At 46.7% G+C, this 121,896-nt stretch overlaps 4 protein-coding genes and 2 long non-coding RNA genes across 26 annotated transcripts in view; 3 read left to right on the top strand and 3 right to left on the bottom strand.

Moving 5' to 3' along the window:
* Positions 1-2,523: 2,523 nt before the first annotated feature.
* On the bottom strand, positions 2,524-8,230 carry LOC137861343 (uncharacterized). Of its 2 annotated transcripts, none has more exons than XR_011099555.1 (4): positions 8,107-8,230; positions 5,896-6,082; positions 5,616-5,679; positions 2,524-5,088 (listed from the first exon to the last, which is right to left on the bottom strand). It is a non-coding gene; the product is annotated as an uncharacterized lncRNA (long non-coding RNA). The 2 variants fall into 2 exon arrangements; XR_011099554.1 differs by having other exon boundaries at positions 2,524-4,494.
* Positions 8,231-14,774: 6,544 nt separating this feature from the next.
* IL1RAP (interleukin 1 receptor accessory protein) lies at positions 14,775-60,530 on the bottom strand. Of its 16 annotated transcripts, XM_068691631.1 has the most exons (12): positions 45,172-45,338; positions 44,892-44,979; positions 44,507-44,574; positions 34,561-34,846; positions 33,623-33,815; positions 31,778-31,943; positions 30,756-30,827; positions 29,507-29,636; positions 28,720-28,868; positions 26,232-26,381; positions 25,413-25,556; positions 14,775-16,156 (listed from the first exon to the last, which is right to left on the bottom strand). In XM_068691631.1, exons 3-12 carry the CDS (start codon positions 44,571-44,573, stop codon positions 15,447-15,449), a joined length of 2,067 nt encoding a protein of 688 aa, XP_068547732.1. In that variant the 5' UTR covers position 44,574; positions 44,892-44,979; positions 45,172-45,338; the 3' UTR covers positions 14,775-15,446. The 16 variants fall into 16 exon arrangements, with proteins under 16 accessions (XP_068547732.1, XP_068547731.1, XP_068547736.1 ...); XM_068691630.1 differs by lacking the exons at positions 44,892-44,979; positions 45,172-45,338 and adding an exon at positions 60,255-60,530; XM_068691635.1 differs by lacking the exons at positions 44,892-44,979; positions 45,172-45,338 and adding an exon at positions 59,323-59,652.
* On the top strand, positions 53,309-59,317 carry LOC137860869 (uncharacterized). Of its 3 annotated transcripts, XR_011099235.1 has the most exons (4): positions 53,377-53,511; positions 53,890-53,967; positions 56,084-56,163; positions 56,849-59,317. It is a non-coding gene; the product is annotated as an uncharacterized lncRNA (long non-coding RNA). The 3 variants fall into 3 exon arrangements; XR_011099233.1 differs by having other exon boundaries at positions 53,309-53,967; XR_011099234.1 differs by having other exon boundaries at positions 53,458-53,967; positions 56,542-59,317.
* Positions 60,531-83,409: 22,879 nt separating the features above from the next.
* Positions 83,410-89,859, top strand: TMEM207 (transmembrane protein 207). 2 transcript variants are annotated; one of them, XM_068692343.1, is made up of 5 exons: positions 83,410-83,643; positions 85,436-85,473; positions 85,869-85,904; positions 86,347-86,489; positions 87,279-89,859. In XM_068692343.1, the coding sequence occupies exons 1-5, from the start codon at positions 83,569-83,571 to the stop codon at positions 87,425-87,427; spliced, it is 441 nt and encodes a 146-aa protein (XP_068548444.1). In that variant the 5' UTR covers positions 83,410-83,568; the 3' UTR covers positions 87,428-89,859. The 2 variants fall into 2 exon arrangements, with proteins under 2 accessions (XP_068548444.1, XP_068548443.1); XM_068692342.1 differs by having other exon boundaries at positions 83,416-83,643; positions 85,869-85,913.
* An 891-nt stretch (positions 89,860-90,750) lies between these two features.
* On the bottom strand, positions 90,751-101,498 carry CLDN16 (claudin 16). 2 transcript variants are annotated; one of them, XM_068692339.1, is made up of 5 exons: positions 101,157-101,498; positions 96,628-96,730; positions 96,213-96,377; positions 94,924-95,115; positions 90,751-94,589 (listed from the first exon to the last, which is right to left on the bottom strand). In XM_068692339.1, the coding sequence occupies exons 1-5, from the start codon at positions 101,298-101,300 to the stop codon at positions 94,450-94,452; spliced, it is 744 nt and encodes a 247-aa protein (XP_068548440.1). In that variant the 5' UTR covers positions 101,301-101,498; the 3' UTR covers positions 90,751-94,449. The 2 variants fall into 2 exon arrangements, with proteins under 2 accessions (XP_068548440.1, XP_068548441.1); XM_068692340.1 differs by lacking the exon at positions 101,157-101,498 and adding an exon at positions 99,296-100,273.
* A 13,177-nt stretch (positions 101,499-114,675) lies between these two features.
* The window catches only part of CLDN1 (claudin 1), an 11,172-nt gene continuing 3,951 nt past the window's right edge, over positions 114,676-121,896 (top strand). The window contains exon 1 of the mRNA XM_068692002.1: positions 114,676-115,008. Within this exon, the coding sequence (XP_068548103.1) occupies positions 114,786-115,008 (223 nt within the window). The 5' untranslated portion in view covers positions 114,676-114,785. The remainder of the gene's footprint in view (positions 115,009-121,896) is intronic.

The following is a 121,896-nucleotide window of genomic DNA, read 5'->3' as shown; positions in this document are numbered from 1 at the left end:
CAGTTGTGGCTTTAATATAAGACAATGCCTTACTGCTCTCCTTCCCTGAATCCTATGAGGGCAGCTGTTTAAACATTTATCATTAAATGTTTCAAAAAAAAAAAAAAAAAAAAAAAAAAAAGAGAGATCACTGCAGTACAATGATGCTATTTGAGACCTCAATTCTGTTTCCGGGACCTATAGAACATGTGTGGGTTTGGGTGGGGACATCCCATAGTGCCACTGTTGGTTTCATTTGCTCACATTCATGCTAAGTACTTAATACATTTTTATTTTTTTTAATGTTCCCAATTCTTCACAAAATGTTTCAGCGCATCCAGAGATTTAGCATGCTGGGAAGAGACCTCCTTATAGCTGCACGAAGGAAAATTTGAGCCAGAAGAGAGCTAGCTTGCTTTCTCATGCTGCTTCCAACTGTTGCTCATATCCCTTGTCTCTTACTCACTTCTCAGATTTGTTTAGCTTATCCCCATGTAAGGATGTTGTGGATGCTACAAGTCTGTGTGAGACCATGGAGGACAGAATAACTTCCTAAGGGAGGAATGCATTGAAAGTTACTAACAATGTAGTGACTCCTTCTGACTCTGGAAGTTCCTGAGCAGCAACTAGCTGGAGTTGGGAGAAGTCGTATGTCCTTGCTGAGTTCTTCTGTGTTTTCCCATGGTCTGCTTTTGTCACTGCTGGAGACAGGATAGATGGACCTTTGCACTAAGTCAGTACAGCCAGTCTCATCTTCCCAGGGGACTGATGGCTGCTTGTGAGAGGAACCTGGGTGGACAGCCAGGCTCCAAAAGGGACAACAGTCAGCTTGCTTCACAGCAGGGTACCAAGAGCCACTGTTTGAATGACTTTCCATCCTGAACCAGGCATGAATCAATAACCTGAAACCATAAAACTGATCGCCACTTTTAGAGTTGCTGTGTCTGGTGTGGATCTCCTCCGTGTTCTAGAAACACACTTCCAGAACAGGTGCAATTCCATCTGAGGAGACTGATTATTAAATACCAGCCTGGACTTCATGGTATCTGTTTGAAGGCTGCCAGGATGCCTATGCTTTTGCAGTGTCATATATGTTGTGTAAAACAACAGTGTGGCCAGCCAGTCTGCACCCAGTGCTAATCTGAGCCTCTGTTTGCCTTTCAACAGCCAGATTTCTTCAGCCTGGGTGGCTGAAATGAGGCAGCTAATGCTATACTTAATGACCTATTTAATGGCCTATTTTCCAGAAGTGATGAAAACTTAAAATTATCCCTATGCTCAGTGTGAGCTGTGGCTGCTTAGCAATCAAAAAGCCCAGACTAGGCATTCAGATGCATCATTTTAAATGGGTTTAAAAAAAAAAAATCTTTATCTTTCCTGCAGTAAGGCCACATGTTGCATAACAGAATGGAACACATCCTCCTATTTGACTGTCATGGGACTCTGCTTTGTCATAAAACCCCTTCAGTAAACAATGGCCATTTCCCCACATCTGTGTTTTTGATTACTTCTTGCACTTATTGAATGATATCTGATACCTATGCGACTGAGGAGAATAGTGAAGAGTGCTACTGAAATTAAAGGAGATGGATAGGAGATGTATGTCCTGTTTCTAGCTGGAGATTTTGAGCACAACTCCAAAAGCAATTACCATTTCACAGGAGCAAGGCCCATGCATAAGCTTTGTTAGTTTGGGCTCAGGGTCAGGTGTACAGACTTGCCTGACGGGCAATTCATGAGCTGACTCTCCACCTTGGGGGTAAAGCCCTATAGACTGAAAACCCTTCCTGTGCTCTGGAGTTGTCATCTCCAGATTTCGTTCTGCCTTCCCAAGTCAGCTTTACACTGACTTCAGGGGGTGGTTCCTGATCTGCTGTGTAGGATGAATCAACAACTTAGTGAAGAAACACATGAGAACTGCTGTCTCTGGGCAAACGTGACCATGTCCCAGGTAAACCTGGGCAACCCCAGAAATTCCCTGACTGCTGCTGGTCTGCCAGCACTGTGGCTGCTACAGAGCAAGCTCAGGTTCAGCAGCTGAGGCTGGGTACGTCCAGCTCTGCCCCTGCAGGCAGGATCCCCACACCAGAGCCTCCTGAGCCAAAGGCAGGAGCTGTGCCAGGTCAGCCCCCTTCGGGCTGCAGGATTGCCTTACAGAGACCTGCTTTGCCCTCTAGTGACTACAAAGCACAGAACAGGGACTTTTGCACCACCCATTCTGATGGATGAAGTCAGGTCCCTGCTGCATCTGCTGGGCAGAAGACAAGCAGAGGGGTTGTTCTGACTTTGCTTGGCTTAAATAAGAACATCCCTCTCCCGAGGCAGCCCAGTCACTGCCTCTGTACGGGATGCATGTGGCACGAAGCAAGGGAAGGAGATGCTATTCTGAAAAGTTGAGAACAGACACCCTAAATTGGGGAATGAATGTCTGAGGGAATGGCAAAGGAAAATCCTCCAGGGCTGATGTTATTTCTAGTTTGCACATGCACTGGAACTGAAAAGAGGCTATTTCAGGGGGAAAAGGAATGGATGAATAATAGAAGCAAAAATAGGCTCTCTACATTCCTTTCCAAAACTGTGTTGCCTACAAACCCTTTGGTAACAATTGACAATTCATCAGCCAATGATCTCATAATTTGTGATCTATGGGGCCATAGACTTTGTGATGTATGCTCTGTGTAAGTGGCTATTAAAAGAGCTTTTAGTTGGAAAAATAATAAAGATGATCTTTGTTTAAACAGTAGCAGGCAAAGAGAGGGATTAGAGAGGATATCTAGATAGATGGGACAGCTGAGCTGTATGGAAAGTAAATTATTCAAAAGTACTGTAATGGAAATATTTTATTTCTCTTTATAGTAATAAATACTAAATATTTTACATTTTGAAAATGCTAGTCTGCCCTTGCTAAATTAGAAAAACTTACTACAGATAATCCAAGAAAGCAAATGCAACTAGAGTTTTCAGCATCACCGAAAAGGAAAGAAATTAAATTTCCATTTGGACTTTCTTATATAGTCAGTTCTTGTTATCAGAAAACAGGTTTATGATCATGTGATGGAAAACATACCTTTTCATGTATTTTTATGTATAAATTGGACACTCTACAGAAGCTCAGACTGTATTTGCCTAGATGTTGTGATGAGTAAATATTAGTATTTTCTCAAATACTCAGGCAAAAACACTAAAAATAAAAGACACAGCTCTAGTGCTCACTAAGCCAAACAAAAATTTGAGACCATAGATGAGTTTTAATGGAAAACATAAGCCAGAAATAATCTTTAGCTTTTGGGCAAATATCTATTAACATGGATATTCCAGGCAGGCTGTAAGCCATTGTCTGAAATCATCACTAGACTCAGTAAAAATTAAAGTCTGCCTCAACTAATTTGTGAATAAGAGAGGAAAGGTTTCATTGGGTGACTTGCTCAGTTGCAAATTTTAACCAAATGAAATATGCTTTATTTGGTTATTACCTACAGTTGCCCCCAAAAAACTTAGCCTTAATTAGCATTTGATGCAAATCAGTGCAATCAGTTGGGATACAGATGGCTGGAGAAAAGTGTTTGGCTCCCCTTGTTAAGTCACTCAGATCTACCATAAGAGAATTTGGAAGAAACTGGAATAGACTCACACGAAGTGTGAGTGGCCAGGTTTGAGACTGCTGATGAGCATTGGCTCCACATCCATGCTGTGGATAGGGCATAAGTTTTTAAGGAAGTTCTGTTTCTGTGGTTTCTGTGACAACCCCTACAAATAATTCACTTTTACAGGTTGTTTACTGCTGGGCTTTTTGAGATGACAGCTGGGCCAACTCTGATAAGCCATGCCTGTGCTGGGCTCTGCCATGGATTCAGTAACTTGATTAATGCCAGCAGATAATTGAGAGCAACCTCATCTGATGTTATCTTTGCAACTCCAAGAATAACTACTACTTGCAGTGCCACTTTCCTAAAGATGGGGTGTTCCCCAAATTTTGGGCTAAGAGCTCCCGTCTGCCAGCAGCCACTAGGTGGCATCAAGCAAGGAGAGTTGGAAGGTCGTTCGGCTTTGGGGATGGCCCTGCTCTAAGAGCCCCGAAATTAATCTTAATAGTGGGTGTACACACCTAGAAGGTGCCTGTAAGACACTGGCTGCCCTCGGACGGGCAAACTGCTTGCATCCACTGTCAACTACAGCACGTGCAGGTGGCAATCCGTGCTTCCAAAAGCAGATCAGCCTGAAGATAACAATCGATTAAAATGATGATTACAAGGCTTTTAAATTTTTATTCCTGTTGTTGTTGTTCTCTTTAGAAACACAAGACAAACTGCTCCATAACCCAAATCAGGTGTTCAAGAACTTTCATCAGATAATAGCCAAGTGCTTCACAGGAAGGAAAACCACAGCAGCAGATATATGATAATCTCACATACAGTAGTTTGCTACAGATCTTAGTAGCTAGTAACTGATTTAGATTCAGAGAACAAGAACTTGGCCATTTGACTTTTACACATTATGTTCCTTAGCTCTTGACACCTGAAAGAGGTAGAAAAACATCAGAAAAATAAATCTAATGCTTTTTTTCCAAATGCATTCAGTAGTAGCTGATGATAACCCAGCAGAACAACTCAGGAATGCCAGCAAGCAATATGAAGTGTTAACCAGAATCAATTCCCCTCCTATTTCTCAGACATGTCTCTAAATGGGGTGGCTTTATAGCCATGTTGTGTAGAGGTATGTCCTCGGTGGCCAAACCATGGGCAGTACTGCTGGGCAGTTCTGTTGCCATTCTCTTCAATGTGGGGGACCCAGGTGAGACACAAACACCAGCTCAGGTACCCCTGTGGACCAGAGGGACATTGCTGCCGGTGGCCTCAGCTGAAATCTAATCAAGGCAGAGGTAATAGCACCAGGAGGAGCAAATACATAAAAGTGTACAAACTCCCCTCAGAGCTGTTCACCAACGCACAAGTGCTGCAGGCAAAGTCCTGCAGTCCTGCAAAGGTTTGATCAGAAGCAGAGAGGTGTTGCCAGCATGTACATCCTGCCCAGTTCTCCAACTCTGAAGGCTTCTTTCTATCCCTTTTGCTATGAAAAGGCTCTGAAGAAGGAGTGCTCTGGCCTGGTCATCTGTAAGAGGGGAGACAGAGGTGCGGGGGGAAGAACAGGCTGTGACAAAAGGAGCTACCTGCCCACTGCACAGCACAGAAGTGCCAGCAGTGAAAAACACATCAAAGCTGAAACACTCAGAATTATTTTGTTCCATTTTTAAATGACAAGTCAATTTTAACCAAGCAATTAGCATGGCTAATTATTGTGAGAGAATAGATTACTCCAAAGCAGCATAGAGGAAGAATGAATTAAAGAAATATCTAGGATTAAAGAAAAAGCATGTGCTCAAGCAGGCAAGGAGTGCTGAAATTCCCCCTAGAGTGCTTAAAGAATTAGCTGAACTAAACCTCTGAAACATTAGTGATTGCATTTGAGGAAGCAGGGATGACAGTAAGGGTCCCAAAGGAGTAGAGGAGGGTAAGTGTAATGCTCCTCAGAGGGCAGAGAGAGGCTCTGGGGATTAGCCTTTCCAGGAGCCAGGACATGCAAGCAATTACAGAGCATCCCATCATTAGTAGCAAAAGAATAAGAAGATAAGGACCCACCTCCAGGGATTTGATGAGAACAAGTGTGTCAAACCAATCTGATTTCCTTGAGGTGGTGAGTGACCTGATGGGGAACGGGAGTGTGATATGAACAGCCCTAGCCTGACAGTGGTGAGGCTTCCACTGCTTTTTCACTGTCATTTTATAAGTAAACCGAGGAATTATGCTCTGACCACCTCTGACTTGTGAGCTGGCAGGCCAAGAAGTACTATTATTCCTGTAACCTCTCTATATTTTTGTTCCACCAGTACCATTATATCAAAAGCATCTAATTTCTTACCTGCATAAGCTTGCTTCTCATGTCCTCATACTACTAAAACTGGAAGTACAGACCTTTAAAGATCAGCACCCATGAGGCCAATATGGAACATAAATGTAATCAGAAGCTGTCTAAAAGTGGATATGGTCCAGAAGAAAAGGATGGATCTTCCTTGCACCGTGTTTTGAGTCATTCTGGTTCTTCAAACCTAGTTATGAATAAAAAAAGATTTTTTTGAATTCCCTATGGCTATATTAGGATTTGAGACAAAAGCCACCCAGATCAGATATGCATTTGTGAACCAAATGGAATTTCTGTGCCTGACACTAGGTATTTGCCCAGTGCCAGCTAAGGGATAAGCCTCCCTCCTCTTCCATAGAGGATTGCAAATCTTTATACAAAAGAGAGAAAGAAAATAATTATCTTGAACTAAATTCCATCTGGGAAGATCTGCTCTGCCTGCCCCCAGTTTTTTGGTAGCAGGATACCATGCCTTCTGGTAGCACAACAGTTTCTGATCCCTTCTACCAGAGCTCCATGCAAATCAGAAGAAAACAACTTGGCAGATCCCGCTGAACAAGATTTGACATCTAAATTGAATGCCTGGACCTCAAATTCCTACAATTCAATTGAAAAGCCAGTAGGATTGCCCTTTGGTTACTTGTGGGCTGTAAAACTGGCTCTGAGCTCCTCCAGATAAGGGCTTCTTTGTGCAGCATTGTGTAATGGGTGCCACAGGGTTGATGTGGGCCATAAATAACTTGTACATAAGTATTTTTAGCAACTACTTTCCACTCTCTGGAGATATACTGGACAGCTTGAAGTGTGTGTATCTGCATGTGAAGTGGGTGGGGGAGGCTAGAAGAGCTCCCATCCCGAGCACAGAGCAAATATCACAGCACTCCCAGTACCCATGGTAATGCAATAGGAGCTGACGCCTCCATGCAGAAGTGTCCTGAGCAAGCAAGACGTTTCAAAAGAGCTGCCTCATCAGAGTGGCAAGGTATGCTGTCTCGTGGTAGAACTGCAAACAAACCCCATGCCCACAAAAGGTGGATGCCAGCAGGAGAGCTCTGAGCAGGGCAGCACCCGGCTGAGTCCCACGCTACCAACCCTATCCAAAGATCCCCTACCTATCCCTTCGTGTCCCCTCTGATGTGCACTTAATGCAGAAAGAAGTGTACGCTGCTGGCTGCATTTTCTGAGGATAACCTGCCTTTTAGGCTGGACCTGAGGGAAATTGTCTGCCTCTATCTGCAGATGACACCACTAATCTCTGTAGAAGACTGTCTGGCCCTGGAGGCAGAGCAAGGGTTAAGAGGGAAGCACAGCTGCTGGGGGCTCCAGCTGCAAGGAAAAGACTGAACACATCATCCTTGTACAAGAAGCTGTACATTAGGAGCACGGGGCTTCTCAGACATCTCTGAAAAGGCAGAACAGGACAAAATCACCCACTCACATCCTCCACCCTCCAGGCACTTCGGAAGGGTGTGATATCCTCCCATCGCGTTAGTCAGCCTGTACTAGCTATATCTGATGACACGGTGGGGAAAGTGCAAAGTGGTTATGGATTTCACTTGTATTTATCCTTACCAAATATCCAGCTGCTGTGCAGCACGAGTCACAAGCACAATGTCAGGATTTTGCAAGACCTGGTTACCCTTCTCTTGCCAAAACCAAATGGGCCAGCAGAGAAGGAGTAGACAGTCAGAAAGAAAACAAGTAAATAAATAAATAATGGTGGGGTAGGGAGGAGTTGATCAAGGCTGGAACTGTCCAGAATAAGCTCTGCATTGTGACAGCTAGTCTAAGGTAGCTTGATAAGGACTAACTTGACAAAAATCCAGAGAGGAAGATGAGCACTAAACACTATAGAGCCCAATAGTAAGAACACCTACTTGATTTTAACAGGATCTGGTGACACACAGAAGAGAGCAACCTAGTAACTTATGCAAGCACTAGGAATCCAGACCCCTCAAATTCAAAGGGGCTCATTTTGAAAATAGCAGGGTGAAGTACCAGCACACATGCCTTCCATTTTTTCCATAGAGAAAATACAGAATCTATACTCAAGCTGAGCAAGATAAGCTTAACAGACACAAAAATTTATGTCTGTCCTGCAATGAGGTCTGTATGTAACTAAAAGCAGTTATTTAGAGTAAGGTATCCAAAATTACTCAGATATCTGGATATTTTTTTTTTGCTTAAAGGAAATAATAACTGGTACTTCACCATAATGATCCATAAGAACCCCCAGTAACCACTGCTTCCAAAGCATACATGTAACAACTCAAGCCAATCCTGCTTCTCAGCTATTTATGAGGGGGCTTGTTTGCCTTGCTATAATCCTCAGACACAGCTGATGGTACCTACAAGCTGTGATTAATTAGTTAATGATGGGGACCCTTAAGGGGGGACCCTTAAGGGAATTGCTTGAGGCAACAGAGGTGTGATTTTTAAGGATTTTCCCTGCCATTTGTTAGCAATGTTATTTGCTGACAGGGAAGCTGGTTCCAAGTAACTCAGAGCAGAGCTTTGTACTCATTCTTTGGTGCTTTCCACCCCTCAGAAAGAAAGAAAGGAAAATACTGATGTACTACTGTGTAGTATTAATCCTATCTGTTCTGCTCCTGCTTTGTACAGCAAGAGCTACTAACTGTCCCTCGCTACATCCAGGACGTGGTATTTAAAAAGAAAGGTCAAATGCCAACCTGAGAGGAAAGTGATGAAAATCAAATAATGTAGTGGATATTCCAATGGAACAATAAAGGTGACAGCAGCTAATGGGAAATGCTGTTAAGGTGCAAGCCATGCAGCTGTGAATTCCCAACAATAGCCCTGGAGTGTGCTTTTGGGCAAGCTGATCTTATTTTAATGTATCAGGAGAAGCATTGGCTAAATGCAGGATAATAAGAGTTAGCTTTAGTCTGTGAAATGAGAGGCCAGGCTTTCACTTCGTAGTACTGTAACAGAGAGCTGCTATTTGCCTGTCAACTGCTCTTTCTGGGGAGGAAAAAAAAAAAAAAGTTACTCTACCATAAATAAAAGTACAAGTAAAAATGCCAGGATTAATACATTTTTTTAATGGGAACAATGTGATCTATTTCTTCTGTCACATCTTTCCTTGTTCCATCTCCTCTCGTAACATCACCTACTAAAGGCTAAATATAAGCTGTGCACCGAACTGAAACAAGCGGTGACAGGAGGTGACACCCTGCAGGCTGCTCAGATCCAGCACTGGGCTGGTAACTGGCAGACAGGTGTCTGCACACAGGCTGAGACCACATTTGCTGATGAAGTCACTGCTCAAAAGCATCTGCTGCGCTGACCTCTTCATTTTATGCAGAACCAAACCTGAGATTTGCTGTACCTGCAGGAGCTGTCCTGTCGGGCTGTTTGGCAGCTGGGATTGCTCAAAATAAGAGCAGAAACTTTTTAGAACTGAAAGTGTCTCCTGACATCTACGTAGCACCTGGCATGTACGTGCTTACCTGTGGAAGATGGTGCTAGGGACTGTGAACTGCTCAGATACTTTGACAACGGAGGGGTAGAAGGGCAGGGTGCACGTTGCTGGATTTCAGAGAGGAGTAAATGAGGGAAGATAAAGAAAGGCAGCAGGTTGGAGTACAGCCAGGCGGTGAGCCCCAGCCACCTGCTAAGTCTGTCTCCATCTAATACCCAGCCTAGTGTGCAGAGCAGCTGGAAGGATTTGGATGCTTGTTACATGTGTTACAATGGCTATCGAGAGGCTTCAGATACAGACAGGCAAGAAAGAAAGGCAGATAAATTTGCAACAAGGATGGGAAGTTAAAAAGTCAAAAAGGTGGTGACCTCAAAACATAAAATTCATGTAAGAGGAATTGCAAGCAGCAGAGCTGCGCTGAGCAAAGCACAAGGTTTGGAGTGAGCTCTGGGCCACTTCCCAGTAATGTCAGTGTGTGGGAGCCTGGCAGGGCTAAGAAAGCAGCGTGCAAGTGGTCTGGCTCACTTCTAAGTGAGCAAAGTAAAGATGCAAGGTGGTGGTGTCTGTGACATAGCCCAGATGCCCTCAGTTTTCTTAATTCAGGTCCAGCTTTTTGTCAAATTCTGGGCAAGAGTAGACCAATTGAACATTTACTGTTGTTTGGATGAGCCAGGGCTCTGGCAGGCTTGTGCTGCTGAGTAGATGAAAGTAGCCAAAACAGATGCAGATATTAAGGGACTTCGCCAGTACTTGATTTTTATTTTCATGCATGTAAATCTGAAGGGGATAGTGAGTGAGTTTGAAATGCTTTCCAACTCTATCAGGCTGTTAAATGCAGGTAAATGAACATGTGTCAGCAGGGCTGATGCTGAATGGGAGCAAACAGCTGTTCTCTAGTGCACCGCCACAAGTGGAGCAGATGTATTTGACACAGAGATGGGAAACAAAACGATAGATGTTACTTTCGCCTGCCTACAGAAAGAAGCATGCAATTAAAATATAAGCATGAAAGGAACAGGGTTTTCTTTCACTGGCAACAGTGTACGTTGAAAGAGAGTGAGTGAAGCAGAAGGCATGGATTACTGTCTTCAGAGACATCTCCATTTGTGTTGGCAATATATAAGAGGAAAGAGGTAGTAAGACATTCTCCGCAGCCGAGTTCTTGGACCTGACACACTAACATAGTACAATTTGAGGAGCTGATATGATCTGATATGCAAACGTGTTGATTTATTCCAGCTAGCCATAAGAATACAGTTGGAGGCTTTTCAGTTGCTAAAGTGTTGGTTGAGGAGCTCATGGCATCACTGACCTAATTCTTTAACAAATCTTAGAATACTGAGAAACTGCCAACACTGAAAACTGAGAATGCTGCGCCAATATGTAGAAACAGGCCAGTGCAATGACCAAAGCAAGCCTGATGGCATGTTTACAATGAAGTTTTTCAAAGGAAAATGCTGTTTTTGTTTCAGTTGAAGTGTTTTCAAAGGGACTAGTTTCAACAAAACATGCTGTACATAAAACAGAAATGAAATGCCAACATGTTTTTGACACTTCTGGTATAGCACATTTTAAATGTTTATGTTAAAAAAAAAAAAAAAAAAAAAAAAAAAAAAGTTAAATTGGGAATTAAATGCTTTCCTCTCACCATGGATGCAGATTGCTAAGAAAACATTTTCTTCATGCTAAACAATAACATCATCTGCTATTTGTGCTCTGTTTTGATATCAGGAGAGGGAAAATAACCAGAACAATGGAATTTCCTATGAATAGGAAACTCAAATACTTTGTGAATCTCTAGGAGTAATTGCAGGTTCATTCCCAGACTGGATCTCAGTACTGGGAAGGTAAGTGTGGAGTTGTCTACATATGGAATTTCATGGTGTCAGCGTAACTAATTAGTAGCCAATGAACATGGCTTTATGGGATTAGATATTCCCAAATGAGCTTTTCTAATCAACGATATTTCCAGCTTGGCTGGTAACTGTAGGTGCATAGACATGTCAGTCTTTTGTAAGCAACCCTGTGTGCATTCATGGCAGGCTTGTGGTTCTTCATCCTTTAACCAGCAGATCTCAAAAGATGAAAATTTGTCATTGAACATGTTTCTAATGGAAGTCAGCGTCTTCATGGCTGATTTGGAGATAAATAAAACATCAGTTACTAATAATTGTGGCAGATGGCACAAAGATTGCCTGTCATCACTATTTCCCGCTTCACCAAGCATGCGACGTGATCTGGATTGCCTGATGAACTGGCCCCAGGCAGATACAGTGCAGCATAACAAAAAATTCAGCTGAGACCATGCCAGTGGAGTGCTGGGGGACACCTCAGCCATAACATCTCCTTGGGAAAGGTGTTGGAGTGGACGAGCGATGCAGTCTGGTTTCCCACCGCGCTGTGGTGGCACAAAGGAAGGAGTCAGCAGGAAGCAGTGAATAACAGGGAAACACCTCCTTGCACAGCCAAGGCAAGAGGAGCCCCCTCTCTGTCACCCATGTTCTGAAAGTGACACTGAAAAATTAAATGGCAAAGAAAAGGAAGCAAACCTTTCAGAAAAATTGAGGAGAAACCTCTTGTGACCAATAGACTGGCAGATGACTTGTAGACAATGTGCAAATACCCTAATAGACTGAAAAATCCCCAAGAAGTCTCTTTGCTGCAGCAGAGCAAAGTATAACAAGAACCTTGTTTGGAAGCAAAAAACAGGCAACACAAAAATCAATCATGATTTTAAGAAGGCGACTGATTATTCACTTGAAGAAACTATTGATGAGTTGGAAGACTCTTTGATGGCAATCAAATGACCTTGTGGCTGACATATTTTAGTGAAGTACAAATCATTAGACTGATTACAGGTGTGCCAGTGTAAATGTTGCTTCCCCTGTGTCTGACCATCACTGTGTCTGATGTTATGGAGAATTAAAGTCATATTCTTCTACAAATCATTCTACAAAATTTATGTCTCACTAACATCTTTACAGAAGGTGCCTGAGTGTGCATTGTCTTTTTAGAGCTGCAGCCTCTCCACAGCATGGTCAGTAATGGTAGGTAGCATGCACACCCATGAGATCAAGTGTCAAGATTTGTCATCTACCTACAGATAAGGGCAGGCAACTACAGGGTCACCCAGCAGCATGTCTCCCTGCTCCAGGCAACATTTGTAACTCGTGGATTACCATGGTTTCTCATCGATCCCAGGTGCCAGATGAGGCTGAGTGCCTGGGAGGTGACCAGGGAACACCTACACCCCTAGGTGCAGCTCTGAGCTGTGGGTGTCCCCTCTCAATGACATCCCCCCACATGCTTGAGGTGGCTCTGGGATGTACCTTGTGCTTGGGATGTCACACTGGGCAGACCCCAGTGGTGGCATCACCCTTCACAGAGCTTTGTGGTGGATCAACAATAGGAGAGAAGTGTATTTATGTGCAAGAATTAAGAATCTGAGGTATTTTTTTCCCCTGTTTCTGGCATGTGTTAGTTCCTTCACAGTCTTATCATTTGGGAAAATGTCTGCTATAAATACGTTTAGATCAGATGCTCCAAGCTCAGCAGCTCTCTAACAGACGAGAATAGACTTGTTGTTGATATCTGGATTGTGGATGTGAGGAGCAGCCCAATATTGGCATGTCCAGTGGAAATTGCCAGGGATAGACCTCCTGGATGCCCACACTTTGCAGTAACTGAGATGAAGATAGATTGATGTTCACAGGGACTAAGTTCCTGAGCTTCCTAGCCAGCTCTGTTCCATGTCTTCATGATGACACCAGCCTTCCACATATTGAAAACATCTAGGTAACAGCCAAAATATTGTACAAAAGGCTCTGCATGTTACGGCCTAGTAGCCTTGTAACACTGCATGCCATAGGTAGAATATGCCAGGTTATAAGAATATTTAATAGGTGTTTTGTTTTTAAACTAGAATATAGTGGAAATCCTCCACATGTACCAATTTTAGTCATTTCTTAGGAGGACTGGGAAGAGTGGAGGGGATAACAGTGTTGTGCTGACTGGTAACTTCAGAGACGATTGCATTTTTTATGCAGTTGATAAATACACGCGTACCAAAGAGGAGAGCGGTGACTACAGTCCATCTGCACCAGTCAGCGTCAGATGGGATATGAACAGATTTAACTGATTTTCACAGAGCAGAACTCAAACCATGTGAAAAGTCTATTCTGATCCTAAATCAGGACTTTGTTTGGGTGCTTGGGGATATTTCTAAGCTACATGCTTGGGAAGAGAAACAAATACAACTGACATGGGTTCTAGGGTTTCGTCCCTGTGTCCTTGCAGAGATAACCCATCCAGCACAGCATGCTTTTGGGCTCTGTGAGCCTGGCCTCAGGGGCAAAGGCCCATAGTTCTGCACACCCTGGAGTCTGGCTTTTTTTTTTTTTTTCATGAAGGGATGACATTTAGCCCAAAAAGGCTGGAACAGGCCAGTTAGGACATCTGTTACAAGCTCCAGCTGTTGTTTCCTGCAGTTTTGGATTGCTGTAGTCGACCAAGACAGCAACATGGTCAAATAAGAACAAGGTTTGTAAGTAAAAGCTGTGTAAATGCCAACAAATAACAAACGTGCTGGCTCTGGATGTTGACTGATTGCAAATTATTTGTATCTTGTAGCTTCTGTGTTCAGCACCACCAGACTCGCTGACAATCTAGTTGTAGACAACCAGAAACATTTAACCAATTAATGGATTTTGATAACTTCTCACAAAGCATTCTGCAACTTATCAGCTCACCTTCCAAATATCTCATTCCCTCTCCTATTAGATCACCCAGAACAGCCGTGTATGGACAAAACTTCTGAGCCTTTTAAAATGCACCTGCCTGAATTTACAGAGAAATCCATGTCTGGAGAGTGTGCTGGATTCTGAATTTCTGAGCTGGTAGGGTTTGTTTTTTGTTTGGTTTTTTTTTTTTGCCCTTATTTTATGTAAATTGACTCAGCGCCAGGTTTTTGGTTTCCATTTTCTCAGCCTGCTGCAGCAGAGCTGTTAGGATTCAGCTCACAGAAACTTGTAATGGGAGAGCCATCAGCTTTACTTGATCTCAGAGAGAAAGGGCAGAAAAAGTCGAGGCACTGCTGGGGAAGAGGCGCGGCTGAAGGAAGGAAAGTGATGTGTGAATTATACCTGGACTTCAGCACTGTCAACATGGGTGAAACGTGGCTTTAAGTGGATTGCTCCAGCAATCTTACAAGGGCTGTGGCTGAGGACATCAAATATGGGTCTGCCACAGACACTGGACCCCGAGGGCTCAGCTCATATTTCTAAGGTAGGAAAAAAAAAAAAATACAAACCTGAGAGGCAGCCACCAGAAACTGGCCATGCAGCTGACAGAACAAATTCATCACTGGGGAAGCCAGGAGGGGACCAAGCCCAGGAGCAGACTCTAGGTGCTGGGATCAGGGAGACCTCAACCAGAGTGGGCAAATCGCCTCCCAGGTGCTGTGTGGTGAGCAAAACTCCAGCATTTACCTGTTCCCGAGACTGTACACTTAACAACAGCAGGTTAAAGAACTCTGTTTTATTTAGAGAGAAGGAACTTTAAGGTTTTGACCAAGTTCTTTTAAACCACAGTGGATAAAGCACCATGCTGCATGGTGCACTCCTGTGCAGCTGGGGCTCCCGATGAACTCATTTGCAAAGTTTTATTCTTATTTTGCAAGCCTCCACTTTTCCCAGACATCCCCACCAGGCACACTGCTTCTGTGTCCATCCCTGTACCCTTGCATCCCTCCCACCCCACCGGTGGGCCCTGCCCTCCCAGCAGCAGCCCTGCAGCCAACAAGACCGCAGCTGGGGAAAAGAGACACCAGGGAGATGCGCAGAAGTGTTCAGCTCAAGTTTTCTGTGTGAATTAAGCAGGATCCAGCAACACAGGCAGCCCCCAGCCACTGCTCTGTGCGTCGCCACAGGTCCCTGGCTCAGATCGGCAGCAGTGAGATGCCCAGGATGCTGCTGCAGTCCCCTGTGCCTGGCGGTGAGTGAGGCGGTGCAGAAAGACACCAAGTCAGCCTGCAGAACTGCACAAACGTCTGATACAGTGAATTTCTGCCATGGGCCCACCACCTGCTGTGTCACCAAGCGCTGCCCTGAGGCTAGAGGACGTAGAAGTCATTGTTGTTCGACAGATCGCTGTACTGGCAGAGGGCAAGAGCAGGAGCCTGTGAGGGTGGGGGTTCAGGGCGACTGCTGCCCGGCCCCCCCTGGGCCCCGGGCTTGCAGAGCTGGGTCTCCCACCAGGGCTCCGCCACCGCCCGGTGCTTGCGCTTCAGTCTGCTGCCACCATCGCAGTAGGTCCCGCAGCACCGGCAGGCCAAGAAGTGCTTGGCTCGGTGCTTGGCCTTTGGCGTGGAGGCCGCGGCCGTCCCCCGGGGCACAATGCTTGTGGCCGCGATGCCCGGCGGCTCAGGCCGGCCTTTCAACCGGCTCCTTCTCCTCTGGACGGGGTCTGGGCTGATGTCGGACTGCGAGGAGCAGCTCTCGTTCCAGCCGGAGCCAGCGCTCAGGCTGCGTAGGGGCAGGGCGAGCCGCAGGGCCTTCCAGAAATGGGAGCCCGAGCGCTTGGACTTCTCCCCCTTCCAGGTGACGAAGGAGACGGACTCCTTCAGCTGGAGGATGCTGGGGTGGGTGCACTGCAGCGGCCTGTACTCCACCACGATGAGCTTGGTGGCGATGGCGTTCTGGCACATGATGCCGAGCTTGAACTCCAGGAGGCTGATGCTCTTCTCCGTCAGGTAATCGGGGCTCAGGACCACGATCATCCTGCGGCTCCTCTGAATGAAGTCGAACACCGCTTCCGTGGTATCTAAGAGCACAAGGGTGAGGAATTGGGGTGCACAGGGGTGGGGGAGCAGGGAGAGAAAAGCCAAAGGAAGCTGTTTGATGGCAAACCTGCACAGACACACCCCCTCCCTTCCCACTGAAGGGAGCCTGGCACAAGCCCAGTGAATTTCCATTTGCCCACACTCCTGCCAGCCGGGACTGCAGGAGCAGTATCAGCATTTTTGCTCTGCAGTTAGCTTTTGAGAAGGCTGAAGTGGTAAATGACAGGCCAGGACAGCAGGATAAGCCAGGACCATACTCTGACTTCAGCACCACACGGCACCACCCCTGCCAGGGAAGGGCAGGAGCTTGCTAATAGACAGGTCCTGGTTGGGGACCACCTGCCCACAACCCTTTGCATCAAAGAGAAGCGATTACCCCACTGTGCCACAGCTCATGCTGTTGAGCCGGAGATCCACCTCCCTCTCGTGCTGCTCACCCAGAAACAGAAGCTTCCAAATTTAGAAAGAGGAAAATGCCAGCTTTAAACATCTGCATTAGTTCCCCAAGTGGGATGGGGAGGTGAAAATACTGTCCTCCAAAGCATTTCTTGGGGCTGGTTGCAGTTTGGAAAGCTCAGCAAGATGCTTGGCTGGAAGGGTGCCAGGCAAGGGCAGCATCTCTTTCATTATGAACATTGAAAAGCGGCAAACCCGAAGGATGTCCTTGGGCTTCTATCTATGGCCTGGAATGCAGTAAGCATATTGAAGGTGTCATAGCTCATGGGTGAGCAGCAGAAAGGATGGGAATTAATAGGGCTGTGGCACTTAGCAAATTAACTCCGGCTGATTAACAGAACTGTGAAACTTTAAAAGATAACAGGTGGAAAGGCCACCCACTTACTGCAGGTGGGGGCCTGAGATGGGGGCACCTGAGGACAAGGCAGTGCTCAAGCAGGGCAGGGTGAGAGCGCCTTGGTAAGAGCCGCGGCAGGGAGGAGAGCTGGCACTGCTACTGCTGCTAAAGCCGCAGAGGGGCTAGGCAAAGGCAGGCAGAGGAATCTCAGCAGCACCCAGCTCCCTTCTGTGAGCTGAGATTTATACACATAAAAATACCTCTCCTTCCATGTGGTGGCAATGCCTTTATTCTTGGAGTCCTTGGCCGTCTGTTTCCTTACCTCACAGCTGAAGGTGCACTGCATTGCACCTGAATGCATCTTATTTTAACACTCTGCAAAGAAATACTTTTTCAAAGATGTGACTAGCTGTAAAGCACAATGTCCCTAGATTATGTAGGGACCAAAGACTTGGGATATGAAAAATGATTGAACAATTAATATCCTTCTGGAGAAAGTAGGGCACTGTTTGGTTCTTTAATATAACACTGGAATTTGAATAAAACAATTTGAATTATTATTTTCTTGTGTAAAAGGTTTGGGGGATTTCCCCCCTCCACAAGCACAAGTACAGGAAAACACTGATTCATCGAAATCAGAAGTAGATGATAAAGTCAATTCTGTCAGAACTGTAACTGAAAGACGTGAAGCACTCTAAACACCCTATTTCAAAGGCACAAAGAATTGGCAGCAATCTCCCAATTTACTGAGTCCAGGCTTCACTCAAACCTTTCTGTAGCTGATTGAGATCTATTTTGAAATCAGCCAAGCTTCAGCATCTTCTGAAAGAAAAAGCTCCTTTGCTGGCTTGAAAGGTCTATCTTTTTGAAACCAGAATCACAGAGGGATATAGGCAGGAGCAGCCCCTGGGAGGTCACCTCTTCTACCCTCCCGCTCATAAAGGACAGGTTCAATTAATGTGAATGACTCTGAAACTGCTGAAATGAAATGTTTTGATTGAGCTGACAGTGAAGGTTTCTTTTTTATCAATTTAAAATTTGCAGCCTTTTCAGACTCAACGTTTTCTGGCAGCATTGATATTCAAATCCCCAAAGATACATTTTATTCCTGAGAATGGGATGCCTTTAGACGTGGCGGACCAGGGCAGTTTGGGATGTTCAGATTACAGTGTAATCCCAGAACACAAAAACCACCGGGTGGCTGTTTCACAGCATGCAGGCAGGGCGGTTCCTGCCAGTGCCACCATCAGCACAGCATTGGACAGGCAGGAACAACGCTGCAGGGCTCCAGGTAACAACAGAGCTGGAAAACCAATACTCCTGGCAATCTGCTCACACTAAAAAATTTCTCTGCTTGGGTCACAGACACCACACCTCATTGACCCCAAATCCCTAGATGATCACAAGTATTTGTTTTGCTGGTGGTCTTAACATTTGGGGCTCTTTCTGAATTTACCTGGTAGCATACAGTCAAGGGAAAAAGCTAAAAAAGTGGCTTGGACAACAACAACAATAAAAAAGCTCACTACATTTTCCAGCTAAATACCTGGAAGGTGATGGGCAAAGAAGCTTAAGTTTGATTTCAGTATTCAGGGCAGATTTTCAAAACTCTGGCTCATGGCTCAGTACCTCAAGCAAAGGGATGACGTTTCCTTCCCATTTTCCTATCTTGTGATTGTTCTTTGGTTCAGAGGCTTGGTGTGTGTGCATGTTGACTGCTGGGTGATATTTGAATGCTGTACATCTCCATATTTCTGCCTTTGTAGCAGTGATAATGCCTAAGGATTTGTACAGGTGCATCATGAAACAGCCAGGAAAATCCCCCCGCTAAGGCAGCATCCCCAAATGGTGTTGATGCTGGGACTACACACAGTCATCCTTCTTTCACAACCATTTGCAGACATGATGGGGAGGGGGAGGGAAATGATACTCATGAGAAATGCACAAGGACTGAAATGCAAAAGTGAAAATGTTTTATTGAAAAGCAAAATAAAATAATACTGACACTTCACAGACTAAATAACACAAAGGCAAAAACATACAGGGAAGAGAAGGGAAAACTCTGGAACAGCTGTAAGACATCAAATGGCATGGGGAGATAAATATTCTTTCCAATTCATGCGATGCTGTTGCCTCATGAAATAACAATGAGGAACTTTGTATGAGCTGCATATTGATAAATGTTAGGTCACAGCACAGAGACGCAAATGAATCAACTGAAACTGGACAGAGGCTGTGACAGAAGCCTCACATGGAAGCCACAGGTGGCACTGGATGGAATGGTTGGGTGTACCTGAGGGGTGGTTCAGATCAGCATGACAGCGGGGACTGGGGTCTGTCCCTGGCCTGGCAGCTCCCAGTGAAGCCCACGGTGATGATCCTGGGGGAGCAGCGCCAGAAACAGCGCTCCTCAGGCCCCCTTCACACCACTGCACCTTCTGCTTGGTGGGTGCTCTGCTGACGCCTCTCAGTAATCCTCTTCTGGGGTTGCAGTGGCACCAAATGCTGCTGCTATGATTGCCAGGGAAAGACCCAGTCCATTGTTTATTTGGAAAACTGAACAAAGTCAGCATAATAGATGAAGTGAATTTTATTTCCTAAAATAATCAGACCTACTGAAACATCAGCAGATCTCTTGGTACCTCAGCCAAAAGCGTGGTGTGATGTGGTGAGGTCTGGGATGTTAATTGAATTTACATGTATTTTTGAGTTAACTTTTTAACAAACAAATTGGAATCTAACGCAGTCCTGCTTTGGCCTCAGGGCCTTCCCTCTGCCTGCAGATCTGGCAGCTGATTACAAGGATGCTGAAATCACTGACGCAAAGGGGAAGCTGGGCAAAATAATGCTGTTGGAATGGCTTCGCAAAGCTTAGCATGGCCTTGGGTGGTACCTCATCCAAACAAAGCTTTCTGGAGCGTGGGAAGCAGCTCTGCCCCTCCATAGACAGCCACAGGAAAAGGCTCACTGACAGCAAAGCTTTGATGCACTCGGAGCAGACGAGGAGCTCCACAATCTGTAGTGAGGCTGACTGCAATTTTTCACTTGCTTAAAGCAAAGCTTATTTGGGGGTGGAGGAGAAGAGTGGGTAAGGAATGGAGAAGGAGGTGAGAAAGAAGAAATTGCTACGTGTTCCACGTTTGTACAGTACCTTCCCCAATGACATGGGTGGCTGGGGCTGCCAGCTGCCCCAGCATTCTTATTATTAACCAGGAGATGCTACGAGCAGGACACTTTGCTGAAGCCAGGATTCAGACCCACACCATTGAGGCTGGGCTGCTCACCAGGATGCCCTCAAAGCTCACTGCCTGGCTGAGCGAATAGTGCATAGACTCCACATCATAGTGCTTTTTAATGCCATTCACAATGGCTACGCTTCACCTGCTGGACACCAACAGAGTGAAAGCATGAGTCAGAGGTGACTCAGGAGTAACCATTACCTACAAAAGATAAGCATGCACGTAGCGTGCGTAGTGCTGAATTCCACAATTAAGTGGGAAGGACCTCGCATAGGGAGCTACAGGAGTGCAGGCACCCCCGGAGCTTGTAGTATTACGTGAATATGTTGTGAACAACAGTACCAGTCAATGCCAGGGTCCCGCTGTGCTTTGGTCTGTCCTACAAGGGAGGGGACACCCCCATCCTTGCTTTGAAAGGCCTGGTGGCTGGGGGTTAACCCACCATGTCTTTTCCAATGCCTGCTGCCTTCTATTGAAGCAAGGACTGGTACTCAGTGGTTTCTGCATTTCCATTTTGTGCAAAGATTGCAGAAGCTGAGATACATGCTCTGTTCTGCAACTCCGGTTTGGAAACAAGACAGGTGGAGGTTCTGTAAAACCAAGGCTAGTTTAAATCTCAGCCCCAAATGGTGAACAGCGATGCTGCTCACACCTGGGCAGGGCACACTGAGTCTTAGCCAGCTGGACAGAGCTTTCAGTAAGCTCAAATAAGTTTGCAGGGCTCCCTGAGGAGTTGGGCATGTATCCAGTGTCATCCCAGAGTCCTCAGCAGCACCCTGCACGATGCTTTCCCCCAACCAGCAGCTCAGAGACAGCGGGCAGGTTCAGTAGTATATCGGGGTTCCTTGCAGTGCTTGTGAAGTCCCTGAGTTTACGCTACAAAGAAGCATCTCTCAGACATGCTCTGTGGCCTGTGCTAATGAGAGATTTTCCCTGGATTATGAGCATTACAGCCCTAAAGGATTTAGGATACTTGGAAGACTGCAGTGTCCTAGAGATTGACCACTTGTTAGTAGAAATGCTACAATACAAAAAGCACCTAGCAGAGCTTTTTTTTTCTAATAAAAAATGCTTTTGTATAAGCAATTTCACATTGCCAGACTACCTGAATGCATCTGCTCCTATAAAAATGCAGGGAAAAAACATGAGGAGCCTTAAGAGTTTAGAGCCTTAAGAGTTTATGCTTTCCCCACTGAAGCAGAAATCTGTGGTCCTGCCACAACTAGGACTAGAGGGCTGGGACGCACATGAAAGGCTCTATTTTGGAGACACCAGTTAAGTTGCACCCCATGCTCTGCTATGGGGACCAACAACCGGGAAGGAGCAGAGCCACTGATGAGAGGAAAGGAGCCCTGTCCTGGAAGCTCAGGAATGCCCAAGAGGGACAGGGTGGAAGAGTACTCGCCTGTACAAATGCCATGCTAACAAAAGGTGCTAGCTGGATCCCACCCCAAGAGCCCAAATTCAGACTGAGACCAGGGATTGTGCAGCTGATTACAGAGGTGTGCATTTGCAGAGAGATAGGGTATGTACTCTGGTCTTTCTACTGCCAGGGCAGTAGAAAAGCTGCAGAGAAGCATAACCATCTTCTGAAATGCCCAGAGGCCTTTCATGGCAAAACCTGAACTCCTTCCCACTCCCCAGCTTGACTTTTTCTTGTTTTGTGTTGTTTTTTGTTTGCTTTTTTTGATGGTGTCAAACATATGAAGGGTCTTTCCCATGAAAGCTTGAATGTGTAGCAATTTTTTTTGCTGGCATTTCCACCTGCAGCTGCTTCCAGAACCTGACCTTGGGGAACTTGGATTTCTCGCCTTTCCATTTAATGATAGTCAAGGCTGCCTTGGCCTGCTTCAGCTCCTTCACTGTGCTCTTCTTGATGGCTTTGTACTGCACTAGAATGACTTTGATGTTGCCCTTGGAGGCCATATTCTCTAGACCAGCCTTGAGCTCCAGCAGGGCCTGTGTCCCCTGTGAGACGTAGTTGGGGCTCAGGACAACAAGCAGGCGTTGGCTTTTCTGGATGAAGCTCAGGGTTTCGTCTGTGACAACTGGGAGAAAGAAACATCAAGGTGGTTAGTGACAGCTGAGAACACACTGCTGACCTGGAGTCACGCTAGCAGATCTCTCCTGAAGAGGACAATAAAATCCCTCAGAGGCTCTCTCCAGAGATTACGTTGGTGTTTCCCCGTCCTACAAGGAATTTCAGGTAGGGTATCCTACCCCATGGCTGGCACCCCCTGCCCAGAGGGACATCTGGTCCCAGCCCCAGGCTGCCTGCAGATGTGTTTCTTCTTCTCTATGTTCTGTAGAAGAAGTGTCTGATGTAGTTACATCTGGAAGGTGCTGGCCTGGCAGCACCTGATGCTACAAGGATGCCATGTGGCATGAAAGCTGCTCTGGAGGAGATTTAGCTTTGTTCTAGGGACAGTGGGAAAAGTGGCTCTCTGGAGCAAAGCAGGAAAATCACCAAATGGACAACATGGGACCTCAAGTACAAGACAGCCTGAACAGGCACCAGGAAGCCAGCATGCCTACACTCATCAGGAAGATGTCCAGAATGACTCAGGGTAATTGGGTAAACCCTTTACTCCTCTCACCTTGGTTTCCCACACCAAATACATACAATAAGTATCTACACTCACCCTGAGCACCCTCGAGGGTTAACTTATTTTGGAAACATTGTCATCCCAACTAGTGTTACTCATCCAGCTGTTCCTGCTGCTGTCATTAATGAAACCAGATTTGAGCGTTTCTAAGAGTGACAAGTAAAACATTCAGAGGACTTTTAATGAAGTTTTAATGAAGAGTCCAAAAAATGACAGCCTCAGAGCATGTCATGGTAACTTTCTATCCTCTTTTGTTTTTTCTAAAACCTGCAGGTAAATTGTCCTTAGCCACCTTTCTGTAATTAATGTGAAAATCCTTTGCAAGTGTGAATTCTGGTGCTCACTCTGCTGCAGGATCTTCCTCACTTCATTGACAAGGGAATGCTCTTGACTGGTCAGAAAATACAACAGAGAATAAAACTACGCTGACAGGCAACTTCATTTAGCTGTCAAGCACATTTGATTAATTCCTGTCAGCAAACTCAGAGGATAATCCATCTCCCACTGTTTCTCCATCAAGGACAACATAACTCTACCTATGACACAGATGTACACTCCAGAGGCATGACACCAGCTGCCAAAAGCTATTTCCTGGCCTGCCGTGCTTCTCCAAGAAGATTAGTCAAATCCCAGCTCAGAAGCAACAGGGAAGCCCCAGCAGTGCTGCAAACAGAGCAAGGACGAGCCACCGCAGCCGAGCTGGGGAGGGCTGGTTCGTGGAGCTCGCTGGATTGAGGCCAGCATTACCCACTGGGTGGTGGTGAAGGCAAGGGAGCCCAGGAGAGCTGTGCTGGGAGGAAAACGAGACTGTCCAGAGGGAAAGGATGGAAAGAAGTGGCAGACTGAAATAGAAAGGACATGGATGTCTTGAGGAACAACTGGTGGGAATAAGTCTGTCTGCTCAGCATCAGCAGTGGTCCTGCAAAACCCAGAGGAAGTCAGGCTGCCTGGTACAGCATGTGTCTCCCTTTCACAGTCCCATGTCTGTGCACAAGGGAGGAAGCACCAGACTAGCATCTGTCCATTCTGCCTTCCTAATGATCTGGCAAGCCTTTCATGTCAAGTTACATCCAGTATTTACTCAGCTATTGATCATTTACAGAACAAGTTAAAAAGTGTCCTTCTTGCAATCCCCTCTTCAGCAGCCTGGCTCTGGGGCTTTGTCATGCCAAAACTGCTGCTCCCCAGGGCTCTGCTGGGAGCAGCCAGCAGCAAGGAGCAGTTTGGTGGGCAGTGCTGAGCGCAGCAGGGCTACAGACAGCACAGCTAACAGGCAACATTTGCAACAGCCCCAGAAGACATGCAAACTAAACTGAGTTTCCTTGTGCAGCTGGTGAATACACTTCTGGCATACAGCAACCTTAAATAGCAGAGAGGTAGAATAAGCTCTGTCAGTGCCAGATTAACCAGCCTCAGGTGTGAGAGCTTGCAAACTTGCTCTGAGCCTGGAACAAGCATTGAGAGCCTAGGGGGTGACCTGACACCTCATCCAGGTGCTCTCCAGAGGGAGCAGCCTCAGGATTACAGCTGCCTCCCTTCCCCCTGAGGCACCTGCACTTAGCTGCCCTCAGACTTAGAGGTGCTGTGACCTGGCAGTGATTTGGGAGAAAAAGAAGAAAGGACCTCAGACTGCTTCTGCTCCCTGTCTCACAGCTGGGCTAGGACTCTGCCAATCCACCCTGCCCTTTTCAGAAGAGGCTCTAACAGACTCCGTCTGCACAGGTTCTGACCACTGGGGTCCAAGCCCAAAGCCCATGAATTCAAAGGTTCTGCGCTGGCAATAGCTCAGCCTTTGAAATCTTAGTAGACATCAGGGATCATACATCCAACCCCCAGCTCTGACAGTTTGTGACTGTACGCATATCTGGAGAGCTTCACAAACTTCCATTCCTGGCGATTCCTGCATCCCTTTAGCAGACACTGTGCATAAAAACTTGGTGCATGATTTAGCTTGAGACAACAAAAAAACCCACTCCATCTTAATGAAGAGATGAGTGTCACTACATGCAGAGTATTCTTAACCATAGCAACTAATTTTACGCTATGTTAGACACAGACTTTCTAATTAACAAGGGTGAGTGGGAGGCCTCCTGGGAGGGCACATTATCTTCTCACTGATGCTGGAACAGTGCTCCCCACGCCTCCCTGCAGCGGACACTCCTGGTTTTTACAGGCGCTCACCAACACCCTACGTGAGCTACCAGTCTGGCCCAGTATCACATTCCCCTCTCTCTTTTCTTTCTAGCCTTGACTTTGTTCCCCCTTTCTTAAGGCAACTCAGAAGTTTTCTGTGAAGGTCAGTGGACCAGTTCCTTCACGTTGATAGATCGATAACTCCTGCACATCACTTCTGGACTGGAGAGAGCAACTGAAACAATCAAACACCACTTGCCCATAGAAACCTTTCTGGTGGCTTGGAGCATCTGACATTGTAATGTGAAGCAAAAATGTTAGAAGATACCAGCAAGAGATTGTTCTTGGAGATAAGGAAGAAATACAGAAGTTAGGAATTGGTCTTTCCAAACTATCAATTTTCAGTACCTCAAAGACCAATAAAGAGAGGATGTGCATGGAGCACAGCCCCCTGTGAAATACTCACTTCCCCCAGGGAGGCTGTCTCTGTCGAAGATACACAGCTTGTACCCAAACTCGTTCTCCAGGACTCCCCGCAGCGTCAGCAGCACAAATTCCTCCTCCTCCGCGTTGCGTGCATAGGACACATACACATCATACTCCTTCCCATCTGAGCGTTGGGAGTGCAGAGAAACACAAACAGCAGAAGAGACACTTATGATACTGTGCATGCTGAGCCTTTGACTTGCTTCAGAGGAAAAGCAAACACAAAGGCTCACTTTGAGCCGAGGTACTGCAGGTACACGTCAATTTCCATAGCTATGAGGCAGCAGTGCTGCCTTTGACTGCTCGCCCCGAGCATGCAAGCATCCAGACACCATTGGGTTGCTGTAGGCATCAGACTGCAGCAATCTGACTACCCCATTCTGTCCAGCATCCTTTTGTCTTCTTTCAGCTCTGCCACTGCTTCCTCCCATTGCTGTCTACATATATGAGCAATCCCACCACACAGGCTTACACCCTGCCTATACTCAGAGCCACAGCAACCCCTCTGGCATGTTCACACAACAAGCAGTGGGTCCTCAAATGCCCTACTCATCCTACAGGGGAAGGAATCCCAGCTCACAGTCTCTTAAGATGGATTCCTGGTAGCACAGGGAAGCTGTGGAAAACCTGAGGGCAGATGAGTGATTTCCAAACCCTGTACTTCAGGTGTTTAATTATCTCATCCTTTTGGATGCCTTCCTACATTTTAAAGTGATTTGCTCCCGATTCATGAAATCCTACATAAGGGTCACCAGAGAAACCAGGTAATTACTTATTTTGTAAGCCTTTAACTTCTTACCTAGAACGGTTTCATCTGTTCCAAAATGAGCCCGATAGAAGAGAACCATTTCCAGCCAGTATACATGATAGACAACGATCAGCACAACAACGAGCAGGATGGTTGCTCCCAGTCCACAGGCCAGCTCCACGGTGTACTTCGGTGCTATAACTGGGTTCAAAACAAAAAAGCAGGTCTGATTTACCAAACAGGATGGGCCCTCAGCTAAGTAGGAACAAGCTTGTATCACATGTAGCCAAAACACTGGCCCTTCAGAGGAATATGGCTAAGCCAAGGCTTTTCTGGCAGGACACGTGGTGGCTGGCCACCCAGGTGTCCCCAGTCTGGGATACCGGGTCTGGTTGGGCTAGCAGGGCAAGTCAAAGCACAGGCTGGGCTTCTGCCTCTGAGCACAACCCTGGGAGCAGCTGGATGGTAGAATGGTCTGCACATGGATGTCACTTGTAAAGTCCAAAGACAGCTCATGAGCATGATCCTCTGAGCATGAGGATATGCAACTTCTTAGGGTAACAGAACTGCACTTACTTCTAGGAGAGCCAGCTAAAGCTCATCTGCAGCAAAATAAAGGCAATGGACATCACTTCCCCCCCCCCCCCATCACACGTACACAGTTCTTGGATCTTGTCCCTGACTGATAGCAAGGATATAACTAGCCACAAATGATTGTTTCCAATCAGGAAAGGAGAATCAGAGTTCATACTGAAAAAGATTAAACGTTTGCAAACAAACACGACAACCTGTGGGCATCAAGCCACAAAAAATCACAGCCCTCCCCACCCACCCCCAACTCATACAGCATCTGTCATTCCACTGCTGCTGCTTTGTATTAAGGGCATAAAATAAAACTGTATCCCTGGGCAACTCAGGTTTACATGGTGATTCAGGTGGCAGCTCACATGCACACTGACAAACTGGATGACGGAAGAACAGCAGTGAGTACAAACATCACCAAATTCCAAGATTCATTAAGTTTTATTTGAAACTTAATTACCAAAGAGAAAACACAAGGAATTTAACAAGTTTCATTAGGTGATGAGCAAAAGTGCATGAGGATGAAAGGGAAAGCATCCAGAAAAGTCAGGAAACATATATAGCCTAATGTAATGAAATAGCTGGAGCCAAAATATATAGCAACTTGCTAGAAACTGGAAGGCAAGTGGTAAGGGGTTAGGTTGTAGCCTGCTTGGCAGCATTCCTATGTACAGTGGGGTGGATGGTCTGCAGTGAGCTTAGCTTAAGACTGTTCTGCCAACAGTGGTCACAGCTGGTCCTTGCAATTTGCTGTGGAATGAAGAAGAAAGGAGGTGTGGTGAGTAACAAGGTCTGCTCAGAACAAACCCACTCAACTGCTGCAGGAACAGCAGAAGCATATGGAGGAGGAAGAGAGAAGACAGTGCAGATCAGTCCACTAGAAACAGCATTTAGGCACTGCTGTATAGAGAAAGAATTTGAAGGCTCTAGAATCACTTTTGCTACGTGTACCAATATCATCACCCCAGAAGAATTAGGGATGTAGGGTGAATGCAATAGCAGACTGCTTCAGTCTTTCAATTCTGTTTTGGGATTGTTGTTCCTTCCTAATGATTCAGAAAAGGTCCATCTCAAAGAGGACTAAAAAGTAAAGAGGATGAGGATCAAGAAGGAAGAGAAAGAACCCCAAGAAAACATGTCTATGAGCCTTTCCATGCTAACAGGGAAAAGTGCAAGGAAGATTGTATTTAGCATGATCTACACAAGGCAGAGTAGCACCTCATATGGGAAAGTGGAGGTCTGACCTACAGCAAACAGGTGCTGAATCTCTAGATGAGATTGATAAGGAGGCAGAAATATCCGCCTTACTCAGGAAATTTCATATACCTGTGGTGAAGGCACGGTTCTTATTACTCAGAGATGGGGCTGTGGAATAGGAAAAAAGCCTTTGAAGAGATGTAAGAAAAAATGCCCCTCTGAACAAAGCTGGAGCAGAGCTAGATCAGTCCATACCAGTCCCGCAGAAATGGTTGTATCTAGACTGGAGCACCATCACGGTAAGAAATAAAACCTCAGAGCATTGCGCTCAGAACACCTTACTCCCCGTGCAATATCACAGAGTGCAGCTTGCCTTCTGCAGGATGCCAACAGGCAGCTGTTGCATCACACAAAACCCTCACACAATAATCTGAAATCATTTCAAACAGCCTGTCCCTTTGGGTCTACATCAACCGAGGTACACAGATGGGACGAGAACAGCTCTACCCCTCCCTTTTCTCCCCATACACTTGACCATGGCATGGGAATGTGTGACACGTAGACTTTGCTCCCGGTCTCTGAGAAGAAGTACAGCATAAGCAGTAACAATACATTTATACATAAAGAGTAGTGTGTTGGGGAAAAAGGCCTGAACAAGTTATTTGTTCCCCTGCTGTTTTGCAAGGCAAGGTTCAAGGCTGGATTAACAGCCCAGCCTGAGCACACCTCATTTCACAACTATGCTCTGCAAGTACTTTACCTTTCATGCGCACTATGGCCTGGCTATAGGTCTCCCCTTTGGCATTTCTGGCATAGCAAGTGTAATTTCGTTTCAAGTCTTCTGGCGTAGCTTTTGCAACTGTTAGAGTCCTTATGATAGTTTTGTCTTCAAAGCGTCCAATAATTTCACTGCAAGAAAGAATTAGAGTATTACACACATGAAACTGCAGTGAGTTCTTACTGACAAATACTCCTTTCCTGATACAACTTATCTGGAAGGTACCTAAACTGATATTTATAAATTGAAAAAGACCTCAGTTTTTAATGCAGCTGCAGCTATCCCTTTATCCTTCTTTTTTTTTTTTTTTAAGCCCAATAACAGCTTTTCCCTTTGCTTTTTTTTTCTGCATAGGTTTGCAAGCTGATCAGGCAGTGATTGCCTTCCATATCTAACTCAGCACCCAACAAATAGGTTTCTGAAGCTCATTTGGGTTTTTCACATAATTGCATTTCTCTCTATTCCCCCCGATCAATACTATGCATAATACTATATATTTGTTTTCAGCCTCTGTCTCTTGAAACATTATCGTTTGTGGTATTACAGAGCATTCCTCTAAACAGAATTGCGTCTGCCCCTGTTTTAGAAATCTGACAGTACCATCAGCTATTTGTACTGCTACCAGGACCTGAATAAGTGATGATGCGAACCAGTAAACAAGGGCAGCTCTAGCAGGGGTATGGTAGTGTCACACACCTGCACCTACACTCCTCTGTGGGACACAGAAGGGGGTTAGACACAAGCCTAGGCTGACGTTACTGAGCGTTACCTTTGTGTGACTTTAATCTTAGGGTCCATGATGTCATCTGTGTTTTTCCCATCTATGGTCCACCACACCTCAGTCCGGGAGTCCTTCAGAAAGGTAAAGAAGACCTCACAGGACAGAACAAGGTCATCTCCTGGGAAGAAAAGACCACAGTGAAGTAGAGCAAAGCAGGAACAGCACCACAGTGACTGCTGAGCTTCCCGGTGACCCTATCAACTTGAGCTCTGCCTCCCCTTCAGGAGGCATTGAGGGCAGCACACCCCTTCAGACATCTAACTGTTGAAAACCCTGGACACATTGACTTGTGACAGACAAACAGGAAAAATTATCCTGCTTTCCTAAATACCTCAGAAACTTCTTGACTGCATCAAGTGATCCCCCAATGGGAGGTACTCCATGCTAACCACTTCTTAGAAAGCTTGGCAGTCCTAATCATCCCCGCTGCACAGGGGACTGCGACCTTGAAGAGAAGCATTTTGGTGTTGAAACACTTGTTCAGGCACTTCACTTCCCCCCAAGATCAGGCTTGGAAGCCTGAATATAGTTGCGATCAGCCCATACATGACTGTCTCAGAGAGTCAGCGGGAGAAGTCTGATCTTCTCAGCCAAGAAGCAGTGCTTTAAAGTGAAGACTCTACTGCTAATCATCACCATCGGCATGACATTTATTACAGCAGTGTAACGGGACATGATCCATTCAGAGTAGGGAATTGCTCCAAAGAGCTGTCAGTCTAAACAGATGGGGTGGGGGAAGTGGTGTAATACCCCATTACACAATGCTGTAAGGCCAGCTAACAGAGAGCTGTCATTAATTAGGAAGTAACCAGCCAAAAGGGAGATGAGATGAGCAAAGAAGTGGCCAGAAGGCTGAAACCACTATGTGCTGAATAAAGGAGGGTGGAAGCAAACCACAGCCAGGGACAGGGCTGATACAAAGTCCTACAGGAATTCCTCTATGCAGCTGAGGGTCCTCCATTTCATCTGCTTCTGCAGCTGCACCAGTTTGCTGGAGTCCTCAATATCCATGCCTGATTATTTTAAAAAATAAAATAAAATCTGTGTGCACAAAAACTTTAAAGCTGTGCTCTTCTATTCAGTCATGGAGAACTGGCACCCCACACCATCTGCCAGACGGCTTGTGGCAGCTTGAGTGCTTGGCGAGGGGAAGCACTGGGAAAGCAGCTGAAGAGGAGAGCCTCTGTGCCCAGCTGGCCATGCCTTCCCATCCCTGCAGGCATTCGTTGCAATTTACCTGCTTCCAGTTCGTAGATGACTTTCTCATTTGGGGACGTGAATTGTGGTGGCAAGGCCTTGTTCGGAGATCCTGTGGGAGAGAACAGATAAGCCTCCATCAGGAGCTTTGTGAGAAGCGTGGTCCTTGCAGCCTTGCTTGTGAAGCCCTCCTGCTCTGGTGCACATCACAAATTTTATGTTAACACCATCCTGCTGCAGAGTTTTGCACAAAAAGATCTAATCCTAGTTCCCAAACAGACCCAGATTTTGAGGTTCCTTCAAAGTTTAGGGAAGTCTAGATACATGGTTTGGGATTCTCATATCAGAAGAGCCCACGCTCCTCTGAATACTCAGCATCTCACATAAATTACGACCTATCACAGAAATTCTTTTTATTTCTGCTCCTAAAAAATAAACATAATTTCTTATCCTAAGCATTCAATTCTGCTCTTAAAGCAGCAGTTGTCATGGAACTCAGCACATGCTCTACTGTTCACTAGGTTGTTAAGCTCCATCTACAATTCACTTGCAGGTAGGCTGAGCCCTTGACCCCGGCACAGACTCGTCCAAGCACCAGGCTGGGTAGCTGGAATCCCATCTGACCAACTGGCACTCAACCTCAGTGCACAAAGCTTTGAGGTTTCAAGAAGACTGGGACAAGTTGGCTATTTTGGGACATCAAATAATGATGAACAGAGTGAGCCGGAGACAGAAATGAGCAAGAGCGCCAGGGCAATGCACTCACACACCAGTAGAGGGTACCCCTGACCATCTCATGGGCTGTACCTCACCTTCCTAAGCCTGGTCACCCTCGGTCCCTCTGTTTTTCAGGGCACAGGACATGATGGTAGGTAGGACCTCCAGCATGACATGCCCTGGACAATCACAGAAGGCTGAACCCAGCGAGCAAAAACCAGTGACAGGTCAGTTGGGTAATACAGACTGAACACAAACAGATTCCGTGACAGACTTTTTTTTAGCCATTTTCACCGCTTCTGGTGTTATCCACCTGCAGCTTACGCTTCTAAAAGTCATTCTTACCCACCACCTTCATCATTACAGTTCTGGTGAGATTATACGTTCTTCCGTGGTCCTTGAACGTCACAATGCAAGTGTAATTCCCTTCATATGCACTGCGGACAATGCTAATGACAAGCTTGGGCCCTTGGGGGTATCGGTTGTTGAAGCCATCCACTAACTTGCAGGTCTAGAGTCAAGCAGAAAACAACATTTGTGCTTTAGGACTCAAAAGAGATACTGGTTTATACCCCACTAAGAATATTAGTTTTGGGACTATTGATATAATACTCGGGTATATGATAGGTCAGACCTAAATGCCATGAACCCTGGAACACAAACTAGTACATTCACCTTGAAAACGAGGTGATGACCCTGATGGTTTTATCCCACCTCAAAATATAGAGGATTTCAAAGACAAATCTAGCTCTGATCTAGAAGTGCATTCGCAATCAAGGTGAACACCTCAGCAGAATGAAGAGAGAAAGCAGGAAGAGACAAGAAAATGATGATGTACTCACAAATTGATACTCACACTAAAGGACATGTCCCCAGTTGATGTCAGCATCTCTAACTCTTTTGGGACTAATCATGCTACCCTGACTGATATCAGCTGAGGATGAGGCCCCTGCACTGGCAACTGGCAAATGAGAATATATAGTACATAAACCTTAGTAACTCTTCTCTTTCTGTTAGGTAAGGCAGGAAAACCTTGGCCAAATACCAAGCTAGAGATCCCTTTTCAGGAAGGGGTTATGCAGATGACATCTTGATTGTCAGAAAATGTGCATATCTTTGAGTTTTATAAGAGATTATTTCTGAATGGTACATTTCCAAATCAGATATATCCTGATGGGGCAGCTTAAGACAGGGGTCATATACCATTCTTAATGGTTTTTATTAGGCATAGGATGACTTGCTACCTAAAAAATGACTTCCATGGGGCTTTTTGTTTCATTCTGCTAATTGATTGTTGAGATGTGAATTTCAATGAACAGTACAAGTAAAGCATTTCAACTACAAGAGTGAAACTGCTCCTCTTGGCTACAAACCTAAGTTCCCTCCTGAAGGGTTTTAGAGTTTGGTATTCTTTAACTTATTTTTTTCTTTTCAACTGCAGATATATTTGTTGCCAACTTTTTTTTTTTTTACATTAAATTTGCTCATACAGCACTTCTACCTTGAAATCTGAAAATGCTCTACAAAGCTGCCAGAAAATTCAGTCCCACACCCCTCTGGCCATGCATCCCCTGAGAATTTCTTATTCTCTCTTGACTAAAGGCATCCATCTAGAAAAAAACACTGGAGGTCAAAATTTAATAAAATTAGGCAGTAGTCATGTAGGCAAGTGCCTGAGGATAACTGGAAACAACCTAATTATCAGAGCAGAGTGGGGTAGGAATGTCTCCATCTTCAGAAAAGAAGTTTGCCAAGTTATGGCAAACAGAGCATCCATGGTTCTTGCAGAGCCTTGTTGTACAGCTTCATTCCCTGATCTTATGGGATTTGGAAATTGTTTTCATTGCTTAAGAGATTGTTTTTTTGTTTAACTAAAAATGGAAAAGGGTTTTTCTTCACAGGGATAGCAATTTGCTTGCCTTACAGGTCAAGCATACAAACCCCTTACTTGAGCCCTCTCCACTTAAGCACACCAGTCAAAAAAAAAGTGCTAGTTCTCTTATCCAAGGACAGTTTTACCCTCAAACTCAATAGAAATAAAGCTTTTATTGTAGCTTTACTCATCTTAACGCTTTAATTGCTGGGCAGACTCTGAAATACAACTCCATGATTCTTCTGCCACACATTCCTTTTTCAGATCCAACGCTGCATCCCACCACTGCCCAAGTAAAGACAAAAAGTGCTTCTTACCTGGTACCACTTGACAGTTGGTGTCACACTAGCAGGGAAAAACCCATCAATATCTGGACATATTATCTTCTCATTAGCATGCTCCAGGTAGAACTTCTGCTCAGTGGGTTTTATTGAATGACTCACACAGGAGTCTTGGTCTTTTGGAACAACCTCCAAGGGAAAGGCAACTTTGCTACAGTAGGTTGTATTTCTAAGGACAGAGGAGGACAGGGTTGATTAAATGAGAGTGGCTTACTTCTCTATCAGGGGAATGAAATAGGAATCACATATGCAATAATGAGCATCGTAGCTCTGATGTGGTATATACAGCCTTAGTTGATTCATTTACATTTGTGAAAGGAAGTGCTATCAGAGATGGCTGTGCCAGCTCAGAAAAGCCCATAAACACGATTAACAAGCAACATCCAACTCTCCTGCTGGTAAAGCAGATAATAGGGTCAAAGGCACTATGAACAAGAAACAACACGAGGAAGATCAGAAAGAGCTCTTGTGCTCTGTGCATAGCAGATGCTATGTTCATTTTGTACCACACTTAGAGACACTTTTAATTTCCTAGAAGTCTAAAACTCATGAATCTTTGCCAAATTAGCATGCAGTCAAAACATCACCCCTGCATCTGAAGCTGTTTTTACTCCAGGCATACCGATCACTTCTTAATGGTGAGCGCCTGTGGGCTTTGCCATGGGCTCAGCAATAATATTTTCATGGACACTTGCAGTTAGCAAGGAGTCATATTCATTAATGTTTGCAAGGCTCTAAGCACCATTACGATGTAAATTGGCGCAGTGCTGAGTGGTCTTATAATTGTAACATTCTTTTCCCATTAATGCTTGTGTAAATGCTCTTCTCCCTGCAGAAAGATATGATGCTAATAGCATTGTTTTCCTGCTTCCATGAAAGTCCTTTGATTACAGAAGTTGTACCACACGACCTACCTGAGCATGCATGTATAATTCCCTGTGTCATTGAGAAGAGCAGGCCAGAACCAAAGGGTGTCTTTCTCCTTACTGATGCGATTATCCGGGAGACGAAAGTTAATGGGCTCCTCCAGATCCCGGTCCTGCCCGATCCTGTACCAGATCAGGGTTAAGCCAGCAGAATGGGCTGTACTGTAGTTATACTTCAAGAAGGTCTCAAAAAGTGGGCATTTGATCTTGGCAGGTTCCCCATCATAAATCTGGATCTGTTTCATGGTGTCCACACCCCAGTCATCACAGCGTTCTGCAAGCAGGAAGAACAAGGTGCCTGAGCTTGCACATCTCCAGGAAAAATTCAATTCTGCCCCCTGTTTCCTACAGCCCTTGGTCCTGTTTCCAAGGAAGTCAGAGGCAAAAATCTAGTGTTTTAAGTGGAAGCAAACTTGGTATTCACAAAGCACAACACGAACGGTGTGATGAGCTCTAGAGAACTTGAAAACCTCTACTTTCATTTGCAGACCTGCAACATTTCTTCCAAGGTACTGTCATGATGGGAAATAAATATGATAGGATATTCCTGTCTAACACCAGGCTTCCTAGAGAGCTCCAAGATAATACAACCTTAAAAAATAACTGCTGTGGGAATATAAGATCTGCATGAAAACAATGCCAGAGGTGTGTCCATTCACACAGAATGACAGGGAAGATGGAAATAGAGGTGTCTCGAGAAGAGGAAAAAATGAGCACAGCAAATATCAACCATCCCTTAGAGCTATGGGCCATTGCCCCTGCCAGAGGAAGCTGGGCTGGCGGAGCTGGGAGCAGGCACTGCCTCTTCTGTGATGGATTTGTGCAACTCCTGTGCATGCCATGCTGACAGTACAAACTACAAAGTGACACATAGTGACTGTTCACAGCAAAGTTTGGGAAGGGAGGCTGAGGATCCGGAGAGACATTACAGAGGAGACAGCAGCAGGTTCACTTGGGGATCACAAACAGCCCCCCGGTGCTTTCCCCAAGCACCGCCCAACAGGATCAGCATGGCTCGCAGCAGACTCTGGCTGACAGAAACTGGGCAGTAAGAAAAAAAGCCATTCAACAATTTTTTATTTTTTAAATTGCTTCTAGTGAACAGGATCAAGACAAACAGCACACTCAACACCCATTTAAGAGCTCCTTCCCACCCTATTCCTCCCACCCATGAAGATGCCCCATCACAAAGGGATGGGGTGCAAGCAAAGCAGGGTGCCAGCTAACCTGGGAACAACCTGCACTTCCCAAATCCCCATATGCTGACAGGGCAGAGGTGACACGGCACGCCTCCCAGCACACCCCTGCAGCTGCAGCGAGGCATTAGCTAGGGCAGCCTGACATCTGAGCCCTAAATGAGTCCAACAGAAAAGGGGTTGCTGCCTGCAGCTGCCCCAGGAGAGGCATCGCAGCCACTCCAGAGACAGCACTGCAAAGCTTCTCTAGTTTGCAGATTTGAGAAGAACTTGGACAGAAAGGAAAAACAGAATACAATATGCTCTTTGAGCCCAATTCTTCTGAACTGACTTCACAGGCCCAAAGCACAATTTCTGGCATTTTATCTTCCTTAAATAGACAGTAGGATGTAGCTTGGCCCCAAATTCATACTTAATTAAAAAAAGCAAATAGAAACCTTTGAGAAGACAGGCCCACAGTGCTTTAAGGCAGCAATGCTAACTCGTGTGGCTCAGCAGTGTTTAGTCATGGGGAGACAGAATTTGGGCCAATAATAATAGAAATGCTTTCTGGCTGTTTTATACATAAATGTAAATACAAACTGCACGGCTGCTACAGCATGGCAAACACCCATGTGATGGTGTGCTACTTCTGGACAGAGGGAAATGGGCTGGGAGGAGGTAGCAAGGCTAGCAAGAGTCCAAGTATTAGGAGAACAACCCGAACCATGAGGAACTCCTTATCTGTATGTCTGAGATGATGAGCTATTTCTTTCAGAGCTACTCAGCTTCAGCCTGCACCCGTCAGTCTGTACCACTGCTATTGCAGCCAGTGACAAGGCTCATTATGAAAGACCAAAATCAGTACCAGAAGCATCACACCATGAAAAGGTGCAGTCACCCTGCACCACCATGGTGAAGGCCAACTGGAACCAGTATGCTGGTTCATGCTGGTCAGGCAATTGCATTAGGTCAAGTTTCCATGTAGTCAAAAACAAGACAAATGAGCCTGCCAGTGCCTGGCTCTAATTGCATGATGAAGATCTCATTACCATTCACGTGAGGGGCATTTGTTTTCATAAAGAAAGCTTTCCCCTCTGAAAGGAGCAAGGTCTCAATGCAGACCTGTGCCTGTACATCAGGACACCCAGGTTCTCTTCCCTGCACCTGATTTTGCAGTGTCCTCTTGGGTTGCAAAAAGGAAAATTATCCTTATTACTTCAAATAGCAGGACTGGAGAGGATGTAAACTATATAAAAAATTACCGTATTGAAATTCTTGGAGTAAGGATCAATGAATTTTGCAATCATGAGCAGGTCTTGCATTTTGCAAGAGCTCATAAATCAGCATTGTAAAGCTACTTACTCGTTCTACCTGAATGAGTAATTGAAAATAAATATATTGCTTTTGAGTAATGCAGAGGGGAAAAAATACATCATTGTATGGGCCCTGCTTTCTTAGCTGGGGGAGGAAGAGAGGCCATTGTTCTGCACTGTAAGAGCAGTACATGGAGATTTTGTCTCGGAGCTGGCCAGTTCACATGATTTCAGGAATGCCAACACACCAGGCGGCCAGCCCTAAGGCTGCCCCATCAGGTCGTATTCAGGTGTCGTCCTACACACTCCAAGCTCAACCCCAAGCGCAGCACGTAACCAAGCCAAGAGCAAGCTGCTACACAGAGATGACAGCAGTAGACCTGTGGCTTGAGCCTGCAGGTTGTGCTTACCACTGCACTGACAAGGCTTAAATCAAGTGGGATCAGCATTCATACTCCGAATTCAGGGCTTCCCTTGACAAACAGAAACCCAGTGAAGCTACGGGAGCTATATACAACACCACAGTCCCTTCCACACTGCAGCAAACAGCACTACACCCGTAACAGAAGGAGAGAAAATTCTATATAAAAAAAAAAATCCACCACCACACAAATGAATCTTCCCAGAAATGCCTTTGCAGAACACTTGAAAGCAGCCCCCCTTTTCTTATTACCGCTCACGGTTCAGCTGACCCCCTTATGCTGAGTGCTCTGCAACCATGCAGCAAAGCAATCTATAACCCGTAACACCTTCCCTGACAGACAACGCAGATAGAGGTAAGGAAGATGTGTATTTTTAAATATATTTGCTGCATTGACAGCAAACTGCCAGCAGGGGTTGATCCACCTAAAGGCCCCAGAGCTTCACAGGTCCCAGAGAGCACCAGAAGTGGAATGGAGGGAGGCTGTGTGGTAGGAAAAAACACCTCCAGCACAGGAAGAGAAAGTGCAGGCAGAAAGGCCATGGTACGGATGCCCACCTTGCTTCATGTGCCTCAAGATAAATACATGAGCAGGCTGCTGCACTATGGCTCTGCCCTGATGCACGCTGAGAAGTAGCTTGCACACGTAGGTGAATCAGCAAAGTTAATTCAAAGCGTCTTCCTTGCTTGGTCTGTATGTTGCAGCCCTAATCTGTAGGAATACCTACTATTGTACTAGGGACAGCAAGCTCTTCTGTTACTGATACAGCCTGATCTGCCCCATTTCAAAATCAGGTGTTGCAGCACCCTTCAACATCAGGCATCCCAGTACAGACTGCTCCTCGGAAGCCAAACAAAGCTGAAGAAAGTGGCTTCTCCACACGCAAAGCAGAAAATGAAAGGAGAGAAAAATAATGATGTTGCTTAGCTGCACAGAGGTGAAAACAGACATTTCTGGAAACCTTTCCCAACCTTTAATTTACCGCACTGATTTACCCCCTAGGGAACTGAACACTGAGTACACCCAACTGAAACACTCCCTTCAAGATGTGTCTGCAGCACCTATTAGAAGCACCCACACAGCCAAAAATGAGATAAAATTGGTGCAATTATTTGGATTTTCAAGGGGAGACAAACTGCAGAACCCACGGATTAAAAATAAGAGAGCAAGGCCACATCAAGAAACACAATGCCCTTTTTTCTCCCTCCTGTTTAGCAGTTCTGTGCAGTCATTTTTAAGTATGATCACGGTACCTCCATTTAAAGAAGAAAAAAAAAAAATCTCCACCACAAAACCACCAGCTCCACCCTGCTTCCACCCCATCTCTCTGTCCCTCCCCTGGGGCTACAAACAAAAGCCTTCCACTAGCTAAAATTTCTGTGAAGAAATATAGAGCCACTCTTGTGACAGGCCATCCGTCACACTGGCACAAATCATCCTGCCATTTGCCAAATTGATGCATCCTTTGTAGTCATCTCCAATCCCTAGGAGGGGGCCCACCCCACATGCAGAGAGGGGCTGTGCTGACATTTGGGCGATGCTCTTCCCCACTCCATGCCACCAGTAGTACTAAAGGGGGCTGCACCATCTTCCTGCACCACCTTCCTACTTCCTTCTGCATTATCTTAAGGCAAAGCTGAGCTGAGTCCATCTCTCTACGCAGAGTGCAGTCACACCAATGGTTAGCTTGATACGAGCATCAATAAGGCAGAAAGCTGGTCCAGGAAAGCAATTAAGACTGAATTAATCACTACCACCTCTAAGAAAAAATTCCCCCCACCATCTTTCAAGCACACAGCAGTTTGCCAGTGAGTGGGAAGCAGAGGAAGCCAGGCTGAATGGCAGAGCTGCTCTCGGAGTAAAGGAGGCACCAGCTGTGGCCAGCCGCCACGCGTGGGTGCACTTTCTATTCACACGGGTGCCAGGAGCACCCACGCTTCCACTAGCCCTGGGGTTTTGCTTTCACACGTGCAGCCTGCATAGGAGTGTGGCACAGCATGCTCCACGACAGCATGTTTTGTTCAGCAGCTGAGAAATGAGGGAGCGTAGCAGGAGAGCATCTCCCACTTGGCCGGTACCCCATCTGACCACGCACACAACCAAGGAAGGGTGGCACCAAGCACAATGAGTGAGAGCATCTCCCTGTGCAGGGAGAAGAAGCAGATCCAAACACTCTGAAATCCGTGGGTATTAGAGGACTCGGGTAGCCCCAGCCTAGATCAGCTAGCTTTTAGCATTCGTTCCCACCATCTCCGAAGCAGAGATGTTGGTCAGAGGGTCTGGAAATTGGGAGGAGCTCAGCACCACCTTGGAGGCTCAGCCTAGAAGCTGCATGAACTCTGCGGGGGTTTATAATCTGACTTCCAGTGTGAACACATCAATAAGAGCCTGTCGTAGCCTCTCTACCTCCTTCCCCCAGCCTCTCCAACATAAGTGAAAGCAGTGACAGCACAAACCTCCTGCGATCAGCTGGGAGGCACAGCGTGCAGCCCAGCCCCGTGCGTGCGTTCCTGCTGTGACGGCACCAGCAGTGGGGCTTCACACTTCTCCCAGGGCTCCTCCTGCCGTGCTGCTGAGCTGCAGTGTTGCTGTGAAAGCATCTCCACAGGATGCTGCTGACAGAGCAGCACCTCCCTCTGAATGCTTATCATTTCAATACACAGGATGGACAAGAAAGGAAGGAGGAAAGACTCAGTGTTTCCAGAAGCACTTATACAATGTGATTGATAAACTTCAGGTCCTGTGAGTCTAGTTCAAACAGGTGTGACAGCCTGTGCTTGTGCCAGCCTCACAAAAAACAAGCTGTGTGAACTTCTGTTGACTTCAGCACAAGCCAGGACTTCCGAGGAAGCAGCCAGAGCATGACATCCAAAAACGACCAACCTGTAACGGAGCCCACAGCTCTCAACTCAGAGCCTCCTTACCGATCAAGCACAGTCTGTAACGAGGAGAAGGGTGGTTGTTGTTTGTCTTAAAGACTCCTCCACAGTGAGCTGTGCCTTCAATCTCTATCTGTGATTAAAGCTGTGTTTACTGAATGTGGCACAGAGTGTTTTGGTTACCTCCAGCAACCGGGCACACACAAAAAAGTGTTCAGTTTTCTCTAGCAAGCTTGACATGTTTTCCTGAAGGCTTTAGAGAAAAAAAAAAACAACACCATGAGATCAAAATGATAAAGGTATGGGTATGAACTGCTTCAAAGCCTGAAGGAGAAAAGGAGCAAATAGCTACTTTCCATCCCACTTCATTGAGGAAATTGCTGCATGAAGCAAAGTAGAGCAGCACAGGAGGAAGAGAGAGAGAGAGAAAGAGAGATAAAGAGAAAACAGAACAGCCTGTTGCAATATTATCTCTACGAAAGGCAGAGGTGGTTTGCCTGATTCATGCCATGATAAAACCATGCTCAAGCTGGCAGGGACTCTTCCACACACCTGGGACATCCAGTCAAGTCAAAGTCCAGGCTGAACTCCTGGCCCTGCCATGGACTTGCAGAATTAAAGCTGTGCAGCCTTGTTACTGCACTGAGCCAGGGTCTTGGTTGCATCCCGTCCTTCTTAAAAGACAGCAAAAGATCCTGCACTGTGACTGCACAAGTGACCATCTAATGCTGTAACAGTGACATTCCCAAAATGAGCTTTCTTCCACACGTTTCTGCATTTCTGTGCAGAAAGGTCACTCTGCATTCACATTTGTACAAAACTCAACCCTCTCAGCCTCTCTGTGGCCAAGAAGAGGAAGTGAACACTGTTCCTCTCTCCTTGCCAGGCATGATTCTGGCTGACACGGAGAGAGGCTGAAGGCTGCAGCTTCGTGTAGACACCCTGGGTAGCTCCATCCTGGAGGTTTTGTCTCTACTTCAGGGCCACACACACCTTTCAACACCCTCAACTTCATGCCCTCCAAGTGCCATAAGCTTCTACAACCACAGTAACTCAGACTGGTATGGGTGGTTATAAAATCATGTCCTAAATTAGGACAGCAAGAAGCTGCTATGGGAAGAGTAGGAGGAAGTCAGGAAATCCCAGGAGAAGATGGTGGGGGAGGGATTTAGTCTCTTTAGAAGACAATAATGCAGTTTAATCTATTTTTCTTTTGACTTTACACACTAAAATAAGCTTCTCAGCTTCTGGGGCTGTCACAAATCATAAGGAAAATAAGGCCACTGGAACCCCATCAGTAGAATAAGAGCGATACAGTAATAATCCTGAGGAGCTGCGCAGGGCTTTCCATCTTCAAAGTGTTTTACAGACAGTAATTTATTAATCCACAGATTTCCCCTGGCCACAAGTAACTACTCTGCGTCTCTGCAGAGAGCAGGGAGACACAGGGTGCAGACTGGCACTCGAGAGGGAGTGCAGAAGGCAGCTCTAACCTCCCAGGCCAGACCAGAGCTCCTGGCTGCCCTACAGCTGCAGGTGTAAATCCATGCAGGATTTGAGCCCATGTTGGGCTCACCCTAACACACAGCCTGCCCAATACCCCCAGAGCAGCTCTCGGAGGAGTTTCTTACACAAGCACGGTGCCTCCTGGCACTGAAGGATTATCTGTGGACTGCTGTTACCTGTTAAATCGGTATCTAACATAGTCCAGCTTTGTTTGAAGACAAAGGGATAACATTACTTTGTATTCATACTGACTGTTACTGTCTTAGACTGGTTTTTCATCTCTTAAACCACTGTGTATCTACATCACCCCAGTGTTGTCAAAGAAGTCATTAGAAGACTGAAACTAGGTTCATTGGTTTTTGCTGTCTTTTTTTTTTTCTGAATAAAAAAACATTTGGGTTCATTAAGCATCCTACAACACAAGTAGAGATCTAAGCCTTATTTCCATCTTAAGGATAGCTTAGCAGAGACAAGGAAAACAGAAGACCCTGAATACCGTCGCAAACAATGTCCCAGAGGTCACATGTAAGGAAATCAAACCCAGGCACTGCAGATTATATATAGCTTCAAGACCAGAAGATATTCGCCCATGTGCACAGCATGAACAAGTAGTAGACTCAGGCATCCAGCTGAAATGACAAATTCCTTCCCTTCCCCAAGCCTGTTTCTACCCCACACTGTGTAGCTACCTTCACCTGCCTGCTCCTTCCACTCATCACTTCCCCTTCTGTCCTCCCCAGGCAGACCATGCACTGACAGAAACCCAACCCACCTTGTCAGCCGGGGTTCATCTCCATGCTAATTGAGCCAGCAGAGGTGCCCAGGCAAACAGTTCATACCCATACATAGAGCCAGCGCTCATCCACGCAATGTCCTGTGAAACAGGGCTCCAAGGCATCTGAAAAACTTCAGCTGGGATATTTGAAGTGCATTCAGGAGCCAGGTGCCGTGGTGCAAGGCCCACACCTGCATGGAGCTGCTTGGTATCAGGAGAGCACTGGGGCAGCTTCAGGCCACATCCAACCTTTCTGAGTTCCCTCCCCAACTTCTGCAGTTAGGGAAGAAATTAGACAGCCCAAACACTGTAACATTACCAGAGCATTTCCAGTCTCCCACACTAGACTATTTACAGCTTTGCTGGGGTGAAACGGGCTTTAGCTGCCTTTCGGTGCCAGCCACAGGAAACCACACAGCACAGCAGAGGGTTGCACAGGCGGCTGCCCCTCCATCCAAACACAAACAGCCATGAAAGCCCATTAGTAAGGACAGTAGATGTCCTGACAGCCAAAGTGGCTTATGGCATACACAAAACAAAAAGGAGCTCTGCCATCCACAGACATCCAGAAAATTAAATGCATACACTATTGCAGCTGTGCTGAAGGGATGTTTCAAGTGATCGTGTGTCCCATGCATCACCCTTTGACATTTATCTTCCTGCAACGCTCTACCATGACTTTAACTACACCGTACAGAAAACCTAAGGAGCAATATTTAAAAAGCACTAAACACCACACAGAAAAGCAGGGAGGGCCCTGTCAGATCACTTGGCACGAGCCTGTGTAACCCAAATGCCAAACTCACTCTGAGCCTTCAGAGTTGCTGCCACATTTCCTGGGCAGTCCCCACCGCGTCAGACCCAGCTCCCAACACGCCACAGCGACTGCCCTGGGAGGTCACCATGCTGCTGTGACAGCAGAAGGACGTCACGTCAGCAGCAACAGAACGGCAGGTCCAGAAATCCACATAAGCAGGGATTTTCCCTGAGAGCAGTGGATCTGCACGGCTGGGTCCCTCTTCTCCAGGCACTCCTAACACGTGGGGAGTGCCAGAAGAGACCTGGGCCATGTATTCCTTCTCCTTTGCTGTTTGTTTGCCAGCACTGCAGAGAGGCAAGCACTTTGGGGAGTGGGCTTGCTAAATCCCCAGGGTTTATTTCTGATTGCTGTCCCCTCAAAGCCACTGCCTGTTCTTTCCTCCCTCCCCCTTTGCCTTCTGCAAATCGTGCTGTCTCCTTCCACCCCCAAATAGGAAGTCCAGAGCCGAGACGCACACAATCTGCCTCTTCACCAGAGCCCGGCTGACTGCGTGCCAGGGGAGCCGCGAGCATGACAGCATATTTCCTGTCAGGAAAGTGACTCAGTGAGACGGCTGCAAGAGCTCCTCTTACCCGAGAAGTTCCCCTCTCCCCTTGCGTTGCTGAGGCATGAGTCAGAAGCCGAGAGCCAGAATTTCAGTCCCCTCCGGATCCAAGCAGAAATAGAAGATTTCAAGCCCAGGTCCTGCCTGCAACTCCACAACAAGTCGCTGCCACGTGCTGAGCCCTGGTTTCATGCCTTGCAGAAGGGGAATAACAACGCTGACCAAGCAGGAGGACTTGAATTTGCAAAATGCTTTTAGTCAGAGATGGTGGTTTCCACTATCAGTTTGCTTACGTACCCATTCACAACATGCTCGTAGCCACTGTGTGACCACTATACAACCCCTAGAGACAACCAGTGTTGGCAAAATGCACAAAGAAAAAGCATTTTACACATGTCCATTTCATCCAGGATACGTGCAAACACCTAAAATAACCAGAAGTCAGTTTTCTTCTGCTGGCCTCAGCTGATTAATTCCCGCAATAAGCAGGCACTTACCAGAGCTGCTGCAGAAGGGGACCACGCACAGCCACAGTGTCACCAGCAGGGCACCGACCATCTTCATCCTGCCAACACAGTACACCAAGGGGTTCTGGTTATTCCATAACACTTCATTGCTGCAGGCATTTGTTACTTTTTAAGAAAACTGAGCATGTGTTTATTCCCACAGATCCTTTGCCCACCCACAGATCCTTTAGTTCTTGTATATATATATTTTTCATTAAGACACTCTAAGAAGAGCATCAATCTGCATGGCAGTGTTGTCCTGCCCACGGGAGCTCTCCCAGCCTAGGAGGTGACAGCTCAGAAGAGGACAGCCAAGCCTCTTTATTCACTGGAACAGCCGATATTCATGCACACAAAGAGTAAGGAAGCTACTTGCCTGTCACATACAGCAGGGGAGAAATCCCAACTTTGAGGTTTCAGCAAAGGACTTCAATATTTCAGGAGTCATTCTGCCAGTGCACACGCTTGTTTTTCAGAAAAAAAGAGGGCTGAAGTACATTTGCACCAAACACAAACCTGACTGCTGGGCACAACAAAGGCCCACACAGAGCCTCCACGCTGCTGTGGCCCTACAGGACAGCCAGCCCACCAAAACCTCCCCACACGGGGCAACAAGTCCCAGACTTGTGCACACTTCAGAAGTAATCCAGACAAACCTTTGTACTTCCTAGAGCAGGCAGAAAACAATCCCAGGCTTCTCGGCTCCTGTTATTTGCTCGTTTCCTGTAATTTGAGATGAACGAACGCTGCCAGTTTCACTTGCCACGTGCTCTGGTGTTTGGCATTCGGCTTGCTCTGAGAGCTGCTCACTCACTAGATTTAATTTCCCCGTGTTTCTAGGTTTTCCAGGACACAACCTAGAAGCTGCTAGTCACGAAAGCTGACATTTACCAGGCACTCTTGTTAATGGAGCAAAGGTTGCACGTGATATTCCTGGGTGCCATCAGAGCACAGAGGGAGAAGAGATGGTTAAAAAGGATGAACCTCAAAGCAGCTCAGCCCTGCCAGGCAGATGTAGTAATGAGCACGGTGACACTGCCAGGAGCACGCTCCTGAGGTGACATGGAAGACTGTTCCATCAGAGTGTGCTGCAAGGGCAGGGAGAGAAGCCACAGGGCTCCCTGAAACACGTCCCTCAGAAGCCTCTCCATAATACACACATTATGCTGAAGGTCTTCAGGCACAAGCGGAGAGCGGCTAAGATTGCACAGATTGCAGGTATTAACAAGAATGGGATGTGTGAACTACTCGAAATCCAGCAGCAGATATTTAATCCTTCCTTTTCAATGCCTGGATTTGAAAAGCCTTGGAACAATGCTTTCCCTATGCTGGGCTCATCTCTAAGAGACAAAAGGGAATCTGGAGCAAGCCTGCTCTTCCCTGCACAGCCCACGCACCTGGCTGCCCTGGAAGCCAGGAGTCCTTCAGAAACCTGCGGGCAGCTGCTCAGTTGTATTCCCTGGGGTCCAGCTGAGACAGCCGGTCATCCTCTACCTCTGTCACCCAAATTGACAGGGCAGCCACTAGCCAAACCCTCTGCTACAACCATCTATAACCACCTCCAATGTCACACAGGAAGCCTCCATGGGGAAGAAACACAGTTAAGTACATCCATCCTTTGGAAATGATCAAGAACGGTTGAAACATCTTTGCACCATTAGCTTGGCGAGAAAGAACCAGTATGTTACACCTTTGGTGGCAATTTAAGAGCTTCTGGGGATTCAGATGCTGGAACAGAGGACATATAAACAGCAGGAGATCATTTCCATAATGAAGTTTCTTCACAACTCCCTCTCCATTTGTCATTAGATAAGTGCACAGCACATCCTAATTCACCCTTATTTTCCACTGATTCTCTCCTGTGTTTTGCACAGATCAGACTGAATTCAGCCCTGACCAGGCAAACAGGAGCAACTACTGACTTTGGATGAGTTTCTCTCCTTTAGAGCAAGGCCATTCATGTGGCCTGAGGCCAAAATAAACTACTACGTTTCGCTCAGTGATACATAAACCCTGCAGTGAGCTAATATTTACATCCATTAACTGCTTGTAAGAACACACTCCTTTCAGCGGTCTCAGAGCCAGTAGGTCTGTTCCCATGAGCAAGGTATCTAGAATCCCCATATTCTGCCTGCTAGGATGGAAATTCTCATTTCTTTTTCTACCTAGCTATGAAGTCAGAAGTCCTGCACAGCTTGATTTACCTCTGGTTCATTCCAGGCTCTCCAGAGATTTTATCAGTGGAGACAGACACAGAGCTTGTCAGATTACAGCAATTTCTCCATTACTGGAATGGGAATCGTTTCGCCTCAGCCCTGGCTGCTCTGACACTTTATGAAATCCACAGGGCACTGAACCACAGGCTGGCTGAGGAGAGCAGACAACCTCCTCGATGCCCTGACCACCCCAGCACTTAAAAGCTGAAAGACCCCCTTCAATGCTGCTAGAACTGCGATGCTTTACTTACATGGCCCAAAAAGCTGTGACGTGCCCCAAAGAGAAAGGTGTTCACAGAACAGTCCCGTTATCACGCAGTGTGGTCATTTATCCCCAGAAGCACAACATGTTTCTGCCCGTGACATCAGGAAAAGAGCATTGCACCCATTTTGTCGCAGACAGAAGAGGTGGGTTTTGTAATGCTGTAAGAAATCGCACTAAAACCCACCCGCTCTTACCAGGAACAGAAGGATTTTTCCTCAGCCTTTTCCAGCAACCTGCTTCTTTGTTTCGTGACACCGGAAAGCATGTTGTAATTTTACCAGTACGTGACAACAGCAGCAGTGACTGGTTAACTTCTTGCACAATTTGGTATCACTGCCTGCAAAACCAGCACCCCCGGCTGCAACTGAGGAGCCAGAAATCAGGGAGTGCAAACCCCAAACTGCGCTGGTGGGGCTCCCCCACCTGTGTTCACCCAAATTGGTCACAGACCTCAGCTCCGGCACACAGGCAAATTGCACAAAAAGCAAACCCTAACGGGAGCCAGGAATAAATCAGCGAGCAGAGGAGCATACTGGCTCAGAAATCACACAGCAGCTAGACAGCAGGTAATCAGAGAAGCCAGAAGAAGGCTGGAGAGCTCAGATACATCCTCAGCACTCCAGGAACTTCTCACGAGACCAATATACTCTGAAGTGTTCTTAATGCCTCCATAAATTAACATGTTAATAATAATTCATAGAGCAGTTGGGGAAAACAATTCACCACCGGCGTTAAGAATCCTATTAAGGAATTTATTTTCTTTTTGTTTCTGAGTGCTTTCTTCTTCAAACTTTCACCTTCCACCTTGTCCACTACTGGGCAAGAAAGAAAAGGAGCAGGGGGAGCATGGTCATGGTGGGGTCTCCTGTTCTCAAAACCAAGGTGGTAGAGAGGGTTGGTTTTGCATTTGATACTGACCAAAAGCAGACTTACTGTCACCGAAACACATGGTGTTTTCATATAAAACATTTTTTTAAAACACCTTTCCCAAACAGATATAAGTGAGGGATTGTTCACTATTGCCTTTAGCAGCATGGACCCCACAAAGCCTCTGCTTTTTCCCACCAACTGTAAAAACAAAGACATATCAAACAATTAATGAAGAGAGCTGCTCTCAAAGTAGCTACTGTACACTTGTTCTTAAAGACAACCCTACTAATTCTACAGAACAATGCCATATTTTAAGAAACTGCCTTTGCCCCTTCTAACTACAGGCACCCAGAGAGATCTGACAGCCTTTTTCCTTTTCACTGAAGTCACACTACTGTACACAGAACAAAAGCACCCTTCAAAACATAGCCACTAAGTGCTCTGGCTGAAAGGGCATTTAAAATAAAACAGTTGTTGGGAAGAGGGGAAAAAATAAAACTGCTCTGGTCATTTGAATGGTGTTACATATTTTTCATTATGTAATTCTGTCCCAAGCCCCTCTGAGTCAAAGGGATTTGAGAATACAGCACTGGCTCTAAGAAGAGGGATGCTGACATCGGAAGACAAACTAAAAACAGAGTAGGCCAGCTTCAGAGTTGCTTTGTTTCTAAACTCAATAGGTTTGGGGCTCTTCGGGGCACCAGTAAGGGAACAAACTTCTGGGCTGATGCTGCCAGGGCTGCAAAGCACGCCTCAGCAAGAGAGCCCCACTCCCTTTGCTGGCAGGCAAGTTGGCTGTGCAGTGCCGTGCTGCATAGTGGGGCCAGCATGCAGGAGACAGGCAGGGCTCCTCTGCTCCCATGTCACCGTGTGAGCATGAGCCCAGGGTCCCTGCATCCTCCTACAGTGCTGAAGAAGGCTGCTTGATGCATTTACTGTGTTTCTTATGTGTACAACCAAAGCAAAATTTAGAGAACCCAAAAGGCAGACAAAGGGTATCTGCAGCTGCCTCTGCAGCCTAAGTAACAGAAAGAGAAAAACACTGAGTGGGAAAAGGCTTTTCAGCCTCCAGGGAACATTTTTGCTTTTCAGTACGTTTAGGACCAAGGCAGACAATAGGGGGGATTATTGTAGCATAAAGCTTGGTGCCACTTAGCTGGGACTTGCACAGCTCACGCTGCCCCTGCCTCTCCTCCCAAGGCCATTGGGGTGCTGAGCTGCACCAGCCTCTGCTACAGAGTCAGGGTTTCCACTCTTATCCCTGCCCGAAGCAAAGCCACTCCTGCAGTGAGTTTGCCAGCCCCTTGGAAAGCCCTCCCAAGCAATGTAACATTACACTGAAGCCCCTGGAGACATGAGTTGAAGGACACATGACAGGTTTTGGAAGTCCAGCCTTCCCTCTCCAGGATGAAGCAGCACATTTATCAACATTAAACCAGCAGTGGTTTGATAATGACCACCACAAGCAGCTGAGCACACTTTCTCTGCTCTCTCACAAGCTTTGTCTCATCACTTCAAACACAGGCCCACTGACCAACAAAGGGTCCCAAATGCTCTCCTTCAAAAAATATTTGCATCTCTCCTAAGTGCAGGGAGCCCATTTTGCAGCAGCTCCATGAGCCAGGCACATTTTGGCAGGCTGTGCCAGGGCTAAACCCATCCCTCAGCCAGGGACAAGCACAAGAGCAGCAAGCATGACCCAGTCAGCACATCTTGGGTGACGCATCCGCTGTGGAGACTGCGAGACCAACACGGAAATCCCACTTTTACCACAAGCTTTGCATATTACCCATGGTTGTCCCTGTAGACCTTCCACCCCCCGGTTTTCCCATCCTCAGAAACTCACCAGGTAATTGCGCACCTGACAGCAGAGCAGGCTGAAAGCATTTCCTTCTGAGGTGTTTCTCATACAAAGGCAATTTATGCCATCAAAAACAAAGGAAACAGATTTGGGCAGACAAACTTTCTCTACCAGCTAAAATCACAGCAACAATTACACGCTCGCTTTTGCAGAGAGGGGAAGCAAAGGAAACTAGTGGGAGTCAGATGGAAAGCTGCCCTGGTGAGACAGCTCCCCTGCTGCTAGCACAAAGCATCTTCTGTCCTCTCTGGCCAGAGCTGGTCTCATTACACCATCTCTGGAAGCACTGGGAGCTACAGCACTCACACTCAGCTTTACAGCAACTACTCCCCACCCAACCAAAAATTAATGAAACAAACCTATTAAATCTGACCTGGAAGCGATCTTCTCGGTCAGTAGCTCAGCCAGCTCCTTGTCAGCTCTCAGTCACGACACCAGCTAGTGGCACAACACCAGGCTAGCAGGGCAGCAGCCTGCTAGGTTCGAGCATCCCATGCCCTGCCTGAGATCCCAGGGGAAAGCCAGGCCCACAGGAGCCCTCACAGGAGTCCCATGCACCTGCCTCTGGTGCTTGGCAGCCAACCCAAAGGAAAGCTGGAGCTCACTGCCCTGCCTAAAGCCAGCCTGCCTACACAAAGGACATCAGAGCGGGAGGAAGGAAGGATTTCATTTCCTCCTGCACGTCATCCTAAAGCTGTGCTGTCCTGAAAGAACACAATCCTTTCATCACCTTGATTTTAAGGACATCCTTTGAGGTAAGACGTATTGACCTCAAGAAACATTTTTTCTTCCGCTTTTTTTTGACAGCAAATGTACCATCCTGTGGATGAACACAACGCAGAGGTGCATCACCCTAGGGGTCACACAGGGAAGCGGGGACAGAACAACTCCCAGGCTATTTCTGCTGCAACCCAGCAAAGCAAACTGCAGCAGCAAGGTGCCTATCGAAGGCTGGCCAAAAGCTCCAGTGAGCAGAGAGCAGCCTCGAGCTCAGAGGCTCAGGGGAAAGTGGGAAGAGGTTTCCCAGGAGCAAGTCATTTCTGGGAGCTTTCTGGTGGTGCAGGCTTTGGCTCCAGCAATGTTAATCTGGTTGGGTCACAGGTGACAACCAAGCAGGAAATTTGTGATGTATTATTGACATTTAGATACCATCTCCTGGAGTCCTTTCAGCTCCAAAGACTTAAAGCTAATAAGCAGAATTCAGAGGAAGTGGCCATTTACACACACCCACACACACACACACCAAGAAATGAAAAGGGAAAATGACCCAGACAGGCGAAGAGGAAAAGAGAGGTATTGAAGATACATCTGGAGAAAGCCAGCATTGCCACTTTTCCTTTTCAGTTCTTGCGGGGTCCTCTCAGGGCTTGGCAAAGCAGAAGTGCTACAGATCCTACACACTGCTCTGCTGGAGCCCAGGGTGCCACCGATTATACTCTGGCAGCTGCTTAGCAGGCAGAGCACAGTGCATTTCATACATTTAAAATAAACTAGTTCAATAATCCAGCATCTCTCAGAAATGTATGCACACCTGGACAGGACAAATAAACAGCTGTGACTGTTACAGAGAGATCTGTGGAGTGGGCTGAAGAGGGACAGGCTGAGCCACAGCTATGAAATCAAACGGCACAGATTACTAATGCATACATGCTGGCCACCAAACAGTTCAAACACCAATCTACAAGAGCACTTCTGTGCTCAGGCAAAAGGTATCCAGCCAAGATTTTCTATTTTTTAAGTCTGAATAGCCAGGGAATGAAAAGCTTCCAACAGAGCTTCAAAGAGAGCTGAGACCTTCCGCGAAGCCAGACAATGCTTCTATTTTAGATGGCGATGTTATAGTGAAAGAAGAGCTCCAAGAAACACTCGTGTGCTGCCCCAGCAGAAAATAAACTGACAAACTAATCTTTGCACAGGAAAAAATAAAAATAAAAATAAATCTGCAACCAATGTGGCTTAAAGACCTGGGGAAAGTTAAGGAATTCAGATTCCTCCCCCTCTTCAAGAGCCCTGGTGAGCTCCTGTGGAATATCTGGAGACATCTGAGAATGAGCATTTCGTTTATACTTTCTTCCCCTTGACCTTTTTAATGGCTTTTAGATGTAGGCAATGCCACTGCCTTCCTTAAGAGGTTACTCCACTCTCCATATGAATACAGCAGCACATCCACACTGCACAACAGAGCACCCAGCAGCAGTCCCCAGCTTGCTCAGCCCAAGGCTTTAAACCCAGAGCAGAATGCAGACCCGGGCAGGTCCCTCAGCTGGGCTTACCGTCTCTCATAGGAGCAGCTTGGGACTCTCAGACCCAGAACAGCTTTCCCAACAGCATCTCCTTCTAAGCACAGCAAGTGCTTGGCTCCAAATGCCAGGGAACAGCAGTGTCTTTGCACAGCCCACCCGTCACAACAGGGACTGCACAAGCTCTGCTAAGCACTAGCTGCAATAAGCACTCAATATCAAAAAAATAAAAATAAAAGCACTCTCTTTAAGATCAAGCACTTACTGCCAGGTACATACCTGTTCTTTCACTTTGCCTCCTTCCCTTTATACCCCTCAGTGCTTGCAGACCACATTCCCAGGATGGCTACTCAGCTCCAGCCTCTTTCCCATTTCATTTCCCACAGCAGGCAAAAAACCCCAAGCACCCTGAGGCACAACGCAACATCTCACTTCCCCTTCCAAGCAACCTTCGTACTGTGTGATTACCACAATCCCCCCCTCCCATGCAGACTGCAGTATTTCCAACACTACAGACAGGCTTACCCACACTGCTGCTAAGGGGTGAAAAGCTGGTCTCTAACTCTACCTACAGCATAAGGAAAGATTTTCCTCAGGTGACTCCATTTATCTTGGGATGAGCAAGATATTCAAGGGTAAAAGCAAGCCAGCTGAGATTTTTCATTCTCAAATTTGGACCACACAGGGTTTCCACACCTGACACTTCTTTTAATCAGGTTAATTTAATTGCATTTAGCCTTATGATAGGCTGGTCCCTACAGAGAACTTGCTTGGGCTCTGTCTGTACCAACCCCAGACTTCAAACCACAGCACCCTGAAGTTTTGAGTCCAGCAGCCTCCTGCAAGGCTCTCCTGTCTGCTCCGTGATCCCAGCACCTACAGGGTGGGAAGGCCAAGAGGGAGCTGCAGGCAGCAGCAAGCTGTGATTGTCATCGGTATTAATTATTTGGGGAGAATGTGATCTCTTGAGGGCAATGAATTCATTTCTCCAGCTGAATGACAAACAAAAGGCAATATAAGCACTGCTGACATTTCTAAAGGAGCGGTGACACGAGGAAATACCACTACACATTAAAAACCCTACTGCAAAGGGCTAAAACACTGAAAAGTCTCCAACGCCGTCTTTTTTGAGCTCTCTTAATGCCTGGAAATGGGTACCTCAATATTCTCAAAGCTGCACTGACCCCTGCCCTGGGCTGGTCCATTGCCACGAGGAAGCAACTGCTGAGTGCCCTTGGAAAGTTGGGTTGAGTTTCCCTCTTGCTCTTTGATACTTCTTGTCAACAATTACAAAGTCATCACACCTGGTAGGCAAGGAAAAAAGGCTCATAGAGGGGAAATGTTGCCCACCTGGGTAGCCACAGCATGGACCATTCAGTAGGACTGGCATGCCAGGCTGCTAGGTGTGGCTCTTCTGTGTGATGGAAGAAGAGGGCACTGCAAACCTGGAGAAAAGCATTTCCCTTCTCTGCAGCCTCCTAGGGAGCCAGATTAAGCAGGGTCTCCCTAAAGTCCCCACTGCAGTGCCAGACAGAACCAGGGAGGTGGAAAAAAGAGAAAATGCACTGAGGCTGTGGCTGGTTTTGCTTGATGGAGGAGGAGGGAAGACAACCCATGGGGTTTCAACTGTAACAGGCACAATTTGCTGGAGTGACACATTCTGGGATTGTGCAGCACACCAGTGCTTGTCTGGAGAGGTTGGGTGCCCTACTAGCCCCTTGCAGCCTGCCACCATTATCGTGTTAGGCAGCAACATGTATCTCCTCCCATTATCAGGATCCCTTTTGTAAACATGGGCTGGAAGGTGGTAGTACTTGGGGGTGGGGAGGGGTAGGCAGCTATATCCCAGCAGAACAAATCCAATTACATATATTAGAGTGAATTCGTACAGCCTTCTTGTTCAGGATAAGTATTTTCTACAGATCCTGGAGCTTTGAATCAACAAACTGCTGATCAACATGTGTAGGTGGGGCCCTGGATGTTACCACAGTGGGATGGAGGTGAGGTTATTTTAATTCTGGTTCTTGGTGAAATTTGCTTTTTGCAGTAAGGTTTGCTTAAGGAAAAAAGAAAAGAGAGAGTGGAATTTTGGGCTCCCACCCCTGTGCTGTGCTCCTGTTAGTCCCTAACGCTGAAGTTTTTAAATAGTCCACTAGTTTAGCATACCAATATGAGTATCTGGTTAATCTACATGAAGCCTACAGAGCCATTTATCACTGCGTGTAGTGTATGAAAAGATGTAGTGCCTCCCTGATAATCAGGCATCAGGTAGTGTACAAACGGCTGTCCCCTGAATTGAAGACATTAGCAGAGGCTCCTAAAATCTGTGCCTCCGTTTCCCTAGCCACATTTATAACAGCCTCTCCCCACCTCGCACCACAGCTGTGCGTCTTAATGTCTCTAAAATGCTTAGAGATGCTGAGATGAAAGATGACATATGAGTGCAAAGTATAGATTAATTCCCCAGGCTCAGCAGCCACTGGAGCTGATGGGGATAAATGTACCACATACCCACCACAGAAAACTTGGGTTTGAGCCTGTCTTAAACAGTAAGTACTTAAGCAGCAGTTCCCTTGGAACAAGTCCTCTTTGGCTGGGCACTGGGAGCCCCAGCAGGCAGGAAACACAGAAATGCAATATATGACTATGAAAAATAGATGCCTTTCCAGAATAAAGCCTCAAACCTGTTTCTATAGAATTTGGTAGTGAGATTTCAACTCATTTCAGTAGGAGTACAACAGAGCTGTTCAGGTTTATCAGCCAATGTGTTAAGAACGTGGCCAAACATAATTTGAAAAGCTATTTCCATTTCTGTTTGTTTTTTAAATGATTAAAAATCCAGTTTAAATATTGCAAGGAAAACTTGAAATTGAGCAAGATAAGTTCTGGCTTCCTTCCGAGTAGAAGGCAAACCCCAAAATGCTACCGCAGATCTAACAGATGGGAATTATTTTTCACTCTTTAAAAGTCTCATTCCTTTGCTCTGAGATTAACTGTAATTAGCTCATTATTTACATGTAGGACAAAAGGTAAAACATAAAGAAAGGCAATTGCGACCACAAATAACAGGCAGAAAAAGGCAAAAAATAAGTAAAAACTCCCTCTAAGAAGAAAGTGTCACATCTTTCTCACCAAGCAACATAATTGTTATAAATATCGAGTTAAACAGCTCCGCAGCATCCTGTCAGCACTAAGGATAAACATTTAGGTCACAGCTTTGCAAGCTTTTACACACAAGTTGACTGAACATAGAAGAATCGTTCTCTGGAGATCTGAAAATACCACATGAGTAGACAGGATCAGGCCTAAGAGAGCCAAGATATTCCATTGCACTTTTATGTCAGTAATGAAAGGGATTAAGCAAAACTGGAAGGAAAAAAAAAAAAAAAAAAAAACACAATACAGCAGCTTTTCTAGTTAGAGACAGAGATATTAAAAGTTGCGTGTTTTGTTTTTGTTTTTTAGTTTTTGTTTTTTTTTTTAAGTCCTCTTCTAATTCTGATAACACCTCTGCTCACTCAAGCTGAAGAGATTTCTATTCTAAATTATTTGTGCGAGGGTGTGATTCGCTGCCTCCCAGCTGCACCACAAAACTGTCCGTGGAGCTGCCTGCCCAGGCAGTTACCCACCTCTTCATGGGGTATCTCCCGGCAGAGCCCCAAGCTGACCGTGTTAAACAGTAAGGTTTGCCCAGCCGTGGTAAGCGAGATGTTAGTGGTAAAGAGCAAAGGAGCTCAATGGCAGGCAGTCTCAAATAGCTCCGCACCAACTGGGCACCCTCCTGTGGCAGCTTGGGGATGCCTGCAGCTATGATGGATGTAGGGTGGGAGTGCAGGACCCCGCAGTTCTCCTTCTCAGGCACCTCCCAGCACCTGGAAAGAGCTATTTAGCTCTGGAAGACCCTGCTCCAGGTGCGATTTCCAGGGTAAAGGGTCTCTGCTCCCAGGAAAAGCCTCCTCCGATCCCTGACACAGCCCAGGACGCAAACCAATTTCTTATTGTCTGCCCATACTGCCCTACACACAGCCTTTAGGTTAGCAGCCCCTTTTTGTTAACACACGTAGATCAAAAAGGACTCTGTGAGAATTAATGTAAGGTTTTCCTATAAATATGGAGTGCAAGAAGCAGGAGGAAAGAAGAAGGAAAGCAAGCAGATACACATGACACCAGGACCTTGGCTCTGCTCACCACAGAAGGTAAGAATGGGAATAATTCTCCCCGATTTACTGATACACAAAAGTGAAGCTCTGGCTCCCTTACACTTTCCTGTTCTTTTCCTAATGCTCTCTCAGACTTCTATCTTCAGCCAGTTATCCTTGCTGCAATTTTGTTAAAACTGTAATTGGATAATCTCCCAGACCCCAGGGAAACCCTTTGTCAGAGGAATTCCTACGGAGGTAGCTCCTGTTTGATAAAATTGAGAGCTGATAAATGAAGAAGGGACTGACTGAAGAAACGATTCTTTGTTCATAGTAGAAATCCTGTTTTACTAGCAACTATTTGTAAGGAACCCTATAACAAAATATGTGTGCTTGTACATTCATGTTCTTGTATTTTATTTTCTATCAAATAAGACTCTAAATCTACAAATATCAGGATTTCTCTATGCTTCTCATTGGGAATTTGGACCTCAGCCTGTGCACTTACTACCCTTGACCTCAGAGATCCCAAAGGCATAGGCACCTCTGGAGCTAATTTCCCCAAATCCGTTTCCTTTTTGCACTCTGAGTGTACACATGGCTCAGTCGCACGCAAAAGCCCCACGTGTAACAAAACTTTGGTGAGAAACATGAGATGAGCCTTCTGCTTTGCAAACACACTGGAGAGGAGGGAGGAGAAACCCTAAAACACCTCCCAGAACACGAAGCGCTTTTGTTCTAGTTTTACAGCGACCAAATCTCAGCCATCCGTTCTGCTGCTGGTGGAGCCGAACGAAGCGGTTACAAACAGCGTGGGGAAGGAAACCCACCGGTCCCCGAGCTACACCCAGCCCACAGGGTTTCATCGAGGAAGTCAGCTCAAGCGTGGCAAACACAACTGCAGGCTCTGCTTTCCTCCTGCTCTGCAGCTGGCCCACCCTGCACAGCCGGAGGGCCACCAGCTCTCACCTGCCAGGCACAGCTCGTGGGGACACCAAAATCCATCCGCTGTGGCAAGAGAAGGGCTGGGGAGGAAGGAGGAGCGCAGGCAATGTCTGAACTGCAAGCTTCGCTATAGAAAGTGTTTCAGTTCCCAGATAACGTGGCGCTGTTCACAGATTTCAGCTTATATAGGCTTTTCCATATATCTATTTTTATTCCCGAAGCATTCCCGGTTGCTGTATGATGAAAAAGAAGGATTGGACAGCGCGGATGCTCTCAGCTATCTGAACACGTTCACATGCTGGTTGTAATCTTCCTAACTGTGCACCTTGCTGATGCTACCTGTGCTCTGAGAGCCAAGCCAGGACACTCCTTGGCCGTGCTGCCAGCTGCAGTGGCCATCTCCATGGCAAGTTTTTGCAAGTCAGAGCCTTGCCGAAAAGGGAGGGCATTTGACAACAGTGGGGAACCTGGGACAGATGGGAAAAGACATATGAATCGTGTGCCTGCCAAAATAGCCAGCATAAAAATCCAAACATAATAAGTGAGAGGAAAGAAGAAAGAATAATAATAATTAAAAAAGCATGGTCTTGCCTCTTTTTCTGTGGGAGCAAAACGCTTCTTCCCTGGTGCTGGCATCTGGCACATGCTGGCTTTGGAGGAACAGAGCTGGGATAAGCTTTCCCTCCACCTCCTCCTTCCCATACGCATATTTATGAGCACAACATTAGAGCACCAGGGCCAGTGAGGAGGCATTCCCACCCCTCCACATTTCCAGGCATCATCTAACCTCCTACCACACTGCTCACCCACCCCCCTGAAATCTCTCCCACCTACACAATCCTTCCAAGCTCATCAGGGTGACTTGGCCCAGGTATGAGCCTGCTGTAGCCCAGACCTGGCAGCACTCATCCCCGTTGCACACCAGCAGCACTCAGATGCAGGATACCTGCACAGACCTCAAAGATGGGGAAGGAGAGAGCCCAGACATGTTCAGACACAAACTTTCCTTCACCGACTCTCAGAGAGACCAAGCACAGACAGATTTAAGCAAGTACAGCTCTTCCTATGCACTGTGTAGACACTGAACTCAAGCTACACCCAGAAACATGGAAAGAAAGTCACAGGGCTTCATGCATGTAAACCTGCCCTCTGCTTGCATGCTAGCACTTTGTTAGCAGCTTAACCTCTTGTCCCACAGCTCCGTGTTCCACCTCCATGCAGCAGCTTCTACCTTCCCAGCTTACTGCTTCCACCATGCCAGGTCCTCACAGCCTTATTTCCCAAGCCCATAAATATCCTGCAACTCAAACCATCCAGAAATGGAATGAAGACTGCTGTGGAAAGGATGCTGCGAGTGACTCGAATCACTCTACACCAAATCCAGGTAAGGAGGACATCGGGTTTTAGAGCTTAACCCTCTCAGCTCGCCCTTCCCTGCTCACCACAGCCAAGCAGGCAATGGGGGCAGAAATCTGGGCAATGAACGCTCCCACCAGAAAGTCCTTGGGCTCGAGTGATGCTCTCTCCATGCAAGCAGGAGAGACTCTTCCTGCACGGAACACAATACTGCACGTAAATCTTCTGGAGCTGCCAAAAGCAACCTGTTATAAATGGCCCTCTAAGTTATGAGATATGGACTCTCCACTGCACGGTTCATAAATAATACTCCGAGCCCTCTGTGTATGGAATCGTAAGTTCTGTGACAGCTCGCTTATCTGAGGGAGGACACGGTTAAAAATGGAGCTTCAGGAAAATACTACTTTTTAATTACATAGCAAATAATAAAATAAAAAAAAAGATAAGAAGCTTGCTGCGATCTCCCAAATCCAGAAATAAAACCCCTTTCATATCTTTCCTATGACAACAAAACTAAATGTATTTAATAAGAAAAGAAGATCCATAAAAGAAAACATTTTTTTTTCCATGCATGATAACCAGCTATTCACAAAGCAGAGGCTGGGATGGAAAGAGAGAGTGTGCCTGTGAAAGTGTATTTATAATCTGGTGTTCAGCAGCATCTGAAGGCCCTGCGAACAGGATCCCGGTATGCTGAGCACCGAGCAGACACAGCCCGAGGAAGCAGCCTGAGGAACAAGCACTGCCACTGCACCGAGGGGAAGTGGCAGTGGCACAGAAAAGGGCCACCTGAAGAACTGGAGCCCCAATCGTTTCTTCTCCCCCCTGCCCTTCCAGGAAAGCATTCCCACCCGACCTATTTCCACCAGACCCCCTCCCAAAAACAGAAGGGCACACGCTGCCCCCAGCACACACCTGCCGCCAGCACCTGCTCACTTGCAGGCGCCTTCCTTGGACGTGTCCCTTCCACTTTATTTTCCTGCCACGGCTTGAAGCTGTCCCCTGTCCTCTCCCCCTTCCATTCTAACCGGAGAGACCACGTACCAGGCCGGTGCGTTTGCAATGCAGACGAAAATTAAAGTTGCGTTCATCGCTGGTTAATCCAAGCGCCCCTGGCGCAGAGGAGGGCCACCAGCGACCCGCTCCGCATTTCGGGCAGCGGGGCTCCCGCAGCTCGGCTCTACGCCTCCTTTAGCATCGGCTGCGTCCTCTGCCGAGGTGCAAATCCGGCAGCAGCACACGCCGCAGGGATCTTTCCTCTTCCCCTTGTCCCCTTGTCCCCGTGCTCCCGTCCCCCAGCCCGGCCCGGGGGCGCGGAGCTGCGGGTCCCTCCCGGCGGTTCCCACGGTGCGGAGACCTCGGGCTCCCCGTCGCCTTCCCGACCGCAGCGGAGTGTTTCCGCCTCTTTTTTTTTTTTTTTAGGGTTGATTTTCCCCCGCCGGGCCGGCCGAGAAGGGGCTGATTACCGGCGGCGCGCCGCGACCGTCCGCAACCACGCTGGAAACCGCCTCCTCCGCCCAAAACTTTCCCTCCGAGTACGGGAAGTTCACGGCCGGCCCGAGCCGAGCCGTGCCGAGCCGAGCCGTGCCGGGCCACCCTTCCTGTCCCGGCGCACAGTGGGGCTGCGCCTCCGTCCCGCTGCCCGCACCCTCGGGTCCCATCCCCTTCCCCATCCCCATCTCTATCCCCATCCCCATCTTTATCCCTATCCCCATCCCCATCTTTATCCCCATTCCCATCCCTTTTCCCATTCCCATCCCCATCTCTTTTCCCATCCCTGTCCCGTTCCCATCCCCGTCCCATTCCCATTCCCATCCCCATCCCCACGCGCGATCACCGTGGCTCACCTGCGCACGCGAAGAACGCGCGCCCCACGCGCGCCGCGCTCTCTCCTTCTTCTTCTCCCTCTTCCTCCTTCTCCTCCTCCTCCTCCTCTTCCTCGGCCCGCGCTCTCCAGCCCCGCCTCTCCGCTCGTTGCACCGGCGAGGAGGAGGCTCCGGGCCCCCCCCCAACCCCCCGGCCCGCGGGGGGCACTCGGCAGCAGCCGTGCTTGGGGACCCCGGGAGGGAGGCAGGGGGCTCGCAGCCAAGTCCCCGCCGCGTCCCTCCCGCAGCTGGCGGGGTCCTGCCGGCAGGAGGCGGGTGGCACGGCCACGCGTGGGCCAGGGCTCCCCCTCCTGGCCCGAGCTGCGCTCCCAGCCTGGAGCTGCTCGGGGGGGAGGAGGAGGCGCGGCCCCAGCGCTGCGGCAGCCCCCGAGGAAAGGAAAAAGGGCTGGGGGCGAAGGGGCTCCGTGCCTAGCCCCCTCTGCCCCCCGCAGAGCGTGGGGAGGGAAAGGGGCGTGGGTGGGAGCTGTGGCACCGTGCTGCAGGTGTTGAGGGAACATGCACGCTGTGCCAGGACGCTTGCAGGGGATGCTGTGGGTGCTGCTCCGCCAGTTTCCATCCCTGCATCTCCCCTTCCACATCCCCAGAGGCAGCCCCGCACACCCGGCCCCCAGCTCGCCGCCTGCAACACCGGCGCTTTTTGCCCCAGCCCTGCCCCAGGCACGGTGCTGGGTTGGTGATGAGCTTGAGTTTGCTCGTGGATGAGGAGGGAAGGCCTGAAGCAGACTCCTAGGGAAAGCACGGCGAGGCTGATGAGTGGAAGAAGAATTTGCAGAAATTGGGGTTGGCACTGTCTGTGGGACAATGGGGCAGCAATGACCAACGCAGCCTGTAGCTCAGGAGTGCCCTTACCATGGGCAGGGTCCAGAGCTCTCCCCCCTCGCAGGGTGGCCAGGAGGCTTCCGTCCTGCCAGCGAGTGACCTGGCTTAATTCATGCTTTTGTCACCTCTTGGCAGCCGGACAGCAAAGTGATGTGTCTGGACACAAAGCTGAGGAAACTTTTATCATTTCAAAGTGCTGCAGCGCTTCTTGGCACTGTTGGCTATGGCACTGCTTCCACCTTCGACTGAGTTTGAGATTTCTGTTGGTATCCCCAGGATGGGGCTCCAGGAGATCCAGGAGACTGAATGTCACTCTACCTGCTGAAGCTCCTCTGCAGCATACCTGACCCAGAGCGCAGAGCTTGGGCAGGAGCTTGCAGCAGCCTCGCACAGCCATCCCCACCTTCCCCTCGAGGCCACAGGAGGCACCACTGCATGCATCCTGCTGCTGTGAAAGGGGGGACTTGTCCTCGCCAGCCCACCCCAGCTCGTCACTGCAATTTCCCCCACCCCAAGGTTGGGCCACTGGGTGTGAAGGAGCTGCGGTGGGAGGCAGGAGCAGCTCTTCCTCTTGCACCTTCCTACCATTCCCTTACCAGGGCTCTGGAACAGCAAAATTAGGCAGAAAGCTTCTTGTCTCAGCATCTTTCTTGTCCCAGCGGTGAATGCCCTTGAAAAACTGCCTGCTTGGCTTTTGCTTAGAGTCAGCTCTACTCAAGCCACCTCTAACCCAATGCATCCCAGTGCCACAAGCAACTTGTTAAGTCAGAGCTCTGCATGGACTGATCTACCCCACTTGGAGCAGATTAATCTGTGTTTTGCCCTGTGCTCCAGGATCCAAGCTATCTTGTCTGGAACTACTTTAGGTATTCATACACTCAGCTGTGACACTGAATATGCACAAAACTGGAATGGCCAGGCACATTTCATGAGCTGCATTCTGCAGCATTTTTATGAAGAAATATAAGCTTAAAATCTGTTGAAACAAGACAGTCCACTTTTCTCACAGAAGATGAAATAACAAAAGGATTGCATATTTTAGTCAAGATATTTAATGCAGCTGTGGGAGTAGCTCAGCTGCTCTGCTGATTGTTAGAAGAATTAAATAATAATAATAACGCTACCTTGTTCTGTGCAATGTAATCCATCCATAGATACAGATCTCGGATAGGACATGTCATTATTCGCTTTTGGGAGGATCCAGGCACTGTTGCAATACTAGCACTGCAGGTTAACAGTCATTTACACAAATACCCTGAGAAATTCCCTCCATTCCAAACTCCTAGCCTGGCTCCATCAGTGCAAATTAGGGTTTTACCCCAATGTCATCAGTTTTCCCTGATGTTGACAGAAAGCTAGAATTCAACATTAGACGTCATTGAAAGGCTCACGAATTCAGGTTCAAGGCCAAGTTTCCAGGGAGTTTTAAGGCGACAGCTGATAGCAAAGCCCTGGGCCACACCTGCTTATTGTGTTTTCATAGGAAATGTTTCAGATTCTTATTTGCTTATAGATGAAAAAAAAAAAATCTGCAATTCCCTCCTGTAAAATGAGGGTAATATTGCTCAGTTGGGCTCAGGGCTTTCATAAGGATTATTTCTGTATTGCTATTTTTCTCCCATCTTTTCTCTATGCTTGTGAATGCTATTTCTGTGCAGGTTAAAATGCAACACAGTTACACCCCAGAGTGAATTGTACTACAATTTGAAGAGCAATTCAGTAAATAGAAAACATTTTTTAAGCACAAAAAAAGCAGCATTATGCCACAATTTTTGGGCAGAGAGCAAAAAGTAGCATTACTAAGTGAAACCACAGGGGGGGACTTAAATAGCAGCGGAATGTGTTGGTGTTTAGCCAGGACACTGGAGCTGCTGGCATTGCAACTGCAACAAAAATATTCCACAGAACTTCAGTAACAAGTGGCCAAATTGGGCCTTGGTTTGCTGCTGTTCTGCTATTCCTGTTGCTGATTTAGAGCTAGAAGCACACAAGGAGCATGGATCGTGCAGCCCACTTCTCTGTCGCATCAGACACTGTGGTGTGTGGTGTTTTCACAAAAGGGCCATGTTCCAACTTAAAAACAAGTTTTGTTTTCTGGCCACTACTCCTCCTGGGCAAATTTGACTGTCCATGTCCGTGATGAACAGAAACCTTTTTGTCATTCCATCTCCAGTTTGCTCCCTCACGTTCTGGCACCAGCACTGGCTCTCATTTCAGAAGCTGTTTTGCTCATGGCTCCTTACTCAGGGATTTTACAGAGATCAGAGATCATTTTCCCCCCAAGCTCCACAGGACTGGCTTTTCAATCTTCTTTCCTAAATGACTCTCCATTCACCTCAGACCTCTTCTCCGAATGTGCTCTCATTTAAATTAATCTCGAATTGCATATGGATGACCCAAAGCAGTTATAGCATTAAGTGGGAGGAGGTCTCACTGATGCTTTATACAACGATATTAAGATCCCCATTTCTCACTGAAATATCTCACCTGTTAATTCCACGACTGCATTTATCTTTCTGTAGCTAAGCCGTACTGGTGGCCTCATATTTCTCCTCCATTTTTACTTCCAGTGGTAAGTTCCCAGGCTAGATCAGAGTCTTGTTACTCTCCTCCTGTCAGTTCCCAATTCTCTTGTATCTGTCCCAGCTCCCAGCCTGCACACGGTTTTCTGGTTTGTTTGTTCTTAGCCAGCGTTTCTGATACCGGGAGATCAAGGCAGTTTTGTAACCTCTAAAAGACATGTTCATGCCTGTTACTTTACTCACACCCACCTAACCCATTTTTCCTCCTTCCCAGCTCAGGAAACAAGCCCTAGACTACATATAATTATAGTCTGTGTAGTTATAAATGAACGTGCCTTCTGTGTTTTACACCTACGTTTTAAAAGGCATTGAGAAGAGCATGCCTGATAACCTAAGATACAGGACACAGGAGAAACCGGAGAATGACAGACGTTGCTAACACAGCAGCGCACACACCTCCCATCTGCTTGTGTCAAGGAAGCTGAGGTTACCCACACACGCACGTAGGGATGGCTATTTTCTGCTGAGACCATTTTCTGGTGAGGAACCTGTGCTGGCTGTGCAAGCACATGTGGCTTTCCCGCAGATATCTGCTACTCTTTTACCAAAACACACAAAGAATTGCAATTGTTTTGGTGCCAGGTAATCTTCACTAACTTACACCAAGCGTTATTTGCCGTGTTGGCTATGTCCAGACCAGATCTCAAATCACCTCTCCCCTCAGTGAAGCATGTTGCGTGAGCCTCTGCAAAAGCCCTGCCGAGTGAGGAGGGCTTGGAAGCACAGCATCATTAGGAGTTTGCCTGCATTTATTCCTGGGGATGTAGCAAATAGCTGTTGTCCATGTTCATGTGCTAAACATCGTTAGTGTCTCTTCCTTTGCATTACCACGGTGGTAGCACTGCTAATGCAAACAGTTCGCAAAAGGAAACTTGACCTTACATGACTTGCACCTAAGTCCATTCAAATCTCTGTCACAAATGGTTTGATACTGCCTAAGGCCAGAGAGATTTTCCAGTCCTGTGAGTCTGTGTTTAACACAAACTAAAACCACTTCAATTCAGTGATGGAGAGGAATATCTTCTCATCCTGCCAAAAGGTTTTGACTTTTGGCAGGTATCTGACCCACCAGTACACACATAGGACACAGTTTGGGTTTAGGATGCCTGAACATCCTTCTGCACAGCTCATTGTATACAATCATGTATGATGTGTACAAACTGTCTGACAGTGGAGTTTGTAGGGACCCTTCAACTGGGTTGGAATTTCATTGGGCAAGAGTAGCGTCGGTCTCAACCAGCCTTTGAAGAAAGCCTCTAACCCGCAAATTAATTAGCTGCAGCTCACCTCGCTTGCTCACCGGTGCCAGCGAGAAGCAGCAGGCTGTCAGCAGATTAATAAAGCTAGATAGTCTGGATACAGCCTTGGCCGTCTAGACGATTCCCTACCGCTGGGTATTTCTACACAGAGCAGTCTCTGGAGTTGTTTTCAGACACCGTGCTTCTGTCTGACGGTTTGCTGACAGTGCTGTGCGCGACCATTGCAAAGGGAAAAGGTGCTGAAGTAACACACTGTCTCTCCTGAGTCAATGGAGCCGCTGAAAAGATCTAAGAAAAGAAGGAAAGGCCTTGGTACATCATGGTTTTATCTCATCTAACTGAAAAACCTCTCCCTGTTTTGACATATGCCTATGTAGATGTTTTGATGCTTTAATAGTCCTTTCAATAGTCTTTTATTCTGAGCACAACCCAGCTTTTCTGAGTAACTTTTCTGTCCCATAATGAACTGCAATGGTTATGGAAGAAAGAGAACATCATGTCTGGGAAATGAAAAAAAATTCCATTAGCACATTCCACAGACTTATTATAATCAATAATAGTTTATTTTTCCCCCTAAAAATGCAAGATCATCCTGCAGAATGGCCTTTTAAATCTTTGATTTCACTTCAGCACAGATGAAACAACATTAACCTTTAGACTTTCAGTTTATCTGTGCATAAGTTAAGGATTTCTTAAGGAAAACAATCCTTTTGTGTAACTCTGTGAAAGGTTACACAAGCAACAGAAGATTTTCGGAGCAAACTCAGAAACTGCAGAAAACCTTACAGGGTCCCTGGAGAGGGCAGCTGCAGGTTAGCAAGGCTTTGAGGTACAGAGGCAATAGGTCCCAAAACTGGGAATTCCTCCACATCAGGCTGGCATGTTTTAAACAAAGGGCAGGACCGTCTGCTAATGGAGCTGCAGTGGCTCATGCTGGTGGAGATTTCTGGCAATGCCCAGTGCTGTGGTTAGGCAGCATAACCATCGGCACAAAGAGTGATTCCTGGCATCCTTGCAGCTTGTTTCCCAGGCTAGTGTATTTCCAGGCACTTGAAAGTTCCTTTTTCTCTCAATAGCAGTGATCCATCATTATAAAAACGAGCATAACAGACAAAGCAAAATGGCTGGTTTTGCTCTAACTCCATTGACCTCACTGGATTTACATTAGACAGGACTTCAGAGTAATAAATTTGCATTTGTACAATTACCAAGAATGTGCTCTAATTCCTCCCAGCCCAAATGCTATTGATTTCCCGGGCACTGGAGCAGTGCAATGCAGCCCATGCAGCTGCAGAGGGCCAGCACCGTGCTGGTGCAGCTCGACAAGGGGTGCAGATGAACCCTGAACCCCCCACATTTATCCTCACCTCCTGAAGAACCAGGGAGGAAAGTTTCTGGAGCAGCCTCCTGGTAAGAGGCAGTAAAATAGCCTAACAGAGCGATCAATTTCTAAATGGAAATCAGTGGGATTATAAATGTCATCGTGAGCTCCATGAAAACACAGGGCAGGACTCAGAGATGCTTGCAGTAACTTCCAGTACAGGGTTTCCTCTTCTGTATTCAAGGGAAAATCAGCAGTGCTTAGTACTATATTCTTTCCTGTAGCATGAAGAGGAATTGAGCCAAAATTTGCCAAGGTGCAATAAATATTATTAGCCTCCTAGGGCATAACAAGGTTGGACAAAGTTTTTGAATGACTGGCTGAGCCACAGGAATATGTCATTAATTGTGGATGATATTCAGAGAGCAGCCTTAAAAATCAGCAGAGGAAGTATTCAGTTTGTGTGAAGAATGATGAAAGGATGCTGCCTGCGTGTGTGGGTACAGCAACCTACAGCTCTTACAGGAATGTGGGCACCTTTGAGGAAAAAGCTTTGGTTAGGGCAGTTAATTACTGCTATGTAATTTGACAAAAAAAGACTGAATTAAGTCAAGGAAAAACTGTTAGAAATACAGGCAGCCTTAAGACACAAGCCATACTTACGGTAACTCTTCTTTTTTGGAAGCAGATCACCCACCTGCCTCTTCCTTATGAAATGAGAGATCTTAAAGATCACTGAAGAGGAGGGAATCAAGAGCAATGCATTTGTTAGCAAGTCATAAATTTGCAGGGAGAAAGCGAGGGGAGCAGAAAAAGAATGAACTTGAATTTCACAAGGGCGCGAGGCGTCCTCAAACCTCGAGTTGCTCAGCTGGTGGCAAGAAGCCATCGGCTGGGAGAGGCAGAGTCGCAAGGCAGCCTCCGACACTGAGGTTCACAAGTCGTTAACCAGCGATGTGAAGATGTGCTCGACAGGCTGCAGGTTAAATGACCTCGTGGGTTCAACACTTACTTCTGATAATATGCTGGAGAAACTTCTGAGGAAGGTAATTGGCCGAAATGGAATTAACGATAAAGCCTACGATCACAGTTAACACTCCTGGGAACTTCTATTATTTTTTTTAGTTACATTGCCATGTCTTATTATGTCTTAGAGCATGGCACGGATGACAGGTCCTGAGTGAAATGAAGGCCTCTGACCATCCTCAGAAGGCCGAAGTTAGAGGACATTTCAAAGCAAGGTTACTCATCCCGATAAACATGAAATCTTCATCTAATCTGAAACAAAAGGTGTCCTTTCATGTATGTGCCACTCAACTCTTTTAAAAACCATTTAAAATACTTTAAATTTGCATTTTTTTACTTTAAGATTTGACTTCTATTTCCAGCACATTAAAATTCTCCCCTTCACTTCTTTTTAGTCAAAGCTCTTCACTGAATTCTTCTTCAGTTTATAAATAGTTTTGGTCCCTCTAAACCATCATTTTTTTGACTTTCATATTTCTAGGAAAAAAAAAAAAGAAAAAAAAAAAAGCTGCTATTATTAGTCACCTACAGCCTTCAAGATATTATCCAAAGAGTATTGTCAAACAACTTCTGTTCCACTGTTACTGGGAAGACACCCTATTGAATGGATATTTTTGCTTTGACCAGTCACTTGAGACAGGTTTCTCAACCCACAGTTGTGCAATCAGTTAGCAATTTGAGGCCAAAAATACCCTTAGAGTAATTTTTCAGTTTGCTCTGACACAGCTTGTGCTCCCAGCTGCCTTATTTTTTGTCTGAGCCCAAGTCACCATGCTTGGTGAATGACTCCTGTCCATAGGGCAGGGGATACACCTGAGATCCCACCCTGCTGGATGAGTGCTCCCATTTCTTGCTCTTGCCCCATCTGAGATGTAATTACAACCAATTTCATCTGTACTTAAGTCAGGTTTGGAGAATATTTAGCAAGCTCACGTTCTAAATAAAAGCTTTACCTTGCACTGGGTGACAGTTTTCTACAGAGAAGTCTCCTAGCAAGCCAATTAAACAACTTGTAATTTGGATTTCCTTGTGCGGGTAAATATGGCGCGCTGCAACTCTTTCCTTTCCCATGAGCTCTCTGCTCTACTGGTGAAAAAAAGAGACTTTCTTAAGCTTTTTACTCGATGAAATCACCTCACCTATCATTTACAGGCATGGAGTTCTTCTGCTCACACATGCTGTCAGTCGTTCTGTGGGGTTATTTCTCATGCAAACCAAAATAGTTCCTGATTTAAAATGTTCCTCAACCTGACTGTTCGTATGATAAATGACATAATGGAGTCGCATTCGTTAGCACCAGAAACAAACTCCAAAATAGAACCAGACAATTACTAAACAAACATTCTGTAATTATCTTTTCTTTCCTGGCCAGCTGAAAGATGAAGAGAGAAGCAATGTGTGGAGCTCATGATTAGAGCTGGTCATTTAGGCAAGAAAAAAATATCGGAGTCAAGCATATTTCATCAATCAGAGCATGGAAGGAGCTGGTTTCAACTGATGGGGCCAATATTGTGGCAGATGTTGATTGTTTCTCCTGGTGTTGACTCCCACTTTACGTTGACTTCCCTTTTTAAACATTTAATCTGTCTCCTACATAACATCATGCAATCTCCTCTGGCATATCTTCTTCTGACTTGCATTAATAATTGATTCCCTTGCTTTTAGGCATGCTCTTGGGCTGCAGCCATTACCAACACCTTGATATAAATCTTTGGACATGTCATACTTTATATCACGTTGTACATGCTTGAATACTACAATGAGGTGTTTGCAAGTAGGCACGTCCTCATAAGAACTGCAAGTCTTTTACAGACCTTTGTTAGTCCTCCTTTGGAGCTCATTAGTCCATTAACTGGAAACGTAATAGCCTTGTTCTGAGGCACACCATTATTTCAGTTACAGAATGACCATAATTAGGCTCGCTGTTTATTAGGATTTCATCATTTAGTCTGCAGATGGGAGCCTGTATAAATCTTAATTAAAAGAAAAATACTTGTTACTTAAACATGATCTTAACCTTAAATGTTATTCTTCAAGTAAAGGACAAACGTAAATGCTCTTTTGTATATAGCAAGGGTAACACCTATTTAATTACTTGTCCAAGGGAAAGAAATGTTCCAGATCTTTGGACCAAAAGAGCTCAGAGATGGTGCACATGCTTGTGAAAGAATTTGTGTGTACTTGGCTTTAATAAGTACTGTCTCTGGGCAGATATCTCTGTTCTCTGCAGCCCCCAGAGTCCATGGTGACCTTCGATGCGTTGGCTGTGGGGGTGTTTGCCGGAGGTGCAGGCAAGGAGAGCACCGTGAGGAGGGCTCTGGGGAAATCTTCAAGGATGAGCTGGTGGTAAAACAGCAGCATGGTCCCCTCTGCAGGCTGCTAAAAGCAGCTCCTGCCTGGTGGCAGATGGGAAGAGAGTTTGGTTTTATTAGGCCGTTCTGGAAAACATTTCATTTTTTGGATGAGGAAGCAGTTTCTTTCGATGTAAAGCACAAACTGTCACTGGGGAATATCCTGGAGGGAAGAATCTATAGTTTAAGGTTGATTTGTTCAAAATATTCAGCTTGTATTTATGAACAGCATGGCACAGCCAACAACTGAACTGCAACATGGGGTGAAGTTTAGTCATTCCTGACAGCATTTATAACAAATATTGTAGTTAGCTGAGCTGCTGGTGAGCTCCACCAAGGGAGCATTTGGCCCCTGAAGCTCTGCAGCTCAGTGGTGCAGGGTCTGTGGAACAACCATCACACAAGTCCTCTCTGCATTGTGCTCTAGACAGTAAAACACCGAGCCAGGTGGATTGCTAGAGATGTACCCAAAAGAGTGGTGCGTGCACCCAGCCTGACAGAGCTGGTGAATTCCTCAGGCCTCCTCCTCCGCCCGCCCGCAGAGGAAAGGAGCTGTTGCAAAGCCCCAGGGAGCAGCTCTGAATGTTTTTCTCCCTCTAGCCAGGTGTGCTTGCACTTCTGGAAGCAGCTTGTTGAGTCCTTTGCATTTCATTTATATTTCCAAAGGGCATGTGCTTTTGTTATTGCTGGTAGCATCTGTCATCTTTTCCTGAAACAGCTCTCCAGGCAAGAGGTAGATAAATTTTGGTGGCACTATGGATAAAATCAGCTACTGTGAGTTTCTGTAACAAAACAAACAATACTCCAGCCCTGCATTCAACACGGGAAAGGAGGTTTAATATGCAAGGCAATAACTCACAAGAAATCTGTTGTCCTCTTTCCATTAACCTTTAAGATTAGCCTAAAGAAATGTAGATCTGTCCTTTCCTCCTCCCATCACCGTGCTTCAGTACGGAGTCCATGGCTTAACTTAGTAAAGTGCTACCGGGCAGAGATAACTCTATCTTGTGTTCCCCTGTAATAAGCTGGGGATTGAGGATACAAGCAGAGCCACTTCATCACCGTGACCTAATGACATTCAGCAAATGCAAGTGCTTTGAACTGCTTTACTCCAAGAGCACTGGATGATTGATTAAATTTCCAAGATCATTTAATGATTGATTAAATCTTAAGTGTTTAAGATCAGAAAGTTGTGGGATGCTGCAAAAGGCCAGGAAAGCTGCAGGAAACATTTGCTAGAAATCATTTCAAGTGTTAGGGAGCATATTGTCTTCCCAGACCCAGGGAAAATATCTATTTTATTTTATTTTTAATTTTATTTAATTTTATTTAATTTTGTTTTGTTTTATTGTATTGTATTGTATTGTATTGTTTTGTTTTGTTTTGTTTTGTTTTACTTTATTTATTTTTAAACCAGGAGATAACATCAAACTTGTTCATCTGGTCCAAGAGAGAATTTAGTCTGGTCTCCCTGATTTCTATATGTTCAGCAGATTATGCAATATCAGATCGAATGCTATTGCTTGAAGATTCATGGGATGTGGTTTGAAGATCCCACCGACAAGTGGAAGGGCTGGGGCAGACATGGGACTGAATGTGCCATTATAAAGTTTAAATATAAATGCCATTATAAAGATAAAATTTATAAAAAATGAATTACAAACACAAAAATCAATCTTCTTTTCATTCCTTCCTTTTTCAAATTTTTTTCCACTTTTTTACACTATTATGACTAACTTTTTTTTTTTTTTAACCAAAAATGTATCTCCTTAGTTAAAAGCAGAAAATTCCATATTTCCACATGTAAGTGATTGTTTTCAGCTGTGATATTCTACCTCTCAAGGGAATTAATGAGTAAAGAAGAGCTCTTCATAATGCATGTGTATATGTGTGCGTCTGTATATTGATATTATTTTGTTTATTTATTATTTATGTTGTGGGAGCTCATTCAAAACATCCCTCTATCTTTTTTCTTTGGAAAACACTCATGTAGAAAAATCACAGACCTGTGTCTCTGCCTTGTTCCTTTCAGTGACAGCTCAGGACTCTTTGTGTGACCCCACTGTGGGCTTCAGCACAGTGCTGCAGCCTCCATCGCACAGGGACAGGGAGCTTCAGGGCCTGATTCCTGCTCCAGGGTCCAGCTGCTGATAGATCTAAGACCTACTCTGCCACACCAGATAGGTGATTTCGCTCCTTGTGCCTGCTCTAGCCCTGCTCTACATCCACGCCCATGATGAGAGGCACAATGCAGTGCCATGGGAGACCCAGGGACCCAGCACCAGAGACTTCAGCATCCTGCTGAAAGTGCAGGTCTTCTGAAGGAGCAAGGAAAAGAGGGCTCTTTTGATTGAAAATAGGTCAAGATTTAATTCAAATGCAGATACATTCTTAGATGTGCAGAAATCTGAACTGGCATCGAGTGTTTCTTTTTTTCCCCCCATTTGATGCTCATTATTTGAAAGATGTACAAAATTCCTAGGTTTCTAGAGTCGGTTATGACCTAATAATACAATGAAGCTCTCCCCACTGTTCCTTCCCCAGAAAGCTTCCTGAAGTTTTAGTCACCATTTCACATATCACTACGAACACATCCCCCTTCCCATCACTGGCATGGTGGAGACTTAACTGCGTTTTTTGTACAGCAGAAGGATCATGATATGAAATGCAATACAGAGGCACAGGCAATTATGGTATCCTTGCGTTCTCTGCCAGGAGCATGGAAAGCAGTTCAATTTCAAACCTAATGAGATTAATTTCCAAGTCACTTTTATTGAACTTTTTGTGATTTTGCTATTCTCTCCAACAACTACAAGTCTTGACTAATAAAAAAGTGTTATTATATATAACAGGGAGAATTTCTATGTGTCTGTGCACAGTGTGTGGCTGGAAGGGATAGACTTTAGCTAGATTTTTTTAATATTTTCTCATTAGTGACCAGGCATTACGGTTCAAACCTGTTTGGTGCAAGTTTCCAATCATGGCTCCTTAGCAACTGAAGTAATGTTAAATTAAATTGATAAACGATGCTCTAAAAATGAAGAATTCCAGCAGGGAGATTAATTTGCGATGCCCTTTTAGAAAAGATTTACAGGATGTGATGTGCATTTGCTATCTGCCAAGAGCAATTCTTCAGCACCTGAATATACAAGCTTTGCAAAACTGTTTTCTGATGAAGTGTAGTTAGCCCTGCTCACCCTTCCCACACAGTGGGGTTGGGCTGTGCCTACCTTTCTGGAGCACACCCTGAGAGCCCTCGTTCTTTATATACCTGGGGAAGGGGATGGGTACTCTGGACAATGCAAAGCTGCAGGTGCTTTCTCTGGGCTAAGCTCCCTAACCATTTCCATGTCTTTCCTCCAGTCTATCCTGCCATGTACCAAAGCCTTGCCATGACTCCCAGCTACATCACTGTGAACTTGCTAGTACAAAGCTGCTTGTTTCATACCCTCCAGATCCCTTTTCCTTTTCACTGACTGCTTTATATTTCAGGCAGTCCTTCTGACATGTGCACTTAATCAGTTTGTGACAAGAATATGGGTCAATGGATGAGCTCTGAATAAACAGCAAGAGCCTAAAATTGGAAATAGGGACTGCTCTGCTGAGCACAGTTCTGGTGTCCTGGCTCCCACAATGGCTAAAGGAAAGTGAAGGGAGAATTTACAGGTTATGTTTCTTTTTTACCTCTGTTAATGTGAATCTAGTTTATGCATCAAAATGGTCAGGCTTTCCAAATAATACTCCATCATTCTGCAAATTCTCCTTTTCCATGTTGATGTCCAATTCTTTTCACAGTTGTGCTTGGCTCTTGTTCTCAATAATTTCCACCAGCTTCGTATTTCACAGGACATCTGTACAATAGCTGTGAAATCTTTTGATGAGATTTTAAAGGTTGGATTAAAGGATTTGACACCCATGAACTACCTGCCAGTTGGCGGCCAGTGTCTTCTAGCTTCTCTTCCTTCTGTTGTTGCTATCAAAGCAAATTCTTGGCCTCAGAATATATAACATTTTGCCTCGAGAGTGGCAGTGATTCTCAAAAGGTTATCTTCAGGCTCTTCATAAAGAATGAAACAACATCCATCAAATCAACATGTCTATTCCCATGGAAGTACACAGCCTTGGGAACGCTGTAAGCCTTTCTCCTAGAGCCAAAAACCACTGGAGATGGAAGCAGCCATGTCCAGGTTAGCTAGTCCATCCTCAGGTTAACTGATCCATCTGCTTTCCCTGACAAGACAGAACTGAACTTTATAACATGTTCTCCACTCTCCTTCTTAATAGGTTTCATAGCAGAATTTATTCCTTCTTCTTATCCTGCAACCATTACTCATAGGCTAACGAACAAGTCATTTGCTCCTGATAGCCACCTCATGCCTCTTGTGACAGTCCTTTGATCTTTGCCGGCTATGGGCAATGACTTACATTTTCCAATATCTCTGCAGTATAACAGATGTCCTTGGAGTCTATGCAGCCAAAACCCTCCTTCTGGTTTGAAAACATTATCTTTCTGCCATTATTTGCTCAACAGCCTGCAAAAGTCCAGACTGTGGGAAATCAAAGTATATGAAGCCCAACTGACCCATTGATTTTAGTGGAGTGGATCTATTTTAGTGCAAAGCTCCTACTGTTAGCAGTTCCATTTATTTTTGGTAAATTACATAAAAATACTCCTAGACTCCTTGTGAGCCCTGAGAGAACAGGTATTTTGTCATGGAGCAGAGAAGAGTTTGTGACTCCCTCTCACTTTTAATTTCACCGCCAGTGACTTCTGTTTGTAATGTTTTGAATAGAGCATTGTGTTCCCCCTGCTCCATGCTGTCAAGCTCTTTAGGCAGACAGCAGCTTTGTCACAGCTGGGTGTGATGCTGGAACTTACCACGCTTCAAGGAAGAGGGTCTCCAAGCCAAAATATATTTGGTGTTTAAAATATCTAGATTTATTGAATCAAGTATTTAACATCAGGAGGTAACATGCTGTATTTTATGCAGAAAACAATTTTCCCTGCCAGATGAAATCTGAGGGCAGAGTGTTTCTTATTTGATATAGCTGCTTGGGCATTACTCTGTCTTGGGATTAATGGTGATGGTGTAATTTAGATTCTGTAACAACCTGAGACAGATGGATTTACAGAGTTATCAGTCTAGCCACATACAGGCAGCTCAGCTTTAATTGAATTTAGTGCTGGGAAAGGAAGAACTTGATGAAAGAAACTCCTTCTCCTCCTGCCTTGAGAATGAATGTCCAGCTGAGGCAGGAGCAGCATGCCTTGCCCTTACTGCCAGTGCAGGAGGGAGCTGCAAGCAGGATGGCAGAGGAACGGCGCCTGGGTGGGTGCACAGAGGGTGCCGGGAAGCACAGGGCAGCAGGGAGGCTTGCTGCTTCTCGTGCCCACCCCAGGGCATCCTGAGGCTTGGGAAGCAGTCCTAGGAGAGCTTATAGCTCATCTGCCAAGTCTGCCCTGGAGGTGCATTTGATTTCATTGCCTACTCTCCTCATGAAAGAGGGCTGTGTGATCATACCCTGTCCGTCAGACTCATTCCTGTGGCTCCAGAAACTGCAGCCTGTTTTCAGCCTGATATAAGTCTTCACAAATCTTCTGGAAAATAATAGTGACTTTCTGCAAATTTAGGAGGAAAAAAAAAAAAGTCTGACTAAGAAGAAAAGAGAGAAGTATTAACACTTCCATAAGCTCAACAGTGTGAGCTCGGCCTTCTTGGACACCAAGGAAGGGAGACAGAAAAAGAATTAAAGCATTACCTGCCGCCCCACAGCAGGGAAATACCTGTCTTATCAGACACAGAGGAATTCACCCATGAGGCGCAAATCCTTCAGGAAACAAACCCAGCTCTCCTGTTTGTGGATCTGTGTGCTTGACAGACATCCACCCCCACAGAAATGGCCTAAGGCCTTTCACCCCCTCTCTGCAGGCTACAGTCAGCCATGTCAGATACAATATGGGGATCTTGGGACAACAGGGGTGGCACAGGGCTGTTGGGCCGAGAACTGGAGTGGGAGAGGAGCACATCTGAAATGCTAAAATGCCAACCTCCGGCTGCCGTGCTCGACGCCCGGACACCCTCTCTTTTTTTCTCACTGTGTTGGCAGAAGATTTGCGAGTACATTGCCATGTGCCATTTCAAGCTTCATTTGAATAAACGTCCCATATAATAGACTTTTATAGCTCTCTTTCTGTGAATTCTAAATTAACGCGACTAATTAAAATGTTCCAAAGTTTTATGTAAATAACTAATTAGCATTTGAGAAGGAATAGTAAATTCACAGATGGTTGTGCTCCATTCAAGGCCCACTCAGCTCTCCCTGGCTGTAGCCAGAGCACCGTTAGGCCCCTAGTGCAACATCCTCCATGGCAGGAGCTGACCACCAAGGTTTCACCCTAAGGGTGGAGCCAGCACCACCCACCAGGTAGCTGCAGGAGCAGGAACCCCTCCTCTTGCAGGATTAGGCCCGTTCTTTCCAGCTCTTACACCACGGCTTGCAAGAAAAAGGATAAAATGGGAGCATGGATGGGAGCCTTGAAGAAGATGAGGGCTGTGCCCAGGAGATGAGGTGAGTGCCTGAGCCGTAGTTTTCAATGTTTGTACTGGTGCTGCTGTGTTTCCAAATGCTTCAGGAGGAGGATGTTCCCCTTGAAAGCCTTCTCTTTCAGGTATTCAAGGTGTGATACTTAATGGATGAGGGTGAACCTCAGGACTCGTCTGGGTTAAAGTCCCAGTACTGCCATCGAGTCCTTGGAGGACTTTTCAGTCACACACCGTGTCCAAGCATCCTAAGAGGTACCCAAGCTAAATATTTTGCTCTCTCATAGGACTGGGGCTAATCAATGTCTGTAGCACACCAGAGGGACTCAGGGACAGGCGGTGCAGGAACAATTCTGCATCTGGCTTTCCTGGACCTTTGGGTCCTTTGTGGGCTGTCCTTTTCCATGTTTACCAACAGAGAACTGCTCCTGGCAGCAGAAGGCAATAGGTTTAAATCATTTTTCCAACACATCTCCTTGCAGCAGGGTAGCTTTACACTTCCTTCCCACACATGTTGCAGGGGAAGGTACTGGCCTTTTAAAACTCCCCCTTGTAAGAATGTGAGGGTCTAAAAATATATATCCATATTTAATGCTGATTGCAATCCAGGTAGAAGTGAGAAGACCATCACATCCAGGCTCCCATTTGTACCAAGAATCTTGCATTTATACTGAACTCTGCAAACCTAAGTGAAAAAAAAAAAAAAAAAAAACAGAAAAAAAAAACACCCTGCAAATACAAGGAAGTACTTTCTGAAAGTGGCCAGCTGTGGTTTGTTTACTCTAGAAGAGAGCAAATCATTAAAAAAGGGTGGAGGAGATCATTTTCCCTTCCTATTGAAGAGGTCCTGCACAAAAGCCCTCACCTGTGTTAAGAGCAGCTTTGTGTGTTTGCACCCCTTTCTTCCTGAGATGCAAAGGGCTGTGAAATATGGGGGAATTATAAAAACCTGCTTCAGGGAAAATTGAGGCTTTCTGGTGAATTTGAGCCAGATCTCCAGGGAGGGGAGATAGGCTTGGGAAGATTCATGTTGCTAGGAAGATGCTGCCTGGCTAGAGGGAAATTCAGGGAGCAGCACCAGAAGGAGTCAGTGGGGAAATCAAAGGATGAGTTTCAAGGGACAGGTTGAAAGAAGGAAGCATGCAGAGCCTGGTGGTGAGCAGGTAAAGGATAGAGCTGCTGCAGCAGTCTAAGTATATTTGAGCGTGCTGAATTAAAAACAGGAGGTCATCCTACAGAAATATTACCGGGGATAGCTATAAAACTGTGAGATTAAGGGAAACAGTAAAGCTGGAAGGGGGTTTGCAAGGTGAGGAGGGGAAAGGGATACACCAAGTGAGTCCCTTGTGCAGCCTTACTTGCAATCCCTGTCTGCCCTGGAGGAGTCCCCCATCTGTGTCTGTCTGTGTATATGTGCTGTGAGCTCCTGCAGAGTAGGGAGGAAAACAAGAGCTCTCCATCTGTATTTCCAGCCCGCGTTTCTTAGCCTGACACCAACCAGGCAAGAAGGGGAGCCGAGCGGCTGGAGGGCAGCCTGGTGTGGAGGGGGGTGTCCCACAGAGCTCCATCGGTTCATCCTCACCCTAATGCCACCTACACAGCTCAAGGGCAAGGTGGCTTCTCAGCATCTCACCCCATGCCATATTCCCAGGCAGAACATTTGAATTTTCACCTGTAACGAGAGAAAAGTTAGAGAGCAGCTTGCTGCTGCTGCATTTCTTGAATGCATAAGCATTGATATGAGTCCTCCCAGTTTCTGGGTTTGCAGCTATTTGGCTGCAGCCTGTCCTGAGCTGGCTCTGCTGGTGAGGAATGAGGCTCTGAAAGCACTGTTCAGCCCTGCTCAGGAGGGCTGGGGGCACTTGACGGGTTGAGACCCTCCAGCAACTCTAAATAAGCCCATAAATAAGGACACTTTGCAAAAATTCAAGATGCAATGTAGGGCTCAGCAACAGACTGTGGTGACAGTCAATAGATACTGGGAAAAGCTGGAAAAGGCAGCAGTTATCTTCACTGAGGGGCACAGCACACCAAGCCTGGGTGCTGGGTGTTGCACCAAGAGGCACATCGGGGTGGCCCTGTGTCTGTGGCCACTCTTGCAGGGCAAAGCCCCAGGCTGGGAGGTTTCTTGGCTATGTAGCACACGTGCCGGCTGATAATGACCAGCAGCCGTGATGTATTTCACTGTTCATTGCTAAGTGGTTCTGCCTAGAAAATTGACTTGAAAATGTGTTTCAGGATGTGCCAGATATTCTCATGCTAATTTCTCAGCCAAAACCTCCCATGTGGTGTCCAATGTGATATCAGTAACTCAAAGGCAGGGGAAAATGAAGCCTCTATCTGCTTTCAAGCAATTTATTCCCCTTTTGTCTTTTTACTTCCAGCAGCTAAGTAAATTACAGGGATTAAAATACAAAAGACATTTAATTTTTTAACTGTAATTTCTTAGCTCCTGGCAACAGAGTAACAAAAAATGAAAGGAAATTAAGAAAGAAAAAAAAAAAAAAAAGAATTAAAATGCAAATACCATTTCTAATGATTAAAATACAAATACAATTTTAACTGATTAAAAGTAAGAGGACCTGTTGGAACACAAAGAGACAGCAGCAGGCTTCAGGATTCAAGTAGCCATAATCAGCTTCAACTTCACATTAAAAACCTGAAGGGGAAAATTTCTGCTGGTGAGTACTTTGCATGTATTTTTGGTATACCCTATCTTTCTCTTTATTCAAGTTCCTTTTAATTTTATCAGCTTTATCTCTAATTGTACTTTTCTATTACCAATTCTCAAGAGTTATCCAACCCTTTGAACTGATTTCTGACATGCTCTAGGGGAGGGAGAGTCAGCGAGATGGAAGAAAGGTCTCTTATATGCTTTTTTCATGTGGACTCTGATACAGAGAAGTGGTTACATGGGAAGTTGGTGACAGAGCTGGGAATTATCTCAAGTCCTAATGTCCAAGCCAGAAATAAGAGAAGCCAAACTGCCATTCATTTGTCAGGTGCAACAAATCTTAAAAAGTAATTCTGAGCTCTGAGTTCTCCCACCTGCTGTAAAACCAAACAACATCTAGGTTTAGCTCAAATTACATTATTTTTACACTTTTTTTTTCTTTAAGAACTTGATTTTGAAGTTTTCAAAATGAAACCACTGCAAGAGGAGAAAGAAACACTTTTCTCCATCCTTTCAGCTTGCTGTTGCCCCACCACAACACAGCTCTCCACAAAACTGCAACACTGTTCATACATGGCTTTCTTCTTTTTTTTCTTTTTTTTCTTTTTTTTTTCATGGTGAGATCAGAGATGGTACCAGAGTTGTAAGTACACACAAGGCACTTGCTCCAAAGGTGCACTAATCAAGGCTGCTTCCCCTGGTAAATTAGAGCAAGAAAGTTCCTGACTAAATCCTTTTATGTATGCTCAATATTTCAGTTGTTGCAGTAGCTATTTTTCATTTGCTCATTATAGGGCTGGAACAGGGGGTATTTTGGACAATTCACAGCAATTTCTCACAACTGCTCAGTGGACTTTTTATTTTGAAGAGTTTTAGAGATTGGACTTCCTATGAATGTGCAATTTAGGGATTTGAGGACTCTGTGAACACGTAAGTGCTGAAGACAGTTTTCTGTACTTCTCAGTCCGTGATACGCACTCACATAGAGGAGAAATCCCTTTTATGAATAACTAACCTAAAAGGAGATTCCTTTTCCGTTAGCTTTCTGCCAGGCAAAAGGCTTCTCTGACCCCTTGTTCTCTGCTGGATTTTCCCTGCTGAAACACCCGCACAGGCAGAAGGGCTCCCTGGACTGCCAGGAACAGCAGCGAGCTGCAGTTGACTCAGATGTGAGAGTGACCTGCGGAGCCTTGCTCCTGGGGAGGATGCAGCAGAACAACGTTATCCTTGTTTGCACTCATTTAAATTAGTGCCCGGAGTCTTTCCTTCCCCCAGTGCAGCACGTCCCCCGCACAGGCTCACAAAGGGCCGTATTCATCAGTGAGCAGCAACTAGTTATAATCCTTTTGAAAGACAACAAGCTGTGCCAGCTCCACCAAGGTTTGTTTTAGAGAGTTCATGCTGCCTTGCTCACACAAGCCCAGAGCAGTCAGAGCTGGCTTCTGCATATGTAGATGGGTTTGGGGGTTTAAGGATGGACTGGGGCAGTTTCCCCAGTATGTTGTTTGTTTTTTTTAGAGAGAGCAACCAGCTCCTTGCAGTTTTCGCTTTGTGGGAACAAGAACCATGCTCCTTTAGCTCTCCTGTCACAGAGAGGCAATATTCATCCCTTGGTCTTCCCATTACCCTTCTCTTCTCTTGGACTGAACTGAATTTACCTGCCCAAAGCCTTCCCAGGACAGACTGGGAGGATGACTGCAGTCCGGCCAAACCCAGGTGCCAAGAACACAGCTGCAAAAGCAAAGGCCGAGCCAACCACAGCACAGAGGTCAAGCAGGGAGGGGAGCTCCCAGCAGACATGTGCTGGACGAAGAAACTGATTGTGGTGGTTATGTGAAAACACAGACAAAAAAAAAAAAAAAAAAAAAGCCAACATATATTTAATTAACAACATCAGGCTGCTCTGCCTTTCCTCATCTTCTTTCCACATCACATTTCTCCATATTCTCCATCCTGACCCATATCCTTCTAACATCCTATACGTGCCTGTCCTGCCTCTCTTCTCTTAAAGTCATGGCCCCATGCTGGACTCTACTGGAAGGTTGGTCAGAACTCAGCAATGTGTTTGCTGTCTCAAAAAGCATCCCCAGCAGCCACCAAATGTTCTGAAGACAGCTCAGAAGAGCTTTAAATGGATTTAAACTGCTAGCTGGGCTTATCAGCTGCCAGGGGCTCTGTGTGGGCTCCTACTTGCTGGCAAATCCCCTCCCACTCTCACCAAAATCCAGAGGTCCTCAACTTATTCCCTGCAATTTTGGCTCAAACCAAAAGTACAAGTGAAAATTGTCTTATGGCACTCAAGCAAACAAGGTATGTACATGCAAGAATAAGCTCAGTTCCTGAAACGCAGACCCCTAACCCAGTCTTGGCCCCGCCAGACTTGATCCTCCACAGATTCCCCATCTCCCACTGTTGCATCCCCTCTCATGGCACCCAGCAAGAGCCAGACCCAGGAGGAGCTGGTTTCTGTGGTAACTTTAAAAATCACCCTTTGGACGATCCTGGAGTTGCACGTCTTCCTCCCATCGAAAGGACCAGGCCCATTAAGCAGAAGGGATAATGGGCAGTCATAAATTGCCGTATGTTGCAGGAGTCCCTCTTGCTGCCTGGGAGATGCATTTATCACCTAGCAACGACACAAGGTGATGAGGAAATAACAGATTTTTAATCTAATGGCCATGAGTCAACAGCTATCAGAGAGACCAGCCTGCAAAGTCCACTGATGGGGTGGTTGCAATTGGTTGAGAAGGAGAAACCCAACCCAAGGAGAAGGGAGTAGGGATTGCCTTCATAAGCATATATATGTGTGTGTATATATATGCATGTATAGGTATACACATCCTCAAGGAATGACAAAAAGTCTGGAGAAATCCTTCAGATGAGAAATAACCCTCAGACACAAGGTTACCCAGAAGATGAGTCTCTGGGCTTTGCAAAGCCCCCAAGGCAGAAGGCAGAGGATGAGGCAGGACGGGTTGCAGCCTCCCATGGGTTTCGGTGCAGAGCTCCTCTCAGCTTTGTGTCAGGTCCTTGTCTGCTCATCTGAAACCTCTGTATGGGACCAACCAACAGAAAATTGCAAAGTTTGCCCCTGGGCCAGGAAGCTGAGTAGTGGCAGAGTTCAATTCTCACCTTTTTATTCTAGAAGTAGGCCCCAAACAGCAGCTATGCATTATTTTTCAGTACTGAGAGCTCATCGTGATAACTTCCTCCCTAAATACTGGGGATAATGCATGGGGCAGCAGTAAATTGGGAGCTCTCTGGGTGCACGAATAGAAACATCTCACTGGAGCACAGGAGGGAGCTTCAAGGGAATTAATTGTGAGAGGAAGAAATCTGAAATTAGTTCACTGACGGATGATCTCTTTGAAGCTTGAAACTGTAAGAGTCACAAGATTGCCAGCAAGGCTGTGCACGTTTTTATACTGCAGGACCTTTTTCTTTTAAGAAAACAGCTCAGAAATTGTTTTGGCATTTGCCTCTTGAACGAAATTGAAAAGGACTGGTCTGAACCAGGACACCAACATGTTCAGACCATTTATATTGTGTAGTGCATCCACTTAGCAACAGCGTAAGAAGTGCTTTCTCAGAAGGCATCATTTCAGAGACTTGCTTTTAATTAGCAGTCAGCTGAAATACACGTTTGAGAAGACCAGTGTTTGGACTGTGTTTATTTAAAACTTTAACAATAAATAAGAAACCTGGCTTGAGCATGTATCTAAGTTGGTTAGAGTTCTTGACCTCTTAGCTGAAGAAAAACTATGGAGACATGCCTCCAGATCAACTTAGCTTTGTCAATCATTACTGAATTAATGGCACCACGACATAATGCTTAACTTCTGGAGCGATGGCTAAACATATTCACAGCAACACCCTTTGTGTTAAACCTGGAAGAACCGTAGCTAATGATGCATCTCTGCCAAGGGCTGTAAACTTCTGTGACAATCTATTACTGACTGCCGAACACACTGAGATCATCCCCATTTCGTGGTGATCAGAGGTACAGTGCAAGTGGTCTTCAACCCCAGTTTTAGCTTCATCATCTTGACATAGCTATCAGTCGGGATGAAATCGGTGCTTGCAGCAAAATTTGGTGTCCCTTATGAAAACTACTCGGGATGTGTCTTTTCTTGATGTGTCATTTTCTTCTCCAGTCAACCCCTGGCAGCTGTGTGCAGCAGTGGTGGTGCTGGTGGAGGTGGCCTCAGTCTGGGAAGGGTTTCCTTCATCCCCCATGCATGTGTTTGAGGCCGGAGGCATGGGGCATGGAGGTGGCTGGAGGCCGAGATGCTTTTCCTGCAATGTCAGAATCTCAGCTGAAGGCAACGTTTGATGAAAGCACAGCCTCAAAGTATGATCTCCAGTGATCTTTTATTTGTAGCAGATCCTGTTAAATAGCAGTGTTGGTTAATATGGAACTGAAATTCAGCAACAGGAATTTGTGAACAGCTATGAAAATGCTGAAACACCTGCAAAGTGCTGACCTTAGGCTAATGTTCATTTAACTTGTAGCAGCTGTTTGAGTGTGTCCATGCAAACCTGAGTTCATTCCCTCCTGGTTAGTTGTAATTTCCAAAGGGCGGGAAGCCATTGGGTAGCATGCTCTGTGGCTAAATATGCAGAGAAGTTTTTAAAGCTTCAAATTGCAGAGAGTAAAACAGTGCTGCAAACACAACTCTTCCCGCGTTTCTCCAGTTAGTGATGCAGAGACCCAGAGCTTTGTGTTTCACTTCATGGATCACAGAAGCTGGGGTCCTGTATTTTACCTTCTTCCAGGTAACCAAACCCTTCACTGGGATTCTAGGGAATTGGAGGTGGGAGAAAGATTCAGCTTTTATAGAATTTAATCAACATGGTTTTTTTGTTTGGTTGTTTTTGTTTTGTTTTGTTTTGTTTTTTACTTGGTAAATTTGGGGAGTGTTTAATATTCACAACAGTTCCAGCTAAGGGGTAAAGAAAGCATGACTGCCTTAATCTTTTATTCTATCTATGGCTATTGAAATGGAAGAGCGTGAGTCTTCTGCAGCAAGGGTGGGCGTTTGGCTGCATTGATGGATTACTGCCTCAGAGCAGATGCTTTTTGCTGCAGCTTAACCATGCGGTGGTAGCTGGGCTGAAGTAGTTTGAAGAATGATAAAGGAGAGCCCAGAGGTTGTCATTCAGCCATGAAGAATACTCAGGGCACACGTAATCACAGCAATCGGCTGTCTGGTTTTGACCTGTTATTCTAATAATCAGTTGAAGTGGAAAAAAAAATCTTAAATATTCTGCACCAGGGTACATGTGTGACACGGCAAATTAGCTCAATTTTCAAAGGACACGTCTGGAAGAGTTCATTTTGAAGCTTCTTTCTTCTTCCCTATTCCTCATTCTAGTTTCAACTGCTCATGAAATTTCATAGATAATGAAAAAGTTATACCTAAAGACTTCTGGTGAAACTAGGGACTGATCCTGCCCCCATTAAACTGAAAAGCAGTGTGCACAGGATCAGACAGATTTGTGGAGTCATTTGTTGCAGCTTATAGAGACACAAGAAGTCTTGTTAATAAGAGCTATTATATAAGATCTCTCAAATATACATATTTGATACGAATTTCTACTACTCATTTGAGCTTTCTAGTTTCACTCAAAGTCTGAAATCTCCATATCTTTTGGGTATACAGACAAGGAAATCCAAAGTAAAGTAATGATACATGACTTATGTTAATAGTTTTCTCCAAGAAATGCACCTGCATTCTTCCATCTTGTTTATTCTGTTTCCTCGTGTTATCACAATTCTATACCTATCTTGATTTCTTTTTGTAGCAAAGATGGCCAAGTGTTAAAACACATCTAATGTGAGTTGTCCAGAAATTCTAACGAATTTGATTCAATCTTGTTGGTGAACCACTCCAATTACTTTGTGCCCAGATAATATGAAACTGAGGCTAAGATCAACAAGGCTTGCAAAAGCAAACTTGCTTTAGTGGAGAGTAGGAAATAGACCTGAAGAACAAGTTTCAGGTTCACATATTTGCAGTTACAAATACACATACCTGAAACCTGACTCTGGGAATGATGCACTACTACTATCCAAAAAAAGGAAAATGCTGGGTACAGCACATATTCAGTCAAAACAACTCCAGTTTACAGCTACATTCACAATTAACCTCTGGAAAATATCTACAGACCAAGAATTAATCATGAAAAATTCTTCAGCAGACATTTCTGAAGAGTAAAGTCCAGCTCTGTAAACAGGTCTCTGATACCTGTTTGTGTCTCCCTGCTCTCAGCCTTCTCTTTTCACATAAAATGAAATGCTTCCCCCTTGGTTTAGCTTTCATCTGCTAACTATTGAATTTATTGAGCTGTCAGGGAGATTATCCGCTGATTTTAATATGGGCTAGCTCAGAGCACAATACACATGCAGCAGTCCCTGGAGAGAGCAGCAGTTTTCATCCATGCAGGAGCCAGCACCTCTGTTGCTCTTCCTCTCCAAGACAAGATCAGTAATTATATTGGCTTAAAACAAAGCAACGAAAACAACAGAAAGCACAACTTGCCCTCTCTGATTTACGTGTGTTTTCAGTTAGCAGGCTCCGAGTCCGACTGTGAGCCTGGTGAGAGGTGAGTGTGTCTCTCCTGTTTCCTTTGCACTGCCAGCCAGGGACGGGCAGGCGGTTGTGGCTGCTCCCACACTGGGCTTTCAGGAACTGGCTGCCTGGCTTTCCTTCCCAAAGGGGAATGGGAAGCTGGCAGCTGTTTGTTCCTCTGGGTTTTCAGCAGAAACACTGGTAGTGGGTACTGGTGTGGAAAAGCAAACCAGTTGCACGCTGCTTTGTACATCATCTGTATCTGCTCCCATCCAAACAGAGAAACTTCTGATCAAGTTCCCTCGATGGAGGAAAACTTCTCAATCATGTAGTTACCGATGATGCTTTTCTTTATGCTGACATGTGTGCTGGAGCCAGTCTGGTCCCCACTTGCTGGACTGAAGCTTCCTTGTATTTCTCCCTTGTTAGGTGCATTGGGCAGGACGATGAAAACTTCAGCAGCTGGTATGTGTGGTAAGTTTCAGCTCAGCTCTGTTTTAGAGGGAAAACTGGCAAATAATATTCTTTGATGGATATATGGAGAGAAAAGCATTAAGAGAGACTGATAGCTGGAGAGCATTGCTCCTGGGCTGTCCCTGTGTTCTGTCTTTACTGACTAATGGGAATCATTAATCCATATCCTCACTGTATGCTGACAACTGAGCTGGGCAGACCTGATGAATGATTTCAGAGAGAAATGTTAGAATTTCCAGCCAGCACGCAGCACTGAGATGTTGGTTTCCCAGGACTTTGATCATGTCCAGCACGCTGATGGGGGAACCGCAACGTTTAACGGCTATTTGCAAAATACGTTAATGAATATGTTAATTTGAAGACAGGCGGCCATCTGTCGGTGCTGCCCGCAGATGGTGATGGCACCGTTCCTCCCCTGCTGCCTCTGCCTCAGGTTCCTGATGTTGTTTTTCCTGGCCTTGCTCCTGTCCTGCGGGATCTGCTGCTGCCTGCAGTGCTGGCTGAAGCGGCGGAGCTGCCTCCTTCACCCACGCACCCTGGCCGTCTTCGCGCTCAGCAGCTCGGATGCTTTCTGCGGTTAGTCCTCTCCCTGCCCTCTGCAAGGTCCCACGGGGCCCATCCAAAACCCAGTGAGAGGTGGCCAGGTTTGAGTGGGAGCCGGGCTGTGGCTGTCCCTGTGTGTCCATACGTCCCGAAGGTGCCTTCTAGGCTTGGCCACGCTGATACTAGAGGTGTGTGGGGCCTTCTCCTTGATATTAGGGCACTTGGCAGCCCAACGTACTCGGGGGTCAGGCAGCCCTTTCCAACACATGACCTGAATTTCTCACCCAGACAAGACCACACTGGTCTACTTGAGCCACCCCAGCAGGCAGCTGGCCTGGCTGATGCACACTGGGGTCTGTCAGGAGGCTGTCTCGGTGGATGTTATTCATCACAGTAGCCGCCCTCAGCATTCCCCCAGAAACACCCACAGTTTTGAGGACAGGACTATAATGACTGTGTGCCGCACTCAGCGCTGACCTGGAGTACTGCCAGCAGGCTGGGCCAGACAACAGCCCCCCAGGAAAAATAAAGCTAGTTCTGTCATTAGGCAGCATTGAGCCCTTCCCAGAGGAAGTACGACCTGCTTTCTGGGTGGCCACAAACAATGTCTCCACTGGGAGGACCCACCCAAACCCACCCAAATTCCTCTGTTCTCACTTCTTGCATCTGGAGTTTGTGGTGAGAGGTTTTGTGATTTAAAAATTACATCCATGCCTTTCTTGTTCCCGAGTGGTTTGGCAGCTCCTCCCCAGCTCACCCCTCTCACCCCCACGCCTGCTCTTCACCGTCTGCTCTACAGTTTCGGCTTTTCTCTTTCCTCAGCCAATGAAGCCCCTCAGTGCCCGTTCTCCAGATCTCCGAACCCCTGTGTGAACATGGAGACGTCCTCTCCTCCTGCCCCCCGGTTCAGCCTTGGGGGAACTGAGTTGCCTCCATCCTATGAGGATATTATGAAGGAAAACAAGCTCTAGACACCACGCGTTGGCTTTCTGCGATCCCACTTGGTTCATCGGAGACCCTCCGTGATGATGCAGTAGTGTGGGAGCAGATCAGCCCTCTCCACAGGTTGGCCAAGAGACTGAAAAGCAGCACATATTTCATTTGAACCTAAAAGGGGAGCCAAAATGCAAGAGAATAAATACCAAAAGCACGTGTTGAATCTGTCACGGGGTTCAAATTGACATTATGATACGACTGAATTTTGAGAAACTCCCTCAAAGGTCTGTCTGTGTTGAGGGTTTCTCTCTTGAAGGCTGCTCAAGCTGGTGCAATCCCATGTGTTTTAGGACTGGATGTTGATAAATGACTTGATAGTTACTTCTCAAGCTTGGGCTGCCTCCTTCACTCGGAACAGTGCCAGCAAACACCCTCTGGCAAAGTCATGATGTTCTAATACATTGTAATGCAATCATGCCACTCTGCGATGAAGGATCATTTGCCACATTTAAAATATTTAGCACAGTGTATCAGATTTGTCTAATCCAAAAAGCAGTGAATTTAAGGCCAGAAGAAGGAAATCAAGGGCTGGAGGTTATAGGGACAATCTTGGCAGCAGGAGCAGGCTACAAAACACAAACAACAAAAAAAGCGAGTTTGCTCACTTGAGCTGTTCTTAATTTCATGGTGACTGCCCCCAATTCACTTCTCTTGCCCTAGCATGCCTGCAGACCTTGTATGGCCCAGGACCCACACAGCCACTCCCCACACACAGGAATTACGGGGTCAGAGATTTGGTGTTCAGTTACAGAAAATTATGAGGATAAAGGCTGTCATTTTCTTTGAAGTGGCCATTGCAGACAAGATGGGGAGAGACTTCAAGAAGCCATCCAGACTGCCGTATACTCAATTGGGATCAGCTCTACCTGAGCCCTTCCTAGGAGGCACGGTCTGCCTTCTTCTCAAATTACAGAGAAAAGATGTAGAATTTCCCCCTTAGCTGGATTCCAGATAAAAGCAAAGATTTCCTTTGTTTTTCACAAGCTGGCCACAGAAGCCTGGGGTCAGCCTGACCTCTCTTCCTCTGCTCTCTCACTGAAGAGGGCCAGGGGCTGCATTAAGAGCCACCTCGGCAAATGTCACACCTTGTGCACACTGTGTGCCTAGGGAACTGCGAGCTCTATGTCACAGTGGGCACCTGGGTCCATCTTAGGCACCGCAAAAGATAAATTGAAACCCACAGCCTGCCTGGTAGAGCAGCTCCCCACCTGTAGAGTGGGGGTGGTATGAGTTCCTCTGCTCAGGAAGGAAACTGGGAAGATAAATCCAGTAAAGGTTATGAAGTGCTCACATATTCTCATAATGAGACTATATAAGTACCTTAGCTAGATAAAGAATAATAGCATATTTTGAGAGACAAATTCTCTGCCAGCACCACCACAAATTATCTCCATAAAATCTTATTTTAGAAGCAGCTTTAATGTTTGACGCTTGTGTGAAAGGAAATAAATGTTACTGTAGCAAAATGAATGTTTGTGCCAGCAGGCTGAAATATTGCAGGGTTTATTAATAAGGAAAATTAGCAAGTACGGAGTCAGCCAGCGGAGAAGTCGAGCAGTTCCTGAGTCTCCTTTCGCTTGCTGAACTTAGTGAGAATTGCAGGTGATTAGCACCTCTCGGGATCAGACCTCTTACATACATAACTGCTTCCACCACTCAACCCCTTCAATTTATGCCCTGAAGCATGAGATTTGATTATGTTTGTCACTTCAGCTTGCTCAGCCTGCTCGTGGGCATTAAATCAGCCACCACTTCCTTCCAACCTCCACCCGGCATTTGCTCCAGTGACCCTTTTGTGGAAGTGAACTCCACAGGCTGTCTGCATTACATGCTGCATAAAACACTGCTGTCTCCTGCTTATTAATTGCTCAGCTCTAAATACATTGCCACCTCTAATTTCACTGAATGTCACCTTCTAATCAGATGACTGGAGAGGCTAACAAGCAAGGACTGATCTGTTTGCAGTGCCTCCATCACTCCGAGTCCCTCTTTCACAAGGTCCAGCACTCAGCATTTGTTTCCGAGGTGGTAAATCCTTCCCCAGCCACCCAACAGAGGGCAAGCGAGACTTTCAGCAGTGCTCCGAGGCGGCTGCTGCTCTTGCAGAAACATTCCCGGGAGCAGGTTTGTGTTCCCGCGCTACTAGCATGCCTTCAACTGCATTCTGCTTCATCTTTGAGGTGCTTTAATTATTAAAAAAGAAATGAAATAATTCAATCAAAATCACAGCAAGTGGCTTACAGTAAAGTGAGGTAGTGGTTACAAAGTCAGGCTCCAGCAGCAGCCACCAGCATGGAGCACCTGCATGTGCACTGCTGTACTTGTGCAACACAGCAGGAGCCCTGGGGAATTCCAGCATCTGCAGATGACCAGGAGCCATCTCCACAAAGGGTCCATGTGGGATTGTTTTGGGGCAAGCTGGTGGGTTTTTGGTATAAACCCATTTTGCTGCTGGCTTGGGGTGGAGATGGAGAGCACCCCGAAGGGGGGCAGATGGCTCCCTGGGCAGGGCAGCCTACTTCATGAGGACCTGACCTGGTCCTTGGCTTCCTGGCCATGCAAATGGAGAAAGGGATGAGTTCTTTCCTTCAGGCAATGTAGCTGGGATGGCCACACCAACCACACATTGCCCCACAAAAACTGCCTCTACCAGCCCACTCCCCTACTCCCTGGTGCTCCAGCAGAGTGGGCGAGTTTTTTCCAGCCCCCTGTTCCCATCCTTACAACGGCAGCAGCCTTGCTTGGCATATTCTGCTTTTGTAAGCACTCAGCCCTTAACAAGGTCAGTTGCTGCAGTTTGGCTGATGGTTCCTGAGTTATGAGGAAAGATGAGCCATTTCTTTATAATTCATCACCTTTGGAGTTGGGTCTACTTTGGAAATGCACTTGTTCTGCTGTGACCCTCTGACTTCCACCCATCTTGTAATTTATATTTCCCATTGACTTTGAGAGGAAATAGCAAACTGTTCTAGAAAAGCCCGGAGAACTATGGAAGGCAGGAGTATTTGTGAGGGAACTCATCAGCAAGCCTTGACAGGGGGAAATGGGAGCAGAGCAGAGGAGATAATTGCTTGGTGACCATCTGGAAGCAAAAGACAAAGGGAACGTGGGGAGGTGAAGGGCTGGACTTTCACCTCCACACGTCAACAGCTGAATAATAAAGTCATAAACTGGCTCTCGGGCAAAACAGAGCAAAAAGAAAGGCAGCTGAGTCATAATGGGGGGTTGGCCAGGGCTGCCAGGAGGGCTGCAAACAAAAGATGTGAAAAAATAGAAATATTCTTTAATCTGTTATGTGTTTTATTGTTATTATTATTATGATTGTCATCTGAAGGCTTTTGTGAAAGGAAGAGGATGAGGCTGCGGGCAGATGCTCTCTCTCTCTCTGGGTCACTAGATAGGAAAGTTCTGTCTCTTTCTTTCTTGCTCAAAGGCATCTTACAGCAGGAACCCAATAGCTACACGGACAAAATTGTCCTCTGCTCCCTGTAGCAGTGCTTGGGCAGAATATTTTGGTCATTATTTGCTTGCCCACAGTAGTTAAAAGATGCAGAAGAGCAAGCTGTGGGGTCCCAGCCCCAGCTGAGAGAGAAAGCCTGGTTTTCTTGGTGTGATTTTATTTTTCTCTCTTTGCAAGTTTAAAAAAAAATAACTAGAAGTAGATGTGGCGAGAGATAAAGTCTGCCAACTCTCAAAGAGATGCTGCTACTGGTGTGCACTGGGATCTGGTATCTGCAGGTAATGGTGAAGGTCTGGGCAGCCTCTGGAATCCACCCCACTGTCCTAGGGGCTGGATTCCTACAACAGAGCAATGATTTCCCTCCAGGAATCAGGGCAAAACACCGTTCTTGGTGAAACTTGGAAGTGGTGTTAGAGGAAGCTGACACTCAATAGCAACTGCATTTATATTATCTCAAAAAGATGGCAATCTGTAAGATATTTTTGAAGTAACATTCTTATGTAATGAAAATAATTGTTCAGATCTATGGCATTCACACACACCAAAAAAAAAAAAAAAAAAAAAAAAAAAAAAAAAAAAAAACATTGCAATGCATGCAAAAAGTGGGGAAATCCATATTTTGGAACATATCCTTGTACCTGCATGAGGAGATGTTAGTTCACAAGGACAGGAGAGTGAGTCCTCATTAGTGCTGGGGTAAGAGCCCTTGTGAACAAGGCTCATTGAGATGGCGAGAGGACGAAATGCTGCAGGCAGAGAAGGACAATGACTGCAGATGTCATCGTTTTATTGGCTATTTCTTGCTTGCATAAATCAAAATGGGAAATCAATACCTATTTGTAGGGTATGAAATCAGCTTTGCAAAGAGCTTACCTACAAGACATTACTAATTTCCATAACCTGTGGCCATCTGGAGCCCTGGCAGACTGCGCTGGGCTGCGTGATGTGAGTAGGGAGGGCAATGGGGAGCCCCAGGGTTGAGGAGATGCTGATGTTGAGGAGATGTCAGGGAGGAAGAAGGGGAGGTCTTGGCTCAGTCCCCACCTCTGTCTGCGGCCTCAGAAACTAAACGATGAAACTGAAGTGGACTAGATGCTCCAATGGGCAAAAACGCTTCTTAGGAGTCAGTGAAAAGTGGGAGAAGGCTAAAAACCTGTTGGAACCAAAGGATTAAATGTTGGGCCTCGGCTGGAAAGTGCAGCTGAACAGTCTTGTGAAGCCACCAGTGGCTGTCAGGAAGGCAAGGGTGGTCTGTTGTTATATCCAGCCCCACTCCTCCTGTGAGCTGAGTAGGATGCAGATAGGAATTTGGAAGAGCTAAAGAAACACATTAATACCTGAGCTCAGCTGCAATGCCTCAAGTCTTGGCAACTGGTTGTGATTTTGAAAGAGAAAGGAAGACCTCTGTACTTTCTGGGGGAATTTGTTGCAAATGAGTAAATGACCATACTAAAATAGATTGGCATTGTGGCATCATGACAAGCTAAGGAAGACTGCACACTGCAGTCATGAAATCAGAGTTCAATCAATCAGTGAATCAACAATTAAATATTAACAACTGATCAAAACATCAGATGGAGTGTCAGTGGGATTTGAATGAACCAATGCAGCACTGGAATGGTTGTTACAAAACATTAACCCAGCAAACCTAAGGGCTGCTGTGACCTTTTCTTAGCCCTCTTGTGCAGGATGTAGATCCTCAAAAGCTACTGTATAGCACAGGAAGAACAGAATTAACCCTTATTCCACACATATACGGAAGAAAAGAAAGTCTCGTGAATGTTTATGCAACAATCTCTGTGTATGTGTATATTTGAGGAATGTGCACCCTGAGTTAAGACAGTATTTGGGGTATGCATATGCCTTATTGGTACCCCTGGAGGAGCACAAGGCTGAAGGAACAAATGAGATCAGTTCTCTGTATTTACCCTTGACCAGAGTTTAAGTGTTTAATCCCAAAGTGTCTACTGAACGATCGCTTGTTGTGACCCATGTGTTGCAAGTCACAAAACACTTCTTGGCATCCTAAAGCAAACTGAAGACCATCAGGACAAAGGCCCAAAAGTCTCCCCAGCTACAGTATACCCCAGAAAAAGAGCAGGAGAAATCAATGGCCTGAGATTTGCCAGCACACGTGTATTAGCAGGTGATACCCGACTGTTCCTCCTCTTCTGAACAAGAAAAAAATTTCCCAGGAAAAAAAAAAAAAAAAGATAACCCATGGATAACCCATGAGAGGACTAAGCCCCTCATCTTCCATTATAGGGGCTCTCAGAGGGACTCAACCCACTCCATCCCATCTGCCTGTGGCCATCAAGCTTCACTTTGTATCAGAGGAAGGAGTTTTTCCTTCCAGTCCACCAAGTGGTCAGTGGAGGAAGCCTCCATTTGGTGGGCCCTCTGTTCTCAAGGGTGTGCACACCCCTAATGAAAGACCCCTGATGTTTCTCCACCACCCTGGGCAGGTACCTCTCTGTGCTGAAAGCCTTTTCTCACTCTCTGGTGCCCATCACTGAATAAAGTGGTGCTCATGGCAGAAAGGACTGGATTTGGGCAGGTCCCACCAAACCTAACAAAGCCATGTCTTAAGTTCTTTTTCCTTCAGAGGCATTGAAGGGCTGTCGGTGCTTTTGCACCCATCCTTAGGGAATGTGCTGAAGGCAGCCTGGATTGCAGCAGGGGACAGCAGTCCTGAACTGGATTTAAATACCCTTTGATGGAAAGTGGCAGAAGTTTTTACAATCCTTTATTCTGCTTTCTATCTGGTATAGATTCATTGTCATGCACAAGGCCAGGTCTTGGATTTTCACTCACTGTCTGTCCGGCCAAAACTTTTACTAAACAGAAAGAAGCTGGCAATTTCCAGATCTCAGTGAATCTAGTGAATCCCTAATGTACATTTTAGCACCTACAGAGAAAATCTGTATTTTACAGGAAAGAATGCACCTGAATTTGCAGTGTTTCCTCAGTGCTGAGGTTTATGGGCCAAAAAATGCGGCCAGGCATTTAACACAGCTCTTTATCTTCTGTTGAGCTCCCCAGCTACCTTCAGGAGCAACATCCCCCGTGCTGGCTGCACGGGGCCCAGATGTTTGCCAGATGATCAGTCCCTCTCTCCACAGAAGCATGTATTTTCTGCTTTGTATGTTCTTTCAACACATTGCCAGACAGGGAGCAGATCCACCTTGCAGTCTGGGGATCTTCACACTGAGCACTGGTGGCTGATTCCAGGAGCAGCTGATTTATTTCACTTGCACTGATAGTGATGAGCCAAAAGCTGGAAGATTTTGTGTTGGCTATTTCAGTCTGTGCTTATGCAAGCAGCCCCAGTACTCGAGAAAACTGGAATCCCTAAAGCAAAGTCTTCCTGGAGATTACTTTCTTGAAAGTAATTTTTGTGAAGCTCTCATAATGCAGATATTGTAACATACAGTACATCGTCAAAATTCAGCTTTTCATCTATGCCACAACCCCAGGAGCTCAGGTTCCTGCATAACCCACTGGAGTGGAGCTCTTTCTGGTGCATTTGCCTCCTCCTCACACTCTCGTATCCACGGCATACATTTTGGCAGTAGCAGTTTGTGAGGATGGCAGGTGCACATTGGTTACAACTGTCCCAGCTGAGGAATAGCCTTTCCTCAAGGAGTAAGCAGGGTGAAGCCTTCCAGAGCTGGTCTCTGTGAGGAAAGAAATAGGATCTGCTAACAAGTGCTTGGTGACTTTCAGCTTGTAAAGCCTCGAAATGCGGAGAAAGAAGCATTCAAAGATATGATGTAATAACACATTTTATGTCATACTTACACCTCAGCTCCCACCCAAAGCCCTTGATGTGCTTTATAGTGCTGCTGAAATAGCACTATTCCCATTTTACAGCTGAGGATGCTGCAACTGGGGATGAGCAACCATCCTGAAGGACATGCCTGAAGGACATTCCCGATGCCATGTGCCTGTAGTAGGCCCTGGGAAACATCCGTCTCTTTGGTGCGTTTCAGCCCTAGAAGAGCTCCTCACCTCTGAAGAGGTACATGCAGCAGGTGAGCAGGGCCCCGGACAAGAAACAGCCAAGCGACCCCGCCATGCCGAGCCAGCAGGACCAGCCAAACTTGTACTGGATGCCCAGAAACACGTTGTGGAAGACCAGAGAGGAGCGCTCCACGTAGACGTCAACGGCGTACCACACCGAGCCAGTAATGCCTGGGAGACCTGCAGGACGGGAGGGAGGTGCCACACGGAGCTCCCACACAGGCTGCAGTGATCTCAAAGAGACCACAAATACAAAAGTTTGAGCTACAGCCTGCTCTCTTCTGGGGCAGACTTTAGGATAGGAAGAACTTCCTTGAACATGAGGTTTTGGCCCCTGCTCTGTCTCAGCCCAGTCACTTTGGCTGATTTACCCTTGCCCCTACTGATGTCAGCTTGAGCCCTTTCAGACAGCGTTTGTACCTCGTGGCCCCAGCCACTATTAGCTCCAGTCGGTAGCACTTAGAGTTTTGCATTAAAAGGCAGAAAGCTCCTCCTTTCTTAGCTTATTGGCTTGTTGTACAGTTGCTTTGAGATTTTAATTTTCTAATCTCCTTTGACTTTCTGAACTTTAACAGCATTTTTCAAGTCAACTTTGTGAGGTACACAGAGGATGTTTAAAAGAACCCCCCAAAGTACACATGCTCCCAGTAGCTGGGGTGAGTTGCATGTTAAATCAGCATATGCTAAAGTAGAGGTAGATGGTTAATACTGGCAAAAAGTCAAATGAAAAGATCTGGTACCTAGTCAGCTGTCTATTTATTTTTGTGCTTAAAATCCACTGGCTGTAACAGCAAAGCACCTAGGTCAGCCAGGCACTTATCACCTGGGAAGCAGAGCTGTGCTATTATCCTTTTATTACAAATCAACTGCAGAGATTTGGGGCTAAGTGACTTGCCCAAGGTCACACAGTCTGTGCCAGAACAAGGAACCAAACCAGGGTGCCAGGGCATTTCTAATCCTTCAGCAATTCTGCCTCTTTGCTCTACCAACAACACTGAGTTCCTCACAGCAAACCAGCAGTAAATGGAAGTCAGTCAACACAGCAGCCAAGGCATCTGGCCAATAAATGAAATGAAAGCAGATAAACTCAACTATGTGCTGCTAGGGGCAGGTGGTGAATAGTGGAAGCTATATTGCACAAATAAAGCAAATAAACATCCTTCTCCTGTGTTTACCTTCTAGAAAATCACCAACTCCTGTCCCCAAATAAGGGAAGGCTTTAAAGCTTCCCCCTTTTGCTAAAGGGTGTTGTGCAGGGCAGGGGTGCAGTGGAATACCTGCGATGAGCAAGGTAACTCCAGACACCAGGCAGATGCGCAGCTTGATGAGTGGCTCGTCCGGAAGGAATTTCACACAATCCAGTCCCAGGACAAGGAAGAGAAATCCAAATCCTGCCAGGATATCTGCTGTGATCATCATGGCTCGGGTCAGCACCAGCTTCACTGCAGGACAGAAGCAGATTATTCTAGCACGTGAGGAATGGCCATGTGGGTGGGTAATGGGGTCAGGTCCTGTGGGAACATTTTTTCCTGGAGGGAAGCTTTCTCCAGCTTCCCCTGGGAGTAATACCCAACTGAGAAAAGAAAGATGGCTGCAATACATGGGTACACCAAATTATCTGCTCTTTTTGTCTCCCTGTTCTTCACTCAGGTCTCCCCACTGCTCATGGAAATACCTTTATCTCTTACGTACCGGGGTGCTCAGCGAAGATGGAGTCGTACTCATCGCAAGTTTGGATCCCATCAAAAACATTTGTGACACATTCCCACCACAGGCCACGGCATTTTGTACTCACCTACAGGTTAAGAGGAGAAAAAAAGACCATAAATTACTATATCCACCAACACAGCAGATGGGCAGCTAGGCTGTTCAGCAGGAACCCTGGTCCAGTTATGTCAATGGCTCATTGGACTTGTTTAGTATGAAGAACTAAAAAAGGGTCAGGAAGGAAAGAAAGAAAGAAATTTTCTATGTCCCTGCTCATGATTTTAAATTAGAATGAAATAGATTCAGATGAGACACTGGGGCACAAAACCATCATTTTGGGAAGGATACAAATTCTGAAGGGAATTTCTGTGAGAAGCTGGGGGTAGGTGATGTTTGCTCTTGCAGCCTTGCAGCTCTTGCAGCACTTGCAGCTCTTGCAGCCTTGCCAGCTGCTTGCCCAGGCTGAGCTGGGCAGGGCTGTGGACCAGACGACCCATGAGTTTGCCATCACACTCCCTTTCCCCCACCTTCCTGCGGAGAAGGCTCAGGAAGACGGAGCCGCTCGTGACTCACGGGGACCAGCCTCACGCCAGGAGAGCTGGCCTTGGCGCAATACAGGAGCGTTTTGCTGCAGAGCAAGGGGTGAGCCCCTTCCCAAATGTTTCTGAAGGGCTGCCCCAGGTGACTCAGCCCTGAACACTGGCTGGAAAAGCAGAGGAAGCCAGCGTTAATCCTGGCCCTGGGGCTCCCGCTGTGCTGCTGTGGGACCGATGCACCCGGCCACTCATCGCTGAGACATCCAGACTTCACAGACCTTGCAGTAGCATCCATGGCTCATCCTTTCTGTCCTCCCAAAGCCTTAGATAGCATTCCCAGCCCAGCCTTTCATAAATCGCTTTAATATGGGAGGCATTTTAATTACCAATGCAAATATGGCAACGAGCGCCTCTAAAACATTCCTGGGATTGCTCATACAAGGAGCGGAGATAATGTGGGTGCAGCTTTGGGCTCCAGCCTGCCCCTGCTGCTGCCAGGGACACCTTACTGCTGCTAGTGGAAAGAGAAATTTAGGGGGAATGGGTCTCACGCAGGGGACAGGAACCGTGCTGGTTTGGGTGATGTGAAAAATTCATTTTTCCTACGCTTTGTAAATCTCAAAGCAGATAATAACACATCTCAGCTGCTTAATAAAGTCTAATCTGTGATGTATTGAAACCTGTAGCCAGCCACGGTACTTTCTTCACAGCACAGTGTACAAATTGTACAAGCTCTCCGTGATACTGCAGGGTGGATTAAAGGTGACTAAAAATGATTCACTATTTCAGGTTGGCAAAAAGTTGTTATTCAAGTTTCAATGAAAATAATCTACATGTTTTGTTTTGTGAAGATGAAAACTACTTACAATTTCTCAGAATTTGGGGGCAAGTTAAATGAAAAATATCCCCCCCAAAAAAAAATAAATTAAAAAGCTGTTTTCATTGATTCTTATTTTTCAAGAGAACAGTTTCATGTTAACCAATTTGCATAGGCGTAAGCATTTACTGTGGCCCTCAATACAGCTGCAGCCCCTCTTTGGTCTTTATTTATCAGCATTTGGGCTGTGCTTGAAATTAACATATTTTTATTAAACTGCATTTTGTTCCACTTGTGTTTATACCATTTCACATTCATCTCAAATCTCCGTAGGCTTATTCGTACTACTCTATATTCAGCTACTACTCTCATGCACTTCCTCACTTGCTCACATTAGTATTGTTTTTTAAATCTTACAGGCAGCATCCTCATCTAAATTATTTATAAAGAGGCTAATGGCATTCCAGGCTTCATTTGCTTCCAGGTAAAACAGAGGCAGGTCCTAGAGGTAAAAAATTCATCATGATCTGGCTTGTGAACGTACCCCCTTCCTAGACTGGAAGAAAAAAAAAAAAGAAGATATATATATATTTTTTATTCTTGGGATGTGCCACCTGTCATCTACTCTTGCTAGCACAGAAGATGAGCATAACCAAGGAATTCTGCAGCACATGCACAGCCAGGGATAAAAGTTTCATTGCTTGATGCAGGAGTGATGGGAGCCGATGTCGGAGGGGGAGACCTGTGGCTAGCCTGAGCCACTGCTGAACTATTCCAGATTTTGTTACCAGTTTCTTAACTTCCTTGGACTTCCCTTTCTCCCCTCTGCTCTGTGTCCTGTTTGTCCTTCTGGTTGTTAGTCTGCTCCTCAGCTAGCCTTGGGCATCTGCCTTTGGGCAGGCACGCACCTGGCACGTGGAAACTCGCTGCTGCAAACAGAGGGGTCAGGGCCACCTGGGCCATCATGGGGACACAGCACTGATGCTGTCATCCCGTGGCCACAGCCATGCACCATTTTGGTAGCACCCCATCACCTCTTTCTTCTCATAGCAAATCCACTCCAGCTTTCCTGAGCCCAGCCAAGGACTCCCCAAGGAGCTGCAATTTCTGGCCAGAACTCCTCATCTCCCATTCTGATTATGAAACGCATCACCACGACCTGCTTTCCCTAACACAGGTATGCATGTAAAACATAAACTGCATAATGACTGTAATATATATAATCATATCCTATGCATGATGTATAATTACTACTAAAATAAATCTAATATAAAAAATGACAGAACAAGCACACGCTTACCCTTCTGGGGAAAGCACAGAAGACAAACATGTGAGAGACGTTAGTCACGGTGTTTTACCACACTGTAAAAGGTGCCAGCACACAGTGATGATGAGCCTAGCACGAGAGTGAACCAGGCAGTGTTTAACAGTGGTGGTGAGACTTTTAATCCATCCACAACAGGGAGGGACTGAGTGCACACAACAGTGCTCGCTGGGAAGCAGTTTATGGCTTTTTCCAGCACAAACCACTGCAAAACCTGGCCCAGGTTTGCCTTGATGCTCGCAGTGAGTGCAAGAGTTTGAGCCCCGCTCTGTAGTGCTGCATCTTGCTGGATCCAGAGTTCTGCAGTGGAGACGAGATGCTGTAGGCCAAGGTCAAAGGCAAGAAGGATTTCCGTGCTGGAGGATGGAGGTGCTTTCTCCTGAAGTTGAAAGTTGTCTGAATAACCCTTTTCCTAGCTGAAAAAAGGAGTTACTGTGCACTCCAGGCTTTCCTGGCCATGGACAGTTTCCCTGCATTCCCATATTGTGAGAGGCAATGAGTCATTAGGGCCATTAGGGAGGTCATTTGGTCAGGTATTAAGGCTGGGGGCACTTTGCTCCAGTATTTAGTATTCACACTCAGAGCAGGAATGTGAGAGTGGAGGCTGCTAATAACCACACTGGGTGTTAATGGAGCACTTAGGGACAGCCCAGCACAGGTGCCTTTGTGGCAAGAAGACAAGGTTACACAGCCTTGGGGTATCGGGCTGAGTTCTTTCCCGGACTCACTTTATTCAAGATTGGGTGTCCCTCCTCCGTTTTGCTCGGAAATGATGCCTCAATATGGGATCCATTTGGCTTTTCTGAACATACTGATATCCTCAGCTGATCCCAAACGATTCACGTTTCCTGAAATTAATCTAAAATAACTCCCAAATTAGGGTGACAAATGAAGAGCGATATCCCAGCCAGCACTAGTGGGTCCACACTCTTTTTCCTGCTGGGGGTTCACTGGCAGTTCCTCTCAAGTCAGCAGCCTTGAGCCTGTTATGCCCTTTCAACTGTGCTTCCTTCAAACTGCTGAACATCACGTTACCGTCACTGAATGCAGAGGAGCTCCTCTGATTTCCTCTGCTAGCCTGCAGATAGAAAGCTTCCTCCTGATAAATTCAGCCAAAGTCTCTGTCCTGGGAAGTGTTTCACCTCAGCACAAAGCACCCAGTTTTCCAGACAACAGATTTCCACACTGTGGCCCTGCAGCCCTTCAATGTGCAGAAAATGATGCCTGCCTGGGGAAGAAAACTGCAGTACCACGTCCTGGGGAAATAGGGATGATTTGGGGTCTGGAGTCTGGGGCACAGCTTGCGTGTATGTGCCATTCTGCCCCTTTGTTTCTTGCAGCTTACTTCTGCCAAAACCGTTCTCTAACATGAAAGTACTAATGTCTGCACAGGTTCAAGAAAATATTTTTGAGTGCTGGATCTGACAGCAGTCCCCATGGTCCCCACACATTTCTGTTAGCCCTAGAGTTCAATGACTATTAAGAAAAATGCTTGTGGAGCACAGATGTACATGTTGGATTTCTTCACCAAGAAGACTGACCTACAGAACTAGAAACATCTCCAAAATTTCTGTGCAGGCTGGAGATGCTGGGTAATGTGCTCCAGTTCATGCACATTTAAATCTGGAGCCTCTAGACTTTTCCTGAGAGCAGAGCCTGGCAGAGAGAATTACACAAAATGACCACTTTTCCCCTGCTCATGCCAGAGTCATTTCTTTCATTTTCATCCACTTTCATCCAGCCCAACGGGGGAAATGTAGATGAGAGAGGAGCAACGATGCCACAGTCTCCCTAGGACACATTTGATTTGGAGATCTGGTCCTCTGAAAGATCTTACCTCCAGGGAATCATCAGCATTCACCATCCAGCAGTCTGTCCAGGTAGATACTATCAAAAACCCAGTAGAAAAAAAAGCAAAAAAACAGCCAGCATACTGGAGGAAAAACCTCATCCCAGAAGGCTGCAGCACATCCAGCGGCATGGGAAAAACAGCGCCCGGGTCTTTTTTCTTAAAGCTGGAATAGAAGCAGAGCCTTCGTGTCCAGGTCACCGCTGCCCTTTCCAGTGGCCATGAACAGTGGGAACTCCTGACTTCTGCAAAAGCAGAGCCGAAGCAGGGACAGGAGGAGGGAGCCCACACCAAATGTGGAGCTGCTGCAGCCAATCAGCCCCGCACGGCTGGAGCTCTTGTCATGCCTGGCTGAAGGGAAATGGGGCTGTGCAGAAGTGACACACACATAGCTGGAGTCCTGGGCCTCCAAGGGAAGGAAAAGGTATCGTCACAGGGGTTGGCAAAGTAGAGATTTTGTAAAAGAATCAAAACTTGTGCAGGGAAGAAGTTTTGAGCACCACTAGGTGTAATACACAAGTGCATCCATGTGCACACCCATGCAGCACATTAATATTTATTCCTCCATACTAGTTCATGCCTCAGTACTGAGAAACTATATTGTGCACAAGTGAAGATTCCAGGCCCTTTGGTTACCCTGTCCGGCTCCAGCACCCTGATGATCCAGTTCAATGCAGGAAGGGAAGGGAAAAGGTAGCAGACATGGACCCTCAGCGCCAACACCAACAACCACAAACAACTATCCCAGCTCAGATATGGAGCTCTTTATTTTGCATTTAAGCCAAACCTACATACTTCTCATGCCTTGTTCATGGCCTTACTGCAGATCACACATGGGAATCTTGAACTTTTCAAGCTAGGCCACGGGGCCACCTTCCAGGAAAACCAAGGGGGAGAAGGACTAGAAAATCCTTCCACCCTGAAGGTCCGTGTGCACAGAACCATCACATACTCAATAATCTTTATTTTTGGAAAGAGAAGCTGTAAAGAAAAAAAAAAAAAAAAAAAAAAAAAAGAGATTTACTTTTAGTGGGCAAGTCTTCAGCACAGGGCTGAGGAGCAGATTCTTGCTGTTTGCAATCTGCTTTCCCAAACCGAGCGTGTCTGTCACCTCATCTGCCACCTGAAGATGGAGCCAGTTTGTACTTTTACAGGGCTGTTCAAAGCTTGCTTTCTCTTCAAGAATTCCCTCCGAAAATAATAGCAATAACGAGTTTGTTGTTACAGCAGTATATAACCTGGAGAATTCCTCTCATAACCTCACGAGGCAGTTTTACTGTCAGAGGTATCTTTTTGCCTCTACCCCAGGATCACTCACTGCTTCAGAGGACACACTGCAGAATTCCTCAGTATGTGCTGCTGGGAGACACTGGATAAAGAACAAAATGCCCAAGTCAAAAAGGCAGGGTCTGTAGGGCTCTGGGCTGCTTTACCTTTCCTGCTGTGTTTTTTAATTCCATTCTTAGAAGCTGAGCACTGAGGAACTTTTCTTCCTTCTTTGCCAGACGCATGTCTTGATATGGTTGTGTGGGTATGAAGCTTTCTGCTGAAATTTCTTGCTTCCAAGTGCCTATATAAGGCAAAATAATACCATGATCTTCACTTTATAGCTTCCTATGACAAGCGCAAGCTTGTGTTTCCAACAGTTCTGACCCACAGGGACATGGCATTGACCACACGGCCTCATAAAGGGTAATGACTTTCATTAGCCACATGTATATGGATTGCAGTGACATGAGACAGGTACTGACATATGCATAACCTTCCTGTACCTGCCTTCTTCTATGTTAATTAACCTGTGGCTGCACCAGTTTTCAGAGTAAGGTACCGTGGCTAACTGTTATTAGTAGTAACTCAGAAAAAGTGGTGTGGTGAGCTCAGAAAAGACCTGGAAAATTGGAATGAGCCTTCCCACAAGCAGAACTGAATCCTTAGAGAGGACAAGTGCAGAGCTTGAGAGTAGCAGAGCTTGGACTAACCAAACAATGTATTATGGCCATATGTATCTCCCTGCCTTCTCACTCTGTCCTGAACTCAGACACAAGCCTCCTTCAGAAATAAATAAAACAAAACAAAACAAAACAAAACAAAACAAAATAAAATAAATAATAAAATAAAAATCCCATCTGCGGAGAATGGGCCATTGTTCCCAATTCAAGCATGAGGTGGAAAGCTAAAAGCTCCCAGGAAAATACCAGGACCACACTACCAGCCAGAGTGGAGTTTCTAAGCTTTTGTCATGAGTCCATCACACTCAATTCTTCTGGCTTAGCACACCACTTGTCTGTGCCTGTCAGCCCAAGGAGCAAACTCCACAAAGAGCTGTAGGCAGCGTGTTCAGGTGCAGGGCTGCCAGTGGCTTGCTCCATCTCTCCATAGCTCTAACAACATCTCATTTATTTTCCGCATGTCCGTGATTTGTGTTGCTGTTCCAGCTCCATCTTCTCTCCCTGTGTCCCCTTCCTGTAGGGCAGGGCATGTGAATGACCCTTCCTAGAGCAGGATGCCAGTGCTTCTCTGGCCATGAGTCACTGAAGGACATGAAGTGGCTTCACACCAGCTATTTGCATCTCGCTCAGGGCTCAGGAACATCCTGGCTCTGGTGGCAGAGCAGGTCAAGATGCTCCAGTTTTCCCTGGTGTAAGAGTGCTCCAGAGCGTGCAATATGATGGTCTGTGATTTTCACCTGACAGAGAGACCAGCACAGTATCTGTTCCTTCGTTAGACTCATCTCTCTAAACAGTCCCATGGAAACTGCTGGAGCTATTAGAAAGAATGCAGAATTCTTATACAATAGAAATTGACAGTAAATATATAACAGTCTTTATTTAAAACAAATCCACATCTTCATGAAGCAAAGTCTGTGGCAGTTTCTCATTATATACTGAGCTCCTAGCATAGCATGGCAGATGTCCCCTCATCTTTGGAAATCAGCTCTCTCAAAATATCTCAAGATGTCTTTGTATAGCCTAAAACCAGGCTGACATGATTCAGTATAGCTTTCAAGTGGATCTGTAGGCTGCAGTATATACACAAACTGCATCGTTTTCTGTCAGCTAATCTAACATTTGCAGTATTTTAACACTAACAAAAGCATTGGGGTATCCTAATAATTATCAGAGCTTGGTTTAGTAGGGCTTTTAAACTACGTGGCATCAATGCAGCACAACTTCCCCAAGGCAACAGCTTTATCACCTGGTCTACATGCTCCTAGCAATGAGATGAGTGCACTCCAGGTCGATTGCTTTTATTACTCCATTAATACAAGGTGGTCTGTGCTCCCTGTCAAAGGCAAGCCATTATGGTCTCATTTCTGTTATGGATGTACTTACAGAGAGTGATAGATACTACTGCCACACTTGGGAGGATCATAGCTGGTTTTCAGCCGCATATCCACAAAATCATTCCTGCAACAACACCGCAGCGAGGCTGCAGTCCCATGAGCAGGAAAAAGTGTGTCCTCCCTTTGCTGCCATGTTATCTAACACACAGTGTATCAGAGGGCCTTGAGCAAGAGGGATGCTCTGATGCTGCCCATCAATACTTGAAATACAGATCTAATTGCAAGCGAGTACACCATCAGTGGAGCAATTGTCATGCTCAGGGCCAGGGGCCTGTCAGACAGGCACAGCGTGGGAGCCAGAGGTGATGGAGAGATGTGGGCAGTGCGTGTCAGCTGCAACATACCTGTCCTGCTGTGCTCATGTGGTCACAGAGCCCTGGGAGCCAGCTTGGTGTTAGCTGGGTAACCCCAAGGAGGGCAGTAAAATTTCTGAGCAACCTGCTGCTTTTCAAGCAGGCAATATATAGGATTAAATGAAAGTAGGAAGATAAATGCATTTTCTATTAGAGTTGGGTTTAAAGGTAAGTAAAACCTGTGTGTGTGTTTGTGTGTGTATGAGTAATACACGTGTAGATACGACACCTGCATACACTCCTTTGAAACAGTATTTTCGGTCACTCCAATGCAACAATAATAAAACAAGCATTTCAATATAGACTTTTCAGGCTCTGATATGCCTTGTAATCTCTCTTCAGTAAGATACATTTTCTTTTACAGCAGCATAGTAAATCCACAGCTGACAAACACATGATCTCGGGGATGTATTACTAACCCCATTTTAGAGCGGGGAAACTGAGGCGGTGACTAAGCAAGTGACTTAGATCGAGAGCGAGGAGTCACAGCCCCGCTCCTCCTGTAGCACGGTGGCTGCACTCTCTGCATGGGAGTGGTGAGATCCTTATCTGCCAAAACATGCATGACAGCAGCTCCGGGTTCCTGAAAGCAGCCACCGAGAACACACAGTGCCGGCGCTGCATACCAGGTTCGCGCAGGCGTGTGTGGACAGAGGAGCAGGGCAGTGGATCAGACACACCTTCTCTCGGCATGTCACTAGTTCCCGTGAATAGCCCTTGTCCCCAGGCACCCTGGGGGTTGTTGATGCCTTGCCACTTCCCTGTATCGTCGTCATCCTCTTCCAAGCACAGGTTTCCCAGCATGAGTCTGAAGTCTCCCGCACCCTGATGCAAAGGTGATAAAATGCAAGTGAAGCACAAGGTCCGTGCCACTAATTGCAATCGTACTGGAAGGACATGGAGAGTGAGGAGCATATTTACACTCTTTCAACAGTTTCAGAGAAAAGCCAAGGAAGAGAAGTCATTCCACAGAAGGAGTTTGAATTGTGTTTGTTCTCCGGCTTCTGCTTCTCAGGAACAGGGCTCACGTTTACAGCACCGAGGGGAGCTGTGTGCGTGCCTCTCGCCCTGCCATGCTCCCTGCTGCAGCCCAGCCCCTCCGGTGACTCACTGCACAAGAAGCATCCGCTCCGGGCCACGGTACCCCCCTCCACTCCTATTCAGCTGACCTTCTTATCAGAGAATGATAAAAGACCCTCCAGGAGACTCACCGAGGGGATAAAAGGGACTGCTCAGTTAGAAATGGCTTGGCTTCAGGATGTTTGATCTGCTGTAGAAAAGCAAGAAGGGCAAGAGTTAAAGCTTGGGAGAAAACAGTTGTGGCCGTGATTCATGGCCCATGAGCATGGGAAAGGTTTTGGAGCTGTCTGGGTGAGTGTGGGTCAGTGCCTACTGACCTGCCTGGCACCGGTCCTTTGCTACCTGTTTTCTGTTCCCTAGTTTAACACCGAGCATCCCTGCTGCGCATCCAACACTGCCCAGAGCAGATGCAGCAGCGACCCCAGGTCTGCCCATCACAGTGGGCTCTGGCGAGGGAGGAGAGCCACCTGCAGACACCCTGGGGACTCACCTGCCCCCTCACCAGAGGCACCCTTTCCCTTGTCAGTCATCACCACAAGGTTTTGGTGCACCCTGGCAGCTCCTGTGCTGCAGATCAGAGCCAGATCATCTTGTGCCCTTGCTCCAGCCCTGTCCCTGCACAGGAGGGGACAGGGCAGAAATGACCCTGCCTGTGCTGCTGAGCTGACAATTTGAGCAGAGCCGCTGGTGGCTCACACTCAGCCCAGCACCCTCTGCCAGCACCAGGGAGCAGAGCCCTGCTGCAGGCTGGAGGGAGCAGTGGGGGCATGGAAAGTGGGGAGGACAGGCTAATCTTTAATGGAAATTCCCTGAGGAATGGGCACCACAGGGGCAGAGCTGCACCCCCAGCCCTAGGATAGGAGATGGCAGTGGTGACTCTAGCCTCTGGAACTCATCTTGGCCAACGCATTTAGATAGGGAGTGTCTGCAGGGGCCTTCTCTCCTCTTCTCTCTCCTGCCATGGCCTCTCCTCTGCACTGGAGTCCCTCCGTGCACTCAGAGAGGAGACCATGGCATGCTCTTTTCCTCTTTCTCCTCTTCTGTCCCTGTTGTACCCCAGAGCTGGCTGTCCAGGTAGGGTTTGGTTCCCTTTCTGTTCTTTATTGCAGGTGTGCTGCTTCTCATCTAAGCTCTCCCAAGGCAGACTGCCTACTCCCTGCATCCTACATGCATCCCAAATAAATGAGGAGGGCATTCACTTTTCTTTCCTAATGGGGACCTGGACCAACCTGCCTGTTCACTGGGCATTGCTCCCATCCCTCTCCTCTCCTCCCAAGTGCCGGGGCTCCTCTCACTTCATGTGTCACACGTGGGAGCCCCACCAGGCCCTTGCCTCCATGGCTCACAGTGGCTGTCCCGCTGCATCGAGCTCGTCTCACCAGCCACAAGGAGTTCCTCTGCCTTGCTTCTACTCATGCTTCATTAAGGCCTTTGTCAACCCCACAGGCCGGAGGTCCCAAACCTCTGGTGTACACAGGCCTTGGAAGGGATTTCATGAACAAAGAGAGGCAAAGCTGTGAGGAACACACCTACAGCCTCTGGCCTGCAGCCAGGTAGCTGGGGCTTTCAACTCCCTCGAGGCACTGAAACATGACCCTCGGTTGCCAGTGTGCTCTCCCAGTCCTAACGAAAGGGACAGCAGGACGGGTGTGCCACCAAGTCCAGGCGAGACGCTCCTTCCTTCCTCCTCCTTGCACACCCGGGCATGCACATGCTGCTTCCCAGGCAGGTGTGTCTTGCACTCAGTGGAGGATTTTCAAGTGTTTCATTCTCACATAGGCACTAGAATAACCGGATAAGTTCAAAAATTTCTGCAGGTTTGACCCTGCTCCCCGCTGGAAAATCCAGCCGTGTGTGCCATAGCAGCAGCTGCTGAGTGCTTCAGAAATACCTGGCTCTGATTTCAGTGAGGGACTGAAGCGTATTGAATGTCAGGGCTTACAAATCCCATCCTAATGTTCCGCTCATTTATTGCAGAGGCAACAGCTTGTTGGAGGATGGTTGTACAGGTTGACCATAACTGTGAGGATGCTGAGCAATTGTTCACCAGTCCCAGACTCTCATAAAATTTTCTACCACACAACAATCTGTGTACCTTGAATCATTCCAATATCCAAACACATCCCAAATGCGTTACACCTGATGGATCCCCAGAGGAATTCACAGCAATATGTGGAATTGACTGGGTTCAGAAATCCCAAGATACCTGTAAACTTGTGCCCTAGCCTTTACCTTGCACATGAGCAGCTTGAACAGGCTGATCTACAACCCCGGCAGCAGTTCGTGGCACAGCCTTTCTAGGAAGGGCCCAGGATTACTTTATCTTCCTAGCGTCAGTTATTTGACTTGTCATAAAGGCTGAGGAAGTGGAAAGAGGATGTGGTCCAGGTACAAAGAGGTGAGACATAGCTATACATTGGGATGGGAATCTTTGAGCAATCTTTAAAATGCTGACTACAGCTTGGGCTTTTCCTTGACATAAAGGTTGCCCCGAAACCAGACTCACAGGTACTCTCCTGGGTGAGCAACATGAAGGGTGGTAATTCTGGCTTCATGGTGAGGACATGGTCTCCAACCTTGGCTTAACGGCAGTTCCTGCAGGGACATTCAGATCTCATTAGCCATCTGAATTAGGTATCTTCTCTTCTGCCTCCTGTCTGTTTCTTATACCTTTCTTCCATTCCAGTTCCTCCTCTTTCCTACATCAGATTTCAGGAAGAACCACATGAGGAAAATTTTTCAGTGGTGATTCTGAAGGGGATCAGATGTTTCACGTGCCAGTTTCAGGAAATTCATTCCATAGCTCAGCCATCAAGCTCATACATGAGCACAGGCATTGCTGAGCCTCTGTTGGAGGTTTGGGGAGATATGGGTAGAAAGGGGGTCCCTGCTACAAGTGGTTCTTGGTGGATCAGAACTGGGACCCTGCATCAGGAACATGGTGAGAGCAAGGAGGATGGCTGCATGCCAAGGGTTAGATCTTTACAGAGCCCATTCCCTGAAGGACCTCGGAGATGTTTTCTGAACTGCTCTTAGAAAACTCTTCTTTGGATATGCAGGTACCAGGGATGAATTTTATTTTGTTTGGACCTTGGTACACATCTCATGCACTCATGCCCTGAGTGTGACACTTGCAACACATGGATCTGCCTCTCTCTCCCTCTCTGGGTCTCACTCACACAGGTTACTTGCCTCCCTTGCCCCAGAACTGCAATACCATAAGCTGCTGTGCTCCACTTGCACCTTTTGGCACGTTTTCCCACTGAGGCAGAAAACAGCCACATTTTTATTGCTTGACCCTTCCAACAAGGCAAACTTTCCACCTGTCACTTACCTATTGAGACCTAGGATGGTCCGCCACACCTGTCCCACTATCTGACACCATGATTAGAGTTCCACACAATCTGCAAAAGGCAGAGTTGGTGATGTGGCACAGAACTACTTTCTATCAACAGTATGCAGAAGCCAGTTTAATAACTTCCTGCTTTTCCCACCCTTACCTCTCTAGTACTGTGAAGCTCATCTTTTCCATGAATTTGGCCGTGTCCAACTTTTGTTTTCTCTCTGGCCTCTGGTACAGAACGTCCAGCAAAAGAACAATCCTAAAATAGAAAAATCCAAAGCAAAACAAATCCTACCGTACGGGTCAAATCTCTTGGCCTCCATGGGATAGGTTTCATGCCATGGAGCCTTTATCAGAGCTTCCAGTATCACTTTGGAAAACAACAGATGAGTGGCCGGGTGCAGGACCACGTCTGTGTCTCAGCAGCTTGCTGCCCTGCACAGACAAGCCCTACGAGCTGAGCACTGCGGGTAACGACAGACACGATGCAGCTTTATACATGCCAAAACCACTTGTTTACAGATGGGAATGATTTCAGTGTTTTGGGGCTTTCTGAGGAACATTCTCAGGCCTTGTGGTCATTTGTGGGCTGCTGATTCAGGAGAGGAGGAAAAACAACGGCAACAGGTGAAAACCAAGACCGGGAACAGGCACGATCCCATCCAGAGCCCTCACCAGAGGGTGGTTTGGAGAAGAAGCCAGCGATCAAACAGCCTCCAGCCTCCTGCAACCTCAGTACGTGGCATATAAGCACATTTTAACCAGAGCCAGATGAAATCAATCATGTGAAGAGCAGAGTGAAACTACTCCCAAAACTGCAGCTTTATTACAGCCAGTGAGGAAACACAAATGTTTGAATGACTGCGAGGAGAGGGTTGATTATTAGCTTGGTTTATCTCTAGCAGATTAGAAATTCCAGGTCGTGTCTGCTGACCAAACACTGGGTGGTTTAGGCTGTTTCTGACCCTCAGAATTTGAAAAGGAGTAATTCCCGCAGCCCATTTCAAATCCAATTTTCACAATACATTCCCCCTTGGTAGTCAGTGTCAAAGAAGTACAGCCAATCCATCTGACTCTTCTTTCATCAACTGCATATTTTAATTCCAAAGAGGAAATCTGAGCTTTCCTACTGGAAATGGAAATTTCATCTTGGGTGTGCAGGGAAAAGCTCCAATTTTGGTGCTGGTTGCTATCCTGTTGCCTTTTAGGCAGTGAGTCATTTGGAGCTGGTCTTCTCCAATGACCTTCCTTAAAACTTTGTACTGAGTTTGTGGTCCTGCAATAGTGAGCAGCTGATGAAGGGTTAAGCTTTTGTGTATGTGTGTGCTGCTGTGCTCTCCAGCCCTGCTAGCTGTGATCTTTGGCTGCTCCAGCTGCCCCTATGGTCGAAGACGACGTCTGCCCCTCACTGCAGACTGGGTTGGACGCATTCTCACACAATCCCTGACTAATCCCAGGGAAGGTTTGCAGCAGCCTCTGATCCTCCTGACATCTGGGCAAAGACAACACAGCAGTGCTGGCTGCAAAACAGTGCTTGGAGCTAGGGTTCAGCAGGGTTGTTCCTCCTGGGTGGATGGGTGGATGGGGGAGTGGTGGGGAGAGAGAGGAGAAAAAGTTGCCTGCAGATGTACAGCAAAGTGTGCTGGAGGTTTTTCTAGGCAATGTGAACCCAAACTAAATGCATGTGGTCCCACCAGTCTTCCCCTTTTTTCCCAGAAACTTGGGGACAACTAATGAAACAACAAATTAGGATTAAAAATAAACAAAGTGTTGTACTTTCCTTATGAAACAAAGAATTAATCTGTGAAACCCCTTGCTGCAGGATGCTGTAGAGGCCAGAAATTTCAAAAATTAAACAGCCAAATTTATAGAGAAAAAATTCCAGTTATCACAGCTAAAATTAAAAGTACCACCAATGGCTCGGGATACATTAAGATGTGGATCAAGGCTGGCTGCAGCACATTTTGGAGAAGTGTCACTATGTGTTTGTGCTGTTCCCTGGCCCTGCCACTGGCTGTCACCAGATACAGGCTGATGTCTGGTCATTCCCAGTTTCTGATCCAGATGTGGAGCTCATGTCCTTGCTCTGAAACCTGGTCTGTGCCTGCTCTGCACACCTGCAAGTCCTTCCCCGAGAAGCATCTCGCAGAAAAGGAAGCCAGGCTTCTAACCTGCAAGTCCTGGCAAGCGTTAAAACTTGTTTTTGCCAGCAGAGGAAATGGGTATCATTAACTACCCACAGAGCACAAATCTCTGCTGAGCATGAATGTGAGGCTGCTCCTCTGCCTGACACCACCCAAGGGAACAAAACATGACCACGGCGTTAAGCATTTGCTCAGCGCAGAACAACACAGCATCTATGTAGCAGGAGGAAAATCTCTAAATCTCTATGAACAATTAGTGCAGTCTGTCTACTCGCAGACTAAAACGGATCTCAGTAGCTATACACATGCACCGTAGCATCTTCTCACTTGATGCTGCTTTTGTAAAGAATGAAGACTCACCTGTTTATCTAAGAAAAGATCAGTCACTAAAGACCGTCAGTGCAGAAATACCTCTTGCCTAGAGAATACAGAGGATATTGCAACATCTTGGATAAAACCAGGTATTTCAGCTGAGATTAAGGATGTGAAGGCATGGTATTTCCTTAGAAGCCAGGTAGAAAAAAAAAAAATGGTGCTAGCATGTGAAAACTCTTAGGGACTTTCAGTGAAAAAAAAAAATAATCCTAGGCAGAGGAGGAAAGACAGTGACTACTGAGTAAAGAGGATGTATATTTTGCCCATTGAACCACTGCGGAAAATCATTTGAAGAAAAGGAAGAAAGAAGATATTTAATGCCTCAAACAAAGAAAGGACGGCCAGGAGAGAAGACCTGATGATTTTAGCAATGCTGTAAAATTCTCAGCGAATTCCAGAGTGCTGAGAACACTGATGAGTGATGAAGGGGAAATGCACAGTTTCAATGCTTTATCTTGATCTGTAAATTCCTTGTGATGTCCACAGAAAGAGTTGCTGGGTTTTGAAATCATTCACGAAATGTGACTAAGAAGTATCAACTTCAGATTGACCCTGGAAAGCAAACTGTAAATCAGGAGGCCAAGCGCACATGGCTATACCTCAGCATGGCTTTACATCAGCTTTTTTTGACCCAACTCTGTCATGCATTCCACCCAGTAGCACTGCCCAGTGCAGTACCTGTTGGGGATGGAGGTGCAATGGCACAGCCCCTCAGGCATCCACCTCCAGCAGCTGCAGGCTCTAACACCCACAGCCCCCCTCGCAGAGTAAGGCTGTCTTCAATCTAAGCTCTGTGGGCTTCTGGAAGGGGAAAAGAATGAGGACTCATTGTGTCCTACTGTACGTCCAAGCAGTCAGGCTCATGCTACAGGCAGGTTTGGCACAAAGTGGCCCAAAAGTGCCATCAAGACACACACTGAGCCCAGCTTTTCCCAAGTACAGGGTGGGCACAGATTGCAGTCCTTCAAGGAGGCAGCAGCACGGTCAGAGTGCTACCTGACGAAGCCCATGCCTGTATGCACACTGTCCCTCCTGGTGCAAGTGCAGGCTGATTGTTGCCACCCAGGAATCCTCCCCTTGTGTTCCTATAAGCTCCAATAGAAACTCCAAGTCCTTCCCCCACAAAACTTCCTACCAGCTGCTTGGCGCCTGTAGCCAAAGGTTCTTAAGCTGGTTAAAGCATCTCTGGAACTTATCTCCCTGTCCAGAACTGCCCTCGTGCTGGAGGAGTCAGCAGGGAGGTGGCAGGATGGTCAGGGGAGGGGTGAGTCAGTTCAGGGCTGTGAAGCACCCAGGAGCACTGAACACTCCTTTGTAGACGGACGTTATCAGGCTGATATGACTACCCAGACATCAATGATCAGGTCCAGACACTTGTAACCCTGCTCTCCTCAGGGCAGCGTGGGTTTCTGCTGTGACTCTTCATCAGGCAAGGGGCTGCTTCTCCCAGGGAGCAGCTCCACGAGCCAGCACCACCCTGGGTTTTCTGCTCCACGTAGCAGGGTTTTGATGAACGTGCAGAGTGATGCAGCTACTTTGTTCTCTCTTCCTTGCCAAAGAAAACTTTGCTGCTTCCCTCTTCTTCACTCCCATACCTACAAAACCGGGGCCCACAGAGACCCAGAAAAACATCATTCCTTCAGCTACAGATTCACAGCTGCCTAATTCCTTTGCGAGTGAAAAACGACAGGACTGGAAAAGTTTGCTACCGAGTAACGAGGCTCGATTTCATCACAGCAGAGCTGCTGCTGCGTGGAAGCCGGGGACCGGCAGCTGCAAGTGCTTTGAGAGCAAGCCAGCCTGGCTTTGTCCCTGCCCGGTGCGGTCAGATTGCAGTAGCTTTTCTCCCCTTTGACCCCCCCGTCGTTGCGCAGTACTGGTCAGGTAATCACGAGCCTGTTTGTTTGTCTGTTTGCAAACCCCAGGAAGCAGCTCCAGCAAAATCTCCTAAGTCATCAGAACGCACTAAAACCACGGTGTCAAAACAATACAACCCCGTCCCCACCTCCAGCAGGGACCTTTATCGGTAATTATCACCTGTTTATTTCACAGCCCCGAATTACAGCAGGTCCAGGCTGAACGGGCCCTCCGTCCAGCCCAGGGTTAAAGGCAGGCAGCACCACCCAGCCCCGCCATGTGCTCCTCTCCGAAGCAGACACTATTCCCTCACCCCACCTGTTCTCAGTACGGAGCGATCATATTCAAATACTCATGTAGGAGAAAGGGAAACTCTATCAGCCAGACAAATACATGCTTGAGAAAGAGGACACTCCTTCCTGGTCTGTAATCCCCTTGTTCAATAAACATTTATAAGCCACTGGGCTCACTGAGGCGTTCAAAAAGTGAAATTTCTGCTTTAGGAGAGACCCAGTAATGCCAAGAGGCACAGCACATGGTCCCCACTAAGATGGCAGATCCTAAACTTTGGGTTAAGGGTCTTGGCAGCATTTGTACCCAGATGACAAGGGTTTGGTCAGTTGCCTCCTGGAAAACCCTTTAAAATCAGAGAATTTCCAGTGCTTCCCCCACAGCAGTTTATTCCCACGCGTGCTGTGACCCCGGTGGGAAATTCCCCCCACCCTTACATCACGTTGGCAGCACTGGGGTGTCGCAGGGATGGGACACGAGTGGGGCGAGCCGCACAACCCACCTCCCCCTGCCCCATTCTCCACCAAAACCACCCGACTGTGGAGGGCACCGGAGGCGGCTTCACCCCTCGGGGACCCCCAGCAGTAAGCGATGGGGACCCCCACGAACACAACCAGCGCACCCCTGGGGGGGAGGGGGGGGTGGCCGAGGTGTCCCACGCCGGGCCGGGGCGGGGCCGCCAGGGGGCGCTTTTTGCGTGGCTTTAAAAGTTGCGCGGGGCGCTGCGCGGGTGCCAGTGCGCTGCGCGGAGCCGGCTGCGCTCTCCTGTGTGTGTGTCCCCCCCCCCCTCCGCTGTCACCCTCCGCAGGTGCGGAGCAGCCCCGCGTAGACATGGCCAGCGGGGGTCTGCAGCTCCTGGGCTTCGTGCTGGCTTTCCTGGGCTGGATCGGCATCATCATCAGCACCGCCATGCCCCAGTGGAAGATGGCATCCTACGCGGGGGACAATATCGTGACGGCCCAGGCGCTCTACGAGGGGCTGTGGATGTCGTGCGCCATGCAGAGCACGGGGCAGATCCAGTGCAAGGTGTACGACTCGCTGCTCAAGCTGGAGAGTAAGTCGGGGCGGGGGTACGGGGGCTGCTCGGCCGCGTCCCGTCGGAGTTTTGGCGTTTAGGAGCTGTGGGGTGCCCGTCCCGTCGTGGTTACCCCCGGCACCCCCGTGCCCCTCCGGTAGGGGATGAGGGTGCCGGTCCCATGGGGTCGTTTTTCCCCACTTTAAGCCCTTGCTGGTTTTGTCGAGGCTCGAGTTGAAGCGGTGGGACCGGGGACCCCAGTCCCGTCGGGTGCCCCCCACTCCCTTTTCCCCCTGTGGGGTGCCGTCGGATTCGCCCCTTCGGCTCCTGTTGCCGCCGGTTATAGACCGGGGACTGGTCTCAAGGTGTCTCTGCCCTGTTGAAGCCCCCCCACATCCCCACCTGTCCCTTGGGGGGGGTGACGGCGGGGGTTGGGGGGTGTCCCAGCCCGCCGAGGGACCCCTCCATCCCCGCTGCCCTCCCCGTCGGGGCTCCGCAGCGCCCGGCACCGGTGGGGAAAGCACCGGGGGGGAGCCGGGACCGTCCCGCAGCCCCCAAAAAACTTTGGGGAAGTGTTGGGGGAGATATCGGGTCCTCCACGCGTGTCTGGGGAAGCGTCGTGACTGCAAGAGCTTTAGGAAGGCACTCAGGCAGGGGCTGTCTTTGTTCAGGTATGGCTCAGCAGCGAGCAAAGCTCGAGAAAACAGCGCTGAAGTTGTCTTTTCGGCACGGATCCTTTTATTTTAATTTTATTTTTAAATTTTTTTTTTTTTTTTTTTCTGGCGTTTGACTGTTAGGTTTTGCTGCAGTCCTGTACGGAATAATTTTGTTCTCTGGGAAAGCTGTTTCTGCTCATGTGATATTTCTTTTATTATTATTATTGCTTCAAGCAAAGGTCTGGCAGGTCAGCTGGGCTCCAGCCCGGCACATTTTAGGCAGGTTGGCCCACTCAGGTGATCGCAGGGGCTCTGCTCCCATCCAGAGGTGGCAAAGCAGGAGTAGCACCCTGCTGTTGGGGCAGTACCTGGGGGTCTGCACTGAGCTGCCCCCATCTCGGCTGGCTCCAGCACTTGCAGTGCTACAGCACTCGCTCACACCATAACTTAAAAAAGGGTTAAAAAAAAAAAAAGTCCTTTACCAATCTCCCTCCCTTCATTCCCTGTCCATTAAGGACACACCAGTGAGGTCAGTGTGTCCTGGAACATCAGCCTTCTCCCTCCCTAATTAATAAAATAGTAATTATCAGCTTGGTCACCTTCTTTCCCAAAGGAACGAGCATGCAGTTTCGCATACGCCGCAGAGGGACCATTGGGAGTGTCCCCAAGGCCGATTGTCACCAGCCTTTCCTTTCCCAGTGTTAGAGTGGAGCTGACACCCTGGCCCCACCTGCACTGCTATCCCACATCGGTCCCTCCCGTTCAACCCCCGTGGGCCCTGCAGCAGCGGCTGGAGGTGCAAATTACTCCCTCGGGAGCTCGGTGCGCCCATTTCACACCGACAGGGTGCGGGGCTGTGGATAATCAGGGCTGGGCTGAGCACAGGCTCTGGGGTGGTGGAGTGGTAATTATGTGTAAGCTCAGCTTCCAGCCTTTTATCTCTCTCTAGGGGTGGGGGGCCAAGATGCCAGCAGGGCTGAGGAATCTCCAGCCACCCCCTGGATCAGTTGCGAAAGGTAAACTCGCCTGGGGGGCTGTGGCTGCAGCCCATTGTGCTGTAAATGAAACCTGCCTGTAGAACCAGACCCAAGCCTTGCCCGGCTCCCGAAAACCTGCCTGAGGACCTCCAGACCTGCCCCATTGAGGGCTGAGTGCTCAATAGCAGCTGCTCCCTTCACCTTTGTTCTGCGGACAATGAAGACTCCTCCAAGGCTACAGGGGAGGTGTGAGGTGCTGGGGACTGAGGCTGAGCTGTTAATGGCCTTTTATCCCCTTATGGAGCTCTTGGCCCTACAGGGGGCTGAAAATTCCCAGAAGAAATATGGAAGTAGCAGGGGATGCTTGCTTGGGAAAGTCAGCAAAAGTTTTTAAATGCTCCTTTTGCTTTTGGCACCCCTGCTTCATCAGACTGTGCCCTTTCCAATTCAAGGCACTCATGCCTCCTGATATACACCTCTGCTGTTTTCCCAGCCTGTCCTCCCCTCAAGGTCTGTGGAGCCACAAAGGCTTGAGCAGTGACAGTAATGCTGTTTTGGCTGGAGGTGTGACACCCCCCAGCTTTCACCCAATTCAGCAGCCGTGCCCTGGGACAGGTACAGCTGTGCAGTAAGAGCTCCCTTACTGCTTTGGTTTAGGTTGTGTTGGTACAGCTACAAGGGCAGGGAAACTTCTCCCTGGCTGTGCCTTTCTGCCAGGGCTTCACGTGCCCTGAGCCAGGTGTCAGAGCCTTGTGCAGAGATAGGAGAGGCACACACAGATCCTGCAGTGATTCAGTCCCCATAGAAAGGGTTGAGTCTCCTCACCTGCAGTAATTCATGGCCACGGGAATGGTGAAAAACTTTGCCAGTGATCTCTTGGATATTTATTATCTATTGCCACCTTGTTAGATACATCCATCTTGGCTTGGGCTGATGCTGCTTGTCCAAGATGGGGTTGGCACAAGGCTGAGAGGCACCGTTAGCCACCTGAGGGGCCTTTGGCTCCCTGTGTGACCATGCTGCTGGAGTGCACCCATGCTGGCTCTTCTCCCACAGCTGCATTCAGCTGAGGGCTTATGTCAGGCCGGGACGTGCTCCTATTCAAGCTGTGTTTTGCTGGCTTGGGGGAAAAAAGCGTGGCCACATGCAGGCATAGAGGCACAAAAGCCACCCTTGCAACCAGGCTTTGTTGCCCAGCCTCAGCATTGTTCTTGTAGCCCTCCAGCATCGTCCATGGAGCTAGCTCAGCTTTGTGCTCCTCCAGAGTCTCGGGAATGGGACCAGCCAGGAGGGTCAGGGGCTCCTGGTGTCTGTCTTTTGGAAGTTCTCAGCACCATCTGTCTGACCATTCGCTTGTGTTCAAAGCAGGGGTTGTTCAGGGTTCTGTTTAGGCTGTTTCACCTGCAGACACTCATTGCCCTGGTTGATGGTGTTGGTTGGAGATGTTCCGTGCTTGGAACAAGCTGAGACTCATCTACTACTTCATCACCAAACCTAGTACATCCACAATGAGTCTTTGTGCCCTAGCTTGGAAAATAAACAAGGGTTTGGATGCCCTCTGGGTCAAACAACATCATGGAAATATGAAATCTTTCCTCCTACATTTTTACCACCCTGGCTGAGCCTGTTCCAGGAGTTGGGGAAAGGATGGGGGAGCGAGGGGGAGGGAGGAAGGTTCATCCTCAGGTTGCTGTTTGTGATGGTGGGGGAGTTGGCAGGTTGGTCTTTCAGTTATCAGGAGGGACAAATGTGTCCTAATCACTTGTCACCCCCCCTTCATCTGGAGTAAGCAGGTAGAACCTGATAGTATGTGTGCTTTCATGTGGGTTAAGGGTTAATTTGCTCCAGTGTTTCTCAATCCCTGTTCCCTGCCTCATGAAAAATTGTGATCGAGTGATAAAGCAGTCTCATTTGTGCTGTGCTTTGACAAGGTAGAGGGTTACTTGGAATGCCACCGAGGCTGTTCCTGTTCGGTGCAGTGTTGCCTCTGTAGAGGGGACAGGAGTCTGTTGCAATACACTGGCTTTATTGCTCTACAAGCAGCTTCTGCTAAGCAGCTTTTGTGGTTAGATTTAGTGAGGGACTAACACTCTCAGCAAGGGAATTTCCAGGTTTTGTAGAAAAACAGACTGCCCAGGTCTCCTCTGACCACTAATCTGGAAATGGTGGTGCTGTGTTGCCTCACTCATAAGTTTTCTCTGCTGTTTGAGTGACTGCAGGAGGGCACTGAACCATGCTTGCTTTGGGGCAGGCAGAGTACAAGGCCACTATTGCTTGCTGAACGTGTTTTTGTTGCTCTGGATGTGTAGTGGGGGCTCTCCAGCCTTCCCATGCCCTGCTTGAGTCTGCATCCTGCCTAGATTCTCTTGTGTGGTCTCTTAGACTTGTGGGGAGCTGCTTCGGAGGAGTCCAGGCTGGGATATCTGACAGTGAGGGGTGTGCTGGGTCTTTGCAGGGGCTGGTAATGGGTTTGAAATTTATAACACCTGCAAGCCATCAGCAGGCTTTTAGGTCCATCCAGAACTGTTGCAGTGTGTCAGCCTTGCTAATTGCCTCTGAAGCTCTTACTGCTTGCTCAGACCTTCAGTCCCTTGCCTGCCTCCCAAAAGTTGTGCTCATACATTGAAGGAGCAGATCTGAGATCCTACTGCTCTGCCATAACAATGAGATGAAGTTTCTCTGATGAAACCCTAGTGGGAAGGCTTTGAAGGCTGCTGACTTTTCTTCAAGGTGGATGGTATAACACGCTCCTTGTGCTATGGGGATGCCTGTAACTCCAGGGAACTTGCCACACACACATTAGCGGGCGCTGTACTGCATCCATGCTTCACCTGTCTTCTGTCATCACTTTGCATGGAGGCCCATAGGAAAGGAAGGAAAAGTCCATATAAAATATGCAAATGAGACAGTCAATGAGCATTCTTATCAGAAAACAATCTCCACACAGAGCCATTACAGCAATTTTGCATTACAAATATGCAGTGGCACTTTGCCAATTGTTTTTTTTCTATCATGTAGTTGATAGAATAAATAAGGAAATGTGATGTCAAAAATTACCCAAACTCATGGTGATAAAGTTCTCTTCTGTAACTAAACGGTTGCTTCATTGTCTGGTAATAACAGTGGGAATCTTATTTAGGCTTCAGATAAAACTGCGTCATGTAGTTTGTGTCCAAATCCCCAAAGTCAGAGCAGGTTTGTTAGCAAATTCTAAAAATGTTGGTTTCACTGTGTGGAACTAGTGAGAGCTGCTACGTCACCTACAAGGACTTGTATGGTATTTTATAATGGCCTGCAGGATTCGTGTTTGCTATTAACCTTTCTCAGTAGTTTCAAGACTCTTTACTTAACTGCTTTCTTGCTACAGGCATTTTCAGGCCGGGTCTCAGCTAACTAGCAATAAAAAGGCTTGGCTTCTAAGTAAATAGAGGGTAATATTGACAAAACACTGTTGACATCTGTTGGTAGGTGTCCAGCCAGTTTGTCCAGCGTGATGCAGGGCTGCTCTGTCCCAAGGGCCTCCGAGCCTGGGCTTTGCGGCAGCCTTGGTCTGGTGTGGGAGGCTCTACATGGCAGCACTGGGTCTTGCTCCTCAGGTGGCTGCTGCAGCCAGGAATGCAGCGGAAAATCTGTTTTTCTCTAATAGAATATAGTTCAAATTGCTGTAGAGTACTTCTGCCTGCTGTTGCTGTCATGTCCAGTTTAGTAGTCTAAGACAATTCTGCATGTTTGTGTAATCTGGGGACTTTTGCTTTGTTGCTCACATGGTGCTGTAATACTAAACTACTTCCCTCATCCTCTATATTTGCAGCTTCCATTAATGCAGTTGTAAATGAATAAATAACTAATCAGTTGTTTTATCATTAACCACAGGCAAACATGCTGCCTCCCAGGGCACAGGGCAGCCAGTCTGGGGGAAGAGGAGGGCGGATGGCTAATAGTGGTGTCACATTTAAAACTTCTTGAGATAGTGGGACAGTCTGTTCTGCTAATGTTGCAAGTTTTCTAAATGCCTCTGTTCTCTTCCATGGATAAGGGGAGGGTTTGTCTCTTCCATGGATAAGGGGAGGGTTTGTGTACTGGGGGGTGAGGAGCACCAAGGATGTTCCTACAGGGTCCCATGCTGGAAGAGGGTGGCTCTGGGAAAAGCTCACAATCTGTTTTCTTACCTCAAGGAAGATTTTTTTTCGTTGTTTTTGTTCAACTGCTTCTGCAGAGCTGTCATGGCATGCATCCAGTTAATACTTGCATATTTAATGTTTGAGCTGATTTCATAGGTAGGACTCCTGAGGTCATATAAATTTCTCAAACATCTTACTATGAAGCCACGCTTAAACTTCTTTGTCTCATGTTTGAAGGTGGGAGATCTCTCTCTTGGTTAATTTTGTAGTTGCTTTTAAGATAACATTCTGTAGCTTTTTAGCTTCATGGAAACTAAAAGATTTGGAAGAGTAACTTTTGCAGAAAGACTAAGCTTGGTTTACTGCAGACTTGAAACAATTTCATACCTCTGCAGGATGTGTACTTTCCCATGCAAAGGATGAGCTGATGTCTTCAGCCATCAGCCTCTCCAGAGCTGCTGCTGTAATGTAGTTTAGCCTTAAATGTATGGCAGTAGGTGGTGACCCACCAGCAGAAGCACTTCTGAATAACTGGCATAAATTCTGTAAGCTAGGAGTCTTAGTGTGCCCCATCCCCGATGCTGGGAGAGCAATCTGTTCAAGAATGTGTTTGGATACTGCTGCTGTGACTTGTGACAAATGGCTTTGTAAATGGGTTTCTGCAATCGAAGCAGTAGATGGGCTTTGACTAACAGCTGGGTGGTGCAGAGGTGTATCACCCTTCCCCTTTGAAGGAAGTGAGATGTCAATTGGCTGAGCTGATTGTGGGATATTTCCTAAGAAAGCCAAGACTCTTCTTAAGAAAGTGTGTCACTTCCTAATTGCTCCAAATAATGCCTTTTTACTCTATTATTGTTCTTTTTTTTTTTAATGAACTAGTAGAACAATGCAGTTGTTGTGTGCGTAGTGGCTAGTGCAGATTTAGTTTAAAGCAGAACTAGAGGTCAGTAGGCTGTTGTGCTTCAGAAGAATTTTCCTGCAAAGCATAGTCAGGTAGCAACTGCTGTTGTTCAAGCTCCAAGTACACACAGGTCTACAGAATTTGAGCTTCAGACTGGGGAGTAGATTCTGGCAATACTCTGCTAAGTCTATGCATGTCACACTTACTGCTAGATAATCTTCTGTGTCAGGGGACACTTCTGCCTTGGTCACGGCATGCTCCTGGGAGCTTGT

The sequence above is a fragment of the Anas acuta genome, chromosome 9 (genome assembly GCF_963932015.1).
Source record: "Anas acuta chromosome 9, bAnaAcu1.1, whole genome shotgun sequence".
In the NCBI taxonomy this organism is placed as follows: Eukaryota; Metazoa; Chordata; class Aves; order Anseriformes; family Anatidae; genus Anas; species Anas acuta.
Note: the sequence above shows the minus strand (reverse complement) of the source record. Positions and strands in the feature narration are given on the sequence as shown.

Coding starts and splice junctions, on each gene's coding strand:
- IL1RAP (XM_068691623.1), bottom strand. CDS start 53,297: ATGAGCCTTTTTTCCTTGCCTACCAGGTGTGATGACTTTGTAATTGTT. Junction 34,847..44,506: donor CCCCTTCTGCAGCAGCTCTG/GTAAGTGCCTGC, acceptor TCCTGCTTGCAG/AACGCTGTGATGACTGGGGT. Junction 29,637..30,755: donor CATCTACGAACTGGAAGCAG/GTAAATTGCAAC, acceptor TTTTCTTCCCAG/GAGATGACCTTGTTCTGTCC.
- TMEM207 (XM_068692342.1), top strand. CDS start 83,569: ATGCAGAGACCCAGAGCTTTGTGTTTCACTTCATGGATCACAGAAGCT. Junction 85,474..85,868: donor GACTGTGAGCCTGGTGAGAG/GTGAGTGTGTCT, acceptor CTCCCTTGTTAG/GTGCATTGGGCAGGACGATG. Junction 86,490..87,278: donor CAGCTCGGATGCTTTCTGCG/GTTAGTCCTCTC, acceptor CTCTTTCCTCAG/CCAATGAAGCCCCTCAGTGC.
- CLDN16 (XM_068692339.1), bottom strand. CDS start 101,300: ATGCCGCTGGATGTGCTGCAGCCTTCTGGGATGAGGTTTTTCCTCCAG. Junction 95,116..96,212: donor AGTTACCTTGCTCATCGCAG/GTATTCCACTGC, acceptor CCCGTCCTGCAG/GTCTCCCAGGCATTACTGGC. Junction 94,590..94,923: donor CTGCATGTACCTCTTCAGAG/GTGAGGAGCTCT, acceptor CTTTCCTCACAG/AGACCAGCTCTGGAAGGCTT.